Here is a 114,302-nt window from a genome sequence, read left to right as displayed (position 1 = left end):
CACCCGGGCGAGCCGCCCGCCGGCATCGCCTCCCACGGCCGGGGAGAGCCCGCGGAGCCAGATCCGGCCGCCCTCGGCAGCAGCTGCTGCGGGTTCTGCTGGTTCCTGCATCCCACAGAGCCCGCTGGGACCCCGTGCCAGGCTGGCTGTGCTCACCGTGCCCGTGTCCCCACGCAGCAGACAGCCAGCCCTCTGCTCTTATCACCTCCTGCTTCAGAGCAGCTCATTTTTATCCCATTCCCGCCTGGATGCACTCATGCCTTCCCTCCTGGGCATAGGGATGCACTCATCCCTTCCCTCTCTGCTACCCCCCAGATCCCCTGACTGCAAGAAATGAAACACTGATTATTTTATGTTTAGAAGGGAGAGGAAATTGTAAAGGCAATCCTGACTGCCGGGGAGAAGGTGGGAGACACAAGGAAACCAGAGAAGGATCCAGCTCTGTGATGGAGAACAGTGGCTGCCACTCAGAGCTGAACTTCAACAGTAACAGAGCTGAGAAACGAGCAGGGTGTGAAGCAACTCTGGTTCCAGAGGAAGTGGTAAATTTCGTCATTGGGGTTTTTTTAAGACACTTCTGCATTTTCAGCAGAAATGACAATTTTCAGCTTTGTAAAGCAATGCCTCAGAGCATAGCAAGGCAGCAACACAGGGAGAAGGAACACACCCTGTGAATAAAGCTGTGTGCAAATGCCTCCATGAGCTCCTGAGGCTCGGAGCTGAACTGACACAGGTACCTGGGGACAGAGATCAGCACAGAAGCCAGACTACACTGACACCTCTGCTGCAGCTTCCTTTGCTCACCAGTTGTTAATAAATACAGGATTTTAGGGGTTGGGAGCTCAGCTCTAACAGGACACAGAATCCCAGAACCACTGAGGGTGGAAAAACCCTCCAAGTTCATCAAGTCCAACCTGTGACCAATCCCCACCTTGCCAACCAGCTCAGAGCGCTGAGTGTCACATCCAGCTGTTCCTTGAACACCTGCAGGGATGGTGATTCCATGAAGTTCCACAGATTTACCACAAGATTTGCTTTTAATTTGTCTTCCCCAGATGAGGCTCAGCAGATTTTTGTCTCACCTTCCACACAGAGTTTTCCATCCTGTCCCCAGGCACTGACCTGGGAGCAGGCTTGGGACCAACCCCAAAGACAGCTACAAATAATTCTGGTCACTCACCTTTGGAAAAATGTCACCCACTGAGCAGACAACACAAAAGACATTCAAGTTAATTTGCTGCTGTTACGGATTAAATGCAAGGCAGACAGAATGAAGAGAAGCAGGATAAAATCATTCATCCTCCAAAATTGTCACCTCAAGGGAAGAATTCATCTGGAAGAAGCTCACCTGAATCATCACATCCAGATCATCAGAACTCCAGGTTTGTCAACTTTAGAACCTTTCAGTTAACATTAACTTCTCCTGTTTCAAGGCCATAAAATACCACTGCAGGGTTTTCCCCACTCTGTCTCTCTCCCAATTTCCTTAACATCCCTTTTTTAATCAATAAGCATCAAAACAAAGAATCAGTTTTTCTCTTTTTTATTATTATTATTATTTCTAGCAGACAATTTACATAAAATTCCCCTTTTAAGTTAGTGATTCATAACTTCCTGCAATAAACTACTTAAGGAGCAGCTTTGGTAAAGAATGGAATGAAACAACCAACCAAAAAAAAAAAAAACCAACAATCACAGCTGATTTTGAAACCAACACAATTCACCAAATTTAGATTCAAAAGAAAATCTGCCAAGCTGTATTTTCTCAGTGTTTCCAAATATTTCACCTTCCTCCTCCCTTTTCAGGTTTGTGCAGATGTGGGAGCTGCATTCTGTCAAGCAGTTTGTCCTGCTAGATCATGGAAATCCATCTTTACATGATTCGTAGCCCTTGGATGGAGGACTCTAAAGTCTTGAAGGAGAGAAAAAAAATCTTAATTACAATCTGCTGCAGTAGCTTGGGCTAAATAATTCAGTGTACATGTTAACAAAATGAAGTAAAAAACATGAATATTTGAAATTAGAATCCAGAATGGTTTGGGTTGGAAGGGACCTTAAAGTCCATCTCATTCCAGCCCCTACCATGGCAGGGACACCTTCCACTGTCCCAGGTTGCTCCAAGCCCCATCCAACCCGGCCTTGGACACTTTCAGGACCAGGGGCAGCCACAGCTGCTCTGGGAAGCTGTGCCAGGGCCTCCCCACCCTCACAGGGAGGAATTTCTTCCTTAAGTAAAGGATTTCTTTCTAATGCAAGAGCCAGAGACCACAACAGTCATTCCTTTCAAACTCAACCATGTACAGGCCAATGATAGAGACCTAAAACTGCACTAAAGCAGCTCAGAGATCACCTCAACTTCTTGTCTGACTCCTGTCCCCACCAGAGCCCTCTGGCACCACACAACACAGACAATCTGTCCCTTCCCTGTATCAGATCCCATATCCCAGTTTTGGGAAGACCAACAGGGACCTCTGTTGGCCAGGCCTGAGCAAAGCAAGCATGGACATTAATACATCATTTTAGCATTTTCAATATTGTATTTTCCAGCTGTTAGAGACAACTTTTTGCTCCTTGGGTAAGTTAATTCTGAGAGGACAGGGCCATGTTCTGCAGCAGGCAATGAGCAGAGCCCCATGGGATGGCAGAAGGAAGAGGCAGGAGGTTGTGTTGTACTAATTGTTCCTGCCCAACTGTGGCTGAGGCTGGAGAATGAAAGAATTAAGGGGATTCCTACAGGGACATTAGTAATTATATTAAAAAATAAATCTGCATTATCACCATCTGCTTAACAAACTGCATCTGCATTTATGCAGATTCTTGGGTCAGTTTTTTTATGGACTTCACTAATGGTTTTGAATATTCCAGTCTGGATTTCCTGCTGCTACTAAAGCCTGGCTTGGGGCTGAGCCCCAGGAGTTGATACTAGAGATGAAAAAAAAGAAAAATCTATCACCCAGCTAGTTCACACAAACATGGTAGTAAAAGCACATTTTTACCTTGAAATCCCAGATGGTCATTGCTCCATCGATGCCGGTGGTGCAGAATTTCCGACAATCCCGTTTGTCTATCTCATAAATAGACACTTGGCTGCAAACAGAGAGTGAGAGCTCCAACACCCATTCCAGAGAGCCAGAAAACTGGGAAATTTGGGTTGAATTCTACTCCTACTCTTTGGATGGAGACATGACTATACCAGAGCCTACACTAGATTCTTGGTAGAATGCCTCAGAAAAATAAGCCAAGAAAAAGATGCTGAAAGCTCTTTAATGGCTTGGGGAGATGAAATGTTTTCCTTGAATAAAGAGAAATTGCTAAACATCCCTGGGGATAACTCTTTTAATGCAAAGATATTTTTTACCCAATTAACTGGAATGAATCATTTTGATTAACAGAATTGCGGAATGGTTTAGGGTGGAAGGGACATTAGAACTCATCTAGCCCCACTCCCTGCTATGGGCAGGGACACTTTCCACTATCCCAGGTTGCTCTAACCTGGCCTTGAAAACTTCCAGGGATGGAGCAGCCACAGCTTCTCTGGGCAACTTGTGCCAGGGCCTCCTCACCCTCACAGGGAAGAACTTTTCTGTATGTTTAACCTAAATTTTCACTCTTTCAGTTTGAAAACAGTGGCACATAATAAATAAATACACATGACAGTAACATCTGAAACAGGAAGTTGGGATGTGCATTTCAGGTGGATTTTGCTGGCTGGATTTTGCACAGTGCCTCCAGCCTCTTGGGAACTACCCACATATTTGATAAGATAAGCTGTGTCCAAGGGACACAACACATTAACCATGAGCAAACAGCTCTAGGTATGTCAATGATTAACCAGCACCCACTTAAATCCCAGAAACAGAGAGCTGCTGGGGAAAGACCACAAGGGATACCTGTAGCCATGATATTTTCTGAAATATCCCTTTGCTAGGATTTTTCTCCCGAGAAGCCAAGAGAAACAAAACGTAAACAATAATTATCTGCTGCTGTGGAATGCAGCATGTGGATCTTTGATTGGTCCATCTTGGCTATTTCTAATTAATGGCCAATCACACTCAGCTGGCTTAGACTCACTAAGAGTCAGGAGCTTTTGTTATTAATTCCTTCCTTGCTAGCCTTCTGATGAAATCCTTTCTGCTATTCTTTTAGTATAGTTTTAATGTAATATATATCATAAAATAATAAATATAAACACGGAGTCAGATCCTCATCGCTTTCCTCTTCCTGGGATCCCTGCAAACACCACCACAGATAGCTTGGCTGTACCAGAAGGGTGTAGCTGGTAAGTGCTGGCAGAACAGGCTGCCTGGAGAGCTCTCCCTGCCCTGGTGCTGGCAGCAGGACACTCACGTGATGCTGTTTTGGTGCAGGGTCTCCAGGGTGGTGTTGCGATCCTCCGTGGTGGCTCTTTTGTCCATGTTGCGGAAGCGCTCCATGGCCGAGATGTTGCGCTGGATGCTCTGCTTGGGAATGTCCAGTTTGGACACGAAGCTCAGCAAGCCACGCTCGTCACAGTTGAAGAGCATCGGGCAGCAGTCGTGGCCCTGCAAGCAAAAACCCATCAGGAAACCGCACCTCAGCATTCCCTGCCCCTCCAACAGGCAAGCACTGACGCAGCTGGGCACAGCTGGTTTAGTGTTATTATTAACTGTGCCAAGTACGGGGTTTTCTCCCCCTCCAAAACACAACAAAGCTCCGCAAGGAGGAAATAGCAAACACTTACAGCTGCCACCACGCTGTTCTCCGAGACAAAGGACACGCTCAGGAGTGGGAGGAACTCTGTTTTCAGCTGCGAAACCCTGAGCACAAGGACATTTGTTAGAGGGATTCACTGAAACCTCTCATTTTCGGCTCTAACAAAAAATAGGCACCGTTCCCACGCAAGGCTGGTTGGAAAAGTTAAGGTAGCTTGGCTGTCCTGTGGTGACAACAGAAGGTTGTAATTTTAGCCTAATGAAAGTGTGCTGGAAGATTTATAACAAAACCAAGTGTTCCAGGTGAAAGGCTAAGGTTACCAAAATTGTGTGTAAACAGGGGCAAGAGTTTAAAAGGAATAACCCCAAAAATGTCTGTATTGATGAAGATATTGATTTCATTTAAATATGAAAAACACTTGAAACTTTGATGCTTGACATCTTTGCAGAGGCAAAAAGCCTTGATGTTCATTTAAGTCAACTTTTGCCATTAAGTGACAAATAAAGTTTCTTAAACACTTTATAATGAATTACATCAATAGAAATATAAAAATTCTTAAACACTTTATAATAAATGATATTCCCTGACAGGTACTTACACAACCGTATTGATCAGAACCACAATTCAAAATTAATCCCAGCAATGCCTGGATGATCCCACACGCTTCTGCTACCAAAACATATGGAGGATCTCATCCTTCCTGGCTGGAAAGCCAAGGACACTGCAAAGTTATGCAGATCAAGAGGAGCAGCAGAAGGAGCAATTGTTAGTAAAATATTTTTTTGGAAGGTGTAAGTTGAAACTTTGCATCAGCAGCTTCTTAAGGACAGATGTTGAAATTAATATTTCATGAACTTATTTTCCAGATTATGGTTAGGGATGTGGTCTTAGTGCAGGCAGTGAGCATGGATTCTCTTTGAATTGGGAATAATGTCTGGAATATTGATTGGAACATTTTGTATTGCAAATATTATTTTGAAAAAGGAAATATTGTTTCCCTGGTTACTCAGTGGAATATACCTTTTTTCCTAAACGCCTCTTTTTTCCCCACCAAAATAAATCGGCTATACTTTTGCCAAAGAACTCTTACAAAGAATTTAAATTATATAAATTATAAAAATTTATATCTGTAAATCTATTAAATTGTATAAATCAGCTATACTCTCACCAAAGGATTCTTACATGGAATTTAAATTATATACTCTAAAATTCACAGAAACAAACCTTATTTAGAGAATATTTGTATAAGCCTCAAAGAGACCTGGAGTAAAACAGCTGACAGAGGTGCGAGCTTGCAATCCCAATGTTCCACATGGAACCACGGAATCACTAAGGTTGGAAAAGACCTTTAGGACCCTCAGGCTCACAGCAGCAGCAGCAAGGGATACTCACATCATGTTTTTGGAGGCATCAGCCACGGACACGGTGCTGTCGTGGCTGACCCAGGCCAGGCGGTTGCCGCTGGCGGAGAAGCTGACGCTGTGCACCCACCCTCCGCTGCCCGCGCCCCCAAACTCTGACATCAGCTGCCCAAAAGGCATCTTGGAGCCCCAGGGAGTGCTGGCTGGCTTTTCATCCACTTCCTTAATGTAAGCAGAGAACACCCTGCAAATAAAAAGAATCTGGTGTGAACAAAGAGAGAACAAAGCTCCTGGGAGCATGGGGTGCGTTTCATGTTGGAAGGAGAGACATGGGTCCTGATTCTCCCAAAATAAAATATTTTGGTGTCTTTGAACGAGCCTGGAAGCAGCAGTACAAAGGGTGTAAAAGCACACAGGTTTCTCATGAATGCTGCTCTTGTACCCTCTCTCTTTTTTCCAGAAGATGGCACAAAAATACACATTGTCAGTGCATTTTTCCCCGTGCCAAGATTTCCCTTTCATCCTTTTGCGGGGCTAACAGCTCTCCAGAGTCAAGCCTTCAGCTAGAGAAAACCCAGGAATGGCACTGTATAATTGGAAGCTAATACAAACACCTACAAAATTACCCACTTTTTAAGAACATTCCTGTTTTAGCAGCATTTCAAAGAAAGAAATGTGATGTTCTAAAGCCAGCAAAGGAGAGCTGAGCCACTTTCTTCCGGCTCATTATTGCAAGAATGCCTTGAAAACCTGAAATACTGCAATGTTTTTACAGAATTTTTTTTCCCAGCACTACAGTTTTTAAGGTATGTTTAAATAGAAAGCCTCCCCCTTTCATCAAATTCCTTCTGCATGATTCAGACATGCCACAATATGGTGTTCTTGACTGTTACCATGGAATTTAATGGGACGTCACAACCATAGGATTTGAGTCCATTGAACAGGAGGAGCAAGGCAGCTACACCATGCTACTACCAGAGGGGAAAAAAAAAAAATCAGTGTAAATGAGAAACTATAATCAAATATTCATGGTTGCAGTCACACACAAACAGGAATTATTTTATAGTGAGTTGAAGAAAATGTAGCCACCCCTTCCCTGTTTTTTGTATCTTTTGTGTGGGGGGGGTAAACACTTCCAAAGGTACCTATATTCAGCTTATTTCACTAAAGCTGCTCATATGGAATGAGAAGGGTTTAACTGCAGCTATATTAGGTACAGATTTTCAGGGAATTAAGTATGGATATATATTTGGCTCTATTAGTTTAAATATAATCTAATGATAATCCTTTAAAAATCTGAATTTTATAGAGCTTCCTAAAAGGATGGTCTCTTAATGTATGGAAGTAGGACAAGATGTTTAAAGCAACAGCCTTTGACACAAGCCAGGAAAATCATACCTAAGTAGGGAAGACCTTGAATTTAACTGTTACTTAAAAATATAAGAAGTCTTCTCCCTTATTAAAGTCTCTCTGTCTTTTAGAACCAAAATCACCTCAGCTTGAAGGCCCCAGCCTTCAAAGAAAGTTGGGAAATGACTTTCATTCCCTCAGCAAGAACATAAAATCATACTTATGTGTGCTTGTAGCTATAGATACATATGTATTTCAGATAAATATAAGGGGAGCTCATTTATCTTGGCCAAGCACCAAAAATCTCTGCTGAATATCCAGCAATTTGCAGCCTGCCCTCCATTCCTTCCCCAAAATGTTTCCCATTTAGCTGCTTATTACGTGGCAGTGGCTCTGGCAGATCCATTTCCTAATTTCTATCAGGACAGGTGCACACTTCAGGTAGCTTTATTTTTTTTTAATATGGAACTGAAGGGAGAATTGGAATTCTGGAGATCTGTACTCATAATTTACAAAAGAGAATAGTTTTTCATGGTTTTGGGGAAGAAACAGAATCCTAGAAACCCCCACACACACATTTCAGGTCACCTATGTCAGAATCCTGAGGCCCTTTATGAAACCAAATTTAAAAACTTCCACATGTGAAAAGCAGCTGTTTCTGTTTCACATCACCTATTTTGTGACAGGAAGTGGATACATACAGTTCATCTAATTTAAACTGTAAATAAGGCAGGAAAGAGGAGACAACTCTCCCCTCTCTTTCCCAGCTTCCATTTAACATCTCTCCTTACATGAAAAGGCATCAAAGGATGGGGTTTAGATGTGAGGGTTTCATTCTGAATTAAGGTATGCAATAATCAGTCCCACCTCCCCCTCCTACTCCTCCTTAGTCATTTTTAGTACACACTTTGAAGCTTAGAAATTGCCCTATTACATAAAGAATTTAAGAAAAGAAGCTTTCATTATCATTGAAGGTACAAGTGATTAAGCCAATGTGGATTCAAGTCAGGCCCTGCAGGCTCCCCATGCAGAGTTCCCTGCAGTGACCCCAATCACTCAGCACAGAGCAGTTTGCAGGGCCCATCCCTCACACTCTAATTACACAATCAGTTGCAAAGTCTCCCCCATCCATCTCTCACACCAGTCTGCCTTTAACAGCTTTTTTTTTAATGGTCTTCAAAAATCTCTTCTATTGTGTTGAGTTGCAGGTGGATCAATTGCTTGACTCTGCTCCTCACAGGCAAAGGGGAGGAAACAAAGAACTCAGAGAAAAAAAGATGGGATAACACCTTTGGGAATGACCAGTTACTCTGAATTTTGGAAAACTGCACCATTAGGGTATTGCTTTTTAACCTCTAACTAGCAGTGCTGGTGTTCTACAGGATAACACCTGATAATCCAACTTCAGCCTAATGACCAACTCTCAGCCTAAATGCTGTGTAATCCCCAAAATTCAGGTGTGCCCCTCAGCAGATCCATGCTGGCAAAGTCAGGACACAGCAGCACCAAAGCCAAGCTGGATATTTTATTTTGGTACCAACAGCAGTACACAATGAGCCACCTTTTATTTTAATAGCATGTGCAATTACCTGATGAACATACTCAAGCTACTGATTTGATCCAGTAACCCAAACTGTAGATAAATGTTTTGGTTTCTCTCACCTGCACTTGAAGTCACAGGATCCTGCAGCCAGCAGGACATTGTTGGGGTGCCAGTCCAGGCTGAGGACAGTGGAACGAATGGGCTTTTTAATATGTTTGCTCACCCACCTAAAAAAAAACCAAACCAAAATAAGACATAAATTTTATATGAACATGTTTTACCTGATTCCTACAAATCCACGAAGCACTCCTCAAAAAGATTTCTTCCTGTCAATGACTAAACACATCAGTTTTGGAAGAAACTTCATGTCCAAATCTTTCACATTCTCTTGTGCAATCTGTGAACTTTATGGTTAGCTTAAACTTTCAAATACTATGAACAAACTCATTAAACATGCATCTCTTCAGCTAAGTCTTATTCCCCTTCAAGCTGATTTTTATGATGCATCAGATGGAACTTCTTGATGTGAATTTTGCCCAGGAATTGCCAGGTCCCTTCCCCCAGTGAACACACGGTCAGCTGGGACTGTGACACCGAGCTGAGCAGCACTATTTTCATGGATCACCAAGCACAAGTCCTTCTCCAGTCCTACCAACAAATTTTATAGTCGCATCTCTTGCCTATTGACTTTTCTACTGTTTAAAAATACAATAACTATAAAACACAACAAGAAAATGGGGGGACTGCCAACAACCCAACCAGTGCATTCATCTCAATTATCTGCAGTGCAGTGCAAAGTGGTCCTGCTGCTGAATTCATCAATAGTGGCCTAAATATGTCTCAGCAGATTTGGTTTATCTGAACTATTTACAAACCAGTAATGAAATCTATTATTCACTTTATAGCCTTTGAGGTGATGGCGCTTTTTCTTTGATTTTACTTCCATCAGACACAAGTTTTAAGGTTCACAATTTACAAATTATATTTCTTTAGCTTACGGAGTCTTGATTCTTTTGCAGACAAGTGAGGCAGAGAAAAAATATTGATAAGTGAATATGCTGGAAAGCATAAAAGTCCAAAACAATCTTTAAAATGTATTTTGCAGATGGTGCCATTGTTTTTTCATCTCCACATGGCATACCGCACAGAGGACACCTGTGTTTTTGTGCCTGTTTATGCAACTCAAAGTAAGAGATACACGCTGATTTCAGCCACAGATGATACAGCAAATGTAGCTCCAACACAAGAAGACCAGAAGCATGAAGTTTAGATGCTAAAATGAGAAAAACGTTAATGGTGGAAATATCTTTGTGATATTCCTATGTGAAATCTATAAACTGTGTTAAAAGTACATGACAAAATGCAGAACAGGTCAAACATCTAACAGATGACCATGGAGATGTGACAGAATGACAAGAAATGGCCCAAAATAACAGATACAGAAGGAAGACTCCAGTGAAGATCTCCTCATTCATTCTGGCACAAAGAGAGGGAAGGAAATATTTATCTTTTTTCAACCATAGAGTTATAGTAATGAAATCTTTACTCCACAGAAATTCTTGCACTTTCAGAAAAGCAACATATGTTTATGGCAGTCAGGCAGAGCACATCCACGCCAACTTGTACTGGCTGAAAATAGGCAAAGGCCTTTAGGTGCTACAGGAGAGTGAAGAGAGAGAACCTTATTCCCCAAACACTGAAGTCCACAAAAGAACTGATGAGGCCATCCCTCAACATTCCCTGAATATTTCAGGAATTAGTAAAATAGTAACAGCATTAAACAGCTTCAGCTTTCCCATACCGACCCTAAAGACACAAACCCAGCTCACCAGTCATTTTCAGACTCAAAGTAGCACACGGATATGAGTCGAGCTCCACTGCCCACAGCAAACTTGTTCTCCAGGGGGGACCACTTGACGAAGGTGGCGGCGCGGTTGATCCTGAGGATGACCAGGGTGGGTTTCCACACGCCGTCCTTCTGGCTCCACACGTACGCGTTGCGGTCGGCGCCGCACGTCACGATGCGGTCGCTCTTGGGAGCCCAGTCAATGCCTGCCAGTGAAGGGGGCACAGGAATTCATTTTCCCCTTTATATTAAGGCAAAACAGAGATCACCTCACAGCTCTCTGTCACAGAATCCCAGAATGGTTTGTGGTGGAAAGGACCTTAAAGGTCGTCCAGTTCCAACTTTGTGCCAGTGCCCATTCACCATCCCAGGTTGCTCCAAGCCCCATCCACTTGGACACTTCCTTGGACACTTCCAGGGATTCAGGGGCAACCTCAGCTTCTCCAGGCAATCTGAGCCAGGGCCTCACCACCCTCACAGGGAAGAATTTTGCCACATCTAACCTAAATCTCCCCTCTTTCAGTCTGAGGTCATTCCTCCTTGCCCTGTCACTCCAGCTCCTGACAAACTGATCACTGACAGTTATTACTGTTATGTCATTCCCCTTCATCTCTTATTCTCCAGGAGCTATTTCAAGCTGTTAGGGATACTTGTTTCTCCCTCTAGCTTTCATCAAAACTGCAGATCCCAAATTCCCAGATCCCAGGGATTTGGTGGCTGAGGAAGCACCGAGGGCTGACCAACAGGTGGAGCTCTGCAGGCCGGCCAAGGCCTGTCCACCAGCACCCTCCAAAGCTCTGACTTGTGCAAGATCCCTCTGAACAGCTGAAACTCAGCAATTCTAGAACTGCACAACCTCCAACAACAGTTTGTGCTTGCTGCCAGACTGCAGCCATGATCTAAAGTTTAGATAACAGGGCTTTTTGGTTAGCTGTTATCAATCTTTATGCATTGACACAATGCTTACATTTTTTTCATGCCTATTTAAGCTGTGCTACAAGAAAAGTTTACCAAGAAAAAAATAAATTCCAACAATAAAATAAAACCTTTGATAAAGCTGCCATTGCTTCTTTTCCCTCCTAGGCAATGAAGGATGCTCCCAACTGGAAAGTCTTATGGGAACACTATTTTTCATCTTTTCTCGAGCATCCTTTGGGATGCAGTCCTCAACTCTCCTACCACAAATGATGTATCAGTGGTTTTCCATTACTACATTCAGTATTAAAAATATCTCTTAAGCTCACAAACTGAAAGTGGGATAAAAGCTGTGGAAAGAATTTGCACTAATGTTATCACATAATTCATACATTGTTTACTTCAAAATAGATTTATGCTTAAAAAGTGAAGAGCTTGGTATTCTGAAACTGCAGTTACAAGAGTTCTAGCACTGCCTTTGAAAGAGGGACCATCCTGTCTCTCTTTGCTTCTCCTGCCCATCACACCTCCTCTCACCAGCCCTGGTGCTATTCTGATTTAGGCCAAGTTCAGATTTTTAGCTCAGCAATAAACAAGCTCTTCCTGTGAGTGAGCAGAGGCAGCTCAGCACAAACCTGAGCCACACAAGGACCTTGTCGCCTGTGATCAGGAGCTGCAGTGACAGCAGCTGACTCACTCCTGCCAGGGGTTACAAGCAGTTTGCTCAGTGGCTCTTCTGTGTGTAACCACAGCTTAGCTCCACTCTTTACAACCAGCAGAGTGTTTTATACTCCAAAGGCTCACACTGTGCAGGAAAGCAGGGAGAGCTCTTCTCCCAAGTCATTAATATTTGGCTTCTAACACTAACAGGTACAAGCAGAATGTCTTGAGGGGACAGACTTAATTTGCAATGCAGCCCAAGCAACTCTTCACAAAGAAGCAGGGATAGTTGCACTCTTGGACAACAAGACTTGGAAAAATTGAATAAATTGAATAAAGTTCCTGCAAAATGCTGTTGGACTGATACTTCTGCCCATTAGTGAGCTGAGAAGAGAATTTGCTGCTTTGGGCATGTGCTTGTATTAATTACTTTCACTTCCTTAAGAGCATAAAGCCCTTTTAAAAATATCACCGTGGAAAAAAAACCCCAACCCAGTAATATGAAAGAATGCCACAGAAAAATCACATTTTTAAAAATAACACCTTGTGACTCATTGTGGTAGCTCTTCTTAATTTCCATTGTGGATGTACAGGGCCTGCAATAAATGTGCTCACTGATGGTCTAAGTCCAGGACTGACCATTTCATATGTTTATACAGTTCTTAAAAAAGGGTATTTATTGTTGGAAACCACAAAGCAATTCTACAGTTGTATACTTGATGAAATTTTAGTACTAGCACTTGAAAGGGAACAGCATGCATCACGGTGACACAAGCAGATTACTTCAGCAGACTGAAAATGTGTTCTCATTATGTCATTAGGGATGAAAAATAAGCCATAGATAAGAAAAACTGGCTCAGTAACTCCACTGAAATGTCTGGAAATGAGATAGGGCTTTTCTTCCTAACATTCACTGCTTGCAGCTCAGAAAACTGCTGCAAGGCTCTGTCTAAGTGGGAATGCCAACCTATAAAAAGATCTATTTACTCAACACTTGCAGATTTTCTGTTCAGAATCTCAACTGGGGAAAGCAGGAGGGGTTGGAAAACTTCATGTGTGGCTCAGCACATTCTCACCTGTAATGTGTCCATTGTGTTCCTTCAGCTCGTGAGCCTTCACCCACTGGTTCCCACTCTTCTTGTAGATGTGCACTTCATGGTTATTAGGGCTAATGGCAATCTCTTGAAAGAGGAAATAAAACAATCCAATTGTACAGAAGGCTTTTCAGTAGCAAATGCTATATTTGGAAAGATTTTCCCCATCTAAAACCTCTATTTACAAATTTGAGAGCATTACATGGGCTTTGTCAAGGAAGGGCAAAAATCCCTGGAAAATCTCCAATAATTATGGACAAAGCATCATGGAATGGTTTGGGTTGGAAGGCATCTTTAAGATCATCCACTTCCAACCCCCTGCCATAAACAGGGACACCTTCCACTATCCCAAGTTGCTCCAAGCACCATCCAAGCTGCCCTTGGGCACTGCCAGGCACAGCTTCTCTGGGAATTTGTGGGAAGAATTTCTTCCCAAAATCCCACCTAACCCTGCCCTCTGGCAGTTTGATATTGCTACACATATCATGGTTATGAGTACCCTGCACAGGAAGGCAACACATTTGGGACACAACAATCCACATTATATAGAAAACTTGGCCAAGAGGCAAAGCTTTGTGGAATACCAGAAGACTCAATTACCTCCTATGCCAGAGTTCCAGCAACAAGCTTAGAAAAGCTCAGATTTTGGAAGACTTGTGCTTTTTGGACCAGAAGTAGAACATTTAACATGTAGAACTATGTATCTGATCACACCTTCCATAAATGTGACCCAGAACATCACCAGATCAAAAACTGACAGCAGAAAGATAACAGCAATTGGAAAAAAGATAAATTAGAAGTGAAAATGAGCTCATTACTTACGAGTACGGTCTCTGTTCCAGGCATGGCAGGTGATTGGCTCCAGCAGGAACTGATGCAGAGACATTCCGAGTTAAAGAGGTTCCTATGTTGTAAAAAGTGAGAAGGCTGAAAGGTGTAAAATTGAAAACAAAACACTTCAAAATGAGAGAATTAATAAAACCAAGTTTACCTTCAATATTTACCAAGCATCTTTCAGTGCAGTGCTACAATTAATTTACAGATCACAAGTAAATAAATACAATAAGAATGCTCAAGAGCTGCCTGCGTCACATCCCAGATATTTTCAGTAGGATGATGAATTTGCATCGTCCTGCTTACATTAGCTCACTGCAATTGCCCTAAAAGCCAGATACACTTGCTGCTTTGTGTATCCTCACAGACAAGAGAGCAGGTCCTCAAGAAATCTAATAAACCTACTAATTTTACTATGGAAATAGAACAATTAAAAAAATAAATATCTAGGACAAAGGTCAGCGAACTGATTCTAAAGCCTGACTTGTATTCAGGCTCACAGGCAGCCCTACAACAAAATCTTTTTTTCAAGAAGTCAAACTGATGTGTAACTGATCTGCTGATATATTATTTGATAAAACCACTTATATGTATGCTAGGGAAAAATTACTAAGATTAGTAATTAACTAATTAGTAATTTCTTCAAGTTAATTATAGCAGTGAACTGTTTGATAATCAGGCTTCTGCCCCATGAAACTCTAAACATTAAAACAAGCTGAATCATTATAGTTTTTGAGTATTTCATTTAAAAATGGCTAAATACCTACTTTTTAAAGTGATGGCTGTTACAAGAGACAGTGCTGAAGTTCTGCAATTGGAGGCACATCCATCCACAGACACAAAGTTGTTTAAAATGTTTTTATTGTATTATCTTCCATCCATTTATGCTGCCTTTGGTTAATACAGGGCATAGAATAGTATATTTTAGAAACTAAAATATTTTAGACATTAAAGTATTTTAGATACCAAAATATTTTAGGTATTAAAAAATAGTATTCTGTGTGCTGTATTAACCAGAGCAGCATAAATGGACGGAATAAAAACTCAAGGTCACCTGTAATAATAAAAATGTGCTCAGCTCAATACATCCAACTTGGATTGTCAATTCCTTTTGGATATTCCACTAATTTTCACACTAATTTATCACTGCCTGATGGATCAGTGCATTTTTACCCCCACATATCCCTCCTAAAAGAACCATCTCCGTGATGTCATTCCAAGACATCCACACCCATTTCAGCCTGGAATTACAACATACCCAATATGGCCATGTTGGCAGAGGGTGGAGCCTTCAGGACAAGGTAGGAATTTGGAAGCAAACAGGAAATGAATGGCAATCCAACAGAAACTTGGGACTGAAAGAAGGATGAGTGTGCTCTTAGGGAGCTCAGGAGTTACTATCACACCATCAGTTTAACAAATGCCTTGAAAATGCTGGATCTCAGAGCAGAGGTGAGACAGTTTTTCACCAATGCAAGTAATTGGAGAGACTTTTTATTTTATTTAAGGAAATCAAGCACTGTTACTCTAAAAATATGCAAATTATGGGTGCATTTCATATGTACTTGAAATACAACTTTTAACAATACCAAAGCTTTTAGTCCAGCTCATCATTTTAACCAGCATGATTTTCATGGTTCTTATAATAATCACATTCCACCAATCAAATGAGGTATTAAATACACACAGTCCTAGGCAAAATAATTAATTATTTTTTGTTAATCTGAAAATGTTGCTATAATCTGGGTTACCTCTGCCCTTGGGCAGCCATCATTTGAGATTCCACATGTGGAAGCAAAGCAATTGCAAAGTGCTTTTTCCTGGATCTTGCTTTAGCTCCTGCCAACATTCAGTAGCAGCAGATTTCCATATACAGGAAAAGTTCAAGAGCTGTTCCACCAACAAGGAATGCTCAGCCTTTGCTACTCTTTCCGAAATAAAATGTAAAAATATCCAGTCTCCTCTCCCCAAGGAATGCAGTTATTTTGAAACACTTTCTATCACAACTGTAGTATTTTATTCACAGATTGGCATTACATATAAAATATGGTCCCACCCTAACTCCTAGTTCAGGTATTTTTACTCACCTGCTCCCAAAACCTACTCAAAGGTGTATGATCCATTCCTTCCCATTGATTGAATTACTTGAGCTCCACAACTGGCTACAAGAGACTTTTTTCCATTTTGGTTTAGTTACAAACCCATAAAACACAACAGTGATGATAACCTCAAAAAGCAGTGCTATTTCTGTCTCCTGATAGAGTGCTATGCTCTTTGGGAAGATAAATCTTTAAAAAAGTTTTCCAGTTATATTTATTCCTTACTAATATACAGACAAAATTCAGCTCATATTTCTCTTGGGAAAATACTGCTGGCTTTATGATTCTCAACAAATTAATAGCCTCAATGCCTTCCTGTCATCCAAACCCAAAATCTCACATGGGGAAAATAATGGTATGACTTTCTTACCAAGTGCTTAATGCAGCTCTCCTTGAGTTTTATTTCAAATGGAAAGCAACTGACTTTGAGTTTCAATAAAATATTTTTAAATGGAGAAAAAAAAAGGGAAATCTTGCACCTTTGTAGAGCAATTCTTTCAGTACAAGGCCTGAAAGGATCGAGGCTGGGATGTACAGCACTCAGCTGCTGTCACCTCTTCTGGGGTGAGAAATATGTGAATGGTACTTGGCCATTCCTGGACAAGCAGCCAGCCAGGATACACTCAGAAGTGGAGATGGAATGCGTGTGACAGCGAGAAATGGATCTTTTTAATCCTTTCCCCCTCTCGGAGCACCCACACCACTTGCAAACACCTGGAAGCCAAGCACCTGCGCTGCAGGACAGCCTCCCAGCACTGTCACTGCCTCCCAAGGCACTCAGCGCGGATTTCCCGGGGGGTGGGCGGCTCATCTCGGGCACCTCCCGACACCAGACACCGTTAACAATCAGATATCAAGCAGATAAATCCGCCGGGACGGGCACGGATTGTGAGCTGGGCCCTGCCAGCACCGGGCACGGCGGGGGCCGTGTGGGCACAGCGGGGAATGTGGGGGGCACAGCAGGGGAAACGGGGGGCACCTCCTCAGCCTCGCCTCTCCCCGGCCCCTCAGGGCGAAGCGCCGAGCGGTGCCCACCGCCTCACCCTCAGCACGGCGCCCGCAGCCCCTCGGGGCAGCGATGCTGCGGTGCCTCCCCCCCGCGCTCCCCTCACGCCGGCGGCCCCGCAGGCTCCCCCCGGCCGGCGCCCATCGCTGCCGCGGCCGGGACTCACCTGAGGCGGCGGGGGCGGAGCGGGACTCGCGGACTCTGGGCAGTCAACGCGACTCCGCTCCGGCGGCGGGAGAGGCCGAGCGGGCCCGGCTCTGACACGGGCGGCAGGAAACGCGCGGGGCGCCTGCGCCGCCAGCCCTCCCCACACAAAGGGCGGAGCGGCGCCTGCGCGGCCCCTCAGGGCGGGGCGGCCGCGGCTGAGGAATTGACAAGGTAAGGAGAGAAATTTAAGGTCATAAAGCCCGGCTAGCAATGCATCCCCGCCATTGTGTGCCCTAAACCGCATCAGGCGAGCGACTCTCAAACGCCTCCAGGGGTGGTGAGTCCGCCGCTTAGCTGGGTGTGCTGTTCCAATGCCTGACCACCCAAACAGTGAAAAAATAAATTATAACATCTAACCTGACTCTCCAGTGACTCAATTTAAGGCCATTTCCTTCAGTCCTCTCACTGCAGGCACGGTACAGGAGGCTCGATCTCTCTTCAATACACTCTCCTTTCAGATCTACTGCTGTATTCAGCCTGGAGCACAAGTAAAGAAAACAGGGGGAAAAGGGGGGGGGGGGGGGGGGGGGGGAAGGAAGGTATTTCCCCCTGCCCTGTTGTTTCTCTGAGGAGAAAAATAATAAAGATATGGTTATTAATTGTTCCCAGTAGATGACTCCCAAAATACAGAGGTGCCACAATGCTGGACATGTACATGAGTTTGGGTCCCAAACAGCAACACTCATAACCCATCCTACAGGATACATTCCAGAAAATCTATTCTGGGATAATCAAGACAAAAGGCACAAATATCAGAGCAAATAAACCCACACTGAGTCTCCATGCAACTAACCAAACCCATTTCCTCAGCCATGGCTTATAAGGTTTTCTGGACCTTTCATGAGCCTTTTGCCCTCCTCTGGACATGCTCCAGCACCTCAATGTCCTTTTTGAAATGAGAGACCAAAACTGAACTTGGCACTCAAGATGTGGTGTCACCAATGCCACGTACAGAGGGACAATCACTGCCCTTGTCCTGCTGGCCACAGTGTTCCTAATTGCTACCTTATGCATCAAGAGTTCTCTTATTGTTATAGTGCAAGGATTCCATATCACCAGAGCTTTACACCATCTCCATGTTTCTCAAAGACAGCTCCTCTATATACTGACTCTTCCTGGTCCTTGCAGTAGCCAACTGACTCCTGGTCCCACCAATCCACTCTTTTATACCACTGTTCTGGTTGGCTACAGGTGTGGCCAGTTAACATTAGGCCTGCTCCTAATTTTTAGTAATTGGTTCAGTTGCAACTCTTTGGGGGATAAGATTACATTCTATATCACCTTCATACTATATCCCCTACACCTGATACAGGGAAAGGGGACAGGGCTGCTCTGGAGCCAAGCTGGGAGAGCTGGGGAAGTGTTCAACCTGGAGAAGAGAAGATCCAAGGAGATCTTAGAGCCCCTTCCAGGACCTAAAAGAGCTCCAAGAGAGCTGGAGAGGGACTTTGGACAAGGGATGGAGGGACGCAACACAGAAAATGGCTTCAAACTGAAAGAGGGCAGGGTTAGATGGGATATTGAGAGAAATTTTTCCCTGTGAGGATGGGGAGGCCCTGGCACAGATGCCCAGAGAAGCTGTGGCTGCCCCTGGATCCCTGGAAGTGTCCAAGGCCAGGCTGGATGGGGCTTGGAGCAACCTGGGATAATGGAAGGGGGATGGAACTGGATGATCTTTAAGGTCCCTTCCAACCAAAGCCATTCCATGATACTATGACTGAGGGTTGGAATATCAAAATAAGTACATGAGCAATAAATTGCCCTACTCTTAATCCCCTCGAGGAATTGCCTCCTCTTTGGGGTCTCATGGTTTATCTCCTTCAAACCTGTGAAATTTTGTGAGCTCAAGTACAACAACAATGAACAAAAAGGTTTGGGAGAATGGGGAGAGATAAATGAGCCACAGATATACTGAGGAGCAATAGAGTAGTGAGTTTAATTTAAAGTCTGAGAGAAAATAAACAATTTATAAGCATCTCAAAGGAAAAAAAGAAGGTGAATGCTGGCCAGTATGGCTTTGTCAGGAATGAATTGAGCCAATCTAATTTCCTCTTCTGGCAGCATAACAAGGATTGCAGATAAGGGCAAAGCAATGTATGTCATATATCTTGATTTTTAGTAGAGTTTCTGACACTGGCTTGCAGGATATTCTAATAATAAACTGGGAAACCTGTCTAGATTATACTGCTCTAAAGGAGTTGCAAAACTGGTTGAGGGAAGAAGTACTTAATATCAGTGCTTGTATAGGGAATTACCTGTGCATTACTCATCTGTGATGCAATAATGCAATTACTGCATCTGAAGCTGAGATCAAGTTCAGAATAAACACAGTGGCAGAACCAGGGTTCAAAATGGGAGCTCTGTGGTAAAAATGGGATGTGGTTGAGCAGCAGGTGCTTTGCTGTTCCCCCCAACACCATCAGATTTACACCACTGGGAATAGGGCAGCTGTGCTGCAGGGGAGGGTGGAGGGGCTGCTGAGGGTCGAAAGCTGAACAGGAACAAAAAATATCTTTTTGTAGATGAGATAAATACCACACAACACTATGTAAGTGTAAAGGTAAGAAAATCTGAGTAACACACACAAAGGGATCCTGCCCTGCTGAGCTGCATTAGAGGAACATTAGAGTCCTGTGCACCAGAGGAATGTGGATGATTTGGGGGAAAAGGTGGCAATAATGATCAGGGCCTTTGAACACAACCTCAGCTGAGCCTGTTGAGCGGACAGAAAACTGAGGGAAGATGTGCATAGTCTTGGGAGAGATGAAAGGCTGCTGCTCTGAGGAAAGGAACAATTTGTTCCCTTATGGCCACAGGGTAGGGCGAGAAGTCATAAACCGAGATAACAACGAGGCAGATCTGGGTAAAAATTACCAGGGACTGCTTTGAAGTAGTGAAGCCCTGTGTCAGGAACTGATCTGACAGGATGGAGCGCTGCTCTGAGAGGTTTTTAAGAATGGATCTGAAATATTTGTCAGGATGGCAGAAGTGCAATACAAGGTCTTGTATCCAGGAAGGAGGTGAGGGTGGATGGCCTCTGTCAGTAGTCCTGTGGCTCTGTGGCTGCAAGATGTGTAATCAGTGCAGCCCTTATTGGTTTTACAATAAACCTGCCCCAGCTGCAGGGATTAAAAGCACACAACTAGGCCGAGCAGAGTTACATAACTGCAACAAAATTACATTTTAAGTACGGTTTTATGTTTACAAAATAACTTTCACCAGATGGAGGGAGGGCGTCTAAATGAGGAGCTCCGCAGAGGTTTTAAGCATTAAAAGCTAAGACCCTGTCTCCAATGAAGCTTCCCAAAGAATTTTCCACCACTGCTCCTGCTGTAGTGATGACACAATTGCTCTATGCTAATCCAGAAGGATGCTGATGTTTTTGAGATTACAGCCTCACAAGCAAGGCTGAACTGATTTTAGTGAAAGTGGTTTAGATGCAATCTGACCTTAAGGTATATATGAAAAAAATATTTAAGCTGGGACATCCTCATTCAGCTACAGGGTAGCAGCTAGTCAAAAAGATTTTCTGGAAGCAGGCTGTTAGATACACAAACAGGTAATTGGTGAATGGAAAGTGTATTCTAGGTGTGCATTGCCACAGGAGCTGTTTTTGCCTCTCAGGTTGTTTGAATTTGCTCCTTCTGTGCTCTCTACCCTCCTGTTGTGATGCCTTACGTCTTGAGTTTGAGCAGAATACAATGTTCTGCCGTCTGACTGTGAAAAACACAAGTTTCCCCCCATACAATAAACCTTAAGACTATGAATAAAGGCTATTGATGAGAGGAATTATTTGCAAGAGATGACCTGGATCACATCTCCCATCCTTGACTTGAAGAATCTTTAATCTCTGCTAGCACAGATCCATCACACAGTGTTGGATGAGTTCCATCATTCCAGATATAACAAGGATGTATTATTTGCAAAGTTTTGGGTCTGACACAGAGATAATTCTTTTGTCTGCAGATTCTTTCACACTTTTTCTGTCTTATATTATTTTGAGAAAAGATTGAAAAAGATCCATTTGGGGAGTAGAAGAATGCTGCTCCTTTTCCCCTTCTGTTTTACCATTAGTGAAAACATCTGTACTATCCATTAGCTGTTCCAGGAGTACCTCTGTGCCTAAAGAGACTTGTGGAATATCTGTGTTCCCTTTCTCAGAACTGCATGAGTCAGCTGGTGTTGAGAACACACCTATGTTTTCCTCACTCCATCCCACACCCTTTTCTGCTCTAATAAATTCATGGCAGGTGAATTCAGACACGGGAGCTCCAGCTTCCCTGAGCCACTGGCACAGAGGGAGAGGACAGAGGCGTTGGATAACGTCCCCAGGAAGGAAAGCCTGAAACCTCTTTTTCTTGTGCAGAATTTTCAGTCTCCACACAGAGTTTCTGTTGCTGACTGGCTGTTTCCTGTTCCTTCATGTGAAGAGGAGCAGAAAGACAATGGATGTGCCATTTTGAGGGTCAGAAACAGGATAATGGTATCTACCTCAGAAATTTCAAGTTACTCATGCTCTGGAGTTTTGTTGAAAAATAAAAGTCATGCTGCTGATGGCAGCACACCTTCCAAATTCTCCTTTGTGGGTGTAGATCAGCTGCTGAGACCAGTGGCCTGTTCCTGCTGCATCCAGGCACCATAAAGATTCTGATGGATGAGTTCTGCACTGGGTGCAAAGTGCTGAAATTCCCTTGTGCTCCAGTGGGTTCAGAGTTCCCACATGCAGCTTTTCTGCCTAGCCTGGATTTCCTTGAATTAGTGCATTCCCTTTGGGACATATTGGTTGTTAAATGAAAATGTTCCTTTTCAGGTATTTGTGCTGAATGTGGAAGCTAGGTGCAGGAAAGAGTTTCATAGCTGCTCTGTTGGAATAATCTTTCTAATATATTTGTACATGTTTTTTTCTACCCTGGGGTTTCATAATGGTGGGGTTTTTCCCCCTCCCCTCAGGGCTAACTGTTCTGCCTATTCCTTCTTGACTTACAGGTCTTTTATTGCAATTTAATAGTTCTTCTTAATCTTTTCCAGGTGCACATAATGATCCTGCTCTTGACACAGATCTTTTGCCACACAGGAAGACTGTGAGGAAGGTATGAAACAGATTGAGAGCACAGCTATTTATACAGATCATAGAAAGCTAGGATATGTAGATTTGAAATCTGTGTGTTACCTTCTGAGAAATTTTGCCATATCTTTAATTTTATTGTGTATCACAAGCTGCCTTTCTGAAGGCTGGATCCAGAATTCACTGAAATCATTGGAAGTAATCCCTGACATTTTGGACCACTCTAGATCAGACCATAAACCAGGTGGTGGGGTGCTTGTTTTGAACCACTGGACTAGTCAAAGTTGTTATCCCCACCTGTTATTAAATCAATAGTTTTGATTCTAATGACACTTCAGGCTTTTATTTCCACCCTCCAGTGGAAAGAAGGTGGCTGACTGTTTGCTGTGGGTGGAGGGTGAAGGCATTGTCTGAGCACACAGCAAGCACAAAGGTGGCAGAAGGCTCGGTGTCAGTCTGGGAGGAAATGCTGTGCATTAAATCCCCAGCTAGCTGTGATATTTGGGAAGTGCCAGTTGTCAGCACAGTGCCAAAGGAGCAATCTGCTCAGTGCTGGCAGCTCTGCTCTCCTCTGCCAATTCCAAATGCCACTGACTCGCTGGAGAGGGAACCCAGCCTACTCTTTGTTGGAGGGCTGATAGGTGTGAGGAGTGGAGTTGTGTAATAAGTGAAAGAAAGGACAAATCAAGAGGAAATGGAGGAATTCCTCAGGGTGCCATCTGTGATGCAGATTACCAGGGAGGCAGAGTGAAAGTGAATTTCTTCTTTTGTGGATTAATTCTGCCAGGCTGCAATCAGTGAGCTAACATGCATCCTGCCTTTCAAGATCATAAAAAGCAGTGCAAGTGCTGACATCTATTATTAACACTGCTTTCAAATCAGCACTGGAGAGAAATAATGGAATATATACCTGAAAGTTTCCAGCTACCACCAGAAAGGGCAAAGGGTGGGGAGGTGACTTAGATCAGCCACAGCTTTCTCTGCTCCCTCATCACCTCCTCAGTGCTCGCTGATGATTTCCTTGTGCTCATTAGTAAAGTGTTGAAGGTCAGGCCCCAGCTTTCATTTAATAGTAAACAAACTGATTTTAGAGGGCAGAAAGAAGAGACTTAAAACATCTTTCCTATCTGCTCCTCTCTTCCATTCAGCTGCCAGAGATGATTTATGAATGACACAATGATACACCTCTGAGGCAGAAATAGACCCTGTTGTTTACCAAGTCCTGAAGTCTGCATCCATTTTTCTGAATTTCTGCTGGATTTGAGTTTATATACCAATATTATTTATTTCAAAGCTCTGCTGCAGTAGCAGCAGCTGGCTTTAGACCTGACTGAAGCTGTATTTGATTGCTTTCTCAACAAACACAGTCTCTGCTCCACAGTTTATGATATGGATGTGTCTTTTTATCTCATGGAAAATATAAGCCCCACAGCTCATTTAGTGCTTACTGTTTACTGATATGAATCATTGGAGGACTGTTATTGGTGCTGCTGTAAAAATAATAATAATAATAATAAAAACACACTATGGAAGGAGAGTTCCAAAGGCTTTAATAGAAAAATTGCATTCTGGTAACAAAGGCTGCTCTTCAGCAAAACAACATCATGTAAATGTGCCACAGTGTTCCAGAATGCTGCACAAGTTCAGTGCTATGTGGATTTTATATAACAAATAAGTTTTAAAACCCCAATTTAGTATGGAGATAGCAGCTCACCTGCTTAAAATGCATCCTTTTATTATCAGTCAATTGGAGGGGAATGTATTGGTTGTATTTTTTATCCTATTCGAATAAAAGCCACATTTATGACTCAGTTTTTATAACCATTGTGCCATAATTGCAGCTGAGAAGTGCTTCTTGGGTTATCAGTCCTTTCCAGAAGTTACATTCTCCTCCTTGGAAATGTTATCATGGGTGGTCTTGATGGAAAAGCACTGCAGACTCTAATGGGGAATGTTAAAGTGGCTTCATAAATCTGTGCACAAACTGAAGTGGCAGGTATGTTATTTCATTCTGCAGTCTGTAATGCAAGAAGGCTTCAAATTTCACTACAATGGATTTCACTGGGGGCTACAGTCCGTGGAAGAAATCTGAGCACCATGGAAACAACTGTAAAACTCTGGTTTCAATGGAGGCAGAATCTTATGCTGTCCCTTTTAGGCTGGTTTTTCCCTCAGCAGTGTCTTAATTGTTCCACCAAATTTGTTTAAAGTCTCTTCATAAGCCTTGCTAGGAGTAAAGCTGGGCCAAGATGGTGCTTTTGTGAAAATCCTGTTATGAGTCTAATATTTTTAAAAACTGAGCTCTTCATATTCCATAGAATTATCAGAGCTGCCTTATAGACCACTGATATTTATCCGTTATTTGTCTAATCCTGGATTTCTTACCCAGAGTTAAGATTTAATGTTAAAGCACACACACATGAGCTCTCTGATGAGGTAGCTGTTGCATAAGGAGTTCTGTTTTCTCTGTGCATGGACACTGAGCTCATCATGCTTTCTCCATGACCTCTGCCTGCTCCTGGAATTTTTCGGAGTGCTCACTGCCCTCCAGGTCAGCCTGCACATCTCCCACTTCTCTCTGAGGTGGGCAGAGGCAGCACTTACAGCTCCTGCAGCTCCTCATGCTGGTGAGCATCCTCCTCCCTTTGCATCCAAAGGTCCTGAGAGCAGATGAAAGATTAATGTAAATAATGAAGGGAGAGGATGCTGAAAGTTGTAGGAGGTCCCTCTGCAAAGCCATTCTTTAAGGTGATGCCAGATTTTATTTTAAAAAACCCAAAACTTAAAACCAAACCCCATGAAAACCCCAGCATCATGTTTGCCTCTCATTGTAGCCACACTGACTTTAAGAGAATTGTTTCTGATTGAGGCTGATGTAAGTGAGCACAAGTTAGGTTTGAGTGTGTGTGTGTGTGTACATATAGATGTGTATGGGGAGATAGAATCTTTGTTGTAAGTCTTTAAGTTACTAGAATTGGATTTTTGGCAGCAGTTGTATAACTTCATTCCAACAAGAGACAACTTTTTACTAATTTGCTTACTTTGTTTTATTTTAGCAATGAAGAGCTGAAGGAAGCTCTCTAGTTTTACATCTCTGTTAGTTTCCAGTCCATTTCTTGGCTATCCTATTCAAACAGCAATCTCAACTTCTCTTAAACACAGAACATTTTTGGTTTAATTACATATAAATAGTTCTTGGGTTTTCAGTTTGACAAAAGCTGTTAGTAATGCTTGTCTTGTATAAGATTTGTTGAAACTACTGCAGATTGAAATTGGTGTGAGTGGGAGAACCAGGGATTTTGAATATAAATTCCCAGTGTGTTCAAGATTTCTGTCTAAACAAGAGCTCATAATCCTCTGCTTTGTTACTTAAGTGTAAAATAGAGCTGGAGTTATTTTCCATCCAGTTTACCTGGCCATGCTGTTGCAGTTTGGTTAGGTCTGGACAAGCTCACTGCTGTTCCTGCTGGCACAATCCAGCTGCATTTCCATTCTGGGCAGGTCAGTGGCCATCATTTCCAGGCAGAGCTCTCCAGCACGCCCCTTCACTTCAGTCTCCAGACTCGCCTGCAGAGACTCAATTGCATGCTGGTGAGTGTTTCTGTGGACTCCAGTGAAGCATATGGTACAGCAGTCTGTTATCTTGAGTCTGATCCAGCCCTTGTATCAAATTATTGCCCACCAAGTAATAAAAATATAGTGACTTTTCAAATCTGTTAAAACTGAGATACCAGGACTTTGTACCAAGCCATTCACAAATACCTCCTTTTAAAACAGAGCTGGAGAGATTTCAAGTGGTCATCCTAAGAATGTACAGGCTAAAATATGGATCAGCTCCTGCCAAACCAGTCCCACTTGATGTGAGACCAGACTGCATTTAACTTCCAGTAACAGAGACCATAACCTCCAGACAATCTGGTCCAAGCAGTAATTCCCCTTAATGATTATCAAACTTTCCTAATGTCTAACTTAAAATCTCCATGCTGCAACCTTATTATGTACATCATGTAATTATGGTCTCCGTGATTATACATACAAACTCCATCCAGTTATAAATGCAAAATCCATCTGGTGGTGTGTGGGCAGCAGGCTGGCAGCAATCTCTCACATCTGCAGCATTGATACCTCCAAGGAAGTCTCTGCTTCCTCCAGTGCCACCTGCAGTTTGTCCTTCTCAGTCTCCAGCCTCACTGTTTGCAAATCCTGAGTGTTCTCCCCTCCCTTCCTCAGCTGATTGATCAGATCCTTAATTTCCTCTAGGGAAGAAAACAGATATTTCATGTGGTAGGTTTATTTCAGGACTATGAACTCTCCTGAGTGCACCAGACAGATCATTTGACTGGAAATAGCATGAAATGGTTTCAGTCACTTTTTGTCAGCTGCCCTTTTCTTTCACTGCTAGATATTATCCTGAATTTCTGAATGAGCCCTGCTAGCTGCATGTGCTCACAGAGGTGGAAGAATGAAGCACACTAATAAAGAGAATTTTTTTCCCAGTTTTTATCCAGCCTTCCCCTTTCCCCCTTTCAGATGGTTGCTTTCACAAAATGGGAACAGGACGCCACATCATCTCCTGCAGCAGAGAGGGGCTCTCTGCCAGTTGACAGAGGTTGGGGGAGAGCCCAGGAAACTCTGGGTGTGTGCCAGGGTGTCCATCACTGTTTTCTCTTGGCCACAAGGACAAGAGACTGTAGCATCTTCTAAATGTTTGCAGTATAATCTTCCAGACAGTCCTATAAGAGATCAATTTTTGTAATTTACAGAACTGTAAAAAAAACCACAGGGGGGTGGGGAAGGGGGAAGGTGTCACTGAACAGCCAGCAGGGAGAAGGGATGCAAAGAGGGAGATTGAGAGAAGTCTGACTGACTTGCTCTGCACTGATTGCTGGAGATGCTGAATCCTCTCCACAGAGGTTAAAGGGAATATCATCTTCCCAGGGTAAAGCTGGCTGTTGCTAACAGCCCCCCCAAGTGAATTGCTCAGAATTAGAGGATGCTGGTAGCCAGAACGGGCACTGCAGCCTCTCTTTTATGGCACCAAATTAATGTCTTCAGAGACTGAAGGCAGTGCTAGGAATAAGGAAAGTGGAATTAGTGCTGGAAGACACCCCAACTGATCATTCAGTAGGAATCAAGGGGCTTATGATGTGCACAATTTTTGTACATCAAACCAGTACTTAACCTTAAGGGCCTTGTTCTCTTTCTTCATAGATTCCAGGTGCTCCAAGGATTCTTCATAAGCAACCTAAAGCTCTACATTTTCAGTTGTGTACATCCTTTCTGTGAATTTACTTCAACCTGCAGCTCTTTGCCCTTTTTTTGCCATTCCTTTAGCATCTTACCAAAGGCTCTGTCCCTCTTGTCCAGAGCAGCACAAGCAGCATTGGCCTGGAAAAATAAAGCCAAGCATTCACTGGACGCAAGTTTTCTTCACACTTCACTTCTCTGTATGTCCTGCCAGCCAGTCACAGTTAAATTGGCAGCCATTCTAAAGGCTGGCAGCATTTCTCTTGGTCACTCTGAATGGATGATTAAAATGTTTATGAGGCTGTCTTTCCTCACCATTAGGAATTTAACAAGATCACCCAGTTCCCATCAGTGTGATAGTCATCCTTGCTCCTGTGGTTATAATGATGCTGCTGTGGAGCAAATGTTTTCCACTTCAGATGTTCCTTGTGCAGATGTGCTGCTGGTAATTGCCTGGGTTGATCAGTGTGACTTTTTCTATATTAAAGCAGATTCAGTTACAAACAAGATGTTATTCAAGACTATTTTAGACTGTTTAACTGCTTGTCATGAAGGGAAAGAATAAAGGTACATTTTTCTTTCCTAGGAGCTTTTAATCACAAATATTCTACATATCCTTATGATCCACACATGTGTTCGGATACCATGGTGACAAGCACACCACAGGAACCATAGAATAAAGAACTGCTTCATTAAAGAAAGGGATGGGGAAACAGATTTTTTCAGCCCAGTAATGCAATGCTGTATGTGGGATTTTCGGCTCTTGGGATCTGTTCTAAAGCAAACTGCAGGCATTGGCAGGTACCCAAGGACTTCAGTGGATTTGGAGCAGCCTTTGTGCCTATTTTAAGTAACATTTTTATTCAAATATCCTACAGTTGCACTACTGTTCATGCTCTTACACTAATATGAGCAAGAGTAGAAATACTAATTTAATGAAGGAGCTGGTGTTTAAACTGGGTTGTTTAGGTCTGCTTTGAGTTTGGTAGTTAATAACCAGTGGCCAACCCACCAGTACTGCAACACTGAAAAGTTCAAAGCAGGATATCATTATCCTTTAAAGGAAGATGAATACTTTGCCTTGCAGTAAAGGAGGGCTTTTGCTTTAGCTGTACTCTTGTTTCTGGAAGTCAGCTAATGAGCTTATGAGAAGCATGCTGTGTGCTCCAGGAATTAGCTGTGGCTCTCATCTGGGTTTTCTCTTGAAGTGAGAAGCCTTAGCCTTGTTTCTCATGGCCATACAGATTGCTTGATATTTATGGAGAGACCTTAAGAAACAAGGAAATGGATCAAAGCCGACCTGAGTTAACAGAAATGTCCCAGAGCCTCCTGTACCAGGTGTTAGATCTTGGTGGTCAGGCTGAGTACACTCCTGGATTTCTGGCCTTCTCAAGTCAACAGTGAGTGCCTCCACTTCATTCTGAAGCCTCTGCTTAGTTTTCTCCATGTTGGCAGCCCAGGTTAGGACTGATCTCACTGTCTCTTCTGCTTTTGGAGCCTCACAGCCAACTTTTTCCTGAAGGAAAGATGGCAGAAATATCCTGGTGAGTACATCATGGATTTGAATAGTGGTGGAATCAGCAGCCCTCACCTACTGAACACCATCACTGTTTTCACCAGGGAAAAGATGGCAAATTGGCAGCAGTCTCAGAAAACACATTGTAAACATTTTGGTGTTTGCTTTATCCTTAGGAAATTATAGTATCTTTTGTAGGGCTAATGGAAGAGTAAAGTCCTGTTGAAATTAAAAAAGGCTACCCAAATTCAAGCCTTAATCAGAAAGGTTTGTTTTCTGTTTTCAGTGTATCAGTGTTAGGTCTCAATAGTCTCTGTTATTGCAAGTATTATTTTCCTTCTCTTGGCTGGAGCCCTTTGCTTTCTCTCTTTTACCAAATTACATCCCAAGATATCACATCCACGAGCTGTGACTCAGCAGCCAAGCTAAATAATGAGACTGCCCTAAGCCCCAGACTCCCTGAAAGCTGAGTGCTCACTTAGTTTCCTCCAGCTTCTGCTTCTATCAATGGCATCAGTCCCCCATTTGGCCCTCCAGACTGTGACGTCAGTGTTGAGTTTAGAGAGCTGAACTGCAGTTCAGCTTTGTTTTTCTCCTCTTCCTCCAGCTGCTTTTTCATCTGCTCTAAATCCTGCTTGGTGATGTCTGGGCTCCCAGTACAGCCATGCAGGCCTCAAGGTAGCCCAAGTTCCACTTGAACATCTCAGTCCTGGCCCATCTAGAAACATCTCAGCCTTCAAAATATCTTCCTGTTCAGGAGCCAAGGTTTTGGTTTTTTTCCTTACCTGTTTTTTGCTGTATTGGAGTGAATTGAATTGAGCTCATACAACTGAAAACAGAACTTGGCATGTCACCATCACTGTTTGCTTTCAGTGTTTCAAAGAATGATGACAGTAAACCCATTTGGTGATTGTTCTGAGCACAGAATCCTTGCCAGACTGGTGATATACAGGTGCAGCACTAGAATTACTCTTTGGAGATAAGCAGACATTTCCAACACACAGGTGTCAGACAGGGAGATGAAATGTTGATATATTTTGAGCCAGACTTTTGTGATCTCTGCAAATAAATTGCTGCACAATCTACTGGATGGACAGTGGACTGATATTCAGGAGGCTCTCTGTGCTCTGCTCTGCTGCCAGCCCATGGGAGACTCCATATCTCATTTCCATATCCATACAAGGCTCATGTGTCCCACATCCCCTCCAAGACCAGCTGGTGAGAAGCCCAGACATTATCTTGGGTGAGGAAGGTCTCCTTTGCGAGGGCTAACACAACAGATTTGTTACTCTGAAGTGGACAACGTTCAGAGGAGCAGGCAGTGATGACCCAGGACAGCAGCAGCACTTTGGACTCCTCACCCAGCTGTCTCCTCAGGCCATCTGCATGCAAGGTGAGAGAAAGCTTTATAGACAGTCTGGGTAAGCCTGCTCTGAGCTTCCTGGAGCTCCCAACTCAGCTGGCTGGTTTTGGCTGTGCAACAACTGTACAAAAAAGGAGAGGAACTAATTCAATGTGACTGGAGTGAGAGAGGATTGGGCAGATCTGTGAGAGGAGACAGGGCAGGGCTGCCAGAGCTGGATGGAATATAGGGGAAGAGAAGGACCTGAGGGAGGTAACATTGCACAAAGCTGTCAAGAATTTACCTTGGAGCCTGATGGCTTTATTTTCAGCTTGGCTCTCCCCCATCGCAGCCAGCTGGGCACTGGCCTCAGCCAGGTTATCTTCCAGCCAGTGCACATGAGCATGGGAGTTCAGCTGGAAGAGAGAGGTCAGTCATATGATGCTGAGTAAGGCTTCAAGGGCCAAGATATCCTCCCTGCCTGGCAAACTCACTTTATTCCAGTTGGTAACTGCACTGGGATGACTGTAGCAGCCCGGGGGAGTGCAGAGTGCCCTGACCTTTGTGAGGGGGATGCCTGCTCCATCAGCCAGGATGGGCAGTGCTCAGCATCAGCTGCCAACAGCTGCTTCCTGGCATCAGCAGCTCCCACTGGAGAGCTGGATTCTGCTTTGCACTCATGACTGCACCTGTGGCTGTGTTAGTTTGGTGAGGAATTCCCTGCTGGTGTCTCCCCCTGGATTTCTGCAGAGATTCCATGCTTACACTGAGCTTACCCCATTTCTGCTTCATAAGCTGTTTGTCCATCTCCAGCTTTTCTTCCACTCTGGGGCACCTCCATGAGCTCTGCTATCCCAGCCATGGCAACTCTTCTTCCTGTGGCCCTGCCCTGCTTGAACTGACCTTGCTGCTTTCTGTGCCACTGGACAAGCTCCTCTACCTGTTTTCCCTCATGTCTGACAACATGGACCTATCTCCTGATATGGATGAGAATTAATCAGCTCACATTTCTAAAGTGAATTAAAATGGAAATGTTCCTTATTATTGATGCTATCAATTTGTATTAGTCATTAGAACATGTTCAGAGCATTCTATTCAAATACAGTCTCAGCTTCCAGGTCTTCTTCCAGCTCTTCACTGTCTGGAGTGGCTGGAGTACACACAGGGGCACAGCAGTGTCTGTAAGCAGGAGATGTGAGAGAAATTTGTGGGAATATGAACAAGAATCTTAATTTCTTCACTCCCTTCTCTTTATGTTTGTCAGCTCAACTGGATTTTATTTCTTGGGAGAGATCTATGGCTGAGAATACTGAGCCAAGAAAGCAGGAATGTCTGGCCAGGTGTCTCAGCAGACAGCTGATGTTATCTGCAGCATGGTTGGCTTCCTGTATGATTTTGGAATTTGGCCTTCAGGAATATAATCAAGCTTACTTGAGGGAAATAGAGGCTTGTTCATAGAAATAACTGCAATCTAGGTCTTTGTGTCATGTTTTTGTTGAAATGCTGAGTGTTTAGTTAAATATTTGAACACTGAAATACTTGGATGAAATAAATATTTGAATTCAGAATGGTAACACTGCATATCCTGTGAACTGTGGCCTCATTTCTTGTTTGATTTACCACCTTTCCTTCCAGAGTGAGAGGGACAGTGCCTTGGAGGGCAGTAGAGTCCATGGAAAAGTCTACCAGACATCTTTGCTGACTTCCTGAGGAGGATCCTGGAACACATCACCTTCCTCCTGGTCAGATCAGCACGTCAGGAGATCTGCAGTAGCACACAGTTCCCCAGAGTTCACAGTGGAGTTTCCAGTGAGTGGATAATACACAAGACAAGCTGGATTCAGAGCTGGCTGAACTGTTCAGTCACTGGAAACTAAAAGGCAAATGTTTCCAGGCCCAGGGGTTTCACAAGCTCATAAAGAAGTCAGAATCTGCTGTAGAAAAAACATCAACATCTGCCTGGGGAAAAATAAATACTAGATCTCAGCTGGTTCTGTTATTTAAGGGTTTAAAGAGAGATGGGATCCAGACTCCATTTTAACAGGGTAGGTTTAAAGGGCTGTATTAATCTTTTATGCCACCTCAGTCTTATCAAAAAGTCAAAGCTGCACAAGCTGCCTGTTGTGGGTGGCAAAGGTAGGACATTACAGCAAATTAATTAAGCCAAATTATATTTTCTGCTTGTAGTGAACAGCTGAGATTTAGTGTCCTGTCTCCTTGATGGGACTGGCAGGGCACTTAAGTCCCTTTTCCCTTTGTGGAAGCTCCTCTTACCCCATCATTAACAGGTCTGCACAGAAAGGCTCAAGCAGCCTGGGAAGCTGAGCCTGTTTATAGCTCTGAAGGACTAAAACATTTAATTTTTCTTCTGTCACTTAAGTGTCCCAGCGGCCTTGCTCTGAAGCACAAGGATCTTGTATTCCCTGTGGAGAATTTGAATTAGCAAAGCTTGCAGTATGTATTAATGATTGTACACATTGCCTTTGCTACTTAGCTCATTAACTAGGTAAATTAGTGGTTTGGATAATATAGAGTTGGATATTTGTATTCCAGGAAGTTAATTTCTAAGGGGAGGTTTCTCAGAGCAGTGCTGGCAGACCATTCACTGAGGTAGTCAATAGTGACACTAAAATAAAGTTCTAATTTGTGATAATATTTTGCAATTCTAAAACAGTTTTTGTCTGAGGATCAGAAGGCCTTACATAAACATGAATCATTTAAGCCTCAAAACTTCCCGGTGATTATACACACTTTATATGTGGGTGAGTGTGGAAGATGAATTACAAATATCAGACAATGAGTCAGAGAAAGACTTAGGAAACAAAATCTTGCATTTCTGATTCTGCCTGCCTCAATTACTGAACTGTACTTGTGCTTGTCATTGGATTAATGCTGATGAGATCTGGATTCTCCCAGTGAATTTATGGTCAAGGCACTTTTCAACTGTAGTTGATGCTGTCAGAGCTGTGACGTAGCACAACTGCACCCAGTAGGATTTTGTACCCTGGGAAATTCCACTCCAAATGACACATTAAGCCATGAAAATTCTTCAGAACATCTTTCAAGTTTTGCTCATTTCATCTCCTTGAGGTTGGCAGTTGTCGTTTTGAGGTCACGCTCTGCTTTAGGATGAGCCTTTTTCATCTTGCCATGGATTTTCTTTTCTTCTTCAGAGTTGTCCTCCAGCTAGTTGAAAAAAGGAGAATAAATGTGAAAAAAGACCTTGTAACAAGCATAAAAATCATAGGATCATGGAATGATTGGGCTGAAAGGGACTTAAAGACCACCCCATTCCACCCCCTGGCATGGGCAGGGACACCTTCCACTATCCCAGGTTGCTCCAAGCCCCATCCAAGCTGGACTTGAACATTCCAGGGATGGGGCAACGACAGCAAACATTTAGATGATGTTTATCAGAATGGCCCAACATGTTGAAACCAGAGCAAAGAGGTCATCTAAAATAGAGATCAGGGCAACTGCACCTCAGGTATCTCAGTGGCAGGTTGGCAGCTGTTCTTGGACAGGTGGTTCACCTTGTTCTCCTAACCTCGTTCTCCTCACCTTGTTCTCCACACCTTGCAGTCTTCCAAGAAGGGAGAAACCATAACCAGTGCACAGAGTTGGATGAGAAGCTAAACTCTGCCCTGGCAACAGACTGAAAACCTAAAGAATTCATCCAAAGTGCTTGGGCTCCATGTGTGGTTTTCAATGGGGCCACAGGAGCTTGGTCCTGCAGTGACTCTTCCCAAAGTATCCTGCTCACCCTCAGAATTCACACAGCTCTTTTGGGCAGTGGCACGAGTTGGCAACACTTCACTGGGCTGCCATGAGTTAATACCTAGAAAAACACAGCCCCTTCCTATTTGTGCAGCATGTTGGAGTCTCACAGCATTGAACCAAGTAGACAATGGGGTTTTTTCCTTCTCCCAGACCAGAAGAATGAGAATAGGAGACAATAAAGGAAAATGAAACAGTTATTTCTGCCTGGTGAACTCCCTCCAAAGCCCTCTTCTCCTTTTGGCATTTAGTGACTGAGTCATTCTGAGCAGAGAGATCTAAGTTTGAACCCCGTGGTCCAATGCCTGCAGACAGGAAAAGGTTTTTGTGGATCACACAAGCCGTTAGCAGCAGCAGGACAAAATGTCACTGGAAACTTGTGCTTCTTTAGAAGGAATCTGAGATTCAGTTAATAAATTCTGAGGCATACGAGGCATCTGTGAGTTTAACATCCTGTGGAAGTTAACACTGACTTCAGAAGAAGCAGCAGACAGCCACATGGCTGCTCTGGTGCAGATTTAAAACTTCTCCAATTACATTAAATAAAAAACAATTCAGGTGCAGGAGAGGGAGAAGCATTCCCCAAGGCTGGATGGAAAGGAGTTTCATGGCTGCAGAGGGAGATGTGTTATAAGCAGAGGCCTACCAGCATCATTACATAAAAGTGGGTCTAATTAATAAAGAATGTCAAGGAAATACAATGTCTTTATGTAGAGAGATCCCTAAAAATTCCTCTGGAATGACTATTGCTATCAGGTGGGAGGGTGAAGGGAATAATTAAATCCATTCCAGGTTGTATGAGATGCTAGAAGACAATATAAGAAACCGTGGGGGAGATGAGCTGAGTAAATCTGAGCATCCCTAAAGGTGCTCTGAGTGGAAGAGCTGTAATGGTTGGCTGGGTTCATTTCCCTGAAGAATAAGGCAGAAAAAGCCCCTGGTTATGTGTCATACCCACTTCTCCTTCTGGGTTTTAGCCAGGGTGTTCTCCAGCCCTTCCAAGTGAGCTAATAGTCCAGTATCCACTTGCTGGCCCTCCTGTCAGCTCCTTCACATCCAGGAGCTGCCTCAGGAGGCCCATCCTTCATTTTGGGCCATCCAACAATTTCCCTTGTTCCTAATGAAGGGGTGGGAATCCAGTGCTCATCCTGTGAAAGGCTGCTAATAAGATTCTTTTAACACTCCTGTGTTACAGTTGATCTCTGTGACTCAGGCCACAGCTTCTGTAAGTTAAGCATGAAAACCTCTGTTTGTACACACACAGGTTCCTAAAGAAGAGTTTGCACTGCAAGAAAATGTCACCCCAACTTGCTGTGGCTCATACTGTGTATCAGTGGTGGACCAGGGACAGAACTTGTGACAGCAGCTCCTTTGCTTTAACCAGGAGGCTTTTCAGTCTTTATTTGAGTTACAGTCAGGCTGCCTGTGAAGCTCATGCATCATCCCCATGTGCTCTTTATTCATTCCATGTTCTGAAAAGGAGCCTCTTATGAGTCACCTGAGGGAGCTGATGCCCTGCCTTGATGAATCCTGAGCCTTTCACCATTCCCTGTGGATAACAGCCTGCAGTGGGTGGAGAGGTCACCCTTCTCCTGGCTGAGAGCGGCTTGTCAGCTCCTCTGCTCTTTCCTGTCTTCTCTGAGCTCCCAAATCTTTGGGAGAGAATCTTTGACATGATTCTTCTCACCTCCCATCCCTTCAGTTACATTTTCTCCTCCTGCTGAGCCACATTCAGCAGCAGCTTCACCTGGAATTATGGACTCCAAGCAATGAGGCTCCCAAGACAAGTAATTTCTATTCTAATGGTTCCTGAAAGCCCTGAGGTGGTCATTTTATTATCAGATCCTAGAGGGTTTTGCATACCAGTGGGAGGCCTGGTGTTTCCTGAAATGCCTGTTTAGTGCAGTTTCATATCTCTGGTGTGAGTAATACAGCTCCTAGAAAAGGTTGTTATGGAGCACAGGAGCAGATCTGTGTGCCAGCACAGAAGTCAGGACAGCATGCCAGATTCTGAACTGATATAAATGCAGAATGATTCTTATAATGATTTAGATTCACACCAGTCCAAATGGGACCAGAACCCTTTGAAAGCTTTTACTTTCTAAGCCTGTGGCTTATCCTCATTTGGCTCACACTGGATCTGGGAAGGTGTGTACCCAGATAAAAAGGCCGATTTTGGTTCAGCCATGTGTAGAAAATTTGCTGTAATGTTTTGTTGTTTGTTTTACTTAAACTTGTGTCTCTTGGTCAGCACTTTCTTTCCCCTCTTGCCAGAAACCCAACTGATTTGTCCATCCTGGGCCTAAGTGAAGAGACTCTGAGCTGGAACTGCCCCTTTGTGATGGCTGTGTGGTCCTGCTTAAGAGAAGTGAACCAAATATCTTTGTTTTAGCTTTTAAATGTTAATGAACAGTGAAATCTTGTATTCCCATGCTCATATCCTCACCCTCCTCTGGTTTGTGCTGGTTTGAGGAGTGGGAAATCCAGGCCTTGAATTTTGAAGACATTCTCTTTCCACTCCCTAGAGGCAGCAGGCATAGACTCAGATTTCAGGATTTTCTCCATTTACTAACTTTTCTGGCATTGATTTGGAAGGAAATTATTCGGGCCCCTTGCCCTATCAATAATTAACAAGAAAGTCACTGACTTTCTCAGTGTCTCTAACTGAACATGGCTGTTATTTTTTCTCCCAGCCCTTATCTTTCCTGCCCAGACATCCCAAGCTTCTCAGTGCCTGTAATTGCCACTGTTTAATTCTGCAGAACAGGACAACCTCAGTTTATTTTCCTCACCCTAATGTTTAATTTCTCCCAGAAAAGCAGCTGCAGAAACTTGTGGCCATTCCTCTGAATTGCCATCAGGTCAAGCCTGTGGCAAACAGAACATGTGGGGCTTAAAACAACTGAAGGGGTGGAAGTTTTGTCCTTGATAAAACTAAAATACACCTTGTGCCATCCTGTGATAGGAAATGCACTGAATTGTTTTAGTAGTAATGAAAAATAATGGTAGTAATCTTGCAGCTGTTGTCTTTAAAGTATTATTGAGGCAGTGGTCTTGATCCATAAGTTGAAATCCAAGGATAGAGTAGGTTGGATGAAGGATGACTATTGTGTAATTATTATAAAAGTTGAGAAATGCAGATTTTAGGTTCTTGGAAAGAACAGAATGCTCCCTTCTGCGTGGCTGTTACAATAGCTACTTTCATTATGTTATGACAAAAACATATGTGCAAAATTAATGATGCATGCTGCTAATATTAGATGACTACAACAATCTCTCTACATTTTACTTTCCAGTCTTAAATTGGATAAATGATCAGTTAGTGGGATTTTTGCCTGACTAAGGAGTAGTAAAAAGCAAGTGAGATTTATCGCATAGCTGAAGGTGCACTTCATTTGCATTTTATTAACTGAACTGTCTGATTAAAAGTCAGTTTCAGGAGTGTGTGTAAGAGAGAATATTATATGCATGAGGAAGTGGGTTGCTGTAGAAACTCAAACTCTGCAGCTCTATTTGCACCAAAGGCATCCTGAGTCATAACTGCCATCAGTTTAGTCAGCCCAGTTTGGTTGGAGTAAATGGAACCCTTTTAAATCCAACCTGCACTCCTTTTCCCCCAGGGCAGGAGAGCCAGGCAGCAGCTCTGGTGCCTTCTCATTGTCCACAAACCCTGGAGACATCAAGCTGGGACTCAGATTTTGGTATCTAACATGGAAAGACAGGTATAAAGATAGAAAAACTCATCAGCAGTGCAGAATCCTCATCACTGCCTGGGATCTTCTCTGGTGTATCTTCCCAGCCCCACAGGCACTGAAATGTTGCTGTAAGGAAGCCTGTGGATGTTCCTACCTGTGAAAGTTCTTGGAAGAAGCAGAAGCAATGGAAGCAGCCATTTCTAGCCACTCCCTCTGTGATTTCCCATCAGGGACAGGATTCCTGCACAGGATGCAGAGCTCTGACATGTGCAAGTGGAAGATGTGCATTCAGTAATGGTGTTGGAATTCAAACAGCACGAGTAACTGCCTATTCATAGCACATTTGTTTGCTGTTCACTGCTTTCCATTACTTGCCCTTCCACTTTATTATATATATCATAGGTGAAAACTCATATTGCTCTTCCCCCTCTGCAACTCCCTGCTTCTGTGGTTGTCCTGCAAAAAAAAAAAAAAAAAAAGAGTCAAAGGAGGCAATACAGGCCAATAAAAATGGTGCCAATTTGTCTAGTTCCTGCTCATGTATTTCCTAATTCTTTGTGCTTCTCTCACAAAATGAGAGGTTTATTAGACATCCTGTCTCTGGCCCTGGTGCTTGGAAGTGTCTCTCAGCCTGACATTCCCCTGGGCACAAGGCAACCTGTGAAGGGATGACCAAACTCTTTCATTCCTGCATGAGGGTCTGCTCAGCCAGCCCCAGCTTGTGCAGGAGGCATTGTGTGCTTTGCCTGAGGATTGCTGTACACTCTTTGAATCCATTTGAGCAATGCAGTGGGTGAAATGCAGGGATGTGCTGTGCAAAGCAACCCTCAGGTAGTCCAGCTGCTCCTGGAATGAGACAAATAGGAGTGGAGTGACAGAGCTAACAGGAGTTACCAAGGCTGGAGAGAGAAAACCTTCTGGTTTATAAAGTCATTTGCATTTCCCAGCTGGAATCATAGCCCCTTAACAACTGGCTTTAGCTTTGGATACACAGAAAAGTAACACAAAACTTCTGTAATGCATTTCCCATCTTCATTTATAACTTTCAAGGCAAAATATTAACAGGATTCTCTGGAGCTTTCCTGTCCTGTTTCCAGCACTCCTGAGAGTTACAGGGAGTGCTGTGACAGCAGCCTCAGAAAGAAACATCACATCCTCAAGGTGCTGGATGCATCTCAAGAGTCAGTCTCTCTTTTATGCTGGTGCTGTTTATCAGTTTAGCAAAGCCCAAGATGGAGCTCCACAAGCAGGGAGGAGATGTAAGATGCAACCCTGTCCATTTGATAGCTCAAAATGTTCAAAGCAGTTTCCCCTTCTCTCCCATTACCTCCCAACAGCAGAGTGCTGGGCTGAGCTGATGACAGCCCTGGTAGGCAGCGGGTTTTTCTGGTTGATCGAAACCTGACATTTGTCTGGGCAGCAGAAGGCCACTGAGTGCCAGGGGGAGATTGTGTAGCCTGTCATTAATCCAGGGCTGCACTCAGGCTCCCATCTGTGCAGGAATGTTTCTGGAGCAGCGCTCGTGGTGCCTCCCGAGCGCACGAACGCGCGCGCACCGTCTGCCTCTCGTGCTGGAGGGGCAGGAATCTCAAGGTCAGAGCAAGATTGTCTTTCAGCAGGGAAGAGGAGGACCCAGGAGCAGACACAGGCTGTTACCTGGATGAAGGGAGTGTTACAGGAACAGGCTTTGTCCTTTCCACAAAAGAGCCATGGGGAAGCGCTGGGCACCAGAGCTGAGGACATTTGCATGCTGACACATGGAACTGACAAAATTGATTGTACCCTGATGTTCACTCTACCTGCAGCCTCCTCTGCTTGAAGGAGGATACAGAGCAGGACACACTGGATTTCTGAAGCAAATCCACCACTGCTTGGTGGGATCCTTGTTCCTCTGTTACCACCCTGTGATGCTGTGTCACACCGGGAAGGAGCAGGGGAGGAAAGGCATGACCTGTTCAGATACAGCAAGAGAAACAGCCTGGTAGTGCATGAGAAAGCAGATTTATGATTGTTAACTTGTGCAGAGAGAGGCAGAAATCCTCCCTGTGGGTACAGGGAAAGGAAATGAGTTAATGCTGGCATGGGAATAGCATTAAAGCAATCCTTAGAGTCTCAATCCTCACAGGGGGTCCTTTCCATGGAAAACCCATTTGCCCTGAATGAATGATTCTGCAGCACTGCCAAAGGAAAGCATGTTATGGAGAGATTATATTTTTACCTTTTGGGCTCATACTTTGATACACTGACAGAGAGGACAATGTGGCTTATAGGCTGCTATAACCAAGCACAATCAGAACATATTTTGGCACAGTCAAATGTCACTTTCAGAAACCTACTTGCTAGCAAAGAAAAGAAATTGTTGCTGAGTGTAAAAAAGATAGACCAAAGGGCCTGTGATTCATGCTCTGATCATGTTCTGTCAGTGTGTCTGTGCAGTGGAGTATATGAATAACTGGTGGAGTTTGATAATATGCTTAAATACTGTTCCTGCTGCTAAGCATTAGCATGGCTGTGTGACAGCACAGCAGAGAGGCGAGGCACAGCCACCAGGAAAGGCAAGACAGGCTGCAGTGAGCTGCAGGGCTCTGGCTCTTCAGTAACATGCAAGCAAGGGAAGCAAACCTTGATTTAATCTTTGGTTGATGTGTCTTTTAGGTAGCTTTCCTACAGCTCTGTGTTACTAGAAACAAGCTGTGAATTTTTGGGGGTTTGTTCCTTTTCAGAATTTCTGTAAGGATTATATTTTTAATCAAAGCCTGGTGGGGAGTCATGGAACAGCCTTGCTGTTCTTTGTGCAATAAAATGCCCAACTGTGGCATCACAGGTCAGACATTTGCATAATCAGTATTTTTAACTAATTGTCATTGGAAAGGATTTCTGAGATGAACATTTCTGTATGGCAGAGCCACCTCTGCCTTTATGGCAACAGGCACACGTTAATTTGGTTCAAGCTTGTACTTGCCCCAGTGTTGCTATATGTGGAAAACCCATGGAAGTTTGGGGTGATCTGTTCATGCAGAGGGCTTGGGCTCATCTCTGACTTTGCTAAGAGCAGGTTCCAGCTTACACAGGCTTAGAGAAGGGGCTTGGCAGAAACAGAACTGTCTGCACTGGCTGTGCTGATGTTCCTTTCTCCTCCTTGGGCTTGAGGAGGTTGGGTGATTGTCCCAGAGGTGTTACAGTGGCAGCCTTTGATGGCCAAATCCTCCATTCTGGCGCTCTGATGCTGAGAGGATGCTCTTCCACTCCAGCTTGTTCCCTGCTTTTCCCCTGGGCCTGCTGGTGACCCCACTGGAGCTCTCCAGGCTGCAGCTGAGTAACTTTGTCAGCCACTGTTGGAGGGAAGGTGAACATGTTAAACTGAGTAACAGGGAGGAAATCCCTCATTGTCCCCATTCCCTTGCTGCATGCTCACCAAAATGGTTGCAGATCAGCCCTGCTGGGAGCAGACTGGGAAGGACAGAAGGGAAGCAGCTCTCAGCTCCATCCCTTCACACACACACACTGTTCAGCAGGGCTGGCTGGAACAGAGCAATAATACCTCAAACAAGGTGCTGCTGCCCCTGGGCTCCTGTGAGCTCTGGAGGGCCTGTGCCTGTGCTCCACCATGGCTCCAAACTCACCAGCAAGGCAGGGCTGTTGGACAAAGCAGGATCAAGTCCTGAGCTGACCGCTCAGCCATCTGCCAGGCCTGCTGCCCTGTGGCAGCTGTGGATGCCAGCTCTGACTCTCAACAGCACATCTGTTCATTTAAAAAAAAATCTGAGTGTTGTTTAAGGTCATTCTATATTCCCCAGAAACAAGAGTCTGGGTTTAGCAGCTTTTCCAATCTCAGTGAACTGGCTGAGCTCACAGCACACTGGCTTTGCCCTGGTTTGTGTCACCAAGTGTGAGATCTCAAGCCAGGTCCATGTTGTCCACCTCTGCCTGCTCCTCCTTGGCTTCTGCTGGAATTTCTCCATGACATCCCAGGTCAGAATTCTCTTCTGGACCTGAGCCCAGGACATCAAAGGACAGCAGGGACACAGACCCCCACAAGGGAATTCTCAATCTGCACCATAAGCTGGAAGCCAGGCCATGGTGTCAAATATTTAAAATAATTTTCCATCCCACTGAGATTTGAGCAGCCAGGTCCCTTCAGACCAGCCCTGTGCTTTGCTCTCCCACCCTGCCCAGAGCAGGGAGAGTGCCCAGCTCCAAACACACCAGAGGATCTTGCAGTGTGTTACTTGTGAGCCACGATTTGGGACTGCCTGTCTTTGTGGACTATGAAAATCATATCTGCTTTGTACAAAAGGCTTGTTTGCAATGTATAAATCCTGGGAGCTGTAAAATACCAACAGCTGCTGGAAAGGGCACTGGAAGTTCAGCAGCTGGAGACTGTTTGATCTTGCTGTAGCTCAAGTCCTGCTTATAATAATAGTCTCAGAAGCCAGCAGATATTCCCAATAAGCTCTGCTCAGCAACAGATACTCTTCAAAATGATATTAAAAAGGAAAATATGTGTCAAAACTAGACAAAGGGTCAAGTCTTCTCCTCACAAAAGCTGCTCCTTGAGATTACACGTGTATGCGAAATGAGCAGGTTTTAACCTGTGCTCTCTGCCACAGCTTTCAGATCTGTCAGTTTGCAGGCTTCAAACAAACCCTGTTACAGCTCATCTGAAGTCCTGCAAACCCCAGGCCACTGAATGTTAACCAGACACTCCTGCATCACGCTTATTTACTCTGGAGCTGATATTTTATCTTCAGGCTTCAGCTCACAGACAACTGAACAAATCTTCAGGCTGTCCCAGCTGCTCCTCAGTTGCTTATTTATCCTCAGGTTGAAGAAGCTGAATTTTATCCCTACAGGAAGCACAGGCCAGGGGGGAGCATCCTGTTTGCTGTATTTTCACTTTCACTGATGTTCCTTCAGGCTTCCAGTGAGAAGTGGCTCTTCCCCACCATCTGTGGTTTTTTGCTGCGATCACACCTTGATGCAATGCTAAAAATTAGGATTGAACACAAGCAGAAGTTTCTGCAGCGAGAAGTAATTACACAATCAGTCCAAACAAGGCATAACAAGCAATGTTCTTCTAGGTTTCAATTCCTGAGCATGTTTTGAGTGTTTCACAAAAAGAACCCAAAACCCTTAGTGGGACAAGTTGCTCAGGTTGCCCAGGAGATTTTGACATAGCAGCCACATTGAAGTAAGTGGGATTGAGCACCCAAACCTTTTCAAGAGTATTGAAAAGCTTGTCCTGGCTGTCTTCCCTTGAGGAGATTCAAGCAATTAGCATGAAGCAACTCAACATTTCAGTTTGAAAATTATCATTTTTACCTTCATGGCAGCCCTGCCAGATCAAGGGGGACCTCACCATTCATTGATCAAGATAAGGGAAGACAGCTTTCCTTTCTCACTCTGGCCTGCCTAAGGAAAAGTCACTTGCAATCCTCTTCTTCCTGGATAATTAGTAACAACCCCCCACTGCAGAGAACCTATTTCAATCTCTGACCAAGCTCAGTCCTGGTGAGTAGGTTTTTTATCCTAGAAACAGAGGACTGAGCAGGGATATGAGCATTAAAGGCAGTGAATAACACACACAAAGTGCTGTAGCAGTAAGTTCAAGGAAGAAATTATAGTATCTCTTGGCTCATTCCTGAGAAATGATACATGACTTCTCCAGACATGGAACAGAGAGGAGACCATATATATGTTTGTATCTCAGATGTATCCAGCAGCCAGAGATTGAAAAGTCAAAGCCCTCTGGATGTCAGTGACAATTTTGCTTTTGATATCAGTGAAAGCAGCATTCCAATATCCTTTGGAAATCTTGTGAGTGCAGCAAAAACCACAGCATTCTTCAGTGATGCTCCCAGAAAATGCCTTTAACTTTCACAATGTTTCCACTGCACAAGTGTTAGTACAGATATTTTAGCAGCAAGTGAAAGAGAGGCAGAAAATGTCAATGCTTGTCCAGTTATGTCATTGTTGGGTTCAGGAGCAGCTGTCCAGAATAACTCATCCTGCTTCTGAGCATTCTCTGAATTGCCAGTGCATGGTTTGTAGGGTTGTCCTGTGCATTGTGTCCTTGCACTGCCCTTTGTTTCAGTGAAGAGCTCTGGAGAAGGTGGTTTGTACCCTGAAGTCACTCTGTCCATGCCTTCTGCCAGGCTCTAACACAGTTTGGCTTTTGGTTTCTAAACCTCACTGCATCAATTCACTCCAAAATCCCCAAAGGGACACCAAATCATACCAAATCACCAGGAGGTCCTGCCTGGGCATTTTCATCCTTCCCTCTCTCCATGTAAGCCTGTTCTGAGCTGCATTGTGTGAGTTCTTCAGGGGAGTTTAGGTTGACTCAAATCACCTTTATTACCAATTTTGTTTAGTCCAAGTAACTCTGGGGAGGACTCACAACCCCTCCTGCCCACCGAGCTCCAGCCAAGGTGCAGGAGGACCTTGGACCTGCCCAGCAAAGGTCTGGCCATGCCAGGCAGGAGGAGGCTGAAAGCTGCAGGAAACAAGCTCAGCTTGCCTTGGCCTTGAACTGTCCACAGAGGCAAATCCAACATATGGCTGCTGGGAGTGATGCAAATCTGGGATGAGTTGGAAGTCAGAGGGATGCAGACAATCCCACATTAAAGAATGGCTGGTCCATATGTTTCCTCTCTCCTTTTTCTGTGTGTTGAAGGGCTTTGGTCAGGAAATGTGGTGGGGTCTTTTCACCTTGAGAGCTGAGATTTGTGGCTCTCAGTTTAGTGTTGGACGCACGTGTGCAAGCACAGAACAATGCACCTTCCCTGCAGAGCTATTTTTAGGGTCTTGGTTGCAAGGCAATTACAGTTTTGTGCTGATGAGTGTTAGTGATGGCTGCAATATAATCATGGGGTGAAAAATGTACAGCTTTGGGGGAGGCATCGTGTCCTTTTTGTGTGCACAGACTCTCACAGGCAAGTAAAGAAAGAGGAAATAAATTTGTCATCATCTAAAACATGTAACTTCGCTGTAGAAGAAGAGACAGAGTTTGGTTTCATTTACAGCAGTGCAGATCCCTCCAGTTCACAGAATTCATTTCAGATTTGCTCGTGTCTGATTTAATCAAAAGAGGGTCCATTCAACACAAGAAAAATCCCAAAGCAAAGTTAATATGGAGAATTATCTGCTTACTTACAACTCCCAGAGTTAGCCCCAGCCAGCCTCCCTGTGCCACCACAGTCAATTCAGATAAATTTGCCTTGGATGAGAAAATAAAAGATGAGTCTGTTAATCAAGATTGCAATATCTGTAGGAAAACAGAAAGTAGCTGAGAGGTTCTGAGTGTTCATCAGGGACAGACAGCGTTGCCTGTAGAGGCAAATTTGAAAGTCAGTGAGAGGAAATTTAATCTTTTCAAAGATCAGATCTATAAAAAACTGTCTTTCTTCTTAGATTCTGTATTAGAGCTTAAAGAAATCCTCCTTTCTCTGCAGCATATGGCAGAAATATGTAGCACACAGAAACAGGAGTGAGGCTTCAGTTGAAATTCCCAATGTTTTACATGTTCACTGAGAACTCCAAAATTAAACTGCGGAAAATCTGCAAAGTAATCTGAAAAAAATCTGTAAAATTAAAAATAATCTGCATTTTTAATCTTTGCAGCAGTGATCAGTTGAAAGGGCATTGATTTGAGGAGTTGTTCAAAACTATTTTTTAATTTGACATATAAAAATAGGAAGGCAAAATGAAAATTACAAACTCAGTTCAATAAAATAGGAACCAATAATGCTCAGTGGGAAGTGTTAGCAAATATAAATTAATGCTTGAGGAAGCATTTTAAGATAGTTTTGGTTTTATTTTTTTCTAAGGGAATGATCTACAGTGACCTACCAGTGAAAGACTGCTACTTAGAAATGGAAGGAATTGTTCTTCCTCCTATTTTTAGCATTATTAAGGGTCTCCAGAAGAGGATTCATCTGGATGATTTGATCTTCCAGGGATTCCTGCAAAAGCCAGCAGGATGCTCAGTGCAGAAGCCTTGGGCTTTGAGCACAATGACCCCTCACCATCCAAACCAACCCGGCAATGGATTTTCTGTCAGTCAGCTCCCAGCAAAAGCTGAATTCCCGCTGAGAGCAGGAATTCCACTCAGGTCCAGCCCTGCCAGAGGCTCTCCACGGGGGTCCAGCCCTGTGGATTTGGGGCAGTCTGGCTAATCCCAGCTCCAATTATGAGCACCAAATGCAAAATGAGCTGCGGGGTTTAGTTCTAGGAAAGAGGGTTTGGGTTATCCCAGGACTGAGACACCCACAGGGAATGGTGGGGCAGCGCTGGGGATCTGCAGGCAGAAAGCTGGGAAAGAGAAATGAGGTTTGGTGCTTGGAGTAGGAGGAAGGTTATTCCAAGGATAGAGGGCAGCATAAGACAGGCTAGGAATGTGTGTGGGACAGGGAGAGCCTGGGGGGAGAAGTTGTGGAGGAGGAAACAGGCGCAGGGACAAGCTGGGGCTTGACAATCCAGAGGTCTGGCGGTGAGGAAGCTGGAAGGAGGAATAGGAAACCACCCGAGGAATCCCACAAGGCTTGAATAACAGGATTTCTGCTGCATGGCCAAATGTCGCTGCTATTCGTGTCTTTAAATTCAGAATTGTTTTACTGACCCCCCCACAGCAGGGTCTGAGGGGACAGGAAAAAGGAAAATAGGAACAAAGAGGAAAGAAGGAAGAGGAGAGGAGAGGAGAGGAGAGGAGAGGAGAGGAGAGGAGAGGAGAGGAGAGGAGAGGAGAGGAGAGGAGAGGAGAGGAGAGGAGAGGAGAGGAGCCATCATTATGATGAAATTATTTCTAGTTGATGCCAAGCAACTTTCCTCATTGCTATCATGACAAAAAAGACTGGGTCTTCCTCCCTGATTATTGATGCTTATATCTCCTTCCTCATTTGAATAACCTGCTCTTCACAATATTTTACTCAGATAAAACACTTTTTACTATGCTTTAGTTGTGCAGGTGGCAGGAAATACAGTGCTGGGAAATCCCACCTGGCTGGGATCCCTGAGGCTGCTCCACAGCACTGTTCTCTCAGGAATCTCCATGCTCTCTGCAAACACTGTGATTATTCCTCCCACTGCTATTTATTCCCATTTCCAGACCACCTGGGAGCCCCTAGAGCTCTGTGTGAGTGTGGATTCATTGCAGCCACAGATCAAGATTCCCCCCTGGTTTATGAATGGGCAAAAAGAAGTGCAGGGAATTAATTTGTAGAGAGGGCAAAGCAATGCAGAGGACTCAAATATTCTGGTGTTTTGACATTTGCTTTTAACAAGGAAAGCCTTTCTCTTTACCCAGGAGGAAAAATCTGTCCTAGGGCTTGTTCATGGCCTCAGGTTTCTCTTTTTCAGGCAGAGTCAGGAGCTGTGTGGGGTCAGTGTCATTCACACCCTCTTCCTTACAACCATCAGTCATTTTGGCTTCTCTTCTGGGCAGAAGGTAAAACCAGAAGGAAAAGAGAAGGACAGCAGTGTTTCTCATGTTGTTGAGAAGCAGATTGAAGAAACATGGAATTTCCTGTGGTGGTGTCCTCTTTACACCAGTGATACCTTCCAGTTCAGTAGGAACCTGCAGCAGAAGGAAGATCCCAGATATGGATGGGTAGCTCCTAAGAGGGGTCAGAAACAAGAGATTGCCTGGGAAAAAATAGGGAGAATATTCCCACTTTCTCTTTGGCCTTCCTCACTAGGCCCAGGCCCCTGGGAACCTGCCTATGGCTGAGAACAGGGAGCTTTTCTCCAATCCTTTTTTCCTGAAAACTGTTAGACCAATTCTGGTGAGGGCAGTTTTTGGACGGGGGTTCAGATGAAACCAAAAGGGAGGACCTGGTTCATCAGCTCCTGCCCTCAGCCACCAGAAACTCCCAGGAGAGCCCACAGCACATCCATTTCCCATGGCCCTTGGTGGTTTTCACTCTTGTCACAACCTGAGCTGTGGCAAAGCCATTCCAGGGGAGGGAGCAGGGCAGTTCAAGGGCATGACTCATGTCCCAGGGCTTTGCATTTTTTGGGACGTGTTCTGTGCTGGGAGCAGGCCGTGTCCCACACTCCAGGCAGTTTTCCTTCCCCACCCACACATCTGCTCCAGCTGATGGCAAGCTCTGTGTCCGTGTCCAGCAGCCCCTGGGGACCAGCCCTACCTGCTCAGCTGCTGCTCCCTGCAGAGGCCAGGCTGATCTCATCATGCCATGATTAAAGGGAGCAGGGGCTGTGCTGTGGCTTTCCTTGGCAGCAGGGACACACTGCCCAGGCCCAGGGCTGCTCCTGTCCCACCTCTGCAGCCCCGAGCAATGCTGGGCGCCAGCCTGGTGACTCAGCCAGCTCAGGAGTCACGATGGGCACAGAGGGAGAAGCCCCTGGGCTGGGCAGGGCACTTGTGGCCACCAGGGTCTGGTTCAGAGGGCACTGCTGGGGCTGCTGTCAGGGCAGCTTGGCTCTGGTCGGAGGCAGCAGCGGCCCTGGCTGTCCTGGTGATCTCATTTCCCCACCATCCTCCTGAAAACCTTGATGGGCTAAAAATATCCGTGTGCAAGGACTCCAAGGCAGCAGGGCTGTGCCCTTGGAAACCAGTTTCCCAGCTCTGAAAGGTGCTGGTGTGACACCCTCAGCTGCAATCTGCTGCTCTGGGGTGGATTTCAGCCGCAAAGCAGGAAGGAGAAATTTCCTCCGTCCATTTCCGCTTTGATCAGGCACAGATAAGGAATGTAACAGCTCAGCACTCATTTCCCCTCTCAATCTACACAGCTAAATCTGTAGGCTGGCTGGGCTGAGATGCCTGGATTTGCAATGTATATTTGAGCCCTGGCTCAGGTCTGCACTTAATTCACCACCTCCCTGAAACACAGGGAGTAACAGTGGTCCTGGAACAGATCAATGAAATGTTAAACCAAATGCCTACAGAAAATAAGTGTTTGGCACAAAACAGCTCATACTTGCATCAAACAGAGTTTCTTGGGTGTATGGCTCAGATTCTTCTGGAACTTTAAATTCTTTGTACCTCGTCCTTTCACAGCTGGGGAAACTGAGGCAGGACATGACGACAATTTACACCTTCAGAGTGTCCACCCAGTGCCAGCCCATTTTTTGGCAGACAATCTACCTAAAAAAAGTCTGTTTTGTTCTGAGCTTTCAGTCTGAAGCCAGAAGGAGTGACTTTTTAAAAGCTTAGGTGTAAATGTAGACCCAAAAGCCAAGGAAGGGGTAAGGCCATGCCAACAGCTGGAGGTGAGTTAAAACTCTGAGATTTCATTTCTTCAAGATCTTGTGGAATTTAACAAACTTATGGGGAAAATACCTGTGAATTCAAGTCTACCTGATACAAAACAGTGAATATAAACCCAGATGGGCTCCACACATACCTGCAGACATCATTATTTTCTTTCTGCCTCCCATTGCTGCCTCATGGCCCTTCTGCTCTCCATCTCACACCTCTTCCCAGCCACACACACAGCAGCTTAAACCCAAGGTCCTGGAAGATGTGTGTTTTCAAGGACTGGCCAGGCTCTTTCAGAGCTGTCCAAAGGGCCTGAACCAGAAATTACATTTTAAAAGAGACAACACATTCCTTATCTCTAAGTCCAGAGGGGTGGTAATGCTGGGAGTCTGATGGGGAAGCTTTGATCCCTCAGGAGACATCAAATAATGCTTTGTTTTGTGGCAATTTCTTCTTGTCTTGCCTTGTAGGGTGTTCTATAAACTCATTGCTGGGGGGTAGGGGACAAGAGGCTGAAATAGAAAGATCATCTAAATAAACTTCTGTGCAAAGTCACATCCTTGGCTGTATTTTCTTGCCAAGGTGGAACAGCAGATTTCATCAGAGCTGACCTTTGACAGGCAAACCTCAGGCTGAACCCTTGGCAGGAGCAGCCACGCTGGTGATGGAACTGAAGTTTCATTTTAAAATCATTTGTGTGCCCCGTGTTTATGATGAATAAAGCCTGTGTGTTTGCTGCAAGCAGGGAGGATAAAGCTGTTGTTGTGTAAGCATCCTGCATGTTTCAGTCACTCAGTGGGTATGAGCTGCCCTGAAAGACATGAAAGACAACAGCTCCTGTATCAGCCCTAAGTATTTCTCTGCTATATTTGCCTCAGCTGGAGCGTTTGGGATGTGGTTACCCTGCCAGGATTGCCATTGTGGGTGTTGTGGGTGAACACGCTTGGGATTGAGTTTCCAAGCAGGAAGATTCAGATAAACAACTGCTTTGAGGTGAAAATTAGAGAGTTCGTGTTACACCCACCTCTTGAATTTGTAACTGACTATTCACCCTGAAAATCTGATTCTAGGAACTCAGCATGTCCCGTCAGGAGCAGAATAATACCACAGAAACCATGGCCAGCCAGAGTCCTGAATGCTGAGAACTGTGATTAACTCCTCAGGAATCTCTCTGGAGCAAGTCATATTTTCTGGGCTTTTTTTAGGTAATTACTTCAAACCTTGAATCTGTGAATGGAGATTGTAAACAATTCTCAGCCCAACATCTTAGAGAAGAATGTGAAATGCATCAAATAACTAATGGGTTCTGACCTGTTTGCTCATGTGTAACTCAAAAAAATAAATATTTTAACCACATAGGAGGAGAGAGCTGCAAAGGCAGCTATTGGATCTCTCCATGCAGTGATCCAAGGCAGAATGGTAAACCTGGAGCAGCTGCTGGCCCAGCAGCTCACAGATACATCAGCAAGAATCAGGACTCAGCCAAGCTGCTTTGGGCTCCCAAGGGTGCCTCTTGCTGGGTTCAATGATGTGTTGTAGCCCTGTCCTGTATCTCACTGGCCACGCTCTGCTCCAGCACATCACCACACTCCAAACCTGCTGGGACAGCCTGGGCTGGGCTGCAGCTGCTTCCCCAGCCTGTCCCCTGGTGATTGCATTATCTGGGAGGGGGTTGGAGGTTCCCTCAGAGGACAGGAGAGATTGTGGAGTGACGTGTCCCGATAGCAGCGCACAGCAAGCCCTGCAGACCACGGCTGCTGCAGGGAGTTGTCTGCTGAGCAGGATGTTTGCCTTTGGTGTGGGCTCAGCTTCTTGCCCTGACACAGATTCCTTCATCATGTTAAAGTGAGACTGAGAGTCCAGCCCTCTTGCCTGAAGGGATGTGGAGCATAATTCTATTTTCAGGTTGGAGAATGGCCTTCAGATAAAGGCAGGTCAGCCCATGTAGAATCCCAGGATGGTTTGGGTTGGAAGGATCTTAAAGCTCATCTCATTCCACCCCCTGCCATGGGCAGGGACACCTTCCACTATCCCAGGGTGCTCCAAACCCTGTCCAACCCAGTCTTGGACACTTCCAGGGATCCAGGAGCAGCCACAGCTTCTCTGGGCCCTGTGCCAGGGCCTCACCACCATCACAGGGAAGAATTTCCTGCATGTACCCTACCTGCATTCCACCTATCCAATACAGACCACACACAGGAAGGGCTCTTGTCTCTTCCTCAGTGCTGCCAGGGATCCCAGGCTAAACACAGCAGCCCAGGTGCCCACAGTGACATTCCCAATTAAAAAGAAGGAGAGTGTAAATGGAGAGGGACAAGATGAGGAACAGGGAGTACAAAACTATTTATGACTGCTTGTTATAGAGCTTCAGCCTTTGTGCTGCTGTGATAAGCTTTGGAATAACGAGGAACTCAGCTTGGATGCTGCATTTTGGGGTTGCATTTCAGCAGCAGGAGCAAACTGATCTCTGGTGGTTTGGGGAGGAATGGAATCCAGACCTGCTGAAGGATCACAGGGTTATATAAAGATCTGCCTCAGGAGACTGCAAGAAGTTTTTGCATTTATTAGTCATTTAGAAAATAATGAAAGCTGCAACCTCATTCTCAGCTGTTGTCTGTGCTTGCTTGGGGAGGATCAGTGTATTCCTGTGAGGGCTGCAGGGATGTTGTCTCTGCAGAGACACGAGCAGGCTCCAACCAAGCAAGGGCAGATCACTGCTCGTGGGGCACAGAGGGTCTGATGGGGACAGTGCCAAGGCCTTTCAAATCCCACCAGGTGCTCAGTGAGTCACAGACCCTGCAGGAGACAGTCTGTGCCTTGTGATCAAAAGCTTCAGGGAAGGGTACACACAGGAAAGCAAAGTTCAAGTCTGTCTTCCTCGTATCCAACTTTTCAGTGTTTCATTTTCAATTGTAGCACTCAATGCGAGGAATTAAAGAATCAGAGAATCATGGAATGGTTTGGTTGGAAGGACACCTAAAGCTCATCTCATTCCTACCCCTGTCATGGGCAGGGACACCTTTCACTATCCCAGGTTGCTCCAAGCCCCATCCAGCCTGGTCTTGAACACCTCCAGCTTCTCTGGGCACCCTGCGCCAGGGCCTCACCACCCTCACAGGGAAAAATTCATTCCCCATGTCCCATCCAACCTTGTCTTCTGGCAGTAGGATGCCATTCCCTGTGTCCTGTCCATCCATCCCTTGTCCCCAGTCCCTCTCCAGCTCTTGGAGCCCCTTTAGGCCCTGGAAGGGGCTCTCAGCTCTCCCTGGAGTCTTCTTTCCAGGTGAGCACCCCCAGCTTTCCCAGCCTGGCTCCAGAGCAGCCCTTGGAGCATCTCCTTGGCATCCTTGGGCTCACTCCAGCAGCTCCTCATCCTTGTGATGAGGGACACCCCAGAGCTGGAAGTACTGTCCCAAGGGGGGTCTCAGAAAGTGCAGCTGAGGTGCAGAATCCCCCTCTCTGTGGGATCAGCCCAGGACACTTGTGGGTCATGCAGAATTTGGTTCACATTTTTACATACAATTTGTTACACTGTCACATTTCCAGGACAGCAGTGGAGTGGCAGGAAGGAGATGACACAAGCAGATGGAATTACTAGGGGGGATCCCCAAAAGCTCATTCCCAAATCAGTGTATGTGGGATGTGAAGCAGCTGCAACAGAGAAGAACATCACCTCTGGACTTAGCAAAAATTACCTGCAGCTCTTGGATCAGGTGAAATATGCATGTCCAATCGTCTTTTTAGCATTTCCTAAGCATGGCTTTCAGAGGAAAGCCCCTAAATACACATTTTAAACAAAGCCACTAATTTCTGTTGAAATGCTGTCCTCAGCTGGGATAATTGGAGGCGCTGGAGCAAGGTGAGCAGCGTCTGGCAGCAGGAAAGCTCATCCCCTCCTCTAATTGAGCTGCACATGGACTCCCTGACAGCAAAGAGGCATCCAGAGGCTCAAGACCCCATGATTCATATGGATTTCCTGATGTTTTCATGGAGTTTCTATTTCCTGCATGATTTACAAGGCACTCCACTCCTTTAGAGAGCACCCTACCCTTTCTCCTCCTTGGTGCTGTGGAGCAAGGCCATGCATGATTTATACAAAATTATGTGGGATTTTGATTAATCTCAAGGTTTCTTCATCATGCCTCATCCCCAAATGCACTATAGATTTCTCTGTTTCAGATCCTTGAGTTACAGAGTCAGGGACTAAAGGAATAATTATTGCCGGGCCCTGCTAAGGGAAAAAAAATAAGATTTTGGCCATAGGTGATTATAGTTTCTGTAGCTGAATCAGTGTCCCATAACTGACAGAGGATAATGGATTTAATAAATAACTCTGATTAAGTCTGATGTTATTTTTAAATAATTTCAAAAACTGTTACTCTAATCCCTCCGTGGCTGGCAGAAAGGAGGATGCTCAGAAGTTAAAATTAGTTCCTTCACGTTCAGCCTGGTGTGGAGTTACAGGCTCCAGGGCTGGCCTGGTTTTCTGGGGCATCCACTTACAGGGGAGCCAAATGGACACAAACAGCTGCCTTTGGAAAGTGGGAATGAGCTCCCACAACTCCCTCAGCCCTGCTGTTCTCCTTCCCAGTGCTCTGATGGCTCAGCAGGAGCTCCCAGCCCAGCTGATGGGACAATCAGTTGGAGTTATCCACAAGCTGTCTTCCTGCACACAAATCCTCTTTCCCCTGATTCACAGGGAATTCCCAACTCTCCCGGGCCTCTTTATCAGCAAATATAGATTTCTTCTGTACAATGTCAATGTGATTCATTTCCTTTCTGGGTTTCAGTGCCTGCATTTCAGAGTGATCCCATTTCTTGGCTGGGAAGAGGACCTGAAGAACACTGCTTTGAAAAGCACCACAGAATCCCACAGTCACAGCAGGAGCTGTTTCAACTGAAATGATGGAAAACCCTACTTCTGTCCTCCTCCTCTTTTTCCTCCTCCTCCTTTTCTCTCCCGTAGAGATGGGCTGATAGAGCTGTTCAGCCTGGAGAAGGTTCCAGGAAGAGCTGAGAGACCCTCCCAGTGCCTAAAGGGGCTCCAGGAGAGCTGGAGGGGGACTTGGGACAAGGGATGGATGGATGGATGGATGGATGGATGGATGGATGGATGGATGGATGGATGGATGGGACACAGGGAATGGCTTCCCACTGCCAGAGGGCAGGGTTGGATGGGAAATTGGGAAGGATTTTTTCCCTATGAAGGCGATGAGGCCCCGGCACAGGGTGCCCAGAGAAGCTGTGGCTGCCCCTGGATCCCTGGAACTGCCCAAGGCCAGGTTGGACAGGGCTTGGAGCAACCTGAGAAAGTGGAAAGTGTGCCTGCCCATGGCAGGGGGTTGGAATGAGATGAGCTTTAAGGTCCTTTCCAACCCAAACCATTTCATGATTCTCTGAACTGACACATGCCCATGGCTCCCTGGCTGCAAGGGAACAGGGGCAAAAAAGCAGGATCACGTTTTTGGGGCTACTCCACTAAATTAAAGGAAACCACAAACTGAACCTTCAGCCTCAGAAAATCCAGCTGCAGTGCTCAGCTTTGCCTCCAGCTCAGCAGCAAGGCAGAGATAACAATAAATCCCTTCTCCCACCTTCTGCATGTCCTGATTAGGCAGACTGGAGCAGATGGGGGCTGTCATTATTCCCTGCCTGTTCCGTGCCTGGCACAAAGCGGCTCCGAGCGCGGCTCTGCCCGAGGGGGCCGCACCAACAATAGCTCTGACAAGAAGCTGGTGGCTGCTGCTGGGAGGTCACAAGCTGCCCAACTCCTGCCACCCCAGGAGGGACCTGTGGAGTTAGCACTGCCTCCCTCACAGGTTGTGTGCCAGGGGGATGGAGCCCAGCTGAACAAGGAGGAATTTCCAGGCTCCATCCATGCCACACTTAGGAATGCTGCACATCCACGAAGGCATGAGGCTGTGTCAGGGAGATTTAGGCTGGATATCAGTGAAAGGTTCTTCCCCCAGAGGGTGGTCAGGCACTGAACAGGGTCCCCAGGGAATGGTCCCAGCCCCAAGGCTGCCAGAGCTCCAGGAGCATTTAGACAATGCTCTCAGGCACAGGGTGTGATTGTTGGGGTGTCCAGGAGTTGGACTCTGATCCTTGCGGTGCCTTCCAGTTCAGGACACATCATGATTTTATAGACCACCAGCAGTTACATCATCAGCTGTTTCAGGAACCCACATGGATATTTCCTTGGTGTTAGTGTAACAAATAAGTGAAATTAATTTGTTGATGTTCATTTAATGGAACTGCATTGTTGCTGACAGAGAGGACACTGTGTTAGACCAGCGTTCAGGGGCTGGCAGGGACCCCTCCCTCTGCTCCCCTCCATCCAGCTGAGGCTCCCCTCTCACAGAGGGATTGCTCCAACCAGCTGCTGTGCCTGAGCAGCACCCCAGGACGGACCCCAGGCTGTTCCTGCCACAGAGATGCCACACACTGACAGCTTCCCTGACCAGTACCTTTCTCCACATGCAGTGAGGGTAAATCCACGCAAGAAACATGAAAAACACAGGAGATGATATCGGGACTTTTCTCTCAGGGCTAAAAATGAGTGTTTTCAAATTTGCCCCAGTCAGAGCCTCACTGAGGTGCAGCGTGGGGTGAAGGATGGCAGAGTGGGGGAGAACAAAAGAAAAAACCCCTGCGCTGGAACCACAGCTTCTCATACCTGTCACAATGTGGATTTTCAGCTTGAGCACACAAAGCTGAGCTCAGGGGACACTGTCATATAGATTTAGGGTTTTATCTCCTTTCCTCTCCATTAGCTGTGATGCTTCCTTATTATGCTGAAACCCAAAACTTTTCTTTCCTCCAGTGGTTGTTTCCTTCCCCATTTGGCAAATATTGATCTCTCTGTGTCCTCAGCACAGGTTCAAATCCACCCCCCTCACCCTCAGCCTGCTCCTGGAGTCAAATGCGTGGCAGTGCCACCTCTCATGACATCAGGGACCAGAGTGAAGGACAAGGAGGGGGATGTTCATCCATTACACGTGTTTTCCTCTCCCTCTGTGTGCTGGAAGTGACAGGGAGCTGAACAGGATGGGGCTGATTGTGCTTGGCAGGTGGAGAGGGAATGGAAGGAGCGGGGAGAAAAGAGCAGCCTGGGATAACCACGAACTTCTCCCAGCCTTGTTCCACACTCACATCCTGCAGCACCTTGGGTGAGGGCTCTGCAGGCAAGGCACCAAAAGCTGGGGCTGGCCTGTGCAGGAGGCTGCCCCCACTTACCTTGGGGTGTGATTTTAAGCCAATTTAATTAAATTGCTTGGCAAGGTTGCGAGGACTCATCTATTTCAGCTTGAGCCAGGCCTGTTTTGATTTAGTGTTGGCTGATTAGGAATTAGTGGAAACAAACCACTCAGAAAACAAAATTAGAGGGTGCACGCTAACTTTTGCACCAGATTAAGTTGAATTAAAAAGCAATTGAAATGTAATTTTCCTGTCTCAAGCAGCCAAGAAACAAGATAATGCAACCAGTGGCACTTGAAGCTTAAAATCACAGCATCCAGGATTAGCACAACTGGCTTTTTAATGCCTACAAACAACAGATTTATCTGAAGGTCTTTTCTCAAACTTCCCCATCACCTTCCATATAAAGCTGTGTACAGCTCATTTTATTTGCTTTGAAATGCAGAATTGGTGTGACCCCAGGACCTGAATCCAGGGCTTTGAGCAGCCAGGTTATTGCACAGTGTGTCTCCATAGGTATTTCCATGCTGGGCAGTACTAGTTCTTCCCTGAATTGCTATAATTTGGGTTAGAATGGCTCTGTGCACAGCTGGAAGTGCAGATCCCCTCCAGGGTGTGGAGGGTGCAGTTCCCATCTGCATCCCAGCATCACCTTCCTCATCTCTGAGTGTCTTTGTTCCCCACCTCCCCCGTACAAAAAGATGTCAAGTAATTTAAAGTCAGGTTTTAATTAAATATTTTAATTGCTGTTTTCCCTACCCATTTGGGAAACACTGCTCCTCCCTTCCCCATCAGCAGGACCAGGCTGCCCACACCAAGAGGGGTTTATGAGGCTTTGCTAAAAAGGATGATGGCGTGGAGGGGATGCCAAGCCAGGATGTCTTCAGCACCTCAGAGCCCCCAGAAGTGCTCACAGTGCTGCAGCCAGGCCCTGCTGCAGTGCTTACCTGGGGGTCAGGGAGCTGCTGTCCCTGTGGGCCAGAGCAGCAAGAGCAGGACTGGGGCAAGGACTCCATAAATGAAAATGTCTCCTGACTGACGGACACTGTCATGGGCACAGAACACAGCACTCTGTGAGCTGCCCAGCAGCTCCTGGCCAAAACCTAAAGGACTCATGGAGATAATGGGCTCCTGCTGGGTTTCTCTCCTTGCCACCTCCCTGCTGTGCCAGCCAGCAGCTCAGTGCCTGATGATGCTCCAAGTTGCTTAATCCTGTCTTGGCTCACTTGCAACCTCTGTGCAGCTGATTCTGCCTGGCTCCCTGGTTCCCTCTGACTGGAGGAGGTGCTCTCCTGCCCTGCAGCACCAGCCCCAAACTACCCAGACAAAAAATGGGGCACCCCAGACTGCCAGTGCCCTGACAGTGATGGGGTGGCAGAGCCCAAACTGTCCCCCACAGCCCAGGACACTGCCAGGTACAGGCTGGCATCACCACAAAGGGTCTTGGCCAAAAACAAGGACAAAGCTGGCAAAGCATAAATGTAGGGAGGAGATCTGGGGGTTGAGTGGTGGCCCAGAGAAGAGAGACCCATCCCATCCCATCCCATCCCATCCCATCCCATCCCATCCCATCCCATCCCATCCCATCCCATCCCATCCCATCCATCCCCAGGTGCATCCAGGTGAGGGAGCAGGTGCAGATAACGGGGGGCTGTCCTGGGGAGAGCCAATCATGGAGGGGCACTGGGGGTGTGTGGCCCCATGGGGGGAATAAAAGAGGCACCTGAGGGCAGTGGGGTATGAGGCCCAGTCAGAGTAAGTGGGATGTTTTTCTCTTTCCTTCTCCTTTTGGGTACTGGGTTGTTGTTTATTTTCTCATACCCCACTATGGGTTCCTGGCTGTTTGGGGCTTGGCTGGGGTCACTGGGTGGGCTGTGCCCTTCTGCTGGCATGGAGTGGAGAAAGTTTCTTCTTTTAGGGGAAGCTTTCTGGAGTGTTTGGCTCTGTTGGGGGAACAGGAGGGGAGGCTGGAGCAGACCTTGATGTTTGGGTGTTGGGATTAAGGCCATGGGGGATGGTGGATTGAGCCAAAGGGTGGCTCAGCCTGGCCCTTCTGGAAGCTGGAGGAGCTCTGCTGACTGCATGGGAAAGGAGTGATGCTGCTGGTGCCTGGCCTTGGTTACTGGGACAGGAAACGGGGAGACAGAATGAGAAAAACACCAAAACCTTGAACTTCAAAGGGTGGTGTGAGGGAGTCCTTGGAAGCTGCTCTGAGCTGCAGGTGTTGGCTGTAAGCCTGGAGGGGAGGAGAGGAGGCACCATCTGTGTGGGATCAGCCCCTGAGTGTGTTGATGCACACCCTTGGTTTAGGGGTCCTGTGATGGTCTCTGCTCTGAAAACATCTCCCTTAATGCTGGCTGAAGCCTTGTTTTTCTGACAAAAGCTGTCTGAAGGCCAGGTCTTGGTTTATTTGTGTGTAAACCTCTGGCTTTTGCTAGGAGGTGCTTAGAAGTTATTTTGACCTGTCCCTATTTCATGATGTTCCCCTGGCAGCCTGTAATAGTTGCTGGGTTTCCGGAACTTTTTTTTTTATCAGCTGAACTTGGTCACTTTGTGTCCCTGCATATGACTGTGGGGCTTTGCTAGCTGGGGTGCAGGTGGAGTAAGCCAGGTTGGGCTCTGTGGTGGAGTGAGAGAGGCTTAGATGTGGCTGTGTGTCCTTAAATCAGACCTTGAGCTGCTCCTTTTGGAGGCGAGAGGCTTTGCCAGGCTGGTGTGTCACGGTAAATGTGAAAGCCCCAGGATGGGGGCTGGAGGAAGGAGGTCTTCCTGTCACCATGGGCTGTCTGTGTCTGGCTTCCCCCTGGGATTGCCGCAGCTGTAATTTTTGCAGCCTGATGTTAAGCGGTAGTTTGTGCTTCTATTTAGTTCAGTGGCTCAGCTGCAGCGTGTGAGGATCCTACCAAGCCCTGCTTGGGGCAGGGCATCTCCAGTGTCTCCCTTGCAGGGAGTGTGGGGTGGAAATGTGTGGCCCGGGCTGCTGGTGGGAGTGGAGGGTCCCAGCCCCCTCAGTGGCTGGCAGGAGATGGTTGTGGGCAGCTGTGACCTGACCCTGCTCTGTGCTGACCCCCCAAGAGCACGTGAGGGTTCCAGCACCTCTCTCAGCTCTGCCAAGATGCCAGCCAGGAAGCACAGCCAGCACAAGCAGTTGTTCAAGAACAAGGGCAAGGATGAAACTGTGAGTACCCACCTACCTGTGCCAGCATTTTGGGCCCCAGCAGAGCCCACTGCTGGCAGGAGCTGATGGAGGGGCTTCTCAAGGTCCATGGCCCCCAATCTACCTGTGGGAGGGGATGGGGAATGGCTCTGGATACCTTCAGCTGGGATGTTTGGGTGGTTTTTGGGATGTGCTATGGGGTTGGCTGGGCTGCAAGGAGCGTGGTGGCACAGGCAAGGGGGATGTGAGTTCTGAGCATGGTGGCACAGGCAAGGGGGATGTGAGTTTTGGGTGTGTGGCTGGGGAAGGGAGATGGCTCAGCCCCAGCCAGCTGAGCTCTCCACAGCAGTTATCCCTGTGCACTTGGGGCTGGTGTGGGATGTCAGATGTAGGATCTGTCAGCTTGATTAAAGCCAGTAGAGGAGATGAGGATTTGCCTTTCAGGTTCAGAAAATCTACTTTTTAAAACACCCACTGGTTGCTGGTTCATCCAGCAGCCCATGTCCTGGGGAGGCACCGAGGGAGAGCCTTCCTCTGTCCCAACTCCATCACCCTCCAGGCCACAGGGAGGAGATGCTGGCTCCCCGCTCCTCCTGTGGGAAATGTAGGGCAGAGGGATGAACCCCCTGGGGAATGGGGCAGTGCAGATATGAGTGGGATGCTGTTCTTCCCCCAGACCCTGCGGAGGCAGAGGGTGGAGGTGAGTGTTGAGCTGAGGAAGGCCAAGAAGGATGAGCAGCTCCTGAAGCGCAGGAACATTTCCATCCATGAGGAGAATCCCTCTCTGGGAGAAGACAGAGCAGCTGAGGTGGTGAGTGTTTGGTGCTCTGCACCTGGGCAGGATCAGTGCAGCAGGAATCATCCCCTACTTGGGCCACTATCAATTCCAGCTGGGGTGACCTGAGTTAAGTGGCTGGTACCATTCCTGATCTCCATGCCCAGTGCTGGGGAGTGTTTCAGGCTGCCTGGCCTTTGTCTGTGCAGTTTTTCATGGTGATGCTGTCCTGCTGGCCTCCCTTGATGGCAGGTAGAACAGGCTGGTGCTCTGGCTCTGGGAGCTGCTCCTGTCTGGCTCCCTGCCCAGCCAGGGGTAATTACTGAGCTCACAGCCCATTATGGTGTCAGTGACTCTTTCACTGCTTGATTACAAGCATTAGCTGCCTTGAAGGCTTTTGTGGATTGTCTTCCTCTGCCTCATCTCCAAACTGTGTTGCATAAAGAATAGACACTGCTTAGATATGAAGTGGTGACTGAGCTGGGTCTAGACAGCTGATTGACTGCTGAGATTAAACCAGAGGGAGTCCCAGCTCCCTGGCTGGCTCTGAATCATTCCCTGTGACACAGATTATTCAGCCCTCCTTGGAGGAGATCCTGGAAGCCGTCAATGGGGAAGACACCCAGCTGCAGGTGCTCGCCACCCAGGCCGCCAGGTATGTGCCCAGCTGCTGGAGCTGTGCTGGGGCCTGGGGGCTGCAAGTTCCTGTTTGAGGAGCTCTCTAGAGAGATGACAAAGGGAGAAGGAGCCTGGTAACCCAAACTGCCCATGGGAATCCCAGCTGGTGCCTGTTCTGTGGCCTCTGTGCTGTGCTTGGCTCATGGTGCTGCATGAACCCAACCCAGGGGTTGGCTGTGCTGCCCCGTGCTGTGCCAGGAATTATCTTGGATCCCACAAGAAATCGAGTGCCAGTGCTTGGGCAGGACAAGGACTGGAGAGCCTGGCTCTGTAAAGGGTCAGTGCTGAGCAGGGCTGTCCCCACGAGGGTGGGGGCACAAAGGACCACAGGGCTATGGGCTGTGGTGGCACCACACGGGGTTCCTCATGGCTGGCTGTGCTGTGTCCTCTCTCACAGGAGAATTCTGTCCAAGCACAAGGACCCCCCCATCGACCAGTTCATCGAGCTGGGGATCATCCCCAGGCTGGTGGAGTTCCTGGGCCGTGCTGACAATGCTGCCCTGCAGTTTGAGGCAGCCTGGGCACTGACCAACATTGCCTCTGGCACCTCGGAGCACACCAGGGCTGTGGTGGAGGGAGGAGCCATCCCAGCCTTCATCTCCCTGCTGTCCTCCCCACACATGCACATCAGCGAGCAGTCAGTGTGGGCCCTGGGCAACATTGCAGGTGAGGAGACCTGCAGGGGCATTTGGAGGTCCCTGACTGAGCCAGGGACTTGTGGGCCCCTTCCAGCTTGGAATGTTCTGGTTCTGCTGGGGAGATGAAGCACTGGAGCTCCTCTCCATGCAGCTGGGTCTCTGAGCTGCTGCCCCTACTGAACCCCATAGCCCTTCATCCCCTTGGTGTTGCCTGGCAGCCTTTGAGATCCTGTGTTGGCTCTGCAAGAGGATTTTGGCCAAAGCCAAGGGCAAGACACTGTCTTGCTGGGATGGTTTAACCCATTAATGTCACCATGGGGAGAACAGAATGGGTCCTGCCTGGCTGGCCTGCTGGCACTCCAGTCTGCCCAGTAAATCCTTCCCACCTGGAAATGGCTAATGGTGTGGGGCTGGTGGGTCACCCAGCCCTGCCCCTGCAGGTCTGATTGCTGTTTGATGTTGACTGTCCTGTGACTTGGGCAGATGCAGTGACCAACCCTTTTTATCTGTCCAGGGGATGGCCCTATCTACAGGGATGTCCTTATTGCTCGTGATGTGATTCCTCCCTTGCTGGCTCTGGTGTCACCTGCAATTCCAGTAAATAACCTTCCATTTTCTTGATTTAACAGCTCTTAATCCCTTGGGTGATGGGTGAGTCCACTGTCTGCCTTGTACACAGCAAACTGTTTGTGTCATTGAATGAGACCCTGCTCTAAACTGCTTTTATGGCCCTGCCAATGTACAAAGCTGGGGGTGCCAAGCAGACACTCCAAGTCAATGTGATCTCTTCTATCCTGGCCTTTCTTATCCACCTCTGACTCTCTCAGGCTAGGAATAAGATGAAACTGGTGCAAGGCAGGCTTGCATATGCACGTGGAAGGGCTGAACTTGCCCTGCAAGCTTCCTGCTGCTGCTCTGTGGTTGGTCTCTGCCCTCTGCAATGGTTCCTGCCCCACTGTTCTGTCTCTGGTGTGTGTGAGAACCTTCACAGGCTAACACAAACTGAGAGGCTCTTGGGGGCAGTGAGGATCTCACACCTGCCTTGTGTTTCAGGTTGGGTTCCTGAGGAACATCACCTGGACCCTGTCAAACCTGTGCAGGAACAAGAACCCCTGCCCTCCCTTGGATGCTGTGCAGAAGGTTCTGCCAGTCCTTGTCATCCTCCTGCAGCACGAGGACAAGCACGTCATCGCTGACTCCTGCTGGGCTGTTTCCTACCTCACTGATGGCTGCAACGACCGCATCCAAGTTGTGGTGGAGACAGGGATTCTCCCAAGGCTTGTGCAGCTCATGGACAGCCCAGATTTGATTATTATGGTAGGGAACAATCAAATCTCCATCCTGTGGTCCCTTAACGTAGAAAGGTGTGAGGAGAGGGAGGGCAGGTGCCCTTGTTCTGTGTGGCAGCTGTGGTGTGCTGTGCCCTCAGCCCATGGAGCTGACTGCCTGCCTGTCAAGCCACTGCTTGTTCTGCTGGCTGGGGCTGGAGGCTGGGTAGAGGCTCGAAAGCTGCTTAGAGCAAACAAGGGACGACAGGGCTGTAAATAAACAGCCATCACCCACAATGCTCTCCTTGCGTGAAGGATCAAGCACTTAGGGAGGGATCTTGCTGGGCTTTCTGACATGTATCCCTCGAGGTAAGGACTCTCCTCATCTCCTCTAATCTCTGTCTAGACTCCAGCTCTCCGTGCCATCGGGAATGTGGTCACAGGCACAGACCAGCAGACCCAGGAAGCCATTGATGCTGGTGTCCTGACTGTCCTGCCCCGGCTGCTGAGGCACAGCAAGTCAGGGATCCAGAAGGAAGCAGCATGGACCCTCAGCAACATTGCAGCAGGGCCTTCCCACCAGATCCAGCAGATCATCACCTGTGGGTTATTGCCACCTTTGGTGGAGCTGCTTGACGGGGTGAGAGATGGGCACAGGGCTGCTGAGGGAGGGATGTGGGGTTCAGGAGGTCTGGGATGGCTCCTTGTGAAGCACTTGGCCCCAGAGCCACCTGAGCAGGCTGTTTCAGAGCTGTTGAGGTCCTTGGGACAGCCTGAGCATCCCAATTTGTCAGCACACCTGCATGGAAACACATCCTGGGGCTGCCCTTGGCACCTGTGCCAGGAGTCCATGCACCACCCAAAGGGGCTGGGAAAGCTGCATGTGAGGGAAATGGTTATCCTGGCCTCACACTCCTCCTAGAGGGTACTAAAGCTTGGGAATGCCTTTGCTGTGCTGCCCTTCCAGGGTGATTTCAAGGCTCAGAAGGAGGCTGTGTGGGTGGTGGCCAACTTCACAACTGGAGCAACAGTGGATCAGGTGGTGGAGCTCGTCCGTTCCGGGGTCCTCAAACCTCTGCTCAACCTGCTTTTGGTCAAAGACAGCAAAACCATCCTGATCATCCTGGACACCATTTCGAATCTCTTCCTGGTGAGCTCTGCTCATCCTGGGTGCCATTTTTTAATCTTTTCCTAATACGGTCTCATCTTTTGACTTCCTTCTCCTAAAGAGCAGCAAGGAGTGAGCCAAATGCTCACTTTGTGTGGTTAGAACAATGACTGTTGGCTTTTTGGAGTAAGAGACTTCATGTTGTCTAAATTTGTCTTGGATACCCTTGGGTTGTCTAAAGGGCTTGGCAAGATTGAGTTCCCCAAGTGCTGCTCTTCATCCCCTGCTCCCTGGTTTGGCTGGCAGCCCCCAGCAGAGACTGGTATTCCACAGGCACATCCCTGGCATCAGGAAGGGACCATAAATTCAGGGGCTGTGAGCCTTTGACTTGTTGATCAGGGTTGTAATTACAGAAAAGACCATCTCAGACCTGTTACTGATGTTTTGTTTTCCTGCCTGGCTTTCCAATGCTACAGGCAGCTGAGAAGCTGGGAAAGACAGAGAAGTTGTGTCTGCTGGTGGAAGAACTCGATGGTCTGGAGAAAATTGAGGATTTGCAGAACCATGAGAATGACATGGTCTACAGAGCTGCCCTGGACATCATACAGAAATACTTTTCTGATGAGGTATGTGAGCCCTTGCTATTTCTCAGCTGAAAATATGAAGTTATTACACACTGGAATGAAACACAGATTTTAAGGATACTGGAAGAGGATTTTAAAGGAGACCTCCACATGACCAGAGTAGTCCTTGCAGCTTCTTCCAGCTGCTTTTAAAGGTCTGTAAAAGCTCTGAGTCGTCAGCCAATGAGCTGGACAACAGACATGGATGGCTTGATAGCATCTTGCTGCTGGAATCTAAACTGGCATCAGCTGGAGTTACTGCAGTTACTGATATGAATACCAAATGTGGAGAAGTTTCCTCCTTCAGAGCTGAGCTGGCTTGTCACTATGAATGGCAGCCTCCTACTCGGCTGATAACAGTGCTCAGGTTGCATTTGGATTACTTGACCCTTCTCATGGTAAGCAATCCATGGAAAAAGAGGATAGGACACCAGCTAGGAGCTGCAAGGGTCCAGTGACTGTCACAGATGCCATGTTTGGTCCTGGCCTTAGACTTGCAGATGGGAAAACATCAGGGAAGAGGCTTAGAGGCCTGGCAGGCCTTGGAACTGTGGTTCAGTTTGGGTGAGAGCTGCAGCAGGGGGCAAAGGTTTGGCTTAGAGCTTTGCCAGAGCAGGGTCTGTGGGGTGTCCCTGTGAGAGGGTGTGCAGGAAATTCTCCACAGCAGCTCTGGCTGGAGGGGCTGGATGCCAGGGAACATCTCCCTGAGCAGTCCTGGCCTGCTGCTGTTCCAAGCAGGCCATTTAATTTCAGTGAGCTCTACCACTGCAGCCACTTTTATTTCCTTTTGCTTCTGGAGTCTGAGCCCAAAGGTTTGGCTGCTGTTGTGTGTGGGCTGCAGGGACACTGCAGCTTCAGGCTGCTGCAAGGAGCAGGAGGGCTTGGCCTGGTCTCCAGGAGTTCTGCTTCAGTCAAGCTGAACTTAACAGGATTTTTAAAACAAGACTAAAACAGAGTTGCTGTGAAAAGCTTAGGTTTACTCAAATGCAGACCCTGGAAGTGATTTCTACCATTTTCCTCCTAGGAGAATTTAAACCTGGAGCCCCAGACTGGCCAAGATGGGCTGTATGATTTCTCAGTAGAGAAGCAAGACTTCAACTTCTGAAGATGAGGCATGACACAGCTCTAAACTGGTGGGTGGAAGTACCTCAGAAGAGCTCAGACATCCAAACCATGAGGAGCAGAGATGCTGAGCCTTTTTACTTCTGAAACCAGTCAATAAATTGCACTTTTGGCTTTGTACCTTTTGCCTTTAATTATTTCCCCCCCTCTTTTAAGCTGCTGTTGCAGATGACATAACTTGATTTTTCCCAATAGCATCTCAAGGCCTTGCAGGAATGTGTTGGAGCCCCGGGCAGATTTTCTGGGTGGAATCTTTGTTCTAAGTACATTAAACTGCAGGAGAGCAGCATCCTGCCACCAAATCCTTGAGCTGAAACTCCTAGGCTTGAATTGGAGCGGCTGAAGCAGCTCTGAGAACTCTTTGAGAGGAGTTTCACCTTCTGCAGGCACCATCCCTGCTGTGGGGAAGGAGCTGAGCCAGGGCCAGGTGGGTCAGGGGCCTTGCTGGGTTATTTCACCTGGAGAGTTGAGTGTGGATGTGGGAGCTGCTGAGCAGATGCTGCTCCTTTGCTGTTGGAGGCAGTGCAGGGGCAATGGTTCAGCTCTGCTGCAGCTTCCCTGCTGCCACCCATCAGCCTGGCGCCCATCAGCCTCTGCTCTTTCATTCCAAGGACCTGAATTTCAGGTTCCCATGGTGTGGCCCTGGCTCTGGTTCTCCTCCTCTCCAAGCCCTCCAAGTGTGGTTCCCAGCAGAAGGTGAGGATGGAGTTGAGCCATGAGCTCAAAGGTTTTGTGCTGTGGGTTCTCAGCAAGCTGCTGGCCACTGCTCCAGTGCTGATGGCTCCCAGCAGACCCTGCCCCAATCCTTTGCTCCTCAGGGCTTGAAGCACCTCAAAGGCTTTGCTGGAAGCTGCTCCCTCATCCTGCTTTCCCTGCCTGCTTTGGGAGTTTGGCTCTTCAAACTGACCCTGGGTGGGCTCAGGGCTCTGCTGCCTCAGGTGCAGTGGGAGGTGATGGGACAAGCAGCTTAATCTGGAGGGAAAATCTCCTCTGGAGGAAACAGAGACTCTTCCTCTTCCCTGGATCTGTTCATCAGAGGATTTATGCATTTCTCCTGCAGGCCACCCATGGAAAAGGGAGTTGGTGGTGAATGTGTTCTCTGGGAGGAGCTGGGCAGCCTCACTTATGGGGGTAGCAGGGTTGAGTATCACTTATTTAATATTCAAATATTGGGATCTGATGATATGCAAAGTGCTTCTTACATCCAGAACTATGGACTTAAAAACATGATACAGCAGTGCCTGAACATGCACTTGAACCAGGGCTGGGGCTCTGTGGGCTCCCCACTGCTGCTGGGGCACCTGGGAATGGCCACAGGTAAAAGGAATGTGAGGGAGCTGAGCTGCCACCAGGGACACAGAGCTGGGGCCTTTGTGCCTGTCCTGACTCTTGATTTTGCTCCTGTTGGACCATCCCAGTTGGTTTTTCCCATGGCCAGGCAGGGCTGCCCCTTACAGCTGCTCTTTGCTGATGCTCTGGTAAAAAGAGAAATAGGAAATCTCTTGGATTCTTCTTCCTGCATGTGCTGGACATAAATCCGTGGTGGGTGGTGTTACAGAGAGCCAGGGGCCCAGAGCTGCTCCTTTCCATCCTTGTGTAACTTAACAAAATATTGTCCTGAAGGCAGGGGCCAGGACAATGTGTCTCTCTTTTTAAGAGTGCTGGGATGTGCCTGCTGTCTCCCCTGGCAGCTGGAGAGCTGGGCCCAGTGCCTGCAGGATCACCAGGGCTCTGTGTGGGTGTGCAAGTGACCTGCAGGCAGCTGCTTGTCCCTGCCCTGCCCTCCCCTGCCAGCCCCAGGCACAGCCTGCAGGGCAATTTCAGCTCTGGGGCAGGGGAGGCATCTCTTCCTCTCTGTGGGGTGGGATGCGGCACCCAGGGCCACCAGAGAAGGGAGATGATGCTGTGCTCCCATCCCACTCCTATTCCTCCATTGCTATTCTGCCATCCCATTCCTTTACCCCCATTCTCCCACTCCTGTTTCCCTATCCCATTCCTTTGCCCCCATTCCCATCCCACTCCTGTTCCCCCATCCCATTCCTATTTCCCTCATCCCACCCCGTTTCCCTATCCCATTCTCGTATCCCTTTTCCCCATTCCCATTCCCCAGTTCCCCCATTGCCCCCACTCTCTCCCCTCGCCAGGGGGCGCTCCCCCCATCCCTTTCTGCGCATGCGCCGCACCCCGACCTTCCCCGCTCCGACCTTCTCCTCATGGCGTCCAGACGCGGCCACACCGCCCTGCGCGCTGACGTCACCGCCCTCCGCCGTGCGCGGGGGCGTGGCGGGGGCGTGGCCACGGTTCTCCGCGGCCGGGCCGGGCGGGCGCGTCGGTGGCGGCTGAGGCTGAGGCGGCGGCTGGGGAAGGGGCTGAGGGCACCGAGCCTGCGGCGGCCGCCGGAACGCGGGCCCGGGCGTTCCCGGCATCGTGAGGAGCGGGCGGGCTCGCATGGCGGGGCCGCGCGGAGCCGCCGGTTGAGCTCGGCGCCGCCGCCGCCGCCTCCTCCTCGTTCTCCTCCTCCTCCTCCAGGCGCGATGTCGAATCCCGGTACTCGCCGGAACGGATCCAGCATCAAGATCCGCCTCACAGGTAACGGGGCGGCGGCGGCACCGTGTGTGTGTGGCCGCACATCCCCGGCTGGGCCCGGGGTCCCCTCCCCTCCCCGGCGCCTTCGCCCCCTCCCCGGCCTGGCTGCGAGGGGAGGGGCGGCCGGGCCGAGCTCCAGCCTCGCTTAACTTTTATTCGCCGTTTTTCTGTTCCGCTTCCCCCGCTGTGGCCGGCGGAGCCTCTCTGCGCTTTTGTGTATTTATATTTTTTCCCGCCCCTCCGGCGCGGGGTGCCTGAGCCCCTTTGGGGTGACAGAAACGTGAGGAGGGCGGGGGGGTTTGTCACTGTTGTCACTGTTTGTCGCTGTTTTGTCCCCCTCGTTCTCCAGCGGGTCAGGGCACGCTTCTCCTTCCTGGGGGCTTTCCTGCGCTGTCCCCTGGAAGGTGACACTCGCCACCCCCTCCAGCACCCTGACCCTAACCGGGGTCCCTTCTGCGCTCTTCCCCATATGGGATCCCTGTTGGTAATTGTCCTTTATTCTGCCTGTTTGTGGGGTCTCTCTGCACCCTCCCAGTGTGGGGGTCCCTGTGACACCCCTGCCCCCCTCCCAGCCCCTTTTGGGGTCTCTTCTGCACCTTTCCAGTCTGTGGGCATCCTTGTGACACTTTCCCCCTTCCCAGCCCTTTCCCTGCTCCCTCTCCCATGGGGTATCCCTGAGCTCTCCCTTCCACCCCTCCAGACCCCGCTACCCCTCCATGGGGTCTCTCTGCACCTTTCCCAGCAGGATTCCCAGGGCCACCTCTCCCACAGACTGGCTTTCAGCAAAGCCTTTCATAATTTGCCTCGCTTCACTTTAATTAACAACCCCCCCATCTCCTGCGTGCCGAGGAGGATAACTCAGTTGCTAATGAGAAAATACCCATTTAGTTGCTTTTAGCTGGGCTTTTTTTAGCGTGTTTTTTTAAATTTTCCCTCCTTCCTCTCAACTTGTTCTCACCTGGCACATCCTGGCATTCATCTTTGGAAGTTCCTTCCCTGTGCAGGGGGTGACACCCAGAGCTGTGTCTGTCCTGCCTCTGTGCAAGGCCTCTGGAGGGTTCATGGGTGGATAAACCAATTTATGTTGGACCCTGCAAGATTTGGATTAAGCCTTTTGGAAGCTGCTCTGCTAGATGCTGAGCCTGCTTCTTTAATGGGAAGAGACACAGTTCCTGCTTGTTGAGACTGCTGTGTGAATTATTAAAAAATAAGGTCCAATCCATTCTTTAAAAGGCAACAAGTGGATGCTTGGAGGTCACTTGGGCTGGAGAAGCCACAGTGCAGCTCTGGGTGACCAGAATTGATCCCTGGAGAGGAATCTTCTCTCTGTGGGTGCACAAAACATTGGCAAATAATGAGAAAACGGTGCTGGTGAAGCTGCAGTTACAGGTTAACTTGCTCCTGGCGCTCAGAGGCAGATCATCAAAAAATAAAAATCCTGGTGTTCTTTTAATCCTTTGATTCTGCACTGCTTGTGCTTCAGAAGACCAAAGTTTGTGAGGATAATGTAAATCTGAAAATCCTTTTCTTGGATGGGAGAAGGCTGGAAGTATTTTTAGGTTGTATGAATGATGTTTGATCTGAAATGAGTTTTGTGGTGATGTATACCAAATGTCAGCTCAGTCCTTAATGTGGCTTATTTTTATGCAAGTCAGTCAATAAAAATGTGAGTTAAGTAACTTAGGCCATGGTCATAGCCCTTCTGAGCTGGAGGAGATCATTTAAATAACAGAGAGAAGCTGTTGGGTTTAATTTTAAAGGCTGAATGCTGCAGCAAAATGCTTTTTTACTTTTAGCATACACTAGTCTTCTCTCTGAGCTGGGAATGTTTCCTGGAGCAGACTGAAGTTTCAGTTTATTGAGCAACTTGGTAGATTTATTTTTTATTACTCCCCATTTTTTAACTGTATTGAAGAAATCTCCTGCTTGCTCAAACACATCTTCTGTTTTTACAAGCAGGAAACCTGGGTGCTGTGACAAAAACTGCTGTATTTAATCAACGAATAAATTGCTCTGGGAGAGGTTTAGCTCTGGAATTGTTGGGTAATGCTGAGTTCTTGGCTGGGACTGGGTGCTGACTTACCTGTTTCACATATCTGCAGCCAGCCTGGCTGCTGTTTTCTCATCTCCTTGGCTCTTGGGAGGTTTGAGCACATTTAAACCAAGACAGGGGACCTGGTTTGTTATGATTTACTACCTGCATTGTGTTTCCTGTGATCAGGCACCATTGAAGTTTTGCAGTACTGAAAATAGCAGTGTAAATAACACTTGGTGTGTGTCTGGGAGTGTCACTGGGTGAATGGCAAGGGAGCAGTGGTTGGACCTCCTGGGATTTTTCTAAAGAATTAATTTTTTCCTCATCTGTTGTAAAGGTGTTTGTGGTAGCAGAGTGTTGGGGTTATTTATGTGAATATAAGCAAAAGTTCTCAATCTGCTGATGATTAGCAGAAGTGATCTCCCAGCTTATACAGAATGTCAGTCCTAGCCTGATGCAAATTGTAATGGAGTAAAATGGCAAATAATGCACCCTGTGCAGAAATACTGAAATCCTCCATGTAACACTGAGTTGCATGACAGGTTAAAATGACTTTGTGGCCTGTGGATCTCAAATATGCTAATCTCCTGTCATATCTCAGTTTCTCCTTTCCACTGAAGCCTTTACCCCAGTGGCTGATGCAAGAGCCAGAGATACTCTGGCCTTGTCTCTTGTCCCTTGGAACAGTTCTAGGCAGAGTAAGAGAAAATTTCCTGTTAAATCTGTGGTTTCTTCCTATCTGAGCTGTCATCAGGGCAGAGCAGCAGTGGGGGAATTCCAGCACAAGGATGGAAAATGAAGTGACCCTGTGAGTGCACGTCCTTGCCAAATATGCTCAGGGTCTGCTGGGTCAAGGAGGAGCACAATCCACAGGCCAGGAAACCTTCATGGAGCACGTGTCCCTTTTTTAGCCTTGTGCTTCCCTGGAACCTTTGTTTGTTGCTGCTCCCTGGGGAGGTTCTGAAGGGTTCATCGTCTCCAGGGCTCACACACGCCTTGCTCACACTTGTATCAGCCACAGGCCCTGGTGGAATCTGCAGTCTCATGGTGCTGGCTATGGCAGACACGCTGGTCCAGGTACCTTGTAGGCAAAGGTTGCAGGTGGGACTGGAAAGGCTATGAAGAAATGGACTAAAGATGGAACTTCACCAGAAAAGCTGCAAGTTGGGTTCTGGGTTCATTGGTTCTGGCTTTTTCAGCAGGGCCTCAGCTGAGGTGTTAAATGCTGGCTGGCTTCTGGGGCCATTGTGGCACTGAGGGAAGTTAAACTGTAAGGATCACTTCCTAGCTGGATCTCACATACACAGTCAGATAGCTGTGCTGAGCACTGATGGCAATGCAGTTTCTTTAGCAGAGACACCAGAGCTGGTGTAACTGGAGGATCCAAATAATCTTTTCCAAGCACCTCCCTTCACTGTGGTTCAGAGTCCTCAATTCCTCCTTGGAATACCTGGCCTGGGGAGGTTTGCTGCTTGTGGAAGGCAGGTGTAGGTGAGAATCCTCCCGAGTGTGAGGGGTAAGAAAATGCAGTGTCAGAAGCATCAGGGAGGAGTGAGGAAGATGATGATGAAGCAGGTGTGAGGTGAGAAAGTCAGAGGGGATTTGTAGATGACAAATCTGGTTGCTGTAGGGAAGGTGGTTGTGCTTGGCAGTGGCGCAGAAAGGGGAAGAGCTGACACAGATGAGTATCCTGCACACACTCCCAGCTCAGTGCAGTCAGCCTGTCCAGGGAAGCCCCAGCCACCAAGTCTGGCCAGTTGGTAGCTGGTAAATGGGTGGCTTTGGGACTTCCTGCATTTGTGATTCCAGGAATCCATAAAAAAATACAGTCACTTCAAGCAGAAGATAAAACATTATGTTGTCATTAGAGCAGTGTTCACTTAGGGTTGTTACAAAGGCACAGACTAAAGTGTGTCCCAAATGTCAGGATGTTTTACTTCGCTTTCATGGCTAATGCATCGAGCAGTGCACAGAGCTGACTGACTGATCAATAGCAGCACTGTTATTGGTGACCTGCACACTTTCTGTCCCGTGTTCAGGGCAGTGCATATCTGTGTGAAGATCTCTCTGTCACACATGGTGAATACATCATGGGCTGCATGCAGTTTTATGTTGGGAATCAGGAGCCCTGGTTCCAGGTGAGGAGCCCTGGGGCAGGAGTGCAGCAAGAGCTGCCTGCTCCTCCCAGCCTCCCTGGCAGCTGGTATTTAATATCGAGCCAGCCCCGTGCCAGGGGAGACACGGTGGGAAGCAGCAGTTGGGTAGCTCCAAATTTATTGAGTGTGGCAATCTGGGAGTGTGTAGAAATCCGTGTTTCATTCTTTTTTCTGGTGAGGATTTTCTGTTCCCCAGCCTGCTGGGAGCGGGGCCCGGCTGCCATTGGAGCTCAGCCTCGCATTTCCTGTGTGGCGCTGAGCGAGGCACTTATCTCCCTCTGCCTCCCTTCCCCATTTGCCTTGGGAAGCAGCAGCAGTGTTTTTGTGAAGGTAAATTCCTGGCTCTTCAGAGCCCTGTGGATAGGGATGGCAAAGAGGCTCAGGCCATGTAACTCTGAGGACATGAAGGAAAATGAAATTTTGCTTTCACAGGAGGAAGTGGAGAGCACGGCCTTTGCAGTTGGCCAGCTGACATTTTTGGGCTGCCCAAGTGGGAATCCAGAGAGCAACCCTTTGCTCTGGGCAGGCTATGGGGAGCAAGTCTCCTTTTTTACTTCTCCCAGTAAGTCAAAGCTGTGCCAGCACCATTGTCCTGGTGGAAGTTAAATCACCAAAAGGAGTTTGTTTGAATATCCCCCTCAGGCGGGGAAAGTAGAAACAATAACTACTTTATTTCTGACTTGAAACTTTCTTTTGTCAAATTGAATGTCTTCATATAAAGAAATGCAACTTGGGATGTAGTTGTGCAGTTCATGATTTCTTTTTTATTCCATACTGCCCACCAGTCTAAGAACAGTTTTCTCATCCATTTCTTGAAACAGCTTTATCACATTTCTAAGATTTTGTAGCATCATCCTTTCTGTTTGTGTTTCAAAATTAATCATCATTTCCAGGGAAATACAAGCAGTGTTGAATTTCTCAGTGAGGAGGTTGCTCTTATACCACGATTTTCTGTGTGCTGGGTAGAGGAACTTTACTGCCAGCAGCTCCAAGGCTGCTAAAATTGCCACTGTAAATAAAGATCAGCGAGCCCCCTCAGTTTTCCTGAGCTGGCTGGAGGCTTGCTTGACAGGTCACAGAATGGAGAAGTACATCATGGAAATACCATCCATGTGTGTGGTTTTTGGAGGTTTACCTGGATTACTGCCCACCTTGAAGCCAGTCCAGTTGCCATGCCTAGAGCTGGATTAATCTGGTTGGATTACTTGCTGCTATTTACGGTTCGAGTCAACTGCTCACTGTCGTGTTGGTTTGGGCTGTCTTGGTGGAGGTAGCAGGATAGAGCAGGGTGGTTTGGATGAGATGTGGATAAATCAGTTGGGTGTGAAGTTTAGGTATGTACCCAGCACAGCAATTAATGTGAGACTTGAGTGAGGAAAAAAATTTTAAAGGCTGGAAGAAATGTTCCATCTGCCATCTTTTCCCCTAAGTTTGGAATGGAATCTTTGTTGTTGTTGTTACGTTTCTCTATTATTATTCCTCTGGAAATAGTCAAAGTATTACTATGAGAAAGACTGAAGTCTGGAATATCACTGAAAGCTTTGATGTTTTTCATGGAAGGAGATGCTGATTTATTCCTGCAGAGTGAAATAAACTGTTACTGCAAATGGTTTATTCTTTCCTGTACCGACAGAGGAGTCAATGCAACCTCGAGTCTCGAGGCTGACAACCCTTGTGTTGGGATCTGCTCAGCTTTTAGGGAATGTCTTCACTGAGGTCCTGCTATGGTCCTTGGTGCTTCACCATCCCTGTGTGAGGACAGCACTGCAGTTGAGCCACGTGCAGCTTTTTTCACCTGGCTATCATCTCACATTCTCTCCCGTCTGTTGGCAGGCTGCAGTTCAGCCTGCGGGTAGCTGACATGGAGCACTTGTGTTGTGGCTGCTGGTGAGGAAGCTGCTGCTCTGACATTGTGATGGTTCAGGCGCTTACAAGTGAGTTCCTGCAATTCTGCTGCACTAACTCAAGATGTTATCTCCTTCCTGGTCTGCTGACCCTCATTGCCAAAAATTTGTCACCTGCCGTGAGAGAGCTGGCGGAAATAAACCTGTGCTCACACTTCAGCTGCTGCCGTGCAAATTCAGCCTCCCTGTGTAAGTCTAGCTCTAGGGTTTAGACTAAGCTGCTGAACGTTGGAAAGCTCAGGTGTGTGCAAGTCATGGGTTGGGAGTTTTTGGGAGAGAAAATCAGAAGAGACATTAGTGATTTCATAAACCACACAGCAAGTATGTATATCTCAATTTATAATTTTATAAGTATTAATGTAATAAAAGAAGAAAGCTGCATATATGTTTGCTAAGTGAGGCAGTAGGTCAGTTAGCATTAAGATGCTACATGTCTTTAAACTTTGTTTCACATGTGTTTAAGGGGAAATTCAGTAATTTATGAGAGGGGATCCCTGGGGATATTTTACGGTTTTCCATGTCTGGGAAAGTCATAAAATATAATTGGAGAACATAGCAGAAATGATGGAACTTTTTCTTTGTCATATTCTTTTATGAACTGACAGCTACATGGTGAATATTTGGGGGTGTAGGATGATAAATCTGATGATGCTCTAGTTGAATTGGCAGAGTAAGCATCCATGCTGTTTCAGAGAGAATCTCTCCACAGGGCTGTAATAGCTTGATGCCTTCCTCTTCAGTAAGTCATTTTTGTCAAGTTAAAGGCCAAAATTCAAACTGGCTTGTTGTCAGGGACACTAAGCACAGCAGGCAAAAATCCCCAAGGCTACCCAATTCCCAGCATAGACAGATAAAGCTGGCAGAGCCTGCTTTCCTCATCTTCCCCTCCCCCGGAAAAATCCTCTTCCCTGGGTTTTTTTTGGAGGATATGGGCACTATTCTGCATACTAATACAATTTAACAGAAAGTATTTAAATGGAAGGTTTGTTTGTGGGTAAAACAATCCATTATTGTTTGGGAGTAATGGGAAAATAATGCACAATCCCTGCAGTGAGCTGGCCATGCTGCAGGCAGCTGTTCCAGCTGTGCTCACCTCACCACAGCTGGAGGGAATTGTCCTTGGCACAGCAGCACGGCCCACACAGGCCTCAGCCCCTGTGTGATGGAGCTGCTCAAATGGGTTAAGCCCATAATCCTAAACTGTAAGAAATGATGGGAAATCCTGTGGGATTGGACTTTGTTCCAGCTTCCCCTGTTACACTTGGGGTCCTGATTGCTGAGCCCCTACAGCAGTTTAGGAACAGGGGCAGTGTTAAAGCAACCATTGACTCCAAGGGTTATTGACCCTGCACTGCCTCTTGTCCTCCAGGAGTGCTGGGTGTCCCTGGATGTCCTCACTAATGTGCAGTTTTACCTGTGGTTGGGTTTTTTGAATGGTGGATGTTTCTTTCCCAACTCCTTATGAAGGTCTGTTGAAGAAAATAAGACTTGTTTCTTTTGCTTTCATAGCTAACCTGCTATTATCCTTCTCTGGCAGGAGGTTTTGCTTTCATAGGTAACCAGTAGCAGGAAAAGAAATATTTTTGGTATGATTCAATCTTTTTTTCTCAAATTGCTGAGATCTTTGTAGCTACATTTCATTATTTGGAGTAAAATGGCATTTTGGATGAGTGAATTAGGAAAAAAAAAACATTTTCGTTGACCTTTGAATATGTTTACAGTTTTGTCTTCCTTAAATATCTGCCTATTTCCTCTAATAATCAGACTAAAATGAAATGGTTATGTATTTATCAATTTAAAGTTTCCATATCTTATTTTCATCACAAAATAGCAAATTAAATTTGCATGTGTTAAATTCTGGGCTTCCAATTTGTCTTCCTGATGTTTTCAGGACAATATTAAAAGCCCCCCTTGTATTTTTCTCCTGAAAATAAAGGCTAAAGCACTGAAGATAGTTGCCTTTCTTATTTATACTGGAAAAGAACTCCTCACATCAGTCCAGACTTTCTTTATTCGTGGCCCTGACCTTTCCTCTTCATGTGCCAGGTTTGGGCTGTGTTGCACCCACAAAGCCACCTGGACATTGTGGCAGAAAATTCAATCCCTGTGGTCAGTGATTGCACATTCTTTACTACATGAGGCGTGTGACCTGAAAAGTTTATGGGAAAGGAAACATCTTTAGAAATAATGTGCTCTGTTTTCCTGAAGAGCAAAAGGAAAAAAAATACTCCAAAACTCCAGACTGAAAATGAACTGAGTATATGGATTGTACTGTTGCTTTAACAAATTTTTTTTGGCTACATAAATGCAGAATTTAGAAAAATGAAGGATTTCAATTTGATTCACACTTGCAGTGATTGATGCATTTCCCAGGGAATCTGTGTTCTTTGTCCTTTTAGCTGATGTGTTTTGGTTCCTTTCCCATGTGCAGACATTTTTACAAGCATGTGGGAGCTTCACTTTAATTCAGAATGAAAATATCATATTTTACAAGTGCAACTCTAATTAGCAGATACCTCTTTGTTGCTCCTTTAATGTTAATGGGGAGAGAATCCATTACATTTGGTAAGCTTTGGGTTAGCAGTTGAGTGGGTGAGCATAAGCTAAAGGTCTGATGTCAGCCTTTGAAAGAGAAATTGGGTGAATTTTCTGGGCTCTTGAAGTGATACTTACTCCAGTGCTTTACATTCCAAGGAATTCCAAGCAATGTCTCTCATATCTCTTTCTTAAAAACATCTGCAGACAGGTAATGGCCACATTAAGTGCTGCAGTGGGCATGTTCATACCTCATGTGTCTGTAAATACCCTACTGAGCAGATCAGAGAGAGCAGAAATGGCTCAGTGAAAAAAAAAAATGCCTGAAATGTTGTGGGTTTTGGAATTGGCAGGGAATTGCTGTGTATCTGATTTTTCATCTCCCAGCCATCCCTTACGTAAAACGTTTTGTGCTGTGATCGGCTGATGCATTTAACCCAGCCCTGAAATTGTTTTTAACCACAGTGAGAATACTTCTGCTGAGGTCCCCCTTGCACAGATGCGTGGTGAAATAAGGTGAGATGAGGTTAAAAGGCAGAAGTGAAGTTAGGGAAGCCAGAAGGTGCCAGAAAGTGGTTCAGCTGTGAAACTCAGCATGGTCCATCAGCCTCTGAATGTTCTGGAGTCAGAGAAGGGCTTCAGTGCTGAACTCAGGCTTTAATGACTTTATACAACTTGGTAAGTGTGTGATATAACCAAGTTCTGTGATGTAACCACCCTCAGATTTAAATCTCTGCATCTTTTCCCAGAGATCCCATCATTCATTCAATAATCCAACATTAAAATTACCTCTGGAGAAGCCCAGGGTGTAGGAATAAGTGTCTGGCTCTTTATAGGAGTGACTTCTGCATATTGGGCAATAATTAACTAAAAATAGTATGCTATGTGTACAGCTAACATGCCATAATAGGAACACCTACATCTTTTATTCCTTCTTTCCAAGAATTTTAAGGAATTTAATGTTAATAGACTTCTTTTTAAGATTTATTAATTAATGTGTCTGCTCATTTATTGTGAGACAGCCGGGCAGCCTGACACTGGTCTGAGGGTGATGGAATCAGCTCCAATAATTGTGCTGTCACCAGCTCCAGAAGGAGACACTGGCAAACAGAAGAAACATGTACATAGGTGCTTTTCTGTTTTGTGTTCTTCAGTTTAAAATTAAATACCTCCTTGGAGTTCCAGGTCTGTCTGGTAACAGGATAAATAACACTTCAGTATAACCCAGCAGCTTGGCATGGACCTCTAGTCACAGGCTTTTCTTTTGTAATTTTTTTTTTTATTTGTGCAATCACAGAAGTAATTTGACTTGTTACAAATAATGTTTTGATAAGCTTCAATAGAAATTAGCAAACCAGCCATCAAATGGGATTTATAAAAAGTTGCTTGGGAAAATATGTTGTAAGTAGTCTGCAATTCAAGGCATTTCCTTTGCAGGATGCTTATCAAGTCTGCATGTGCTACTTCCAAATTGAACTAGAACGTAGATGAGAGCTATTTTTGATAGAAAGGGGTGGGGGGAAAGAAAATAAAGCCCAGTTGGAAAGTAGTAACAGGTTTTTTTCTCATTGCCTTAGGATGTAAATCCTGCAAGTGTGCAGAGAGAAAACAGACTTTGAAACAGCCGAAGAAAACAGATTTATCTGTGATGTTTGAGATGATGCTGGTAGTGTAAACGTGATTGAAATAGTCATTGTAGGAGTGGTGAGTAAATATACCAGAAGCTTGGGGATAAACTGACTTCTCTTTGCTGCTCCATATGCCAAGTAAAGGCAGAATGTCCTGCTTGTTTCTGGGATGTTCCTTCCCTGGGGAGGCTGTATCAGGAGGAGCAGCCACTGGTTTTCAGGATTGTCATCACTCCCAGATGCCAGTGTAGAGCTCTTCTTTCATGCCCTGGATGTGGTTGCTGGCCTCCTCTGGGCTGTTGGAATTAACATGTTGCAAGACCAAGGGGGAAAAGATCCAGCAAATATTTCTGTGAGGATTTCTTGTAGATTAATCAGTTTTTTAGCCTTTTGGTGTTTCACAAATCAGCAGCGAGATCTGGAATGTGGAAGCTGTCTACACTTTTCAGGACAAAGTGCTGCCTTATTTGACCATCAGCCTGATGGATAAACTTACAGGACAAGCTTAATCTTTTTTTCCAGACTGAAAAATTACCAGGCTGAAAAAGGATCTCACCTGTCATTCTCCTCTAACTAATTTTTGGCTTTTCATCTGGCTTCAGTCAAATTTGATAAAGGCAGAGCCATTAAGCAGACCAGGGCTCAAGATTCATGGGGATGAGGAGCTTGGGAGAGCAAATCCACCCTCCCATGGTCTGGCAGAGTGGTCCTGGTCCCAGCCCTGTGGAAGGAGCAACCTGGGAAAGTGAGAGGAGCTCTGAGGTAGGAAAGGGAGGGACATCCTTGAATTAAGTCCCACACACCTATAGGTAAACCAAGATTCATGAACTATGCTGAGAGTTTGGGGGTTTTGTTGGGTTTCCCCCCCCCCCCCCCCCCAGAATTTAACACTCTCTGAGACAAACACCCAGATGACTTGATCAAGCACCTGTAATAACACTCCCTATAGGTTTGTTTGGATTTAGGGGTTTTGTTTTGCCTTTTCTCCCAGCTGAAACTGTGCCTTAATTCCTCACACAAAGCCTCAGCTGTGCCCTGCGAGCACGTCGCTTCCAGCAGCAGCCACTGCATCAACCTCCTACTGGCATTTTTTAATTAAAAGAACAGCACTATCACTTCAAATTAGTGCCACATAGCTTATTGGAGTAAGGAGTGAAATGGTGTTTAAAGGTTTTTCTCTCGTGGAAATTTTTTATTAAAATTTGCTCTCTTTTGGGTTTATCAGCAGTTTGTCATTCAGTGCTTGGACAATATCTGATTCTGAGGTGTGCAAGTTCTCTGTGATATGAATGCAAATAAAAGGCTGCCTTTTAATATGTTGACTATTTGATAAACAAGAAGCACCTTCTTCATAAAAACAAAGCAACAACATTATATTATTTTATGATTCTCACAAAGCAAGTGTCAGCCTGTTTTTCAAGTGCCTTCCCTGTATGGAGAAGGTAGTGAAGAAATAGATATTTCTGGGAGCTTCTGTGCCATGAACTGTGAAGAGCTGTTTTTGTAATCCTGTTCAGTGAAATTGTTAGGGCTCTGTTATACTAAATTACTGTGAGAGCAAGGAATATATCCAGGGGGAGGTAGCCCTAGTGAGAATTTTCCTCATACAGCATTTCATTTTGTCTGGAATATTAGCACTGTTAACCAGCCATGCGAAATGTAATGTATTCAATCTATTTAATCAATTTCAACTGGAAAGCAAACGTCTTAGGCTTTGAGTGAACCAGCTATCCTCATGTACTGGGTTTTTTAGTTATTAAGTTCTGGGCTTTGAATGTGCTAATATAGTAGTAGTTTGATAAAGAACTTTTTGTTCAAGAGAACTTTCTTCATTTTTTTTTTTTTTGCAGGGTCCTGGAACCAAGTGGTGTCTTGTATAAAATCCTGTGTCTGAATATCTGAATGTTAAGATTGTATAGGAAGAGGCATCATATTTTTTCCTTCAAGCTCCAGTTTCTTTATGTAATACCTTTGATCAAAGTATCTCAGAGCAGTAGGGGGATTGTAATTTATTGATGTAATGGACACTGACATTTTGTACAAGGAAAATGGCAAACAGATGCTGTTGAAAGGCAAAGTGATGAATGTATAATGTTGAAAAAATTGTGACCGAGCATCCTGGTTGGAATAATGCACTAAAACATTTTCACCCAGATCCCAGTCTTTGTGGCTGCAGAGTCACTTGGGATTTGAAAGGGAGGTTTCTTTAGTGAGGAGCTTGCAAGTTGTTAATAAAAATTGCCAATGGGAGGAAGGTCCACATATATTGTTAAGCCACTGTTGGGAAACTGATTTTGCAATGAAAATGTTTATTTGTTTTGAAAGAAAAATCTGTGCTAGAATGCTACGCATGCTCTACTTCTCTGTTTATTTTGCTCTCTGCAGCCAGTCTGTAACTAAAACATTCCTAGCATCCTTTGGCTGGAGAATCAGTCAGGGACTTTTTTGTTCTGCTTTCAAGAAGATGATTCCAGTCTTTCTTGAAGCTTCTCCAAAGGAAATTTCCTTCTGTAGTGGATAAGGTGACAATGAGGGAAGTCACAGCCTATGGTCCAAAGGCTTAGTGTCACCCTCTTATTGTTGTCATGTCCTGCCATGTTTAATCTGACAACGAATGGGAACATTTTAGCATAGCTACAATGGCACACAGTAAGAATTGGAGCCACTCTGATGTTAGTTCTGCTTGAGTTCCCTGAGCTCACGGGCTGGCTGTTAGCAGGATAATGTGGATAAATGTTGTGTGGGCACAGAGGAGAGGGGTTGTGTCTCCCTCCCCAGCCCCCATCCAATCAAAGGCTGTTTGCCACCACGGATTGGATTGTCTTGCTCAACCAGGGATTGGCTCTGACCAGTGTGTTTGTTTTGTTGTTCATCCCTGGTGACTGTCAGTAGCACTTGGCTGAATAAACAGAGACTATTGATCAAATTTGAAGTCATTAGCTTGGCAGTTTAAATAGATGCTGGCCTATATGGTTAGAACTGGGGAATAACACAGACTGATACAGCTTTATTTGGAATAAAAGCCTTCTTTTCACAGAGTCCTGTTTGGTGCCATTCAGTTCCCAGTTTGGTGCCTCCCTTAGGTCATGCAAGAATGAGACATTTTGCTTAAAATACCTAAAGTGAAGAGGGTGGCTTTGCTTGTGTAAGAGAGCGATAACACAGATACAACAGGGATCCACTGACCTTTGGTACTAATTGGAGATCAGGTTTGGAAGAAGGGGGTCCTGCCATGAGGTTATTGGTTAACCACATCCAGCTAGGGCATGCCTGGGAGGAATCCTGCTCCATCCCCCAGCAGTGGTGGATTGTCCATCTCACTGCTGCTCAGCTGACAGACACGGCTGGGAGATCTGTTTACACCAAACACCACGGGTGATGAATCACTCCTGAAGGAAGGAGCTTCCTTTTAGTGGCTGCTGTGCCATGTGCCTGACAGCCTTCTCCATCATTGGAGCATCTTGGAGGAGCATTCTGCTGAGGGAGCTCTGGAGTGCTCTGAGATCCCATGCCAGAGGATGGGCAGTGCTGTGTGAACTCCCCAGCACGGAGCATCGCTAATTCCTTCCTGCCAGCCTGGTGCTCCTGAGTCACAGAGCTGTGTGTCTGTCCCTCCTGTGTGTCTGTGTGTCCCTCTGTGCTCCTGAGTCACAGGGCTGTGTGTCTGTCCCTCCTGTGTGTCTGTGTGTCCCTCGGTGCTCCTGAGTCACAGAGCTGTGTGTCTGTCCCTCCTGTGTGTCTGTGTGTCCCTCTGTGCTCCTGAGTCACAGGGCTGTGTGTCTGTGTGTCCCTCTGTGCTCCTGAGTCACAGGGCTGTGTGTCTGTGTGTCCCTCGGTGCTCCTGAGTCACAGGGCTGTGTGTCTGTCCCTCCTGTGTGTCTGTGTGTCCCTCGGTGCTCCTGAGTCACAGGGCTGTGTGTCTGTGTGTCTGTCCCTCGAGAGCAGCACGGGGCACACATGGATTGACCCACATTGCCTGGGGCACTGCAGCAGTCACGTGCAGATCCCTGCCAGGAAATCAGATGAGAACTGATGTAATTCAGTTCATCCAACGTTTGCACAGCCTGGGCCAAAGTGCTTTCAGGGATTTACCACTTGTGTGACTAATAGGTGATTAGGTAGATTGGAAGGAGTGTGTCTACGTGCTTCGTGTAGACAAGACTTATCCCGTAATAATGGCAGCACCAAAAAAAGTCTCTTACACATCATTCTCTCATTGTAGTTTTTAAATGGAACTGGTTATTAAATGAGATTTTCTTCCTCTGCGTAAAAGCTTTCATCCTAATTCCTTGGAAAGTTTGTTGCTTGGGGATGTTTTCCCTGTGACAGCTGGACAATTGTCCTGGAGAAAAAAAACAATAATTCAGTCCTGGGGTTAATAAAAGAACAAAAGTAGGTGAATGAATGATAAAAATTTGGCTTCACAAAGCTATTAATACCTCTGTAATTGCAGGCTTTTTTTGGAACAAGGCTCATTTCTGTCCCATTCTCCTTTGCCTCTGCCACAGCTTCCTTATTCCTGCACATCCACTTGCAGTCCCCTCCTTCCCCAGTGCCACCACTGTCACCTCCCCACGTCCCTCCCCAGGCTCAGCAGGGCTGGCACAAGGCCCAGGCTAATAAGCCCAGACGAGCTGATTCCCTGGCAGGTGTCCAGGTGGCTGCTCACCTTTTAGCTCCAGTGCCCTCCACAAACACGAGTGTTTGGGGCTGCCTTGGGTTTCTCATTTGTAAACAAAGAGAGTTGGAGCTGAGTTCTCTGAACAAGTGAAAAAATAGACACAAAGACAGTGGAGAGCGATTTGTAGCCTCTTGGGCGGATGTTGGAAGGGATTATAACGGGCAGAATAATCACAAAACAAGCTACTGGAGATTGAAAAAATTTCCAGGAGTTAAAAACAATATTGTAAAACAGCTAATGAACCTGATTCCAAATGAGAAAGGATGCCAAGAATTTAATTTGGGTGAACACAATTTTTCTTCTCTCTTCCTGTTTTTAAACTTGCTACCTTTATTTTAGCTTTTGTATAGGAAATTAAAGCAATTGTTCCATTTTGTAGCTCAGCACTTAATCAGCCTGAATGATTTTTTAAATTTTTACCTGGATGGTCAGGGTGTCATTTTCCCCTTTTTTTGCACATGCCTCTTGAATCGTCTGGAATCTGACAGATATAATTTGAATATGGAATGGTAATGAAGCCAAAAATAGATGTGTGCAAGAGCTGGTAACAGGGAAACCATCAAGAAGAGAAGTCAGTGGAATGTTTAATTCCATCTAGTGTGGGCAGTTTTCCCCCTAAGACATTAAAAGCATTTATACCTCAGTACTAAGATCCAAGTTAGGATCAAGACTTCATTTATTATGGGCCATTAGGCTCTGCCACTTCTTTCCAGCACCAACTCCATCTTGATGATCCATATGTTTGTAATCCTCAGGTTGATAACGACAGCCCAGGGAGCTCTGGGAAGAAAGAAGTACTTGGGAATGAATTCCAGCTGGTTCAGTTTTTGGCTGGCCACTCTGAGTAGCCTAGAACAAAATGAACTCATGGCTCCGGGCTTTTGTGCTCCCTTAACTCTTCCCTGAATATTGACTTTGCCCTGATTTTTGAGTCAGAGCTCACTCAGGGTCAGGTCAGAAGGGGCTGCTCCAGCTCATGTGTTTGTTACCATCCTGACTGCAAAGCAAACAGCAGGTCAGAGAATGAGGAAGGCAAAAACTGTAAGAGCATGAAAAAGTTTCTTTGGCAGCAAGGCCCATGGCTTTGAAAAGCTTTACATGACAAGACTTGAGGCTTTTTATGTTTCTATCCAAACATGCCAAAAAGCACTCGGCATACCTCAGTTAAAATCCAAGCACGGAAAACAGCAAGATGTGCTGGGAATCAGGGAAAGTTTCTGAGGCATTTGCTAACCTGAGGTATGTGGTGGTAAAGCAGTGATATGGTGCTGATGCGTTACTTGAAAGAAAGAATGCTTTTCATTTACTTTAAAAAAAAATTGGGGTATTGACTGTGCCTCTTGAAAAGTCATCCTTTTCAAAAGTACCTGCTGGAATTTCTCTTGGTAGCAGTTGCTGAAGTTAGCAGTGCCAGAAGAGGTGCTTGGTAAGTGTTGTTCTTTGCAATAGATTTTGAGCAACTGCTTGTTACAAGATTTCTGGTTATTAAAGAAATTCAAAATGAGTCTTGGTTACACTGAAATAAGTTGGACCCCATGCATTGTTCGGAGGTTTCTTCTTTCTATATACATAGTAGCCTGTAAGCCAAATTTTCCTGTGGAATTTCTGTATTGAAAATTCTTCATTCACTGTTTCTATATGAATGAAGAAATGTGGATTCTTGAACATTGTGACCACAGTGGTCATCAGTGTTTTTATACTTTTATTCATGAACTTCTAAAAACTACTCTGGCAAAATCTGTTGGTTTGTATTTTCTATGTTTTTAAAACAGGGATTTTTTTCCCCCTTTCATTTTGCTGGAAGTTAATCTCAACATCAGCAGCTTCCTGGGGCACTGAAGTGATTCTCTTGCCAGCTTCCTCCTCGTGGTTCACAAGGAAGCTTCAGTTCAGCACTGAGTTGAGCAGTCCAGAGCCAAAGCTGCACATTGAGCACTAAGGCAACGTTCCATGTGGATTGTTTAACTACAGCTCTTTTACTGATACATTTAAGCCCCATGGGATGGACTAATAGTTTACATAGTTTACAACTTACACAGAACACCATCAATTTTTTGAATAACAGTGTTCTTGCTTTTGAGCAATCTACTTAGCACTTGATGAAAACCAGACATTAATTTTGTACTGTTTATTATATACCCCAATTGGAAACTTTTGTTACTGTAAAGTTGATTTTATACCTTATATAATTGCAGTAAGATATCAAAGAAGTCAAATACTGGTTTTGTCTGGAAAAACAAATCTCAGTTTTAAATTGAGATTGAGAATGTGTTAAATTACATTTTTTTCTTCCTTTAAAATAGTGCTTAACATTCAAATTGCCTTGTTGAAATACTGACACTACCTGTATGTGATGAAATGTAAATACCAGCCACTCTTTGGAGATACAAAACATATGTTTTAGTTTTAAACTGAGAAATCTGCTTCGTTTTAACTTGGAAGTTGTAGACCTTTTGCTGTTTGACAAAAATTCAGTGTTTCTATTGAACTGTTGCTTGGCTGTATCTACTCCAACTTTGCCAAGATTTTCTGTACCAAGGTTTCTTCTTTCACAGGTTTCACTGTTCTGCAGCAGCAGGTCAGGCTCCTTTCTGCATAACAAGCAGCTATTCTGAGGCAAGGCAATATTTATATATTGAGCTGGAGATAGTACTGGCTTAGAAAGCACAAAAGTTGTGTGTTGTGTTCCTGACATTTCAAGTGTTTTGCTCCCTGGTCAGGACCCCAAGGCTGGGTCTGGTTTAATTTCTGTGAGTACTTGTGAATTCTGCTGATCGTGGTGCTCAGTTAAGTACCTGTAAATGTGTTGCTTCTGGTTTTGGTCTCTTGTTCTGCACTTTCTCCCCTTTATAAAGCAGCAGAGAGCAGTTGTGCAGGTTTTCCTCACGGAATTAGGAAATGAATGGCTTGTAAAAGCTCGGAGTCCATTAATTGGATGGTGTTTTGTGGGGGAAAAAAAGCTGCTGTTAGTACAGAAACATACCTGTAACTTGAATCTCACACACTGCTTATAAAACATGCAGGGGTAGCAGTGGTCTGGGTAGCCCCAGAGAGAATATCTGGGAAGAAGGAGAATCTAAATTTCTGTGTTTTACAGTGAACATAATATTTATTGGAAAAGCCTTTTATGTACTGAATTAGTAAGCAAATGATCAGCTGCACAGGGGAGTCCTTCTAGGGTTCTTTTTGGTAATGAAAATAAGGCTTTATACCTTGAACTTTTGAAAGTGAAGATCAGAGACACCTTAAATGAAACACACCTCCCTGAAATGCTGACTGAGCACAGGCACTGCTCTCTGCTGCAGGAGTGTCAGCTATTTCATACCTCATTTATGCTCAGCAATATCTAAAGCATTCAGGGTTTCTGTTCTGTATTTGATTTTAAATTTAATGTTGTTCACCTCACATTTTCCAGAGAAACAGATATCTGAACATTTGGCTAGGATTTCTAGAAAGGACCTTTTGTTACTGGGACTCTGGGATTAGGGCTGGGCTTGAGCTGGGTTCAATCTCCAGCTCTGCCTGGGACCTGTTGTGAACAATGTTGGGATGAGAACAGGGTCCTGTGAGGTGCTGACATTTTTAGGGATTTGAAAAAGATGCTTTGAAACCTCCTTGGTGTTGAAAGTACAAAAATATTTTTGGCCATCTTAGTAAAATTCGGTTTGGAATCTGAGTTATGAGTGCATGTGGGTGGAGGAACATGTTTTTCATGCTTTAGGAATTTTTTTCCAGATGCTTTTGCGGTGCTTGGGTAACTGTAACAGCAAAGTATTGAGATTTCAGCATGGATTTATTCCTTAGCTCTAATGCAATTTAAGGGAATTGAGCCACATAGTTTCCTGGTGTGTTTTTAGCTTCATTTTGGTGATGATGTTGCACAGCTCACGTTGTGTCTGATCCAAAGTGTGAGCACAAGAAGAATGTGCAGGGCGTGCAGATAAGTCTGTCTGGATAGACACCACTTGCTTGGAAATATGAATTATTCAATGCAAGTGCACGTGGTGAGAGATGCAAAAGATTGAATAAGGGAAGAATTCCAGAGCTGTGTTGATCCCAATAACTGTAACTTACACAGTGAAGTGTGGAGTAAATGAAAAGTCCATTTTGTATTTCCAGCAGGATTTTTTTCCATTGAAATTGTTTTGTTTAGCTCTCAGCTAAGAAGTTGTATTTGCCCTGAGAACAGCATGTGTGTGGTTTCAACAGCAATTTTGAGGCTTTTACAGATTTTCCTGTATCTTACCAATGTATGCAGAAGCTGATGCTGTAGCTGAAGCCTGAGTGTATCCTTTGTTTTCAGGGAACCAGGAGACTTTGTGGAATCTTGACTGAATTTGGGAAATCTCTCCTTACAAAATTATTGTCCCACTTGGCTGTGGTCCTGGCAGAATTATTGGTGGGGGTGGATGAGTGAGTTTTAGAAACCATACAGTGGGTACAAATCCCATGATGTTCTGTTAACATATTTCCTGGTAAAGCTGTGTAAATGATGGGCTGTTCTTGGGAATGGCTGTAAAATGGTGATGGTAATAAGTGACTTAGCTCTTAAATTCCAGTTCTCACAGAAACTGGTTGTGCTTTGGGCATGTTTGGAGACAGCAAAGAGGAAGTGGAAGGGATGTGAGGGAAGACAGAGCTTCAGGGACATCTTGGTGACAGAGGAGGTGTCACCACTCAGGGTCTCACTCTTGCCCCAGCGTCTCTGGCTGTATTTCCCACATCTGAGCAACCACTGCAGGGCCAAGAAGAACAATTAGCTGATGGAACAGCAGTCTACAAAAGGTTTGCCCTAAAAAATAAAATTTAGAAGAAAAAGCACCCATGGAAGTACAGTTTGAGTGGCACGTGGGTGACAAAGCCCCATGGGCAGGTTCTGCTTTCAGAGCTGAGGGTGTGCCTGTAGGACTCATGCATTCAGGGATATTTGGGGTTTGTGTCTGTCTAGGAAATGGGCAGCTCTGAGTGTGACAATGCTCTTGGCCTGGATTAGAGGGAGGCATTGCAAAGTCATAAGAAAACTGAGGCAATAGCTGGGATTTAATGAAAGATTTAATCTGATAGGTAACCTTTATCTCAGGTATTTGTTAGGGGTGAGCAAGGGGGAAGAAGAGAGAGAAAAGTTGGTGTGAGAAGTAATTGATAAGCTTATTCCCACTTCTGATATGTGTGCCTTTCTCAGATTCTGTACATCAACATTAATTCAGCGTCCTATTGATCTCCCTTTCTATCCCTGCAAAGTTCTTCAGCTGATTCCATAACTCTTCAGTGTTTCTCCAGTTTTACATCTCAGTCAGTTAATTTTTAAACTTGCTTTACTGGTCTTGTACTGCACACAGTCTCAGTTAAAAGGGAATTTAATGAGTCTTGTTCTTCCAATAGCCCTGTGCTGGGTTTTTCAATGATTTATATTACTGAGGGTTAAGTCAGCCCTTGCTGGTTGTGTGTGAAGACTTATTGTTGGAGAATTTTTCAGTTTGAGTAATTCTTAGGAGCAGAGATGAAGCTCTTGTGTTTTGTCAACTTGTTTTTTTTTTGCAGTAGGAGAACTGCCTCTCATTCGTGACTGCTTTCTGCTTAGGTAGGATGGAATTCTGATTCCTGACTAAGTAGATACTTTAATGACATGTTAATGGACTAATAAAAATGGCTTTTTCTGGGTGTGTGGTTTTTTGAAGATCTCTTCAAAGTTGTCTAGTGTTTGCAACTGGCTACACGAAGCCAAGTTCCAGCCCACGAGGAGATCATGCCTTGAAAAGAGGCTTTGATTTTTACTGCAGCCTACACAAAAGGGCCACAAAAAGAGTTCATGTATCAACTCTAGCAACTCTTTGAGAATTGAGGGTTTTATAATGAAGCCTTGCTTTAATCTGGTAGTCAGGGTCTGGTTTAGCATGAGTTCAGGCAGAGCCTTCCAGTGTCAGGGCATGAATGCAGGGCCTGAAGTCAGAGGGTCTCGGGGGTTTTTGGTTGGTTTGTGTCTCAGATTGCAAATCTCATTGGCACCACAATGCTGAGATGGTTAGTGAAGGCCACTCAGGGTGCATGTCAGGATGAAATTAGTTCCATACAGCTAATTGGCTTATTTGGCAATGTAAGGAGGGCTGTGGCTTTGTTTATCTCTTTGTGCTCGCCGGCGGTTCGGGTTCGGTTACTGAGAAGTTAAAGCAGTCTGGATTTGTGCATTTCAGTCTCGAGCAGACAAAGAAAAAGACCAAAAGTATTCCTAAAGCAAACAAAAAAATGACTAGAATAGAAACCTTGGCCTTTGTGGTGACAATTTAAAGTGCAATTTGTGAGTAAAGTGGTGTATTTCAGTTCAGTGATGTGGCTGGCTGTAGAGAACTGCATTTTTACACACTTCAGCCATCTTTCCTTTCCCATAAAATAATTTTTTGTATCCCACCACATATAAATGATTGTCATCCTTAAAAAAACCAGACATGTGAAACCTTCACGGGTTGTCTGCTAGTAGAAATAAAAGCAGACCTTATCTGCAGTGAAGTCTCAGTTAAGGTTATGTGCAGAGAGCACAACTGGAAGCAGAGTCATTCCTCAGGGCACTTCAGAAGGGGTGGCTTGTGGTATTCAGAGTATTTTCCACAAAATCCACGAAACTGTTTGGATGAGATGTGATTTCACATAAGAAATTCAGCAAAGATTTTAATTGTGGGCATTGAGTTTTAGGGTGTTGGAACAGCATGTGGTGAATAGCTGATGTTTGCTTTTTTCTCCTTTTTTGGGAGAGGCTTTTTTCCACTTCATGTACATTATTTTTGCCATGCAGCCTTCCCAAAGCTGTTTTTCAGAATGGGATTTCTGCTGTGGAAACCAGGCTGTGAGCTGGCACACACAGGGGACTGTCCTGCTGGGGCACCTCCAACACAGGCTACCAAGTTCACAAGTCAAAACCTACACAGACTTTGCATTAGCAGAGATATTTCCATTACTTGGATGTCTCAAATTTGACCTGCTTTGCAACCTTTTTTCATTTTCCAATTGTGTGCAGTAACTTTAGTTTCATTTTATGTCATGACCTTTATTGCTTTCTATTCCAAAGCCTCATTGTTCTTCTTTGCTTCTGTCTTAGAACAAACCAAGCAGCCTGTGGTGCTTGTAATGATTCTGCTGCATATCTCTATGACTAAAGATGGTCTGTACAGAAGGAAATATTGAGTGAAGTCCTTTCTATGCCACCAGCCTGCTGGCCTGTGTTTATCTTCTGTCACAAAGTAAAACGAATATATCCTGGAATCTGGCTGCATGTTTGTACAAGCATAAATAATTAACCTGAAATATCCAAGGGAAGGCCAGAGATGGCTGAAAGTGGTGTTTGCCAGCATGGCTCACTGTGACCTCTCCCCACCTTTCCTAAGGAAGATGTGGACGTGCTGCTGGTTTGTCTTGGCTCCAGAATTAACTTGGCTACTGAGTTGAAGGCCGTGGTTAGCTCAGATCATATCCACATGTAAAGGTCCTTCATTTGAGCATGGAGGCTCCTGCCTTTAACTTGCAAAGTGTGAATGAATGCAGTCCCAGGTGCACATTTGCCTGCTGCTTTGCATTGGTACAGGCTGGGCCTATGGAATATTTTCATCCCTTGCCTTATTTACTTTACTTTTCCCCCCAGGAAACTGTGTCCTTTGTGCACTGTGCAGCTGGAAACACTTGGAACATCTTAGCAGTGTGCAGTGGGATGGGGTATGTTGGGAGTTGGACTCTGTGATCATTATGGGTCCCTTCCAAGCTGAGACATTCTGGGTGTATGGGAATAAATCTGGTGCTGATGCAGAGTCAGGCTCTGTTTACTTGGGAATGTTTGAAATGATTCCTCTCCCAGACTGTTTTTCTGTGCCTCCCTGCAAGTGCTGCTCTTGCTGCAGGATGTGTCTCAGGGTGAATTAGCAGCTTTCTGATGCAATTCTCACACTGGTGCCACTCTGTGCTCTCCTCACTGTACCAGTCCTGCTCCTGCAGCACCTCCTGAACCACAGCAGATGATTCATTTCTGTTTGGAGGCAGGGTGGACAACCAGGGCCTGGCAGAGGAACCTCTCAGCTCACTCAAGTTACATCCCCAGGGTGAATACTGACTTTGTCTAAGGCTCATCCTTTCTTCACCTCCTGCCAAATATGCTTTCACACTAGCACTTCACCCAGCTGGCTAATTTGGCCTTTGAAATTATCTCAATAATGTCAGGTACTTAAAAAAACATTCCCATCCCTTTATAAATATTATAATCTAGATGCAGAGACATTGTTTCAGTGTTGTTTTGGATCTGTTGTATTAAAAAAAGAAGTTTTTCAGAGCTGTGCAACAATCCTGAGCTGAGCATAAACAAATCCTGTGTCAGGCTGAAACAAGTTGGTTGACTTTGAGGAGGCAGAATGTAAATACCCAAGTCAGGAGAATTAGTACCTTTTGTAGTGTTGCAACAAATGCAGGGAGATCATTCCTGCTGACAAGCCCAGAACTTTTCTTGTTTAAAAGAAAGGAAAAACAATTTGCAAAATGGGCAAAGAGCGGATTTGGGCAAGACCTGGGCAAAGAGCTCAGGGTCTATCTCATTCTCCTAAACCCTCTCTGAACCAGGGATAAAATTAATAACTTTTTAAGCCTTTGTAGCTAAACCTACCCAAGTCCATGCATTTGGGGCTTGAAGTAGCAGCCATCAGGTTGGAGCTGATGTGTTTGAGAAGGAAATGTGGCCCAGTCCCAGCTTTGCAGAGCAGGGAGGGGCTGTCTGCTCTGCTGCTGGCGTGGTTTCACATCCAAGGCTCCCGTTGCTGACCTTTGCCACCTGTTTTTTTACTGGAATTTAGAAATCTGTGGCTTTTAGTGATACAGCTCTTGCAAATATTTTTTGCCCTAGTGGGTTTAACATGCAAATAGTGGAACAGAGCCAATGGTCCATCTCAGGCAGCCTGATTCTGGAGATTGCTCCATAAAGGTTTATTTCAGCTATTAGCTTTTGTGCCAATATTTTTCTTACAAGAAAGAGTAATAATTTTTGCAACCGAAAATTGAGGGTTTCACAGGCTGTGAGTGGAAAATTGGCAGCTGTGCTCATCTACTGTAGACTGAAAGGCTGGGGCAGAGGGAAAAGAGTTACATGAAAAATATAATTCTTCAATAATAGCTTTAGAAATTTATGCTGCTGTTTTGAAAGCACACCTGAAATATGGAATAAAGGCATTAATTATATGGACAAACCATATGCAGAAAGTTACAGATGTCATCCTCCTCCAGCTCAATAAGTAATCCTTAAAACTGGGGATTGCAAAGTAGAGTTGATTTTAAAAATCTCACAGAATTCCTTTTGGCTGGTGCTAGCATGCTGAAGTTCTTATTTTACTTGTACTTGGTCTCTCTTTCTTGAGTAGTTTTTCCTCTGAAACACTCTCAACAGGAAAAGGAAATTAAAGGTTGCTCTGTCCTTCCACAGGCAGCGGATGGTGATTCTCTAACCCTGTGTTCTTTCAAATGGAATTGCCACAGTCTGGCACACTTTTCTTTTTGGTCAGTTGTTTAAAAAAAATGCAAGAGAAACTTTCTCTGATTATAGTTTACCAGTGTAAGAAATAAGTAATTTTTAATCCCTTCTAAAAATACTTTCCTGGTGTGGCTGCTTTAATTATTACTAAGAAGGAGGATTTGTGTATTTTTTTCCATGAGCTTCTGGGTTAAATAGTGGATTTCTGTTTGCTTGACATGGGAGGTGAGGCAGTTTTTTCTCTGCTGCCTGTGTTACGTAGGGAATGTCTCTCTGAGGCTGAGAGGTGGAATTCTAGTAGAAGTATATAAAAATAAATAAATAAAGTATTTGTTCCTTTGCACCTTCCCTTTCCCCAGTGTAGAATTACAGTGAGACTGAGGGTAATTCAGGAAGAAGGGGAGATGGAGATGAGAAAGGGAAATGGTCCATACCTGGGGAATTGCCCATTGATTATCTTCTGAGCCTTCATTCTCATGCTGAAAGATTTCTTTTTTTCCCACTGGGGAAAGAGACTCCCTCAGCAGTAATTAGGTGTTTTATAGTTACCTTCCTTTCTTGGATCTTGGTTTGAGATAAGTTGAGCTCCAATATTTTCCTCTTTGGCTCTGGAGTTGTTTTTCCTGGCCTGTTAGAAGAGTTTAATGGATACTAAACAACTTGGATTGCTGAGATCCTACTGAGCAGTCCTTATGGAAAAGCAAAATTAGACTTGTAGCTGGTAATAGACCTGGTAGAAATGGAGATTGATGTGAATTTCCTGATGTAATTTTTTCTTAAACTGCTGTGCTGGTGAGCAGAATTGGAGAGAGGGAAACGATGTCTCATTTGTGGCCCTTTCAAAGGAAAACATCTTGATGCAGATTTTTTTTTCCAGTATATTTATTTTTCTCCTGAGTGAGGCCCTGCCATACTTCTCCCCAAACCTTTGTGTATTTACAGATTGCTTCTGCTGTTGCAGAATCCCTGCCATGCTTTGTTTCACCCTGTACCCACACTGTGTGTGCAAGGAGCAGGAGGTTGCACTGCATTTGATGGCACTTAGTGAAGAGGTCTCTTCCAGGAATCCCTGAACTGTTCTTTGTTCAGAAAATGTTTAGTCTTTGTTCTAAAATGGATGGATTCTCAAACAACAACAAAAATCTGATTTAGTATTTGTGTAAACATGCAGTAAAGAAAATTATGAGGTTTTAATGCAAAGGGATGTTCATTAAATCTTCTGTGTGTTGTAACAATAGAATTAAAGCAGCAAATATAAAGCCAAATTTATATGTAAATATTCCAATCCCAGATAAAGAAAACAATGCTCACATTTAATATTTAGGTGTTTTTTTATGAATTATTATCAGATATTATTTGAGCTGATGTGATTACCAGAAAGCTTTTTTTTTTATGGTTTTAAGATTTCTTTATCTGCTTTTTTGTTTTGCAGTATTATGTGCCAAGAATCTCGCAAAGAAAGATTTCTTCAGTAAGTATGTCCCAATTGTGTGACTTTCTGCTCTGGATTAATCAGATTTATTTGGAGATGGTGCATTACTGTGGAGGCTCATCTGTGTGTCATATGCACTGCTTTACTACAGGAGTGCACCTTACTCTGGGTTGTAGATTGTGTGCATTTCAGGGCTGGAAACACTCAGGGCTCACAGATTCCAGCTGGAAGTTTGACTGATGGAAGCACAGGCAGAGCTCACAGCTCTATGCTGGGGGGTACCAGGAGCATCCTCAAAAACAGGATTTACTAAAATATTTTCAGGATAATGGCAACTGTCCTTTCTTGAGGGGGGAGCTTTTAATGGCATTGTCTTGGAAGCAGCAAAACAAAGGACTGTGTTTAACAGCACCTTTTCCTTTCCACAGGACTTCCTGACCCGTTTGCTAAAATAGTTGTGGATGGGTCAGGTCAGTGCCATTCCACTGACACTGTGAAGAACACGTTGGACCCCAAATGGAACCAGCATTATGATCTGTGAGTTGCTTCTAAGCTTATAAATAAACAGTACCCCAGAGATTTGTCTACTGAATAAATAGTGCAGGGTTGGCACTGCAACTTCATTTTGTGTTAGGAAGAAGAGTTATATTTCATAGAATCTCAGAACAATTTGGTTGGAAGGGACCCTAAAGATTCCACCCCCTGCCATGGGCAGGAACACCTTCCACTATCCCAGGTTGGTCCCAGCCTGGCCTTGGACTCTTCCAGGGATGGAGCAGCCACAGCTTCTCTGGGCACCCTGTGCCAGGACCTCCCCACCCTCACAGGGAAGAATTTCTTCCCAATATCCCCTCTAACCCTGATTTGTTTCCAAGAAGAATATCCTTATTAATAAAGGAGTAGTACTTTGCTTTTAGGTGTTTGAATTTGGAATTATTTGTGTGGCAGGTACACAGCACAAAGGCTTAGTGAGCTCTCCTGGAGCAGTGCCATCCAGTTTTTACAGAAAATTGTCCTTGTTGGAATGATTTATTTTCTTCAAATTATTAGAACCATAAATTCTGCAGTTTTGTACGTTAATCGACTTGTTGTTTAGCTTTTAATGAGGCTGGCTGTAGTTAAATTCATGCTGCAGCAATATCAATTTCCCATGCTGTGTGAAATCACTGTGCAGTAATTCATTAATAACAGCATTTTGGGCATAAGCACTTGTGTACTTCTAATAAAGAGGCATGACCAATGTACTAAAATGTGTCAGAATTTGTACCAATTACAGCTTCAGCTCTGTGGAGTAAAAAGAGGTTATTATTTCTAAAATCACTCTTTTAATATGTATCTTTCTAGATACGTTGGGAAAACAGATTCCATAACCATCAGTGTATGGAACCATAAAAAAATCCATAAGAAACAGGGAGCTGGCTTCCTGGGGTGTGTCCGACTCCTCTCCAATGCCATCAGCAGGCTAAAAGATACTGGATGTAAGAGCAATTCCTCCCTGGTGTGACCAAGAACCCTCCATACCTTGTGCTGAGTAGTGAATGTTTCCACCCAGCCCTTGCCAGGGTTGATTTTTCCAATTCTCCTTTGCAGACCAGCGTTTGGATCTATGCAAACTCAACCCCACAGACACCGATGCTGTCCGAGGCCAAATAGTGGGTAAGAATGATCCCAGCTAAATTCCATCTGCTTGGTAAATATCCATGGGGAAAAACTCCTCTAGTCACTGCTTCTGTGTTGCTTTTTCTTATTTTACTGGGATTAAATTACATAACCTGAAAATTTTCATCACACTCCTATGCAGGAGTTTGTTTCCTCTCAGCTGATGATGGGAAACAGCATTAAAATCAGGGAATGCATCTGGCAAGGCTTCTGCTGCCTCTCTGGAAGGGTGAATGTCACTGGGAAATGATGCATTTGGGCAAGGTGACAGGCAGAGGGAATCTTGGGTGTTAAAAAAGGATCTGGAGGAGTTATAAGACATTTTACAAGTTGCTGGTTTGATACCTTTGACTCATGCAAGCCATTTCCAAATTTCAACAAGGCTGTGTTCATTTTACAGCAAATTCACCCCACGTTTTACTGCCCCCAACCAACCCCAGCTTTTCAGTGATATATATTTGGCAAACTCCAAATTCTCACCCTAAGATGACATCTAGTGGTGAGCAGTTTTTTTCCAGCTTCCCTTTCTATGTCCTCATGAAACCCAGATGTAGAACTTGACATGTTTGATATTTACAGAAATAAACTCAAGTTTTGAGGGAATGACCCTCTGGTTTCTCTTCTGCTTTTTAAAACATTAGTAATGCTTTAAAAAAGCATTTTTAAAAATTAGTAATGCTTGTTTTAAGAGAATGGAGGGAATTTTGGTAAGTGATGTATTCTTGTGCATAGGGTAGAGCTTTCCTTAATATTTTTCCCTGTATAAATGTGGATTTTTTTTTTTCTTTTTGCTGTTTTTAAGAATGCAGTTTTTCTTTTATTGACCTGAGCTTGTGTTTTCTTCTTTCAGTCAGTTTACAAACACGGGACAGAATAGGCACAGGAGGTTCTGTAGTAGACTGCAGAGGGCTTTTGGAGAATGAAGGGTAAGGATTGTTTTCTTTACACTTAATTAGAACAATGGTCTATGTGTGGAAAGACTGTAACTAACATTAGAAACTTAAGTATCAATGTGGCTACTACGTTTTCTGGGAATGTGTATCTGTCAGTTGGGTTATTAGGCTAAACTTGGTAAGGCTTGATTTTTTGGTTACCAGTGCTGAGAAATTTAGGTATAAAAACATTAAGAAAATGGCGCCTCTTGGGTTAAAAGTACTTCAGTTGTGGCGAGAGAGAACCAGTTATTTCTGCATTCACTTCTGTTGTGATGGAAACTCGTGAAGTTTCCCCATTTTCAGAACGGTTTATGAAGACTCCGGGCCGGGGAGGCCGCTGAGCTGCTTCATGGAGGAGCCGGCGCCGTACACGGACACGACGGGAGCGGCCGGAGGGGGCGGCTGCCGCTTCCTCGAGTCCCCCAGCCAGGAGCAGCGGCTGCAGGCGCAGCGCCTGCGCACCCCCGAGCTCAGAGCCCACGTCCAGACCCCTCAGAACCGGCCCCACGGGCACCAGTCCCCTGAGCTGCCTGAGGGCTACGGTGAGTGCCCCACAGAAGGTTTTGCTTGTGAGTGCCCCCCACAAAAGGGTTTCCTTGTGAGTGCCCCACAGAAGGATTTGCTTGTGAGCGCCCCACAGAAGGATTTGCTTGTGAGCGCCCCACAGAAGGTTTTGCTTGTGAGTGCCCCACAGAAGGGTTTGCTTGTGAGTGCCCCACAAAAGGGTTTCCTTTATGGAGGAGCATCAGGGGGTAGGATGGTCAGGATGGATGGAGATGAGAAATCTCTGAAGCCAAGTGGTGGAACTTGGGGTTTATTGCAGAGGGCCTGGGTGCAGGGACCTGCTGGGAGCTGCCAGCCACAGCTCAGAGCAGGCCCGAGAGAAGAGAGGAGTAGAGAGGATGAGAGGGAAAGAGAGTAAGAGGGTAAGAGTGTAAAGGAGTAAAAAAAGTAAGAGCGTAAAAGGGTAAAAGAAAGAGGTTGCCTCCGTTACAATACAATAAATCTTCTTCTGTGTGGAATATTCTAATTCTCACTAACCAATCTAGTATAATGTACAAATCCTATAGCATTTACATCCTGTAGCGTTTACATACAACCCCACAAAAGGGTTTCCTTTATGGAGGAGCAATGGGGGTAGGACGGTCGGGATGGATGGAGACGAGAAATCTCTGAAGCCAGGGCTTGGATCTTGGGATTTATTGCAAAGGGCCTGGGTGCAGGGCCCTGCTTCGAGCTGCCAGCTACAAGTCAGAGCAGACCTGAGAAAAGAGAGGGGGAGAGAGGATGAGAGGGTAAGAGAGTAAAGGAGTAGAAAAAGTAAGAGCGTAAAAGGATAAGAGAGAGAGGTTCCTGTTACAATACAATAAATCTTCTTCTGTATTGAATATTTCTAATTCTCACTAACCAATCTAGTACAGTATACAATTCCTGTATCATTTACATCCTATAGCATTTACATACAACCCCACAAAAGGGTTTCCCTAAAAACTCCTCTTTGGACCCCTTCTGCCAAGCTGTAGGGTCTGCTCTGACCCTTGGGCCTTGTCTGCAAGCAGAGGGTGTTGTTCCATCAAAAGGGGATCACCTTCAGTCCGGCCACACCATTGTTTTCCAGTTGTTCAGTAACTAAAGTATCTCAAAGCTTGCTTTAATTTCAATGTGGCTTATAGTTTCCATATTCTCAAAATCTTTTGCCAGGCAATCATATTTATAAGGCTTTCCTGTTTCATCTTCCCCAACACCTTTGTCCAAAAAGTTACAAAAATTTTCTTCCCTTTGGATGCATCGAGGGGTTTTGCCTGTTGGAACAAGCAGCGTCCACGTGTGTCTCATTCTGCCTTTTGGAAAAGGAACTAAGTGCAGATGGGAGTTTGAGATTGGCTAATTAGCAGTTGGCTACGCCAGGATACACTGAGGGGTTGATGGTAAATTAAACATGAGGTTGTGGTATGATGCTGTTACAGAAAATTCACTGCTAATCTTGGCTGTGTATCTAGGGAGAACGAAGGGAAAGAGCTCTTTAAACTAGAGCAGTAATGCTATTTTTTCCTTCCCCCTTGGCATGTTGTGTAGGTTTGAGCCCACATTTGAGAAAAGACTGGGAAAATATATAAAAGCAACAAAGAAACCAATAGTACAGAAGATTAGTGAGGATGGGATTAAGGAGAATTTAAACCTCAGAAAAGAGCATACCAAATCTAGGAGTAACGAATTCTAGTTTAGGGGTTTGAAATGTCTCAAAATCTAACACTAAAAATACAAACTAAAACATGCTGGTGCATGGATCTGTGCATTTCAAAAGAATGTTGAAATGTGTAGTCAGAGTAAATTTGTCAAGGACAAAACAGTCCATGCTTCAAGAGATCAGTGTGATGGCTCCAGTACTTTCTCCTAGGAGGAAAATATTCTAATATCTTTAAACTATTTAATTTTTTTTAAGATTAGTAATTTAGAATAATCTTCCTTCCATTTTTATAGAGCAAAGAACAACGGTACAGGGACAGGTTTACTTTTTGCACACACAGACTGGAGTGAGCACGTGGCACGACCCAAGGATACCAAGGTATGGATTTGTAGTTAAAAGTCAGGGGGTTGGTGTGTATTTGTGTGGCAGGATGCTGGATTTACAAGAGCAAAAATCTATTAAATGGCCTGTCTGAATTTAAAGGGTGAGCTCCCAGCAGAGGAATTGTTTGGGATGTTTCTAGTTACCTTTTCACCAAACATTAAAGATTACTCTTTTTGAAAGAAAGAATTATTTACTTGTGAATCATGTAAAACAAAAAGTAAAAAAATGTGTAGCCCTTCAGGAATTCCTGTTTGACAAATTCTTCCTAAAATGTTGGTGTGGCTGTTGTTGGTGAAGCTGCAAATTTCTGAATCTTACCTACAATTTTTTTCTGTATGAAAACAGTTTGGACTGCAAATTGAAGAAAAAACTAACTTACTTTTTTAATTAATTGTTTCTTGAATATTCAGCTTGTAATTTTTGTTTTATTAGTACTCACTTGTGTATAACTGAAGGAGAGATTACTTGTTATCTTTAAACTTGAAATGGTTTGAGGTTTTTATGCTTTAGGCCAGTAATTTGCAGCTAGAAAATTTGAATCCTTCACATGATTAATTTAGTAAAGCCTCTTTAAACCTTAACCTGCAGTTAATCCAGGTCTTTGTGAGTGAGGTCTGGTGCTCTTCCTGAGTAGCTCTGAATCTGGGCTGTTTCATGGGCCACCTGCACACCAGATTCCAGAGTGGAGTTTGTAACTCTCAGCTCTGCACTGCCTGGATAATAGAGGAATGTGGTACAGGATATTAGAAAAATGATACAAAGTAGTGCAGGCAAAAGTGGTGATAAAAGCTCAGTGTATGGAAGGAAATGAAAAACTAAGCTGAGAGAGAGAGAAAATAGCTGATTTTAGATTAGCTGGTATTGTTGGAAGAAGAAATGACAGTGGTTGTTCATTTGTGTCAGTCATGTCAGGCTTGTGTGCCCAAAGCTTTGTGTCTTCTTTAAGTGATGCTGGTCACCTTTATGGAAGGTGCTGCTGCTCCTCTCCCCAAATCCTTGAGCCAGGGTTTCAGGAGCAGCAGTGGAAGTGGACACAGCAGTGTCTTGTGAGTCACAGGTCACACCTATTCTGGTTAAAGGTGACTTTTGTGCTACCAGCTTGTGGTGCAAAAACCTAACCTTGGCATGGGGCAGAGCTGCAGGTTAAAACTTGCAGTAATCAGATCCCTGCAGGACTTTGAGGTGCTGATCTCAGCAAATGGTCCCAGCCATAATCTCCTTTAAGGAGCCTAACAAGGGCTTGTCTGTCTGCCTGTGTGTCCCCTTGGCTTCTATTCACTGTGACACTAAGGCACCTTCAGTGTACAAAGCATTTCTACCTCTCCAAAGCCTCTCAGTTAACTCATTTATACAAATATTGCGTGGTCAGATTTAGGTGAGGAGTTGCACAGTGGTGTCTTCAACCCTGGATCCCTGCCAGCTGTCTGAAGAATACTTTACTTAACAATAGGTTTTCTGCCTAAAAATAATCTTCGTGTTTCCTTCCTTCCTTTTCTTGCCACTCTTGGTGTTTTCCTCAGTTAGTTGGCTGGAGCTTTAGGTATTTTCAATCTTTTTAGGTATAAATACATTTCATGTATTGAATTCTGACACTGCCTGGAAGTGAGTGACTGCCTTTAGCAGCACTTAGAGTGATACCTGAAATTTATCCAGGAAGAAAGGAGTGAGTGAATGTGTTAAAAGGCGTACTCTAAGTGGTTTTTCAGTCAAATAGTCAGGATTCTAACCTTAATCTCATCAAAGAGGTGATTTAAATTTTTAAGTGATCTTGGTATTTGGTTGCTTCACTTCAAATCTGCATTAATATTTTGTTTGTTTTTCACTTTAGAGACCTTAACAGTGTGAATTGTGATGAACTGGGACCTTTGCCTCCAGGCTGGGAAGTCAGAAGTACAGTTTCAGGAAGAATATATTTTGTAGATCATAACAACAGAACCACACAATTCACAGATCCACGACTACATCACATCATGAAGTAAGAGCTTTGCCTGATGAATAATTCCTGTCAGGTCTGGGAGTCATGAGGGGCTGAAACCCTGAATGATAATTGAGGAACAGATGCAGCCAGTGCTGTAGTCAGGGTCCAAGCACTGATTCTCAGTGCTGGTTTTATCTAAATTTTTTGCTGAGACTATTCAGAAGGTTTTTACTCTGCTCTGCACAGTTCTGGAATTGCTGGGGTGTGGGGTAGCGAGTCTGCCAGGGGTTCCCAGCAGCTCATGTCTGTCTGGATGAGCAGTTCTAGCTCTGTGCTGTCTGTTCTGGATCTGGTCTAACTTCATGCTCCCTTGAGCTCCAGACAATGGGAGTATAAAGCCAGCTGGAGTCTGGTCAGTGGGTGCTGTGCACAGCCAGTTGGGGTTTAGCAGGATTTGGTAACTCAGGTTCTGCATCATGGAAAGGCAGCTGAACTGTTGTGGAGCTGACCCTGGAAGCAGCCTGGCAGTGCTGCTTGTGCCCAAGGCCAGACTTTTCCTGTGCTTGAAGCCAGCCAGGGAGTCTCTGCATCTGAAAAATAATTGCTTTACAGCCCAAATAAAGCACTGATGGATAAGGATAGTTGAGTGTATGAAGCTGCAACTGTTGGAACAAGTGTTATCTTTCTCTCTTAAAAACCACAGATGCAGTATTTTCACTGAGTCAGGAATCCAGCCCCATTCTGCTTGAAGCTTGAATATCAGTTGCAGTTGTTAAACAGTTCCCTTTATAAAGGTGTTGTTTGTTCCATTAGAGATCTCTTTCCCTGTTGCACTCCTGAAAGTTCTCTCTGTGAGGGAGAAAACCACACAAACCTTAATTACTGCTCAGTCAGCAATCAGTGATCATGCTCCAGAGCCTTCCACAGTGCTTTGCCATATAAAAACAGTTCCAAAATGCTGAAACACTTAAGGTGTCTGTGTTCCTTACATCCCTGAATTTAAGGTAAAGATGGCACAGAAGTATCCAGCTGAATACACATTTCACTCCATGTTCCTCTTAGAGAAGCTTAATCATTTCTTCCATCATTGTTTTACATATTCCTTATTGTTGTGTGTCCAGACTAAATATTGTCCTTTTTTTTCTCCAAGCCATCAATGTCAGCTAAAAGAGCCCAGCCAGCAACCTCTACCAGCTCCAAATGAGGGGTCACTGGAAGAGGGTGAGGAGTTGCCTGCACAGAGATATGAAAGAGACTTGGTACAAAAGTTGAAAGTTCTTAGACATGAGCTCTCTCTTCAGCAACCTCAGGCTGGTCACTGTCGCATTGAAGTATCCAGAGAGGAAATATTTGAGGTATTTGATTGATATTTTTTTACTGCTAACAGCAGCTTTTGTCACTGAAGAGTTAAGTAAAACTGATCACTGATTATAACAACTTTGCTTCACAAGCACCCACCACATTACACAGTTCTCATTGAAATTTGCTTCAGGTTAGCACTCAGAGTCATGTTTTCTGTAGTTCAGTAACAATCTGTGTATTACAGAAATGCAGAGATCTTAATTATGGTATTAGAGAAATCTTAATAGACTTGATTATAGGAAGTAAAAGAGCTAATTGTACAAATGCACATACAGGAATCCTATCGTCAGATAATGAAGATGAGGCCAAAGGACTTGAAAAAGAGGCTTATGGTGAAATTCCGAGGAGAGGAGGGCCTGGACTATGGAGGAGTAGCAAGGTGAGATTTTGGGGGTTTTCTGTCACCTCTTAACTGTAAAGTTGCCCTTTAAGTGCCCTATGGTTGCTACCATCCCCTTTCAAGTTACCTGTTCATGTCATATGTTAATTATTTGTGGTCTAGTTTACAGACAGTGGCTGTAACTTCACTCTTTGTATGGTACACTGGAAAGTGGAAGCTTGTGATTTAACAGTTGTCCCACTGCAAGTTATGAAAGTGTGATCAGCTCAAATTGTGAGGTCTCTCAGGGAGTGTATAGACCCTGAAGTGAGACCCAGATCACAGGCATGGTTTTGTTAAACACACCTCTCTGATTTCTCACAAATGGATTGCAGGAGAGTTCCTTTTTGTTATGTCTCAGCTGCATTCAGGAGAGTTCTCTGATCTGTTGGAGCAGGAGTGGAGATGAACTAATCCTAAACAAAAGCTAAAATTTCAGCGAGGACTTGCCTCCCTCTTAAAAATGACAATAACTCCCTGCAGGTCACATCAGATCTGAAATTCAGGAGCTGATTTAGCATCACTGAAAAAACGCTCACCTGGTGGCTCAGAGTTGTGTAAATTCACAGAGAAATTTCTCGCATCCACAAAAGCTGCCCACTTAGGTGCCTTTTAGTGATCAATCCCTGGACAAAGGAAAGAAGCTGGAACATTCTGAGCTGCCTTACCCCAGGCAACCTTGGGTGTCCCCACTGTTGACATCCTGTTACCCTGATGCCTTTCATAATTGCCCATTAGTTGCAACTGACTCTTCCAGATCAGTACAGCTCCACTTCTAAGCATTACAATTGATAGTTCTCTCTGAATATTTTGGACTTGGGAATGGTGTCCAAATTTAACAACAAAGGGGTATTTGTCATGGTCACTTGGGAGGTCAGAAATAGCTTTAGTTCTGCTCCTGTCCTTGTGTGTTACTGAGGTAAGAGAATTTACCCAACCCCTCCTTTTAATGCACTTGCTCTCTGTCCCTTCTGGCCTCTGCTGAAAGCAGTCACCAAGCTGGCAAAAAACAGCTTTTCTAAAGATCCCCAGCAATTGAGCTGATTCTAATCAACAGATTTTTTTTAGTATTTCCTTATACTGTACAGGTTGCAGAGAAGCAGATCTCATAGGCTCCAAATAACTGAACTCTGTACAAAGGCAGGATTTTTTTTGGAAGTGTGGCCTGTTCAGACTCAATTAGTTGATGGCATTTTCTAACAGCTTGCTGTAGCTTCTTTAATTGATGTTAATCCCTTCAATGCTTCTAAACTAAACCAAGTCTGCCCTTAGTGGAGTTGGACATTGTGGGGTTTTAATCACACCCTTTTGGTCTACAAATGGAGGGCAGCAAAAGAGGATCTGATTTTGAAATAAGCATTCCATGACTGATCAATCACAACAATTGTGTTGTCTAAAATTTAAGTGCAAGTTGCACTCTTCTAAATTTGTTATTGGTTTTTTTTGTTATTTTTCTTGACAGAGAGTGGTTGTATTTACTGTGCCATGAAATGTTGAATCCCTACTATGGACTCTTCCAGTACTCCACAGATAATATTTACATGCTGCAAATCAATCCAGACTCTTCTATCAATCCTGTAAGTACTAATTTCTCAGCAATATTCTTACTTTAAGAGATGTCCTCTGCAGTTTCTTACAGCTGTTCTTTCACAAGAAGTGTCTAAACTGCAGGGTAAATGGGAATAAGAAGGTGTTAATGTCATATTTACACAGTAAGAAGCAGAAGGGTTTTGTTCAGAAATTAAAAACATGACAGCCTTTGATAAATATCTGATTTCTGTGAGACTCCTCAGTACTGATTAGTTTGCACAGTGACTCTGAGAAGACAAAACAGATGAAATTCATTTTCACTGTGAGCACAGGTGGTTGTGCACACAGCATTGCATTCCCAGCAGTGCCACCCCATGACTCCATGACTTTTAGGGATGTATCCCTTGCTTGCCCTTTCTCACTACTCTCCTGTGCTTACTTTTTCTCTTACTGGAGGATTTGTATTGATGCAGACCCTAAAAGGAGCAGCAGTTCTGTATTAGTAGAGGGAATTCTTCCTGACATGACATTTCCTGACATTTGCACTGGAAGATGAGGGAGGTGGATTGGAAGAATGTTAACCATAGGTCTTACACCTCAGCTTTCAAGAGTTAGTTTCAAAGGAACATGAAAGAAATTAAGGAAACAAGCACACTGCTTCCTCAGGACTAGATACATTTGGATGGCTAAATATAGAATAAACTAATTTGTTTGGAATCCTCATCTTCTTGGATTCTGGAGGTTTCACAGGGATTTTCTTTTTCCAAGTTTTTCCTTTTGAGAGGTCTAGAGACTTGAATCCAATTTATTAATCAGGTAATGCACAGAGACTTGTGCAAGGTTTTTAATCATTAAATGCTTTGGTTTTGGTTATGTTGTGAGGAAAAGTGGTGGCTGCTCTTGCCCAGAGGGCTGCAGGTAACTCACACAGAACAAACCACCGAGGGTGCCACAAGATGTCAGTGTCTTCCCAAGGCTGATTCTCCTCTCTCCCTGCAGGACCATTTGTCTTATTTCCATTTTGTTGGTCGGATAATGGGTTTGGCTGTGTTCCATGGACACTATATCAACGGGGGGTTCACAGTTCCCTTTTACAAGCAGCTGCTGGGGAAGCCCATCCAGCTCTCAGACCTGGAATCTGTTGACCCAGAATTACACAAAAGTTTAGTCTGGATCTTGTAAGTACTGAATTTAACAATGTCTCACTGTAGAGAAAACGGGGTAGAGTTTGTTGGCAATAGTGAGATGCTTCAGACAAAGAGTTTGCAAAAATCTTTTTATGGTGGCTGTCTGTACAAAGTCATTAAACTATTCTTAATATATCAAAGGTACTTGAGGGAAAGTTCTCATTGCAAACTCTCCATGCAATAAAATAGATACTAAATCATTAAAGGTGGCATGGGTATAGTAGAATATCATTATCAAAATCCAAACTCAGGACAGAGGTCTGAGAGGAAGTACAGCCTTCTTCAAAAGAAAGCCAACTCTGATTAAAGTGAAAATAAATGGAAGTAATTTGGGCTTCTGTATGCTTACAGAACAAGATGTAGCATTCAGTGTAGCTTTGGGAATCTTTAGAACTGCTTTGTATTATCTTAATTTCTTTTCCTAAAAGCTGTTTTGAGTTTTGTATTTAAAGAAGTTACTGATGATGAAGTTCTTTATGTATGATCTCTGCTGTGCTTCAAATATGTGACAGCAGATCAGATTCTTGCTGGGTGTATATATGTGCGTGTGTGTCTCTGTGTGTGTGTGTGTGTACTTCTGTATATAGGGTTTTATCCAGTATCCTGAGTTTTGTTAGAATTAGATGAATATCCCATATTTGATCAGGCTCTTCAACATGCACTAAACCATACAGAAATTGGTGATGGTGGTAATATTCCTCTGGTGTGTGAAATGCAGGTGGTAACTGAGATTTAGCCTGAGGACTACCTAGGTGCTCAAATAACTGTCAGCATCACCACTGAGAGTTAGCAAAATGCCAGCAATGCTGAGTTTCCCCTCTGTGCATTGGCAGAGAGAATGATATCACACCAGTCCTGGACCACACGTTCTGTGTGGAGCACAACGCCTTCGGGAGGATTTTACAGCATGAACTCAAACCAAATGGCAGGAATATTCCAGTGACAGAAGAGAACAAGAAGGAATATGTCAGGTATTGCCAACAGAAATATGTCCTGCAAATGGAGTGGGAAGAGGGTAGTAAACAGAATTTTTGTATATAGTGAAACTAGGGAAGTAAGGATTTTGGGTGGGAACTCCTGAGTCATAAATGACACGGATGTTTTCACTGGAAGACCTGGGGAGATGAAGTTCTGAATGTATTTTGGTTTTTCCATTGATGGTGCAATAATTGTTGATGGGAAAATGAATGGATAAGCACTTCTTTCATGATACAAAATGTGTGTATTAAAACAAGGTCATCTGTAAAATGAGCATTTTGCAAGTCTGCTGTGAAAACCCCAGCTCATCACCCCTGACTCCTTCCTTCCTCCCCCACAGGCTGTATGTGAACTGGCGGTTCATGAGAGGAATAGAGGCACAGTTCCTGGCTCTGCAGAAAGGCTTTAATGAACTTATTCCTCAACATCTCCTTAAGCCTTTTGACCAGAAAGAACTTGAGGTATGTTTTACCCACATGGGTTATTGTTCTGTAATTTGTTTGATCCACAGTCAAGCACTGATTTAAAAAACAAACATAAAACAAACAAACCACAAAACTTACTCCATTCCATATACCAGAAAGCTGAGTATTTGTTTAACCAAACCCTCTTAGGTTTATTCTAGACATTCTTTGGGTTGATATTATTGAGAGGGCTACTTAAACAGGGAAATACAAATACACTGTGGTTTCTATCCAAGGACTAATGCTCGAGGCAGGTGGTCGGAGAAGGAGGAAACACTGCAAGTTTGAGGAATTGTTGGCAAGACCAGACACGTTATTTACCCCAGAACCTGTTTTGTCCAGTAACTTTTCATGCATGGCTGTTTCTGTTTGCACACAGGAATTGGTTTGCAGAAGTAGAAGAGTTGAGCATATAGAAAAGAAATTAATTTGTCTTCTTATATCAAATCCTGAGGTGCAGAAAGCTACTTCTTAAAATAGTTGCTGTTATAGCAATTTTTCCTCTGGTTTTGCTTCCCAGAAAAAATAGGACAACCTGTGGAATATTCATCATTTGTGGTTTAGAAAGCATTTTGTGCTAGTCAGTCATGCATTTTGGTTAATCCCACAAAGTTCTTGCATTCCATTTGCTTAAAAAGGTAGATTAAAAATCCATTAAATATTTCAATACTCTCCATGTCAGAACAGTCTCAACTCCCCTTAGTGATGTGAGCAGGTGTAAGTGGGTGCTGTCTTGGTGGCACAGCAAGGCAGCTGCTCAAGGGCAGCTCTCAGCAATGGGATCCTTACTGTGGAATATTATGGGAAATTTAAAATACATGTTAAATATATGTTAAAATAGATGTTAAAATGTTTTGTTTTGAGGGGTGAAGTTTGCTCTGTGCTGTTTATTTGTTGTTGCCAGAGGAGGTGGTTAAATGCATGGCCAGCAGCAACTTCCTTTTTGCAACCTGGTGTCATGTGGAAAAGAGATTGAAGTGATATGTCTGGTCTGTGTCAGAGATTCTCACAAATGGTGTCAAAAAACAGATGAAAAGTTTCTGTAGTTTGTTGTGGAGCAACAAAGCAACTCAGATGTTCCCACAAGCTGAGGATTCCATTGGCACCTCTAGGACAGTCCTGCAGCAGGACAATGATGCTGTGCCACAGCCTTACTCCAAATCAGTCCAGTGCCCTCATAAAGAGAGGCTGTACCTTCCAGGGAACACAGATTCAATAAAGCAGATGTTGCATGGGCTTCTGACTCTTAGTTGCTTGTGAAAGTTCTAATACTGGTAAAGCACTGCTTGGGGTCAGTTTCTCTGCAGTCAAACTGGAGAGATTTGGAAGGTTACCTTGCACCAAAAAGGTGAGTGAAGCACCAAAACAATGCCAGGCTTGGTGACGTGGTTGGATGTGTTTTATAACTGCAAACCTGAAATTACTCTGGAGTTTAAAGCCCTTCCTAATCTTCTAACAGCTGATCATAGGAGGCCTGGATAAGATAGACCTGAATGACTGGAAGTCCAACACACGCTTAAAGCACTGCATGGCTGACAGCAACATTGTCAAGTGGTTCTGGCAAGCGGTGGAAACGTTTGATGAGGAAAGAAGGGCGAGGCTGCTGCAGTTCGTGACGGGCTCGACGCGTGTCCCGCTTCAAGGTTTCAAGGCTTTACAAGGTGACTGATGTGGAGGCTGAGTTAATCTGTGCTTGGAGAAAGGGATAAAAGTGGTGTGGCACTTACAGGCCCCTTGTAAAATATCAGCATATGACTGGATAAGTCAAGCACTTGCAGACTTCAGAGCTTGAGAGCTGTTTTACATTTGTCAGCAGCTCAGCTGCTACTGAACACTTTGGCTGTTGCTGATAGTGATGGAAGCTGGTGGATCTGTTACTGTGCAGTGCTTTGACTGCTGTCAATTTTGGCTCGTCAGTCTCCTGCAGCTCTGTGCTCTGAGGTTCAAATCATTCCATGCAAATATGCACAGGGATATATGGCTGACTAAGGAACTTTTTCATGTGAGAATTGTATTCCCCTCAGTGTTCAGCAACAAACCATTAGGCTTTAAAGCAAATTTCTGAAAATTGCAGGTTTTTATCAAAAATGTGGCAGTGTCCTTGGCTGTTCTGATCTCCTGATCACCTTCCATTTGTTGGCTGACAGCAAATTGATGTTCAGAATTAAAATACTAGTTCTGTTTTACAAGGAAAACCTTCATGCACTTAAGTATTTTCATTTTTGATGGTGCAGCTTCATTAATATCAAATTTAGCAGCTTTCCAAAATACCAGTCTGTAAAATGATTGTCACAAACAGCCCTATCTCTTCTGCCATCCCTTCATCAGCTGCAAATATCTCTACAGATTTAGCCTAGGACATACTTAGGCTTGCAGCTGGAACTGTAATTTCCTCTCTTGCCTTTTTATACAGCAAAATATGTGTGTGTGTGAATGATGCTTTGTTGAAGTGCATTAACTAGAATGTCTGTCTAAGGTTCTACAGGCGCTGCAGGACCCAGACTGTTTACCATCCATTTAATAGATGCAAACACAGACAACCTTCCAAAAGCTCACACTTGGTAAGATGGAAACACTCTGCTTCCTCTCTCTTTGTCTTGATTTAAAGAAGTCATCTCTGCCCTGGGCAGGGGTGAGGCATGTGATACACATGGATGACTGCAAAAGTGCTCTGTTAGCTTGGATATATCTGTACTCTGCAGCCAGCAAAATAATTTGCCTTTCTTAAAGCTTGTCTCCTATACTATCTGTGGTTTTCATTTATTCCAGAGGTGATTATTCTGGGTAGTGAGACATTTATAAGTTTATTTCTTTATTTCTTCATTACAAAGAAGTGTTGTCACATGTGGAATGTTGCAAGCTCATGCTGTTGCTGCAGTATAGGCATAGCCTGAGCCCTTGCACGGAAATCTCACTCCATCAGGGGCAGGAAATGGTGTCAGCAGCAGCAGACTGTCTGCAGGCAGGGCAGGGAGTGGGCTTGCCTGATGTGTTGCTTTTTCTTTGCGAGTCTCCTGCATCTTCCTCTTCCCCCTCCTCATCCCAAACGCTGCCCTATTAAGCTGTGCATTCCTGCTGTAGAAATAGCTGGTTTTCATCTTGTCTCCTTTGGCCACTGAGACAGCTGAGAGTTTTTACAATTTCTATCTGTGTGTAACCTCTTTACATTTCTCCCCAAGAAGCCCTTCAGATCCATCAGTGTTTTGTTCCTTTCCCTGCAGCTTTAACCGGATCGACATTCCGCCTTATGAGTCATACGAGAAGCTTTATGAGAAGCTGTTGACAGCTGTGGAAGAGACGTGTGGGTTTGCTGTGGAATGAAAAGGCAACCAAAGGAAACAGATGCTAGCTCATGGACCACCAAATCAAAAGCTAGAAGAAGCTTGCTGTGAACTTCCTGCTAAGCTGTCTGAAACATCTGAACTCTGACAACTTAGAGATGAGGCTGTTTCCCTTAGGTCGCTGGTGGATTTGGGGGGGAGGGTCGGGGCTTTTCTTGGTGGTTCCCAACTCTATTTTCTCCCCTTTGTTACAATAACCCCTTCCCTCTTCTTCTATCCCCCCTGAAATGCAGCCAAATTCAGCGTTTGGCTTTGGTTACACAGGATATTCTGCTAGATTTGTAACACATATTGTGATAGGGTCAGCGACCTGTGGGGCTTTTTTAATAGGAGAATCAAAGTGTATTTGAGAATGAGCTTAATTTGCTGAGGACTTGAAACTGGTATGCACCTGGTTAGTCTGTCTTAAATCAAGGTTGAGCCTTTGTAGAATCCAGCAGGTGCAGAGTGTCTGACTGGCACCAGAATTTGCATTGCACATTTTCAACATCTGTTTAAAAAGTAAACTTCTAGCAGAAAATACCTCCATATGAACACTTAACTGAAAGGTAAAGAAATCCAAGTTCTGCCTTAGCAGGAAGCTCCCAGTGGAAGCTGTGGCTCACCTTAAGAAAAGTGAAGGAATCTGGGACAGCTTAAACGGTATTGTATGATTTCTTTTTGGTTGTCCTGGCTGAAATCTAATTGTTTTGCACGTGAAAACAATTCTTTTCTCCAGCAGAATTACTTTCCATCGTTTGTTCAGATGTGAGTACCTTGCAGAGAAGCCTTGTGAGGAGAAGACAGAGGATGAAGATCCATTCAATCCCAAAGCTGTGATTTCTGTGCCACTGTTTTACCCAAGATGTGTTTGTGTGACTTTAAATTCTAAGACTCACGTGGAAATCACTAAAAGTCAAGTTAACAGAACAAACTCCTGCTTCAAATTTTTTGGCCTTGGGAAAGATTTATTTGGAGATTGAGATGAAAGGGGAACTGCATAGTGAATACATTCTAAATGTTACAGAAAGCTATTGGAACAATTTATGACTTCAGTTATGTAGGGATGAAAATTTCTCCAGAGAGCCATAAGACTATTTTTTCCAATATCTGAAACTGATATTAAAAGGTTTGTTCTCTAACACAGGGGAAACAAAAGCAAATCCAATACCTGAATGTCTTGATTTGAAACACAGGTGTCTGCTAAGGAAGGCAGGAGCCTCCCTTGTAATGGAAAATGTAAACCCCTTCCCTCCAAATTATTACCATTTTAAAATTAAGGGGCTTTCAGGCAAAGATACGAGAAATAGGAATAATGGCTCTTTACTAGTATATATAACAAGGCAATAATACAGAAACACTGGCTTAAAGTGATGGAGTCAGGCTAGGAGCTGACACCCTGTTGGCCAGGGTGGTGGTGGCAGCCCGAGTTAGTGGTGGCTGCAGTCCTGGTGAAGTGATAGATGTGGTTCTCTTGAAGCAGGGATCTTGTAGAAGGGTCTGGTCTTCCTCTGAAGGTCTCCAGTGGTGGTTATGTAGCTCTTGTCCTCTGGGAATGCAGTAGGTAAAGGCTGTGCTGTTCCAAATCTCAGATTATATCCAGGTAGGAACCACCTTGGTTCCTCCCCTGGGTGGAGCATCTCACCATGGGATAATGTAATTTTGTCAGTCATGCATTGAGGCCCAATTCAATAAGATAATTCCTCCAGAGGGAGTTATCAGGGATGTGTCATGGAAGAGATAAAGAGCACTGCCCCACTTGGTTTTAACAGATTGTGATAGAGTACATACTTTTGGTTACATCTTACATTGTAACCTAAGACACTGAATCACTAACATTTTTCCAGTTGGCACACCAAGATGAGACAGTATTTTAACAAATAATATGGCTTCAGAGAGACCCAGTTATCTGTCAAACGTGTCTAAACTTAAGCAGACTTGCTTGTATAGGATTTTTTTTTCTTTGGCAAGCCTGATTTTTAGGGAGATTCATGACTGAACCACTTAACAGATGTTGCATTAATGGAATAATGGAATAGTGCATTGAAATTCAGCTGTGGGTAAGAGACTGTCCTTAGGAGATGTCTACTGGAATACTTCTATTTTGATTTTTATTTAATTGCATTTGGTAATAGCTTTAAACTGTGATAGGACAGAAAGTAGACACTTGTCAAAAGCTGGCATCTTTCTCTGTTTTGTTTGTTTGTGGTTTTGTTTTTGCCATTGACCATAATTTTTGTGATTTGTTGCCGGGAGTCGCGTGGGAGGTGTAAAGTTGTACCATATTGTGAGATTTGCACAGGGTGGCTAAAGGTGCTCATCCTGCAGGACTGTACAGGAGAGGATGTTCAGCCCCCTGTTCTGTGGGGATCTTTTGGCACTTGGAGCCCAGTTTCTGCAGTTCTGGTTGTTGGGATGTGCAGCAGTTGGCAGACAGCATCCCTGCAGTCCCAGGCTGAGTAGCAGAGTCCCCACAACCCTGGATTTTCCAAATTGCTTTGAAGTCAAACCTGTTCATAGAGTGTATTTAATCCTTTCAGTACGTTTGAATGTGCAATAAACCAGTCAGATAGGAAAAATGCAAAATGGAGTATTGCCCAAAAGCTTTGCATGCAATCTCATGTGGATTTTTCACTAAAAGAAGTGTAAAAAAACCCCAAAAACCCACATACTAAAGCCCACCCCTAATAAAAATCCTGTCACACCTGCAGCACAACTGGCTCAATACAAACCAAGTGAAGTGAAGGGAAAGGCCCCTGACTTGGAGATCTGTAGGTCAAGTAGCTTTATGTCAACGACCCAGTTGACATAAGATAGTTCCTAATGTCTTTGCTAGGTCAGTGTTTTATTGAATGCACAAAATAAGAATAGGCAAGGATTGTTGTTTGGAAAAGTCTCTGTTTTTTGCTGTATTTAAAAGCCCTTGTCAAGGTACCTCCTCTGTGCTGACAGTAACAAGAATAGGGCACTGTCTTTTAAATGATTTCAGTTCTCTTTTCAACAGCTTCACCACCTCTCCCATCGTGTTGTCTTTGCAATTTTGTGCCACTTCAGTGACGACAGAGACATTTTTTGTCTTGTTCTGTACGTGCATTTGAGGCAGGCCTTAAAGCTGGTTGTGTGGATGGAGGAACAGCAAGAAGTGAGGCAGAATGGCTTTGGAGCCATGGGCTGTTCTTGCAAGGCCAGGGAAGGACAAAATGCCAGCAGGAGTTAGCTTGGCTTGAGCCAGTGGCTCTCAGAGGTCTGGGATAACCTCAGCTGTCTGAATTTGTGTGTCCATCCCCTCTCTCTCTGCCAGCACTTGAACTCGGTTGTTACTCTCAAACTTGCCCAAAGAAAACCATGGAGTCCCTTGTTGGTGTTGCCATTCCACGTTCCAGCGCCGAAACTCTTGGGTGTGACCCGAAGGGAAAGCGAGGCACAGCACAGTGGGTGTCCCTGCTGTGCCACACAAACCCCTCTGCTGCAGCAGCCCTGCCCTGGTGCTGCTCCTCAGCCTCTACTCTACGCTC

The 114,302-nt window shown here is 45.0% G+C and overlaps 3 protein-coding genes across 7 annotated transcripts; 2 read left to right on the top strand and 1 right to left on the bottom strand.

Annotated features, from left to right (window-relative positions):
• Window positions 1-1,527: 1,527 nt before the first annotated feature.
• Window positions 1,528-17,703, bottom strand: ARPC1A (actin related protein 2/3 complex subunit 1A). Of its 2 annotated transcripts, none has more exons than XM_054270721.1 (10): window positions 17,567-17,703; window positions 14,284-14,388; window positions 13,444-13,548; window positions 10,776-10,998; window positions 9,066-9,173; window positions 6,085-6,297; window positions 4,721-4,796; window positions 4,348-4,541; window positions 2,997-3,087; window positions 1,528-1,912 (listed from the first exon to the last, which is right to left on the bottom strand). In XM_054270721.1, exons 2-10 carry the CDS (start codon window positions 14,345-14,347, stop codon window positions 1,874-1,876), a joined length of 1,113 nt encoding a protein of 370 aa, XP_054126696.1. In that variant the 5' UTR covers window positions 14,348-14,388; window positions 17,567-17,703; the 3' UTR covers window positions 1,528-1,873. The 2 variants fall into 2 exon arrangements, with proteins under 2 accessions (XP_054126696.1, XP_054126697.1); XM_054270722.1 differs by having other exon boundaries at window positions 14,284-14,365.
• A 42,076-nt stretch (window positions 17,704-59,779) lies between these two features.
• On the top strand, window positions 59,780-66,016 carry KPNA7 (karyopherin subunit alpha 7). The gene is made up of 10 exons (XM_054271180.1): window positions 59,780-59,842; window positions 60,498-60,632; window positions 61,166-61,251; window positions 61,672-61,940; window positions 62,427-62,509; window positions 62,966-63,229; window positions 63,587-63,820; window positions 64,148-64,330; window positions 64,765-64,914; window positions 65,936-66,016. Exons 1-10 carry the CDS (start codon window positions 59,780-59,782, stop codon window positions 66,014-66,016), a joined length of 1,548 nt encoding a protein of 515 aa, XP_054127155.1.
• Window positions 66,017-68,476: 2,460 nt separating this feature from the next.
• Window positions 68,477-112,432, top strand: SMURF1 (SMAD specific E3 ubiquitin protein ligase 1). Of its 4 annotated transcripts, none has more exons than XM_054270719.1 (18): window positions 68,477-68,622; window positions 94,484-94,522; window positions 94,912-95,020; window positions 95,828-95,961; window positions 96,074-96,139; window positions 96,993-97,068; window positions 97,381-97,619; window positions 99,559-99,643; window positions 101,478-101,624; window positions 102,718-102,922; window positions 103,205-103,308; window positions 104,771-104,885; window positions 105,838-106,016; window positions 106,859-106,996; window positions 107,344-107,464; window positions 108,927-109,128; window positions 109,953-110,028; window positions 110,689-112,432. In XM_054270719.1, the coding sequence occupies exons 1-18, from the start codon at window positions 68,568-68,570 to the stop codon at window positions 110,786-110,788; spliced, it is 2,190 nt and encodes a 729-aa protein (XP_054126694.1). In that variant the 5' UTR covers window positions 68,477-68,567; the 3' UTR covers window positions 110,789-112,432. The 4 variants fall into 4 exon arrangements, with proteins under 4 accessions (XP_054126694.1, XP_054126693.1, XP_054126692.1 ...); XM_054270718.1 differs by having other exon boundaries at window positions 109,944-110,028; XM_054270717.1 differs by having other exon boundaries at window positions 97,366-97,619.
• Window positions 112,433-114,302: the final 1,870 nt, after the last annotated feature.

Source organism: Melozone crissalis, unplaced genomic scaffold, assembly GCF_028551555.1.
Source record: "Melozone crissalis strain CALT ecotype California unplaced genomic scaffold, PUWL_Pcris_2 ptg000012l_1, whole genome shotgun sequence".
In the NCBI taxonomy this organism is placed as follows: Eukaryota; Metazoa; Chordata; class Aves; order Passeriformes; family Passerellidae; genus Melozone; species Melozone crissalis.
Note: the sequence above shows the minus strand (reverse complement) of the source record. Positions and strands in the feature narration are given on the sequence as shown.

Coding starts and splice junctions, on each gene's coding strand:
- ARPC1A (XM_054270721.1), bottom strand. CDS start 14,347: ATGTCTCTGCATCAGTTCCTGCTGGAGCCAATCACCTGCCATGCCTGG. Junction 10,999..13,443: donor ACACAATGGACACATTACAG/GTGAGAATGTGC, acceptor CTTCACTGGCAG/GCATTGACTGGGCTCCCAAG. Junction 1,913..2,996: donor TGACCATCTGGGATTTCAAG/GTAAAAATGTGC, acceptor CTCTCCTTCAAG/ACTTTAGAGTCCTCCATCCA.
- KPNA7 (XM_054271180.1), top strand. CDS start 59,780: ATGCCAGCCAGGAAGCACAGCCAGCACAAGCAGTTGTTCAAGAACAAG. Junction 63,821..64,147: donor TGGTGGAGCTGCTTGACGGG/GTGAGAGATGGG, acceptor CTGCCCTTCCAG/GGTGATTTCAAGGCTCAGAA. Junction 64,915..65,935: donor AGAAATACTTTTCTGATGAG/GTATGTGAGCCC, acceptor TTTTCCTCCTAG/GAGAATTTAAACCTGGAGCC.
- SMURF1 (XM_054270715.1), top strand. CDS start 68,568: ATGTCGAATCCCGGTACTCGCCGGAACGGATCCAGCATCAAGATCCGC. Junction 102,923..103,204: donor CCAGAGAGGAAATATTTGAG/GTATTTGATTGA, acceptor ATGCACATACAG/GAATCCTATCGTCAGATAAT. Junction 106,017..106,858: donor AAAAGTTTAGTCTGGATCTT/GTAAGTACTGAA, acceptor GTGCATTGGCAG/AGAGAATGATATCACACCAG.